The sequence below is a fragment of the Pseudorca crassidens genome, chromosome 12 (genome assembly GCF_039906515.1).
Source record: "Pseudorca crassidens isolate mPseCra1 chromosome 12, mPseCra1.hap1, whole genome shotgun sequence".
Taxonomy (NCBI): domain Eukaryota; kingdom Metazoa; phylum Chordata; class Mammalia; order Artiodactyla; family Delphinidae; genus Pseudorca; species Pseudorca crassidens.
In genome coordinates this window covers 91,721,631-91,861,911 of record NC_090307.1, presented here as the reverse complement: position 1 = coordinate 91,861,911, position 140,281 = coordinate 91,721,631, and the positions used below count along the sequence as shown (strand labels likewise).

The following is a 140,281-nucleotide window of genomic DNA, read 5'->3' as shown; positions in this document are numbered from 1 at the left end:
TCGAACCTGTGTCCCCTGCATTGGCAGGTGGATTCTTAACCACTGCGCCACCAGGGAAGCCCACTAAAACATTTTTAACCATCACTCTAGGTCTAAAAAGATATTATTTTCTTAAGTTAATTACCTAACTATTCCTTTAAATCACGTACTTCATTAAGTTCTAAATTTATTAACAGTTCCTAGATTACATATAATTGAGCAAAATATTCCTTCACAAATATTTTAATTTGTTCTTTTTGGCTAATTTTCTTTTTTCATTACCAATTGTTTTTGCTGTTTCTTCTCACTTTTTGATAAAAATCTCTAGTATGATTTTATATTTCATTTTAAAAATTGGATTTATCAAGTTTAGTTTTTTCTATTTTAATTCCTTTTATATTCTGCTTTTATATTAATTTACTTCTCTTCCCGTAATTACATTTTATTTCTCCCCAAATCCCTCATTTCATTTATTTTCATTCTTTTTGTTAGTACTGTTGGACTGGATAAAACGTACCTATACTACTACTTTGATTTTATAAATTACTTTTCTCTATGATCAAAACTGGAGCACATTGAGGGGTTGGGGGGAGCGCAGGCTACATCCCACCGTCTGAACCGGGAGCCCCAGGCAGCCGCAGAGGTTGGCACCAGGAAACCTCACCCCGGTTCATCAGGGAGGCGTGCCGCGGAGCCCTCTGGGAAATGTAGTTCTAAAGCGAACGGGGCTCCGGGAAATGTAGTTCTGCGCGGACACTCCCGCGGCCCGGCCGTGTCCGCCTCGGCGCCGTGGGCCAAAGGGGTAAGGGTGTGGGGGGCGGGGACGGGACGGGGGGGCTGTGGGCTGGCGGTGGCCTCAGCGTCCGACTGGGGCCGCGGTGACCCCGGCGCGGACCGGCTCGGGGCTAAGCCGGCGTGCGCACGAACCGGCTCCCGGAGCCGGGTGCGGGGAAGGCGCGAGAGGACGGCCCTGCCGCGCAGGCGCCGATTCCGGTCCAGGTCGGGGGGCGCTGTGGGGGAGGGGCGTGGGGCGGCAGAGGGGAGGGGCCGCGGGGGCCGCGGGGCGGCCGGGCAGCGGGGAGGCGGGAGGGAGGGCGACGGTGGGGAAACGCCTGGGGGACAAGGGTCTGGAGGGGCGGGTGTGGGCGGCAGTGATGTGGGAAGCAGGAGGGAGATTTGGGGGGCAGGGCAGGGCCTCCCGTGGTGGTGGGAGAGGAGGGGCTGTGCGGGGAGACGGTGGGGCTGATGAAGCTGGGGACACTTGGCGGGCGAGGTAGTGGAATGTCTGTGAAAATCAGTAATTCGGGGCCAGGGAGGGGTGAGTGGTTGTGAAGCCGGCGGAGGGAATTAAGTGGATGGTGGGGGCCTCTGGGAGGGGCCTTTGGGGGGACCTTAGCCTCGGGGGCTGGAGGCAGCAGGCCCTGGGGGTGAGGGAGCCCGGAGGCTCCCCTCGGGAGTGAGTGGTGGGCTGTGCGGGGCCGGCGTGTGCCCTGGGGATGTGGGTTCGGGTCTGTGTGCAGCAATAGTTAAGGCTCTAGCCATCCATGATTTGCGTGCTTTTGGCTTGGCGACGGGGCGCGAAGGGATGAACGACGGGGCTCTGTGGGCGCGTGGGGGGCATGTAGAGGCCCCGGAGTGGTTGCACTGAGGAATTCGTCGGCAGGAGGGGCCGCTGGTTGCTGCAGTGTTGGACTGTACCTGAGCCGTGTGCTCCTGGGAAGATCCCCCCCTCCTCGGGTTCCGGGAAACAGCTGGCTGCAAAGAACCCCCTTCCCACATGATGCCCTTGTTTACCTGTGACAAGGCCGTAGGTAAATATGCCGCAGCCCCTCTCATCTTTTGCCTCATCAATGATTAGCTGAACTGTTTGTTCTCACTGATCAGAACGCTTAGAAACCAAATTTGGTTCAGCTTCTCTCCTTCCTGCAGTTCCCTGAACTCTGGGCAGTAGGCTTGAGCAGCTTGTAGCCCGCCACTGCGCCCAGAACTGGCCGACCTCCGGTGAGATGTCCTCTCGTCTGCTGTCTGGTCCCCCGCCCTTTGATCCAGCTTCCCCACACTCTGCAGAGATGCTGTGCCTCTTAGGGCCGCAGCGTCCTTCCTCTTCCAGCATCCCTCCCCGCCACCCAAGAATAAATCCTCGGAGTAAAACATTTCTTTGCTACGTCTGTGTTTGGTTTGACTTGACAGTTTGATGGTAGCTTTTTCGGTGGAGGGCAGTGACCGGGGCGGCCCGTGTTTGGGGACCTTGTGGCTGAGGTATCTGGTCGGAGGCCGCGTGTCAGTGGCTGGGGTCTGCACACAGGTTGACGAGTGGCCTGTTGGGGGCTGTGAGGGGGAAGTGGGGGTGGTAATTGGCGCCGTTGGAGGGGCCGGGGGTGTTTGTGAGGAGCTGGGGACCCTCGCAGGGTGATGAGCTCTGGGGGCGTCTGAGTGGTGGGTGAGCATGGCGTGGACTGGAGAGTGGGTATCTGGAGGTGAGTGGCTGGCAGCCCCGTGTGATGAGGGCCTGGTTTAGGGGGCGGGTGGTGGCGGGCTCTGTGAAGGTGAGTGGGTGGGCACTGCGAGAGGGAGGGGTTGGAGTTCTCTGGGGGTCCTTTGGGACTCAACATTTGGGGTTCCACTGACTCAGTGTCTAGTCAGTGGATAGACCGTGGAGGTTACCGAGTGGGGTTTGGAGGAGCCAGTGGTGGGGTTTCTTGGCCTTGGCATTGAGAAGCCTGTGGAGGTCAGACGGCTCTGGGGTCATAATCAACCAGGTGGTCCGTAAGGCGGCCTGTGGCTGGTGCGCAGGGCTGAGTGACGGAGAGCCCGCCGTGACCGGGAGTCAGGGGTTCTGTGGGTGTCTGATCGTGGGTTGGCTGTGGAGAGACTTTGGGGTTCTTTGATTCACACACTTCTGTGGATTGGTTTTGTCACTGGTGGTTGGTGATGGGGGGGGCCTTGCTAGAGGAGCCGATGGGGACTCACAGTGTGTGTAATTGACGGCCCAGACCCCCTGGGGGGGCATTGGGCACATGGGCTTTATGGAGTCGATGCTTGTGTGTCCTGGAGACTCGTGTGTCCAGTGATCTGGGGGCTGCGGGTTCTCGGGGGGTCAGTCAGTGTGATTGAGGCGGTCTTTGGAACCGCATTTGAGGGGCTTTGGGTGTTGGTGATTGCGGGGCCTTTAAGGGTGGTGTTTTGGGGTTTGGGTGAGTCCTTCGTTGGCCCAGGCAAGACAACGTGGTGACTTCCGTTCAGTAACCGTGTTGTCCTTTGCTCTTTGGCCCCTCTCACCCGGCGTGTGCACGGCTGTGTTGGTCAGTGATGGCTCCTTTTACTTGAACATTGCCTTGTTGAAAAGTACTCAGAGACCCCACCAGCTAGGAGTCCCCCCCACCCGCTTGCTCCAGCCCTTTGTGTCGATGCTCGTTGCCGGGCGTGGCTGGCCTGTAGCCTTCCGGGGCCGGCCCCGCCTCCTCAGAGCTCGGCTCAAAGTCATCTGCAAGGAGTGCCCTCCACCCACCCACTCCTCTGGCGCATCTGAAGTTTCTTCTGCGCGCTCTCACAGTCTGAAATTATTTTACTTACTTGTGTGTCTGTTTCCCATCCTAAAGAGCAGGGACTGTCTGTCCTGTTTAGTGGTCTCTCCCACGTGCCCGGAACAGGGCCTGGTAGTAAGAGGCCTTCAGCAAATTGCTGCTTTCCTGGCCCGTAAATGAGACTGTGAGTGTGTGTCTAGGTCTGCATTAGTGTGTGAGTGGGATCTGACGTGGATGTGAGAGCACAGTGCAGGAGTATGTTGGGGTCCTGGGGGAGGAACCAGGGTGACCGTTCGGGGTGTTAGTACAGTTGGCACGTCCCCTTTTCCAGAGGAGAAGCTACAGAAGGTCTCCTGTGCATCAACCCAAAAGGGGTCCAGACAAGATAGAAGCTTCCAGGGCAGGTGGGCCTGTGTCTCAGGGGGCCTCAGGTTTGGAAAGCAGTGACTCTGGGCTCTCTTTTCACTGGGCCTCCTAGACCATCGGGACCTGCCCGTGCCCAGGAGCTCCCTGTGCATCTCGGGAAGAGGTGCTTCTCCTTTGGGTGTCGCTCTCTGCTCTCCCAGGACGTTTTTCGTGAGAGACCTGTTCTCGTGCACCACACTGTTCACTCTGGTCTCAGGAGAGTCCGGTTTCACTCAGGGAATCTGACCTTTGTGTCTGCTGCCCCCCACGCGTGGGCAGAACACATGCCATCCTTCTCCATTCCCACTTGTAGAGGTCTTCCTGCCCTGGACGCCCTCGCTCTGCCCTCTGCTGCTGTTTCACGTCAAATTTCAGAATCCAGCCTGTCTGTCCAGATGGGCTGGTTCTTGACTCTCTGAAGGATCTTCAGCACCTGGGGAGCACTGGGACCTGCCCTCCCTCCCTGGCCTGTGTCCTCCCTCGGTTCGTTAAAGGACGAAGAGGGAGATGTTTAAGGCCCTCGAGAGACGGTGCCAGGAGCTGGTCCGTGGTCCGCCTGGCGTTGAGTAGCATTCCTGGGTTTCCTTTCCTCTTTCCCTTGCTGACCGAGGGTGTGGGGCTCCCGAGCGGGTGGTCTGATTCCAGCCCTCAGCCCAGCTCTAGGGGTGGGCAGGAAGGGCCTCAAAGGGGCCAGTGTTCTCTCCACTCTTGTTAGCTGCCCGGGAGCAAAACCTGGCAGTCTGCTAACACCAGGGCGTAACGTGCTTCCCTCATTTGTGGAGGACGAGTCCAGCCATCTCTCTTTGTTCCACTGGGACCCTGAGGATACCTCCCTCCTCTCCCCCCATTCTTTGTTAGAACAAGGGGCTCCTGCTCTAGATCTCCTGTAGCTATTACGTTCTCTCCTTGCTCAGCTTACTTCGCGGAAAGGTGCCCACTGGCCATCCACCATGTCGGCCTTCCTCTCAGCCTGTCCGCCTGTGGGGACCAAGCCGGGAGAACAAATTGCCACAGGTCTGGACCGCAGCGCTAGGCATCTCGGGTGGGAGGTGGAGTTTGTCCCTCGGGCCCCCAGGCTTACCGGTAACTGTATTTTTGGATATTTCCTTTCAGGTGTACCCTCATGAAGGAAGTCACGTCCCTGTGTGACCCTGCTGTGAGCCCGTGGAGTCCTTGGCCCTGATCCGGTATCCGGCTGGTGTCAGTGCCTGGTTCACTCCACAGCGGTGGAGACATTGAAAGTGTAAGTATTTGTGTGCATGAAGGCGTCGTGTTTTTTGTGACTGTGCTGATCTTAACTATTGGTTCATCTGTTCTGATAATTCTGCCTCAGGTGATCTCTGTAATACAGTTTGTGATCTTTTAAAAAGTTTTTAAAATAGTGGTTGTACTCATTTATTTGGTTATTTGGCTCGTTGGGGAAATCATTTCAACCAGTCTCTGCCAATCCAGAAGACTTTTCCACAAAAGTAGAAGAGAAAGAATAGGTGGTGGTTGTTTCTTAATTTTTTTTTTAATTAAAAAAAAATTTTTTTAGCTGCACGCGTGGCATGCAGTTTCTTAGTTCCCTGACCAGGGATCGAACCCGTGCCCCCTGCAGTGAAAGCATGGAGTCTTAACCACTGGACCACCAGGGAAGTCCCTTAGAATAGTTTTATTATTGAATAAAAATTGAACCAGAATTTGATGCCCACCTCAGGCAGTCTGCTAAAGACATTGCGAGAGACAGGAAGAGATCGTGCCCTTTTCTGTAGCTGGGCAGGTACAAGCCATTATACACACGATCTCAAGATAAGTGATCATTTGTCACATGTGGTCCATCCTAACCTTGCCTGGTAGTGGGGGTGGCTACTGTGTTGGCTACTTGCCTTCATCCAAAGGAAAAATACACTTGTCATACCTTTATGATGGGGGGTAATTTTACAATTTGGAGCCAGGTGCCAAAGTCAGGCTGGTTAGGCTCCTGTCCTCCCAGAGACCCAGAGAGAGGGCTGTACCTTCCTGGATGATTTTGGAGGCGGCTCCCAGGTCCTTAAGAAAGGCATTCTTGAGTTGTTAAACTTAGTTTTAGGAAAGATTAACCTACATCCCAAAAGGGCAGAGAAAGACTTTGTAATTTTCTAGAGTAAATACTCTTTGAATAAGGTTCTGGGGAGTCTTTTTCTTTTTAATTTGTATTTGCCCTCACAGGCTCTGAGCTGTATCCCCCTAGAGGTGTTATCTGCTTTCCTATCTGATATCTGCTTATCAGATAACCCCCTAGAGGTGTTATCTGATAATTGCATTAGGGAAGGGCTGAGGCCAGGCCTTCAAAGTAAAGGGAAGGGAAGGGGCTCCAGGGCCAGCAGTGTGGACCTTAGAGCCACTGGATAGCCCCGTACCCACCACTTGTCTGAGCAGTTCCTCCGATCAGGGGTCAGAGACCCTTAGGAAGAAGCAGGTGTGGAGCAGTTTCCTTGGGGTCCATGGGGTGGTGGGAGACAAGTGCCTGAAGGCAGCTGGGCCCTTGCCGTTTCTGTGATTCCTAAACTCAGCAGGGATTTTGAGCGGCCTTCTACTGTGGCCTAGGCTGTTCTGCTGATTTCCGAGGGAAGGGAAGGCAGTATTTGCGCCAATGTGAGCTGAGAAAGAAAGAACTGAAAAGATTTCCTTAGGCCTCTCTTCTCGCTGCGTCTGCTCTGGGCTGTAGCGCGGCCGGCTCAGCCAGAAACCCACACCCGAGCGTCAGCTTCACCACGGCCTCCATCTCCCCCGGGGTCTCTCCTCTTCTTTTGGCCATTTCTTTTAGTTCCTCTGATCTATGCTTTCCTTTTGCTCCAGGGCTGATTTTGGAGTAGAGAGCCAGCACCCCAGGCCATTGCCTGTTCCCTGTCCTGCCTAGAAGTGAGTGGCGTTTTATTCTGTAGTACCTGTGCCAGTGGTTTCATCTAAGTGCCCCCGGGAAAAGGTGCTGCAGGGTGAGTGAGCCAAGACTGCATTTCCAGACTTTGTTGCCGTCTCTGCAGAGTGCTTTGAGGTGGTGGGGCTCCCCTGGGGTCTTTGGTTGAACCAGTGAGGCAGGTGGCTCCCGTCGGGCATTCCCAGGTGGGAGCCAGGCTGCAGAGCCCAGTGTGTGGTGCAGGCCTGGCCTGGCTGCGGTCGGCTCGGCTGACACACGCCAGTAGCTCACTTTCTATCCTGTTTCTTAGTGCTAGCACATAGCCTGTCTGAGTTCCCAGCTATAGAGAACCAAGATTGAGGTCCCCAAATGAATTACATCATCTAAAATAAAATTCCCACTGCACCTCCAGGCCATGGCCCTCAGGAGCACGAAAACTCATGTGAAATAAGAAAGAAGAGGCCTCAGGACTCGGGGTGCATTCCCAGTCCACAGACCTTTGACCAGAGGCCTTTTTCCAGAGCATCAGGACAGAGCAGAGCAGATTTCCCAGGACCGGGGGAGAATGGTCAAGTCACAGGTGAGTTATTTGTCCTCTAGCGGTTTTATCTGTGGGTGTGATGAGGCTCACAGGCATCTCTACAACTAACAGGAAAGGGCTAAATACATTTAAATTGTAACCGGAGAAAATACAACCTTGGGAAGGAAGATGTCAAAAGAAGTACAAGGTGGATCACAGAATCATACAAAAGTCTTAAAGTTGGGGCACAGATATAAGAGAATTAAGGCCCTGCACTGTTGGAGTTGAGCCGCAAGCTTCCTCACATGTTCCTAGAAGCCGCCACAGAAAGAGAAACAGGAAGAGTTGCGTGGTTTCCTCCGTCAAAAAGCAGACCATTTGCTCGGTGGGAGCAAACATCTCCTGATGGTTTCCTGTAAAGAAAGCGTTTTACTAGCTGTTGATGTAGATGACGTGGCAGATGACATCCTGTAACGGATGAACACATTTCTGAGGCTGCTCCTCGCAGGTCCTCGGTGGGCACGGGTGTAAAGAGCACAGCAATGGGCAGCAGGCCTGGATCCATGTCCCACCTGAGCTCTGGGTTTAGGGAAGAAACCTGAATCATCTGGCACAACTGATTGTTACAAAACCTTCAAATGGCCCCATATATATTCCCTCAGTTGGAATTTCGATACATTTTAGGTAGAACTGTTTTTGCTTCTGCTGCACAGGAGGGTGTCTGCCCAGTTCCTTTTCCTGACCTTTTTTTTGAGGTATAGTTGGTTTACAATGTTGTGTTAGTTTCTGCTGTACAGCAAAGTGGTTCAGTTATATATATAAATATATATACACTGTTTTTCATATTCTTTTCCATTACGGTTTATCCCAGGAGATTAGATATAGTTCCCTGTGCTCTACAGTAGGGCCTTGTTGTTTATCCATTCGAGATATAATAGTTTGCATCTGCTAGTCCCAACCTCCTAATTCATCCCTCCCCCCACCACCCCGACTTTATTGACTCAAGAAACGACTGCGGTGTCCCTTCACTTTTCTTCTTCTTCTTTTTTTTTAATTAATTAATTTTTTGGCTGCATTGGGTCTTCGTTGCTGCGTGCGGGCTTTCTCTAGTTGCAGTGAGCGGGGTCTACTCTTCGTTGTGGTGCACGGGCTTCTCATTGCGGTGGCTTCTCTTGTTGCAGAGCATGGGCTCTAGGCACGCGGGCTTCAGTAGTTGTGGCACACGGGCTCAGTAGTTGCGGCTCACGGGCTCTAGAGCACAGGCTCAGTAGTTGTGGTGCAAGGGCTTAGCTGCTCTGCGGCATGTGGGATCTTCCCAGACCAGGGCTCAAACCCGTGTCCCCTGCATTGGCAGGCAGATTCTTAGCCACTGCGCCACCAGGGTAATCCCTCCCTTCACCTTTCAAAACAATTCCCACCCACCTAGCTGACCTCCTCCCTCTTTTCCTTCCTCTGTTCCTTTCTTTCTTTTAAAAATCCCGTTGTTTACAGCAGCGCACAGCACTGTAGCTTTTCCCCTTCGCTGCTGTGTTCTGTGCCAGGAGCTCAGCAGAGCTGAGAGGGCTGAGCTGCCAGGTGTCAGAGTAGCTGGTGACGGCGCAGCCAGGGTGGCAGTAGCCGAGAGTGCTGGCACGAGTGAGAGCCGGATGCCGCAGAAGGCGCCGACTCCCCATTACCTTTTCCTGAGGAGTGAACAGTGCCCTGGCCACGTGTCAGGTGTGTCAACACAGGTGTTCGCTGCCCAGGGAGCCCCGAACAAAAGGCTCCGGCAGATTTGTGGACTTGGGGGCCAGGAGGAGGGGAAGAGGACGAGGGAGTGGAAAGTACAGGGTACTGGGTCAGAGTGCGGACAGTGTCTTCAGGTCCCCCCTCTCACAAGGGGGTCTTAGAGAGGCACCTGAGAAAGGCTTCTGCCAAAGGCCTCAGGCAGAGACGCAGGCACATGAGATCCTCACCGGCCCCTTGGAGGCCATGGCACGCAGGCTGCACCCCAGGTCTGGGGGCAGGAGTGGGGACAGTGTCCCCCAGGAGCCCTGCGGGGTAACCCTTTGGGCTTGCCTGTGTTTGGACCTGAAGGTTCACATGTAGGTTTTTAACCAGGAGCCAGACTCCTCAGCCCATCCACTTGATTTTTCAGGACCTGAGTGAGAAACAGGCAACCCCATCATGGACCTGAACAGGTCAGACCTAGAGGGGCCGAGACAGGAACCAGGGGGTTCATCCGGGGCAGCCTCTCAGCCTGCATGTGGTCTCAGCCGTTTCCCAATCAGGAAGGCATGTGTCAGCCCATCAGGAGGCTTCTCAAGTGGCCGTGTGAACCTCTGTGACCTGGCACAAGGCAGTGGTTCGCATAGCACAGCTCTGGCAGCAGGCGGAGGCTGGCCTGAACGCCTGCCAGGGCTGAGGCACCGGGGTCACACGGCTGGGCGTGCGCACCAGAAGCACAGTCCCAGAGCCTCCAGGCAGCACGTGCTTTCATCAGGCAGTTAGGCTAACGGCCCCAGCGTGGCTTTCCGTTGCCCGGTCTGATTAATTTACTTCAGTCCTTGGTTTCCGAGGGGCTGCCTGGGGCGCTGAGTTCCAGGCCATTTGGTTTGTCCAGGCCCTGCCACCTCATGGGGTGCAGACGGCATCGGGCTGTTGTGTGGGAAGCACGGGGGCTGAGGCGCCCTGTGCTGCTGGCCGGCAGCCCCGTCGAGCAGGCAGGCTTCGGTCTACACCCAGAGCGGTCATGGGCGCGGAGAGAAGCACAGCGAGTCATTTTCTTTTGTTTCTTGTGTTTTTTCCAGGCGGAAGGAAAGTTTTCAGGAGTAGGTCTAAAACACAAAGGTCGTTAATGTCTTTCTGCCTCCCCTGGTGCTGGGCTTTATTTTCCTTTCTCTCTGGTCATCATCAGTGTGTCCCATTTAGTAATCAAAACTTTAAAAGAAATCATCTCCGTTTTTATCCAGACCCTTTGTCTGGAAAGACACGTTGTCCCTATACAGAGGAACAGATATTTTTACATAATTTAACCAGAGAGATAGAGCGCATGTAAGAATTGCTTAGCAGAAACTCCTGAGTTTTTAAAAGATTTGAAAGTGGATGTACAGGATCTGGCTGTCACTGAGTCTTCAGGACGGGGTCGTAGGGGTGGAGGCTTTCGTGGGGTCTTCCGCAGAACATGACGGGTCAGTGACTGTGAGAGGAGGGCTGTGACTGGGGACAGCCTGGCCGAGCCCCGGCACCGTGCAAAGGGCCGCTCCCTTCTGAGCTCTGTGCTCCAGGCTGGGGTCGCCATGAGCCTTCCTGTCAGCCCCTTAAGCCTGTCCTCAAATTGTCCATTAAAACGCTCACTCAGCCCCTCTGCAAATACGGGGCTATTATCAGATGCAGTGAATTCGAACAGGAAGTAAATGTGGTCAGGTAAGGCCTGGAGTGTGTGACCCGTGCCTGGGGAGCCCATGAGGATGGCCAGACCAGACCCCAGGAAAGTGTCAGGGTCCAGTGAAACCCTCTGGTTGGGACCAGAGGACCAGTGAGGTCCATGTGTTGAGAGCATTGTGGCCCGCTGGCAAGGGAGCCTGTCCCTGGGCAGTGTTTTGGGTCTCGTCCAGTGTCTGGAAGGCAGGACAGCTTTCTGCGCTGTTTTGGCACCTTCTGACGACACGGCAGCACACGTACATGGGCCCAGCCTGGGACAGTATCGGTCTCTGTGGTGTCTTGTCCTTTGCCCAGATACCAGTGGCACCTTCTTTGAGAAACACTGCTTATTTAAAGACAGACTATTCCAACTTCTTATTCTATAGATAGATGGGTGGATAGGTGAATGAATTCATAATGATGAATATTTTAATAACATTTTTGTTTTCCTCTCAAAGTATAATGCACGACTAGGACATTATATTACTTACCCATTGCTATGTAACAAATTATCCCAAATCTCAGTGGCTGAAAACACAAACATGTATCTCAGTTTCTGTGAGTTAGGGGTCTGACAGCTGCTCACCCATTTGGTTCTGGTGGAGGGTCTCATGCGACCCTGTCATCAGGATGTTGAGAAGGGCTGTGGTCATCTCACGGGGCGGTAGGGAGGTGACCCCCTCCAAGCTCACTCACGTGGGTGTTGGCAGGCCTCGGGTCTTTGCCACGTGGGCTTGTGCACAGGGCTGCCTCGCCATGTGGCCCAGGGAGAGCAGGAGAGGGTTCGCAATGTGGAAGTCACACGCTCTTACACCTGATCCAGCACTTCTACCCTGTTCCATTCAGTGGAAGTGAGTCAGTAAGTCCAGCCCATAGCCAGGATGGTGGGGATTAAACGAAAGCATGAACCCCAGGAGTTGGAGATCATGGGGCCAACTCGGAGGCCACCTGTCACTGTAGAGAAGAAAGCCTGTATTCAACAAAGAGAATGACTTCCGATTTAACAGGCATTATGCTTTTTTAGATATCATTTGAGGATGTGGCTGTGGACTTCACGTTGGAGGAGTGGCAGCTGCTTAATCCTACTCAGAAGACCTTGTACAGGGATGTGATGTTGGAGAACTATAGCAATCTAGTTTTCTTGGGTAAGAACATTCTTGTGTGACACAGGGCGCACTCAGCAACTGTGGGACCCCTAAGATATTACGGATTTCGGGTTAAAGTTTCAGATGTCAAAGGATTTTTTGATTGCTACACCCAGTTGAAAGGCTTTTATTTGCTTGTTTTGTTTTTTAGCCTCTGTAGTGAAATCTTCTTTATATTTAAGAGTCCCTCAGCCCAAGCAGTTGGGACTCTCTGTGTTTCCAATTGACAGGTTATCAAATGATCAAACCTGAGGCGATTTTCAAACTGGAGCAAGAAGAGCCGTGGATATTAGGTGAAGAAATCCTAAGTCAGAACTTTCCAGGTGAGAAATAATCAGGTATATGGCAGATAGTGAAAGTTAGGTCTCGGGTTTGGATGACAGGTTGGTACTTCTTAAATGTTATCTGTAAAACCGTGTTTAAAGTTCCTCCGTCCTTAGAGTTGACTCAGGACTAGTGACACAAGTCCTTCCTGACTTTTCATGTGCTCTCCATCCTGGTCTCCATGTCAGGATGCGTCCCCTTTGACGGAGCTGGTGATGAGGTGTGCCCCGTCTTCCGTACCCGGCAGCACAGTCATTTAGGACCTGCCTTCTTGGATACACCCCTTTTGCTAGCTTCCCCAGTCCCACCTGTACAGGTGGGCTTCCTTCCTCTTCTTTAAGAATTCATAGTTTTTTCCTGTTTGAGGTGACACTGATTGCCTTTGAGTTTCCTTTATTAATTTTCTTTTCTCTGCCTAATTGGTCAGATTTCTATTTCAAACCCACATAGAGTAGAAGGTGAGTCCATGGATACAGGAGAAAAGTCTAACGCCTTAAGCACTCTTCTGGCCTCCCTGCAGATAAGAACTTCAGGGTCAGTGTCCAGGGCTTCTTTCTGGTGCCTTTGGTATTCAGCTTATAAAGCTTCTCATTTATCCCTTCAAATAGTCTGCTGGGTTTAAGACCTGCTCTGTGATACTTTAACGCCATTTGTGTTGAAGACCCTCACGGTGTGGCAGCATCTTATCTCTGCAGATTTTCCTGTGCCCAGAGGTCCTGGTTGACGCCACTCAAAGTAGTTCTTTCCTCATGTCTTTCACGTTTGTTTCTCTGCATGTGGGCCTTTGGTTGTCCTACACTTTCCCATTTAGACACCCTCCCCTTCTTCACTTTAAGCTCTTTTTCCACCTCCAGGGAGTGTTCCCTGACTCCCAGCATTTTCTGAAATCTCTACCCACTGAGCAGTATTGTAGGAACTCGGGTGTGATCACACATTATCTGTAATTCCTTAACCAATTAGGTCTTAAGGTTTTTTCCTACATAGAAAGATGGTGAGTAACTTCCTCTTCTCTGTTCTGTATGGAATTTATGCTGTGTAATTACTAAATACTTCATTAATTGGTTGTTGTGAGGCCAGGTATGGCAGGAGCTTTCTTATTTGTCAAATATTTCTTTAGTACAAAGGTTTTCGTCTAAGTAAGTGTTTCAGCGTACCTTAGGAACTACTTCAAATTACAGATGTCTAGGCACCATTCATGCGGATTATTAGGACTGGCTATGTGTAGTTTAGAAAAGCTGTCAAGATAGACTTTATGTTCCCCCATTAATTTAGAACCACTGCTATTTTGTGGAATGAGAGGCGTTGAGATAAAATATGAGTCATGAAATGACCTTGCAGGACAAGAGAATTTTAATTTAGAAGAAAATATAAAACTAATTCAGTGTTTGAACATGAAGCATTTGTGTCAAAATGCGAAGTTAACTCTCAAGATTAACTATATAGAAAGGAATTGCTTTAGAAGTTTAATGACAAGTGAAGAGTATTTATCCTATATGTATTGAGGGCTGATTATGCGCTATGTAGTGGGGGTACCTCAGTGAAAAATACAAACCTGTTCCCTGCCCTCAGGGTTTACATTCTAGTGCGAGAGACAGAAGCAAGGTGATTACCTATTTGATACATGCTATGAAGGGAATAAACAGGGTGTTTGTTAGTGTGCCCTTAAAATAATGTGAGCCAGGAATGCTGGAAGCAGGGCAGGGAGAGCACATGCAAAGGGCCTACAGCAGGAAAAGGCCTTTGGGGTTTGGGATTGGGAGGAGCCCAGTGTTGTGAGAGGGAGTGGGGGCTGGAAGGAGCCGGCACACAGGGGTGCGGAAGCCGTGATAAACGTCTGGGTTTATCAAAGGTTTCTAAGCAAAGGGTTAAAAGGCCTGAGTACATTTTCTAAATATTACGTGTTGCTGTGTGGAGACTAGAGTTGGGAGGAAGCAAGCCTAGAAGTGGGAATATCAATTGAAAATCGGGTGAAATTAAGGCAGAAAGGACAGGAGTGTAATGGAAACAGAGACGGGGAAACACATGTGTACCCGCACCTGAGGTGGCACCAGTGAAACCCGGTCCACGTGTTTGCCAAAGTGACAAGACTTTTTAAAAATTTCTTAAAGATTTTTTGGTACAGTTTAACTTCAATATTGTTTTATATCATTTAACTTATTAATTTGGATATATATCTTAATCTTATTTCCTGATTTGATTTGAATTAAAATTTGTAATTTTTCTTTAACATTTCCTGAAACAATTTTCTGTAAACCATTCAGGTGGATCTCACACTTCTGTGTCTACAGACGACTTTGTTTTTAACCCCCTAACTTCTCTCTCTAGTCTTTAAAATACCCACGAATAGCATTATCATCCACACTCACTGAAGCTCGGATCGTTGAATCCTTTGTTCTCCTCCATATCGGGCTCTAGTTGGTTCTTCCTCTGAAATTCTGGTATGTCTGAGAGTTAGATGTGGATTTTTTTCCCCAAAAAAATATTATCCTGCAGAAAAGGAGTGATAGCCTTACATCTGAGATCTTGCCATATCTTTCATCTTGGGAGTATTACCTCACAATTCCTAGTAAAGAATATCGTGAACTAAACATAAATAAATGGTCATATTGTGGAGATCACAAATAATTGTACTTACAGAGTAAAAAAAAAAAAATCTGTCCTAATGTTATGCAAAGAATACTTGTGGTTTAGAATAATTTCCATCATATACAGATGCAATATATAGATGATCGATTCAACTAAAATGTCAAAAACCTAAATACAAGTGTTGATGTTGAGCTCTGGAGAACTCTTGGATAATTCCAAAAAGTAACTCTCATGATGGTAAAATTACTGATATCAGTGATTCGGGTGAGGATCTTGAATGAGAATGTTTTTTTAATGTACCAATAGTACAGCAAACTGACGTACCTCACCTTTCAGACATGAAGTTGATATCCTGCATTTGCTGTGCATCATATTCAGTGTTTCTTCCTGCCTGACGTTCAGCACTGTGTACTAATCTTGCTCTTCTGTGTACTGTGATTCTCAGCCTTCTCTGATGGGGGTACTTACCTGCCTTCCTCCCTGATTTCTGCTACTCACAGCGTCTGGGCACACAGTAGATGATCAGTAGGTCATTGTGGAATGAGTGCTTAACCACCCCCAGAAATTGCTTGTCTCTTTTACCTCATCGTGATCACTTGAGTATATTTCATTTTTCCTTATTTGAAACTTGTGTTTATAAACATTTGTAATTTCAAAATCTGTTTTCATTTCTATTAAAATTCTCAATGCCTAATAAGTAGACATTGTATTTGGGAGAATTTTTTTTTTTTTTTATGGACTGGGATCTTAGGCTCCATTTCAGAAGACTTATTCAATAAGCATAATCATTGGGGAAATTTACACAGTATGGTTCATTTTTTCCTTTTTAGAAGAAGTCTGGCTAGATAATAATCTCAAAATGTGGCACCAGGATAATCAAGACAAGCTTAAAAGTATGGAGAGAGGCCATGAATATGACGTCTTTGGGAAAATGTTTCATTCAGGCATTAACTTTGATCATTTAGGAATGAGATCCCATAAATGTGGCACAGGTGAAAAAAGTTTGAAACATCCTTTTGATTTTCTTATTCCAAAAAGTAACTGTGAAAGAAAAAAACTTGATGAGCTTAATAAGAAATTACTATTCTGTATCAAGCCTGACAAAACCTGTGGTGGAATAAAATACTCTGATTGCAGTAAATGTAGAAAAGTCAGCAGTAAAGAGCCAGGGCTCATTACAAACCAAATAGCACATACAGGAGTCTGTTTATGCATGGAATGTGGTAAGGTTTTTAACAAAAAGTCACAGCTCATTATACATCAGAGAACTCATACAGGAGAGAAGCCCTATGGATGCCATGACTGTGGGAAAGCCTTCTCCCAGAAGTCATTACTCACTATTCATCAAAGGACTCATTCAGGAGAAAAGCCATATGGGTGTGGTGAATGTCAAAAAGCTTTCAGCAGGAAGTCACTGCTTGTTTTACATCAGAGAACTCATACGGGAGAGAAGCCCTATGGCTGCAGGGACTGTGGGAAGTCCTTTAGTAGGAAGTCACAGCTTCAAAGGCATCAGAGAACCCACACAGTAGAGAAGCCCTATGGCTGCAATGACTGTGGGAAGGCCTTCTCCCAGAAAATAAGGCTTATTACACATCAGAGGACACACACAGGGGAGAAGCCCTACAAATGTAGTGATTGCGGAAAAGCCTTCTTTTGGAAGTCACAGCTTATTACTCATCAGAGGGTTCATACAGGGAAGAAACCGTATGCATGTAGTGAGTGTAAAAAAGCCTTCAGCAGGAACTCACTCCTCATTAGGCATCAGAGGATCCACACAGGAGAGAAGCCCTATGAATGCAGTGAATGTGGTGAAGCCTTCATCAGAAAACCGCAACTTGTCAAACATCAAATGACTCACACAGGAGAGAAGAACTATCAGTGCAGGAACTGTGAAGAAGCCTTCTTTAAGAAGTCAGAACTAATTAGACATCAGAAAGCTCATTTAGGAGAAAAACCCTATGGATGTGTTGAATGTGGAAAAACCTTCTTTGGGAAGTCACAGCTCCTGACACATCAGAGAACTCACACCGGAGAGAAACCTTATGAATGTGGTGCCTGTGGGAAAGCCTTCACCCAAAAGTCCAGCCTGGTATCTCATCAGAGGACACACACAGGGGAGAAACCCTATGAGTGCAGCGAGTGTGGGAAAGCCTTCAGTGAGAAGTCAAGCCTCATTCACCATCAGAGAACCCACACTGGAGAGAAACCCTTCGAATGCAGTGAGTGTAGGAAAGCTTTTGCCTGGAAGCCACAGCTTCTTAGGCATCAGAGAATTCATACAGGGGAGAAACCCTATGAATGCAGTGAGTGTGGGAAGGCATTTGTTCAGAAAGTACAGCTCATTAAGCATCAGAGAAATCATACAGGAGAGAAGACCTATGGATGCAGTGATTGTACAAAAGCTTTCTTTGAGAAGGCGCAGCTCATTATACATCAGAGGATTCATACAGGAGAGAGACCCTATAAATGTGGGGAATGTGGGAAATCTTTCACTAGAAAGTCGCACCTTATGAGGCATCAGAGGATCCATACAGGAGATAAATGCTATAGATGCAGTGAATGTGGGACAGCCTTCCACAGGAAGGCACAGCTCCTGATACATCAGAGAAGTCATATGCTGTAGACATGGGGCGGGTGCGGTGAGTATGGGGAGTCTGCCATCAGGTGTCAGGCCCCTCACACTCCAAGGACACGTACAGGAGAGAAACCCTGTCACTGCAGTGACTGTCTCACCATACAGAATTCAGAAAGAGAACTTTTTTTAAGTAGGCAATATAGGAAAGCCTTCTCCCAGAAAACAAAACTTATTACATATTGATGGCTCCTCAGTGTGGAAATCTTATCAGTATTGTGATAAGTACAGACCTTTCAGTCAAAAGTGACAGCCTGTTAAATACTTAGAAGACCTAAACAGGAGAAAAACTCAATTGTTATAACAAGTAAGTGAAAGATTTCACCGGGAAAGGGTAACTCAGAGTACACTAGAGAATACATACACAAAGGAAATACTGAGTATTATATATTAGAGATCTCATGCAGAGGAGTAGTTCTAATAATTTGATAAGCATGATCCTATTAAAATAATTCTAAAAGGAAGATGTGTGCATTGTATATAAATTATTATAAGAAAATAGGCATTTTAAAGTGGTAGCTGTGTTTTACGTGTGAAAACTTCTGCTTTCTGCTATGGTGCTATAGGAAGAACCAGATAAACTCTACTGCCTTAAGCAGCTAGAAACCGTACCATTTATGAAATAGTGGTTTTTTAGACATATGTCAAACACAGGTTTGTGATCCCTGGCAGGAGGTGGACAAGGTGAGGAGAGCCCCACGACTGCCCAGCCTAGACCCTGGGGGCAGCATCCAGGCTGCAGGTCAGGGAGGGGAATGAACGTGGTCCTGCTGGACTGAAGAGAGTTGCCGAGTTGGCGTCTGGGGAGCCCTGGTGGCTAGAATTTGCAGGGAAAAGTGCTGGATAGGAAGGAGCTTCCCAGAGAGGGCCTGCAGAAATCCTCAATGAGTCCCCCCTTGAGTCTGTGGGCTTTAGTGCTGATTCACACGTGTGTGGAAGGAAGCTGAGACCATGAGAGTGGCACTGGGGAGCAGTGAGCTGGGCGAGCCCTGGAGCTCAGCGCAGGCGGGGACAGTTCACGTTCCCACCAGCCATACAAAAGCACGTGGGCATCAAGAGAGTTCCCAGAACAATATTGTCTTGGTGGGGAGGGTAACTAACACTAGATTAAAAGCTACTCTACCCACAGTGACTGACGTCCAAACACTTACCTGGCATGCCAAGGGGCAGGAACATATGTCTTGTAACCAGGAGGAAAATCAGGCAGTAGAAAGAGAAAAGACTGAAGTGATTGGAATTAGTAGACAAGGATGTTCAAATAGCTATTGTAAGTATAAAGTAGAGGAAAACATGAATTTGACGACACATGAGTGGAAGATATATTTTTAAAAGCTCAAATGGAACTTCTCAGGATGAAAACAACATCTGTAAATTAAAAAAAAACTGGATGGAATTAAGAACATATTAGACATAGAAGAAGGAAAACAATGAATTTGAACAGTAAGTATAAAAATTATCCAGGTGAATGATACACACACAGAGAAAAAGACTGGGGGGAAAGGAGAACAGGGAATTAGTTACTGTGGCATAACACACATGGAATGGGAGGTCCAGAAAGAGAGGAGGGAGAAAAAGGATTTGGATAAATGATGGCTGAAAAATATCCACATATGATGAAAAGTATAACTCGACATATTCAATAAGCTCAAAGGACCCAACACCTAAGAAACATAAAGATGCCAATGGACATCATCGTCAAATTGATGAAAACCGGTGTTAAAGAGAACGATTGTAAAATGTCTGGAGAAAAAGACACAACACGTTCACAGAACAAAGAATAACAACATACTTCTGGTCAGAAACTATGCAAACTAAAAGACAGCAGAGTGACATCATTAAATTATGAAAGATATAAAAGAAAGCCCTGCAACCTGGAGTTTGGTTGCCTGTCGAAAACATCTTCCAAAAGTGAAAGCAAAAAAGACTTCAAAGAAACAAAATCAGAGAGAGTTCCTGCCATAAGGAAACACTGAAGAAAGTTTGGGGTCAGCAAGAAAAGAACACTCTGGAAATGGTGAATGTGTGGATGAATATGAAAGATTTTTTTTCTCATTTAAAAATCTTTCAAAAAGTTAATGGACTGCTTAAAACCAAAGTAATGACAACATACTTGGGGTTATGATCTATTTAGAAGTAAAGTGTATGACTACGATAGCACTTAAGTGTGAATCTGTAAAAATAGTTGAACAGACTGTGTCGTCTGAGACGGACTCGGGATGACTTGTGTTTGTAGCAACTGCACGATGGAAGCTGTCTGTGTTACGGATCTGTGCACGTCGCCACACCCATTCTCCTTTTTCTGCTCTGCATGCCCAGAGGAAGTGCACAACTGCTTCCTAGGGTTTCTTCTCAGGTTCACACGGGGAGGTATGTGTCAGCCCTCCCTCCCTCCTGCTGGTCTACAGACACCCACATGGCTGCAGCTCCCTGCTCGTCAGATGTAAGGGTGTTAACTGCTTCTGGGGGCTTCACCATCCCTCCTGGTTGGTTTTCTTAATTGTGAACACAAATCTGTAAATAGTCCCTTTATTAAATGTTCCTGAGTTAATAATTTGAGTGTAACATTTGTTTTCTGTGATGTGTTAAATGATGAACGTTTGACCAAATTTTGAGTATCAGTTACTGGTCCACGGGGCATAGACTGACATCTGTCAAGATTTCTCACACTCTGGGCTTCCCTGGTGGCACAGTGGTTTAGAGTCCACCTGCCGATGCAGGGGACACGGGTTCGTGCCCCGGTCCGGGAAGATCCCACATGCCGCGGAGTGGCTGGGCCCTTGAGCCATGGCCGCTGAGCCTTCGCGTCCGGAGCCATTGCTCCACAATGGGAGAGGCCACGATAGTGAGAGGCCCGCGTACCGCAAAAAAAAAAAAAAAAGATTTTTCACACTCAACATCAGTGTTTTCTCTTTGTGTTTTAATAATTCAGTAGAAATTATAACAGAGTTCTTTGTGGTTTTTGTTTTGTTTTGCTGCAAACGTAAATGGCTCTGGAGATCATTACCATCTGCTCCATATGCCAGTGGTCTTGCGGTTATTACTAGACTTTCTTCACGGATAGAAACCGAAATGTTTATGAGGTCTTTATGCTGCCTCTGGGTTAGCTGAACGCCTTACAAGAAAGCGTTGTTATTTATGTTAAATGTGTACAGACAAGAAAAAGGTATCCCATTACTGAGTGAAGAAAGAAAGGAATGATGTACTGTACTTCCGTGTACTCTCAGTTTAAAAACTTGTGCTGCACAATTAAAATACTCTTATTCAATATTCTGCTGTTTTTATTATAATTCACGTAATCTGTCACCCGTAGACAAGATTTCCCATCTCAGGAGTCAGAATCACCCCAGAGAAGCTCTTCAAAGTCTCCACACCAGTTCCCATCACAAACACCATGCCAAATTGAATATCAGCTTTTCTAAGATTAAAACAGAGGTGCTTCAGGTATAACCTCATGAAGCCTAATAAATTAGGTGGAAGTAGACTGTTAGAGAGGCCCGGTGTGGAGCACACTCCCCTGTCATTTATCAGACCCCCCCCCTCCCCGTCTTTCTCTCCTGCTGACATGCAAACCTCACTTGAAGGGAAATAATTGCCGTCAGGCTACACAGCGGCATTTTCTCTAACGGTTGGATTTGCATGTCAATCTGCATTTTGAAGAAGCTCTTCCTGCAGGTTTTCCATTTCATATAACTCCAGGAGGTACTGTTCACAATGCAGATTGTGTTAATAAACTTGCATATCACTCTGGTCCTGTCTTTATGGAAATAGCTAGTGAATGAAATAAATCTTTTGAGGTTTGGGCATAATTGGAAAAGAGCATTGTGAGTTACCTGTAATAGTTTCTCTGTGTTCTGTTTATGATGTAAAGTGGCTTCCACCATCGGAATTCTCCCCTGGGCCCTTATTTGCCACATGGTGAAGGGAAAAGCCATCCTCACTCTGATAATCTTAGAAAATTTCATTTGTCTCCTGATGTCTGTCTGCAACTTAGAAGCAGGCAATGTAACATGTCATGATCAGCTCAAAAGAATGAAATTTAACTAAGTTAAAGTAAGCTTTTCTTCCACACAGCACAGATCCTTCCCAACACCACACACCCCATCGCCACATCAACTCACCTGAGTAGTGGATTTGTTCTGGGGCCAACTCTGCAGATTTAGTGATACCATGTATTCTGTATTTTCTTTGCGGGCTCTTTACAGCTCGTTTCACAGTTGTTACACAATTCATCTGGGTAGTCTTGACACCTTGTCATTGAGACTCTTATTTTCAGAATGCTAAGATGAAATAAACCAGGAACACCAAATTTATTTAATACCTAAATGCCTAAATCATTTTATTTAGGTATTTAACAATACCTAAATCGTTAAAGGTGCCCAGCAAAGAGAATGTAGCTATGAAGCAGTCACTGGTGAAATGAGAGAAACACAGGTGACATTTGTAATTTGAAGTTCTCAAAGCACTAGAGTCGTTAAAATCATTCATTAAAAAACACATCAAGCTCAGACTCACAAAAAGCTGGGGGAAGGGGATTAACCCCTAATCCTCTGAGGTTTAAAAGAGTAGGATACTCATAGCTGTACCAAGAGCATAACTTTCAAGAAAAATAGAGATGAGACACAGAGTCTAAGACGGTTTACCCACACCTGCCCTGCACCTTCTGAAGAGGAGGGTCTGGGCAGGGCCGTAGACAGTTCATGTTGGAAACTCCATCAGACACCAAATCCACGTCCCCACGAAACACAGGGGCAGTGCTGCGAGAGCGGACACAGCCAGGCCTCGATCCCACACCCCACGTCCGGGCTGTCACTGTGAGAGACAACAGTCCTCGGCTCCTGTCCTGCCTCGATGGCCCACTAGCGTCAATCAGGTCCCGTCTTTGACTCATGCCTGAGTGTGGGTGTTAAGTCTCACGAGTTTGCCTTGTTGAGAGGCTTCCCGATGGAAGGAATGAGAAGTCCCCGGGTGTGGTCAGTGCAGTGCTGGTGGCAGGTGAGCTCTGTGCCTGGCGCTTCCCGTGTTTCTCTTACTGTTTGCTTGCTTAGTGTTTAGCTCCACGCTCACTCTAAGCTACTTTGGTACCAGGGTCCCACCAGGTGGCAGGGCTGGGTTTGGCCCCTCTATCTCCCTAGAAGTGAAGTGCTCTTTGTTACACTGCTGTTAATTATGCTGTTTTCATCACTGTATAAATCAGCTAATTTCTTTAGATATCTCAAAATCCTTACCGGCATTTGTCACAAACTAAAGCTGGAAAGACTGGGGGTCTGAAAGAATTAGGATCACAAAAGGCATACCTCATTTGCATTATTAGCCATTTTACTATTGCATAGGTTTTGACAAATTAAACTTTTTTGAGCTCCAGTTTCCAATCTGTACAACTAAAATGGGGTTATGTGGTCTTGCAGTGTCTGGCCAGTCCATTCATCCTGTGCTGGGGGCCGGAATCCTGCCCCCCCCCCGCCTCCTCACTGCAAATGCACTGCTCTGGCCTGCCTGACTGCAGCCATATTCTGTCCTGTCGGCCAGTGACGGCCCAGGTTTTGGGCATGTGAGTCAAGAAGTTGTATTTACCAAGACCCTATAAACGGGTGCCAAGTGGTGGCCTCCCTTGGAGGGTGGAGCTGCTCTGTGCATCCTCCCTACCTGGAGAACCTGATCTTCAGCCGGGGTGGAGGGTTCTAGACTTAAAATGAAGCAGAGACATGACTAGGAAGGTCCCAGTGATGTCATCTGAGGTCTGGACCCACTCGTCCCTGAGGTAGCTACACTCTCAAATTCTCTGTCTCCTAATCTTCTGCTTTAGTTGCATTCTGTCTCTTGCAATCAAAAGAGTTTTGACTAAAGTAGGTATTACACCTGCCTTAGCTATTTGCAAGATTCTTCATAAGATCAAAGTAAGAAATAAATAATGCATAGGCCTCTTTTTATTCATTTTTAAACACTGTGCTAACATGCATATAACATAAAATATACCACCCTATCTTAAGTGTGCACTCCAGTGTGTTAAATATATTCATAATATTGTGAATATATTACCATCATCCATCTCAATAGCTCTTTTCATCTTGCAGCACTAAAATTCTGTACCCATTAAACTCCCTGAAGCCCCTCCACCAGCCTCTGGTTACCAGCTTTCTACTTTCTGTCTGTACCTCATACAAGTGGGATCCTACAGTATCTGTCCTTATGTGACTGGCTTATTTCACTGAGCGTAATGTCCTCAAGGTTTATCCATGTTGTAGCAGGTGTCAGAATTTCCTTCCTTTTAAGGCTGAATAACATTCCATTGTATATATACATCACATTTTGCTTATCCTTTCATCCATTGATGGACACTTGGGCTGTTTTCCACATTTTAGCTGTTGTGAATGATGTCACTGTGAACATGGGTGTACAAACGTCTCTTTGAGACCCTGCTTTTAATTATTTAGCTATTCCCAGAAGTGGAATTATGGGATCTTGTGGTAATTCTGTTTTAAATTTTTGAATACATAGGCCTCTCATAATTCTGAAATACACGTTCTCTGCCTTTCCCAAGCTGCAAATCCTTCTGTCACTGGTAACAACATTCCTCCAGTCTCCCATTCTAGAAATCTCAGCCTTTTCCTTATTCTTGTTCCCTGATGTATAGTCTGGAACCAAGTCCTGTTCTTGTTTCAGTACATCGTGTTTAATTTCATGTGCATTCCCTCTCCCACTCCCTCTAATAATTCACTCGTGTACAGTTGCTGTCACCTAAGGAACAGGGCTAACAGAGGGTGGTGGTTCAGATGGCTGGTCTGCCTGGGCTCAGGTCCTGGCCACGTCACTCAACATATAACCTCAGACATGCCTTCTCAGCTCCTCGGTTTCCTAACACATGAGGATGATCATAATAGTACATGCTACGTATGATTGTTAGGAGGGCTGAATGCAATAGGAAGTGGAAAGCCTTGTATATAGTGAGGGCCCAATAAATACCGTTATTAATGAGCCTTATTGCTACTGCCCGTTTCCCCTAGTCCTGAATGTGAGTCAGAAGGGCCTCTTAGGGCCATCCAGTTTAATCTTGCTGTTATGTAGGTAGGAAACAGAGGTGGTAACAGATGTCACTGGGGAGCCAGGACGTGAACCTTGCGTCCCAGTGCCCGCCTGTGCTCTGCCGTGTCCCCCACATGGACCTTTCAGTTGCGCCTCTAGAATCATACCTGGTCTTCATTCCCAACTTTTAGTACCTTATTGTAACTTGCTTTCTACTATGATCTGAATATTTGTGTTTCCCCCAAATTCATATGTTGAAATCCTAACCCCCAAAGTGAAGGCATTAGGAGCTGGGGCTTTGGAGGTGTTTAGGTCATGAGGGCGGAGCCCTCCTGATTGGAACCAGTGTCCTCATAAAAGACCCAAGAAAGCTAGCTCATCTCTTCCCCCAGGTGAGGGTACACGAGAAGTCAGCGACCTGCGGGGGGGGGGGGCTCTCAGCAGAACCCGACCACGCTGGCACTCTGGTCTTCGACTTCCAGCCTCCAGAACTGTCAGCAATAGCTCCTGCTGTTTATAAGCCACGCAGTCTTGGTGTTACAGCAGCCTGAATGGAGTAAGACCATCCAGACTGCCGCTCTGCTGTCTACTCAGCCACAGCTGGCATAGACTTTTCCCAGCCAGGTTGCTGTTGGTATTAATCTCCTGCTCAGTCAGTCCCCAGCGCCCCTACTTGCAAATCTACTCTCTTCTAATTTAAACCTTTCCCAGCTTTCAAGTCCCACCTTAGGGCCATTCCCTGGGAATCTCTCCCTCCCTTCTCAGCCCTTAGTGATCTCTGACTGAGGCTCCACATCAGACTCTCACATCTGGGGCAGGTTTTTCTCTCCTAGTTTCCCATCTGGTGTGTTTACCTGCAGTGGGGATGTAAGCCTGGTCCTGGCCACAGCCTTTCCTTTGGGGTCCTCCACGCCTGTTAACTGTTTCCTCCTTTTTAACCCTCCTGCTTTAGGACAATAAACAGCAGTCATTTGGTTCATCCCCATAGGCCGTTATGTGGGTGCATTTTTCAAAGCTTTGGTAAATGTAATTAGAAGTTTCAAATAATATTAAAAGCTAGTGAGTTTTATTATGGTGGTAGGTATGTAATTACGCATTTGTCAAAACGTACACACGTTGATATAAAAAGAGTGACTTTTCGTTTATATAAATTATATCTCAATAAATCTTTACTTAGAAAATACATAGTGGTATTCCTATCATTTGGAGTGTGGTTAGCCAACAGTACCAGTGCAGTGGATGTAATATGATTTCAACTGCTTGTCCTAGAGGAGTGTGATTAAAGGCAATTACTTTCTTTTTTGTATGTGTCTATTTTCTACATGATGAACTATGATCACATCTTGTTATAATTTGAAAAACAATCATTTTGTTAACAATTAAATAATTCTCCTTGTTCTTAATCACTGGAAAACAAAAGTGCTCAATGAAAAGGTGCAATTAGAACAACTGAATTCATTCACACTTACCCTAAAAGGAGCAGCCAGGGCCAAGGAGAGGGTTGAACAGAAGCTGGAGTCCTGGGGCTAGTAGGTGAGGCCACACGGGGACAGTAAGGTGCTGATTCAGGCTCCGGAAGAAACGGAGAGACAGGAACTAGTGGTGGAAGGGAAGGCTGAAGCTACTAGTAGTGGGTGTTGAAGATTTTGCCCACAGGCTTTGAAATATTTTTAAACAGCACATTAATTAAATTAGCTAAATGAGAAGAACAGAGAGAAAAATCACTGATATAGAAAAATAAACATGTAATAGAGATTATCAACAAAATTATTAACATTCTTTGAAAATGCCAATTAAATGATGAATCTCTCAAAAAGGTTGAGAAAAATAAAAAGTAAACAGCATCTAATGAAAAAAGAGTTTTGAAAAATTATTAGAGGAAACTACAAAATATGAAAATTTAGATCAAACACTTTTTTCAGAAAATATAGAGAAGAGATCAAACTCACTTTGAACATCAATAAAGAAATCCAAAATAACTTTAGCAAACTGAGTCTAGCAATATATTAAAAACAACAGTGACAAGTAAGTTCACACTAGGATTGAAACAGTTAATTTTGGAAAAATCTATTACTACTAATTAACACATTCAGATGAATAGATTTAAAGATAAGAAATAGAAGAAGTATGTGATAAAATTCAATTCCAATTCTTTCTTTAGGAAAAAAAAATGCTTGGGATAGAAAGGAGCTCCCTAAATCTGCTCCCAATCTGGCGTTCGGTGCTCATCAGATGTCAAACTCAGTGAAGAAACCTAACCTATTTAAAATCTCTTTAGTTAAAAAATTTAAAGAAGACAAGAACTATCACCGTGGCTTTAAGTTTTTATGTTCATCAAACATACGCATGCTGTTATGCACTGAATGTCTATGCCCCCCACCACCCAAATTCATGTGTTGAAGCCCTAAGCCCCAAAGCGATGGTATTTGAGGCAGGGCCTTTGGAGGTAAGGTGGTATGAAATCAAGAAGGCGGGGCCCTCATGATGGGATTTGTGCCCTTCTAAGAAGAGGCACTGGAGGGCTTGAGCTCTGTCTCTTCCCCGTGAGGACACAGTGAGAAGGCAGCCATCTGCCGACCAGGACCCAACCACCCTGGCTGGAACCCTGATCTGAGACTCCGAGCCTCCAGAACAGTGAGAAGATCAGTTTTCTTGTCTAAGCCACTCATTCTATGGCATTTTGTTACAGCAGCCCAAGCTGACAAAGACACATCATGCACTTGGTTTATGGAGGAGATCACCATGTCAGTTATGGGACAACGTGCTTTACCTCCGCTGTCCATCCTGCTTCTGTGATGAGGCACCAGCCATAGGTTTGTTATCGGGGTGAGGGGTTGGCTTCCACAAGTGCACACTCTTCCCACGTCCTCGTGCTTCCAAAGTAGTACCTTGTCACTGTGGTCAGGGCACAATTCAGCATTGATACACTGTGATTCTGTAAGCACATTTTCTTATGAGTTTGAATGCATTGCTCCATGATCTTGCTTCCAGCAGGAAGCTTTTCTGATCCCTAATCGTTTGTATGTGACCTTTTTCTTCCTGCAAGCCCATTAGATTTTGATTTTGTGCCCAGTGTTCTGGTTTTTCTCAATGATATGCATTTGTTTTGACCAATTTTTTTCTTTTTGGGGGGAAAAAAACCCATTTTGTTTGGAAATAATTTCAAACTTACAGAAAAGTTGTAGGAGTGAGAACAGTACATAGAACATCTGAATATGCTTTACCCAGATTCACCTATTGTAAACAATTCACCCCCACTTTTGCATTATTGTGTTATGTATTCTCTGTCTTTCTCCCATATGTGTATGCATGTGTGATGTTATTTGAGAATTGCATAAATGTACCTTTACCCTTAAATACTTCAATGTGTATTTCCTAAGAAAAGGATATTTTCTTACATAACCCCCTTACAGTTATCAACTTTTAATAGTGATACAATTCTGTTAATCTATTGTCCATGTTCAAATTTCGTCAAATGACCCAATAACAAACAAAAATATGTACACAGAGATAAATCTAGATATATCTTATTGGTTCTGTTTCTCTGTTTCTCTAATACTCAACCCAGTTTAAAAATGGGCAAGAGACCTGAACAGACACATCACCAAAGATGATATAGAGATGGCAAATAAGCATATGAAAAGCTGCTCAGTATCATACGTCACTAAGGAAGTGCAAATGAAAACAACAATGAGATACCACCAGGTACATATAGAATGGCTAAAATCCAAAACACTGAGAACACCAAATGCTGGCGAGGATGAGGAGCAACAGGAACTCTCATCAGTGCTGGTGGGGATGCAAAATGGTGCAGCCACTTTGGAAGACAGTTTGGCCTGTCTTTTAACAAAATTAAACATGCTCTTACCATGTAATCTAGAAGTCGTGCCCCTTGGTATTTATCCAAATAAATATGTCCAAATGAAATTTCATGAATATTTCATATCCACATGAAAACCTACACATGAATATTTATAGCAGCTTTTTTCATGAGTACTGAAACTCGGAAGCAATCGAGATGTCCTTCAACTGGTAAATATATAAACAAACTGTGTGCACCTATATAATGGAATATTATTCAGAAATTTTAAAATGAGCTGTAAAACGACATGGAGGAATCTTGAAAGCACATTGCTAAGTGAACGGAGCCAATGTGAAAAGGCTACCATATGATTTCAACTATATGATTTCAACTATATGACACTCTAGAAAAGGTGAAACTGTGGAGACAGTAAAAAGATCAGTGGTTGCTGAGATTTGGGGGGGGCGGTTCTAGTTATGGAGAGAGGGCAAATAGGTAGAGCATGGGAGATTTTTAGGGCAGTAAAACTAATCATGAGACTGTAATGGTGGATACAACTTTGTCAAAACTCGGGGAATGTAGAACACAAAAAGTGAATCCTGGGGTAAACTATGGACTTTAATAATAATCATAATGTATCGATATTAGTGCATCAATTGTAACGAATATACCCCAGTAATATAAGATGTAAATATAGGGAAAGCTGTCTGCAGATGGGGGAATGGAGTATAAGAGAACTCTCTGTACTTTACAATCCATTTTTATGTAAAACTGACACTGCTCTAAAAAAAATGGTCTATTAATTTAAAAAAAAAAACAAAACTGAACATGGGCCATAAAAAAAAGAATTTTACAAGTTGGTCTTACTCATGGATATAGATTTTTAAACCCTCAATTAAATGTGAACAGAAGTGGGGCTTCCCTGGTGGCGCAGTGCTTGATGCAGGGGACACGGGTTCGTGCCCCGGTCCGGGAAGATCCCACATGCGGTGGAGCGGCTGGGCCCGTGAGCCATGGCCGCTGAGCCTGCGCATCCGGAGCCTGTACTCTCCGCAACGGGAGAGGCCACAGCAGTGAGAGGCCCGCGTACCGCAAAAAAAAAAAAAAAAAAAGAACAAAAGTGAATCAGGCAATATACATGTATCTATAAATATGTGTTTTTATATGTACACAATAGACATATTTTTATGGACTTACATTTGATCATTTGGGCTTATCCCAGTACTACATAGGCAACTGGACATTAGGAAATCTTTTAACATAATTCACCAAATCAACAAATTATAAAATAGACAAGAACTGTATGACCCTCTTAATAGATGCAGAAAATAACATCCTAAAACTTTTGATATTCAATGTTAAAAAATGAAAAGGAAAGAAAATTATTTTTCAAAGTAGGAGTAGAAAGGAACTTCCTTAACCTGAAAAGGTATTTGCACTAAAAGCTTGCAATACATACCATTCTAACATACAGCCTTTCCAGTCAGGAAAAAATCAAATCTGCCTGGTAGCACTGCTTCTATTCAACACTCTTGAGAAGAATTTCCCGTGCAAGTCAGAAAAAGTATTGTTCACAATAAAAAGTGATTAACAAATGTAAATATATTAAAATTCAAATTTGCTGTACAACAAAAAAATCACCATAAGCTAAATAGAAAGACTAGCATCACGTCAGAAGGAGCTTAACAATTACAGGGAATACATTAAATAAAGAATACATTAAATAAAGACCTCCTGTAAATCTATAAGCAAAAGTCAGAAAACTAAATAGGCAAAAGCTCTTCACAGAACATGTGAACAGGGGAGTAATGGGAGCCCTCATCCATTACTGGTAGATACGCGTCCACAGGAGGACAAGGAAATATGTGTAGGATTGTTCCTTGAAGTAATGCTGAATCAGTTGCAAAAGTAAAAATTACTTTGGATCAAGAAAGTAAACACTGGGCTTCCCTGGTGGCGCAGTGGTTGGGAGTCCACCTGCCGATGCAGGGGACACTGGTTCGTGCCCCGGTCCGGGAAGATCCCACATGCCGCGGAGCGGCTGGGCCCGTGAGCCATGGCCGCTGAGCCTGCGTGGCTGGAGCCTGTGCTCCGCAACGGGAGAGGCCACAGCAGTGAGAGGTCCGCGTACCGCCAAAAAAAAAAAAAAGGAAGTAAACACTGCCCCTCATTAGGCTGGAAGGACAGACATAAATTAAGGCACCTGCAAAGTTAACAGGAAACAATGTTTCTCCCTAGGACAAGCTGTAAATTTTCATCAAGAAGCCCTCTTAGAGTGGTTGCTGCTTTCTTCCTCACCGAGAAAACTTTATCTCTAAAATGATAAATCATCGTAAACTGTGCCCTTTGAAAATATATCAGTAAAAATGAAATATCTCACTCTTGCCTGGGGGATCTAAATGACTTTGACTCAGAGAAGCAAACTCTTTTCCAACCCAGGGGCAGAGCTTCAGGTAAGGGGTGTCCGAACACAGCCTTCCACAGTCATCTTATCTTTGTAGTTTCTTAGGAAACCAGACCCTGGACACACTTAGCATTCTGGACCTGATATTGTTCCCTTTACACACAGCCTTGTTGTGCTATCAAAACACTGCTTCATGAAAAGTTCACCCAAATTTACCTTTCACCTAAATACTTTAATTATTGATCTCTTCCTTTGGACTGATGTTCCCTATGCTTTCTCAGGCGTTTACCTTCCCTCATTGCAATGAGTCAATAAATTGAACGTTGTTGAACTACAGATGTGCATCTGGTGAGGGATAAAGTCTCTAGGCTGAGTAGGCTAGGAATAGTAAAACCAAACAAAACTCAAAACAAAAAAAAAGCACCAAATATCTAACAATCAGCATAAATTATGGTGTATTCATAAACTGACCAGTATACCATAGTTTAAATGAATGAGCCGTATCTATGTTCATCCATATAGGTAAAACCTAACGTTGAGTTTTTAAAAAAATGAATTAAAACAGTGTTACATCTTACCTATCATTCATATGAATTAAAAATAAAACAAAAAATAAATAAAACAAAGTATCTGCTGTAAACTGACTGATGTGTCCCCTTGAAATTCATAAGTTGAAACCTACTCCTCAGTGTGATGGTGTTTGGACGTGGGGGCCTTTGGAAGGCCATCAGGTCATGAGGGGGAGCCCTCGTGAATGCGATTGGTGCCCTTACAAAGAGGCCCCAGGGATCTCCCTTGCCCTTTCTGCCATGTGAGGGCACAGAGAAAAGATGGCCGTCTGTGAGCCAGCACTGGGGCCCCAAGGAGACACTGAATCTGCTGGTGCCTTGATCTTGGACTTCCCAACCTCCAGAACTGTGAGGAGTATACTTCTGTTGTTTACAAGCCACCCAGCCCACGGCATTTTGTCATAGCAGCCCAAATGGATTAAGACAACATCACTACATGCAGTCTGTGTAGTAAAGCTATAGATGCTCTGAGTAGAAAGACGCAGGATGAATTAGAGCCGCCTCTGCTTGCGCTGGGCGGGATGGCTAAAGGGAGTGGGACTGATGTACTGGGGCTAATGAATAGCTGATAACAATGTTTTCTTTCTTTTTTTTTTTTTTTTTTTTTTTTTTTTTTTTTTTTTTTTTTTTTTTTGCGGTACGCTGGCCTCTCACTGTTGTGGCCTCTCCCGTTGCGGAGTACAGGCTCCGGATGCACAGGCTCAGCGGCCATGGCTCACGGGCCCAGCCACTCCGCGTCATGTGGGATCTTCCCGGACCGGGGCACGAACCCGTGTCCCCTGCATCGGCAGGCGGACTCTCAACCACTGCGCCACCAGGGAAGCCCATGGGGTGCTTTTGACAATGCAGATTTCAGGCTTCCCACTATTTCAGACTCTCCAGGGGGTGGGCTCAGGGGAATTTTAACAAGCCCTTCAACTCCTAATTTATCCCCCCCCATCTTTCCTCTTTGGTAACCATAAGTTTGTTTTCTATGTCTGTGAGTCTGTTTCTGTTTTGTAAATAAGTTTATTTGTATCATTTTTTAGATTCCACATATGAGTGATATATGATGTTTGTCTTTCTCTGTCTGACTACTTCACTTAGAATGATAATCTCTAGGTCCATCCATGTTGCTGCTAAATTTTCAAAGAACTAGATTTATGTGATACATAAGGACTGATTTATGTGCTGCATCGTCGACTGAAAAAAATGCACAACCTAAAAGTTGAGAGTTATGTTTTATTTGGTGGACATTCTGAGGACTTCAAGCCCAAGACACAGCATGTCAGATAACTGTGAGAGACTGCTCTGAAGAGGCGAGGTGGGGGGTGCCAGGATACATAGGAGTTTTTGCAACAAAGACCAGGTAGATGGAACATCAAAAGATTACTGTTGATTAAAGAAAACCAGATACTTCAAGTTAAGGGATTTAGTGCTTTTCTACGTATGGGAAGATGCAAGAGTCTGAGGTCACTGAAGTCATTCCTTTGATGTGCACCTCAGCTCTCTGGGGCCAGCGTCCTGTGTTTTCCCATCCTGAGTCCCCTCAGGGTGCACTGTCAGGGGTGGGGGGTGGCTGCAGCAGGTGACTGCTAGATGGGGGGCATCCTGTTTCTAGCCTGAGTTCCCTCAGGGCTCACCATGGGGGCAGCTGCAATGTGATGGCTTGATGGCAGCAACATCCTTTGTTTACTGTTACGGCAGGCAATATCTTTCTTTCACACATTTATTTCTTCTGCTTCCCAGACGTCTATTTTGTTTCTTCCCAATGTCTTTACTGCCTAATTCATTTATTTCCACGTTTTCCTGTTAAAGTAGTGGGATACTCCACTTTGCACTATGTGATCTAAAATTCTTGCAACAATACACTTAGGAGGGTGTTTCCTCTTAGTTTCCCCCCACCACCGTCACTCTCTGTGCTTCAGGTCAGCTCCATCTCAAGACCCCCGGCGTCTGACGCCAGGGGGGTCAGACGGGCTGACGCCAGGTCCAGACATCCATCATCGCAGCCCGCCCACCCGCGCAGAGGAGGCGGTGGGAGCTCCCGGCCAGATGCGCCGCGGAGCCCTCTGTGAAATGTAGTTCTAGAGCGAGCAGCGCTATGGGAAATGTAGTTCTGAGCGGACACTTGCGCGGCCCTGCGGCGTCAGCGTCGCGCCCCGGGGGAGAGGTCAGGTGTGGGGGGCGGCGTCCGCGTTTGCGGGGGTCCCGCTGCGGGCCCGCAGCATAGCCGTGCGGCCGAGTGAGGCGGCCAGTGAGGGTCGGATCCGTGGGTTCTTGGGGTGAGTGGCTGAGGACTGCGGAGACTGGGTGATTCGGGCCCGCACGTCGCGGGCCTGGAACGTGACAGCTGCGTCGGGGGCCGTGCGGGCTTGGGGAGGCGAGTACCGGGGCTGCGGGGGTGGGTGATTGGGACGAGCTGGCGTGGGGAAGGGGTTTTAAGTGATTGCGGACGTGCGAGGGCCGGTGTGTGGGGATCCGTGGGTCCGCAGACAGTGACTGGACGGCTGTAGTGATAAATGATGTGGGGTGCGCAGTACTGGTGCTTGAAGGTTACCTGAGTCGGTCCGAAGGCGTCAGTGATGCGGCACCTGGACCTGGGGTGCCTTCTGGAGGTCGGTGACGGCGGCCTGTGTGGAGAGCAGAAACCGGGTGCCTGCTGGGGTCGGCAGAGGGCGACGAACTTGCCGTTTGGAGGAACCATGACCTTTAATGTTTGTGGGGTGAATGATTGGGGTTCTGTATGGTTTGGGGATGGCTGGGGTTTGTGAGAGCTCTGTGAATGGGGAGACCGGATCTCATTGTTGGGGGGAGAATTTTTCTCAGTAGCTTATTACTGTGCCATAGGGACGAGTGGGTTGGGGGCCCTATGGGGGTCAGTACTGGGGCGGGGAGTGCGGTGTGTGTAAATTATAGGCTCGTGGAGGAAGCTTATCTTATCCCTGGTCGAGGAACTAAGATCCCACATGCCGCGGGGCAACTAAGCCCACACGCCACAACTAGAGAGAGAAAACTGGCACGCGCCACACCTGGAGAGAAGCCCGAGCGCCACAATGAAAGATCCCGCGTGCCTCAAAGAAGATCCCGCGTGCTGCAACTAAGACCTGAAGCAGCCAAGTAATAATAATAATAATAATAATAAATAGGACTTCCCAGGTGGCGCAGTGGTTGAGGGTCTCTGCCTGCTAGTGCAGGGGACACGGGTTCGAGCCCTGGTCTGGGAGGATCCCACATTCCGTGGAGCAACAGGGCCCGTGAGCCACAACTACTGAGCCTGCGCGTCTGGAGCCTGTGCTCCGCAACAAGAGAGGCCGCAATAATGAGAGGCCCACGCACTGCGATTAAGAGTGGCCCCCGCTTGCCGCAACTAGAGAAAGCCCTCGCACAGAAAAGAAGACCCAACACAGCCAAAAATAAATAAATAAAATTTAAAAAAATACTAATAACAAACAAATAAATAAATAATTTTTACAAAAACATGAAGAAGCCTGTGGGGGTGGATGATTTTGAGAGTCGGTGATGGGAGCTGTTGGTGTACGAGGTAGGGCTGTGGGAGGGCCGGGATGGGCCACGTGGGTCTGAGTGGGAGTCGCAGGGCTGGTTGGGGGCGGCCTTGGTGGAGTAAGTGATGAGGGCCTTACGAGTGTTTGCCCAGGGTGTGGGATTGAGCGAGGGGTCTTTGAGGGTAATGATTGGGTGGCCTCGAATCAGTGATTGGAGACATGGGACACCTGGATATCGCATGTTGGTTGGTCTGGGGGCTAGTGAATGGACTATGGAGAGAAAGGGGTGGGGGGAGCCTGTGGGCGTGAATCATTGAAGGGCCTCGGCAGCTCATGTTTAGGGAGACCTTCTGGGAGCTGACGGCCGGGGGACCTGGGGAGGTAATGCATGGCAGGGGCTCAGGGTGAGGGGTTAGGTATCATTTGGGGGTTAGTGACTGAGACGGATTGGGTGGCCTCTGATAGGCCAAAACAACAGGTCTCTGAGTATATTTATTGGACTGAAAAAAAATATGTATATAAAAATATGTTTTCACTATATAGCATTAAAGCCAGTTCACAAAGTTAGAAAGACTATAAGATCACGTTTTTGTTTCTACCACCCTTTGAGAAACTACTTACCTTGAAGTAGCGGGATTATGGGTAATTGTTTCTTTATTTAGCTTACATGTATTTTCTGATTTCTCTATAATCGTATTATGCAATAATAAGAGCACTAACTAGCATTTATAAAATGTTTGTGTGCCAGTCTCAGTTCTAAGCTTTTTACACGTATTAACTAATTTAGAACACCCAAGAACATTATGAGGTTAAAATGAACTCTGTTGTATTTTGAGGAGAAACTGATGCAAATTATTCACTTAATGAATTGTTGGATTCAATTTCCTCTTTTATTCATGCCTTTAAAAGTGAAATTGATGTTCTCCTTTCCCATTTGCTATATGTTACACACACACACACATTCTTTGTCTCTCTTCCTCACTTACTTACTTTCAGAGAGAATGATGGAAAATGCCCAATTTTCCAGGCCACCCACCCTTGTGAAGAAAATCACATTCTTCCAACCTTCCAGAGTGCTGTGCTGTGGAAGCTTGTGTGAGACAAGCGTTCTGGAATTCAGAGGCAGCCTTTCAGAGACCATGCACACTTGTGCTCACCCCTCCCTCCACCCACGTGCAGTCCTGTGTTTGGACCGTGCTTCTTCTCTTGCTCCCACGTAAGGACAGGCCAGGCCAGAGGGCCCGAATCCTCTCCAGCACAGAAAGAAGGGAATGTGGGCCCCTTCGAGCTGAAGAGTTGATGGGGACTCCAAGGCAAAGACAAGATTCTGATGTACACATTCAAGCTCCAGAAACCCTTCTCATAATCATTCTGTTTTCCACTTCTTATCTTAAGGGTCCTTAGTGGGCACTTTCGTGTCCATATCACCTTTAATTCTTGTAAGCATCCCACGTGGTCTGTGTTTCCATCACCATTTAAAACAAAACAAAACACACCAGGCTTAGTGAAGTGAAGTGCCTTGCTTAAAGTCACATGGCCAGCAAGAGACAAAGCTCAGACTGAACCTTATTTGTTTTATTCCATATCTCATGTTCTTTGCCTGAAACACATTCACTCCCAAGCACCTAATTAAATGTTTTGTACCAAGGGGTCTTGAGGTATTTGTAGAGGACCTGTTAAGTCTCACAGATGATCATGGAATTCACAGGGCTTTTTGGAGTTTTTGCAGAGCTTTTGGGTTAAACACTGCTACTGGGACTTCCCTGGTGGTGCAGTGGTTAAGAATCCGCCTGCCAGTGCAGGGGACATGGGTTCGAGCCCTGGTCCAGAAAGATCCCACAGGCCGTGGAGCAACTAAGCCCGTGCACCACAACTACTGAGCCCACATGCCACAACTACTGAAGCCGATGCGCCTAGAGCCCATGCTCTGCAACAAGATAAGCCACCGCAATGAGAAGCCCGCGCACCACAACGAAGAGTAGCCCCCGCTCGACGCAACTAGAGAAAGCCTGCTCTCAGCAACGAAGACCCAACACAGCCAAAAATTAAAAAAAAAAAGGCACTGCTATTAATGCTGTGGGGTACCCTCTGCATACTCCAGTCCTTGTTAGCTCTGTTTAGAGTCTATAGAAAACCCAGTCTGGGCTTTAAATGAAGGTCAGTTTCCAGCAAGATAGGGAGATTTAGATGCCAAAGAGTATGCCTGAACTAAAGAGAATTTAATTTGCTACTGATTCAACAGATTCCAGTTTCCATGAACTATCGGCTTATGTGAGATGGAGGACGCCCAGGACCAGGGATTCATCCTTGGTGAAGAGTCCTGGCCAGAGCCCTCTAACTTGAGCATCATGACAGAGTCCAGAAGATTCACATGATAGGGCAGAGCCTAGATTTGCTGGCCGTTTCCCAAGAGTAGCAAAAAATGACCAAGTCCCAGGTGAGTAATTTATTTATTCCTCAATTGTGGTTTCATACAATTCACCCATTTAAAGTGAACAATTTAATACTTTTTAGTAAGTTTAGAGGGTTCTGCAATCATCTACTTGTGCAGCCACAGTCTAATTTTTTTTTTGAAATGGCACAGTGGAAACTAATGTGCCATTTTTAAATTAATTAATTAATTAATTAATTTTGGCTGCCTTGGGTCTTCATTGCTGTGTGCGGACTTTCTCTAGTTGCGGCAAGCAGGGGCTACTCTTCGTTGCAGTGTGCGGGTTTCTGATTGCAGTGGCTTCTCTTGTTGTGGAGCACGGGCTCTAGGCGCGCGGGCTTCAGGAGTTGTGGCTCACGGGCTCTAGAGCACGGGCTCAGTGGTTATGGCACAGGGGCTTAGTTGCTCCGCAGCTTGTGGGATCTTCCCTGGCCAGGGCTCAAGCCCGTGCCCCCTGCATTGGCAGGTGGATTCTTAACCACCGTGCCACCAGGGAAGCCCCTAATGTGCCATTTTTTGTTTTGTTCATTTTCCAGAGCATACAAACTTTTTCCTTTAGAAATTAGAGTGGAGGTTTATCATTCAGGTTTTTTCTAGAGTTGAGCTGAATTACAGTGAGTTCACAATTTAAATTAGCTTAGGTTCACCTATGATTAGCCCACCCGTAGCTGCTTCCACTTACACTGCCTTTTGATCTTTTCAGTATTTGAACTGAGAGGGAGTTGGACTGCAGTTTCAGTTAACTTTGGTTCACCTGTGTATTCAACTCTGGAAGACTCTTGGAATCCAAACATTGCAAAAATATGTAGGACTGTGCGAATTTTCTCTTTCCACCTGTTGAAAAACACAAAAAGATTAACATAGTAGGCCTGAGACTGCTGTCTTTGAAAGGGTGTTTGCAAGGCAGGCCTCTGGCAAGTCAGCTTGTGGAGAGTTCGCTGCACTGCCGTGACAGGCTCCCTGACTGATAAAAGGGTGCCAGTGGGCCCACAGAGGCCTTCTCCGAGGTTCCAGACCACCTCACTAAGGCAAGCATTGCAGTGAAGCGAGACCAAAACACGAATTTTTTGATTTCCAGTGCGTATGAAAGTTATGTTTACTCTCTACTGTAGTCTATTAAGTGTGCAGTGGCATTATGTCTCAAAAAACAATGTACATACTTTAATTTAAAAATTCTTTATTGCCAAAAAATGCCAGCAATCATCTGAGCCTTCAGCAAATCGTAATTTTTTGCAATAATCACATCAAAGATCACCATAACAAATATAATAATAATGAAAAAGTTTGAAACATTGCGAGAATTACCAAAACGTGACACAGACCCAATGTGAGCAAATGCTGTTGGAGAAATGGCACCAGTAGACTTGCACGATACAGCGTTGCCACAAAGCTTCAATTTGTGAAAAACACAGTATCTGTGAGGGGCTGTAAAGCAAAGCACGATAAAACGAGGTCTGCCTGTACTGTATAAACAGCATGGTGTATGGTGGACACCTGCTTTCCTTTTGGAAGCTGCTGTGTGACCAGCCTCCATGACACATCTTGCATGCTGAGTCTCTACTGGTCTTTCCTGGGCAGAAACATCAAACAGAAGTTGCTGCATTCTCTTTGCTGGGGTGGCGTGTGCTCTGTGTGGCCCCTCATAGGAGGGAGAGAGCACAGGTACCGTGCACACAGGCTCCTCCAGCACCTGCCTCTTTCTCTTTCCTCACTGATCTGCTGTGTGTCCCTGCTGTGTTGCTATAATCCATCTTAGCCATGAGTACAACTGTGCCAAGTCTTGCGAGTCCCCCTAGTGAATTACCGAGTGTGCGGGTGGCCTTGGGGACCCCTGAAACACCACTCTTTTACCGCTGCACTTTCTTGGCAAAATTCCAGAAGAATGCCATGAAAACCTGTTGGGTAAACCATTTATTCCTGTTAGGGACTCTTCCAGATTCCAGCTTTTCCTATCAGTCCTCACCCATGTCTAAACTTGGTTAATTTCTCCTCATTCTTGTTAAGTCCCTCTGGCTTATGGCACCTTCTCTGACTGACCATATCCAGAACAGACACCTGTCCCAAGTATAGAATCTGCCACAGTTCTCTGATAACCTATAGAGAGCTTGCTACCCTCTGAAACTGAATTCCTCAAAACTTCCTTGTATCCATATGTCTCCGCTGGCCCTATAGAAAAGTATAATGAGTGTCCAGGTTCATGGGAGCAAGGGCCTTTTGTGTCTTTCTACGTGTTAAAGATACGTGTTGGAGATACGTGTCTCCAATCTTAGATGACTCTTTGGATAGGTATAAAATTCTTGGTTGACAGTCATTTTCTCTCAGTGCTTTAAAGAAACTGTTTTACCGTCTTATGGCTTCTAATATTGCTGTTAAGAAATCTGTCGGTTTAATTGTCATTACTTTATGGGTAATATATCTTTCTCTTTAACTTCCTGTGGGATATCATGCCTTTATCCTTTTGTTGAAATGTTATGATTCCTGAAATTCACATCTTTCATCACTTCTCAGTTGTTTTACCTTGGAATATTTCCTCTTTCCCAGTTTCTGTTTTTTCTTTGGCAATTCCTTTTGAGGTGACTATTGCACTGTCTCATTTTGTCTCTGTGCCCAATATCTGCTAGTTCACATTCCCAACCTCTATGCTGCATTCTCTGTACATTCTTTGGGTCTGTTTTTGTTTGTTTGTTTGTTTGTTTGTTTGTTTGCGGTACGCGGGCCTCTCACTGCTGTGGCCTCTCCTGTTGTGGAGCACAGGCTCTGGACACGCAGGCTCAGCGGCCATGGCTCACGGGCCCAGCCGCTCCGCGGCATGTGGGATCTTCCCAGACTGGGGCACGAACCCATGTCCCCTGCATCGGCAGGCAGGCTCTCAACCACTGCGCCACCAGGGAAGCCCTGCCTGGTCATTTTTATAGTCTCTTTTTGCTTATTTACTTTTGTGATTCCCTAATTTATTTATTTTAACCTTTCATCTAATCCTTTTATAGTCTGTATCTGATCATTGTAATATCTGGTGTATTTGGGCCTAAATCTGTCGCTTATCATTTGGGTGATCTTTTCCCTCATAATGGCTTCGTTTTCATGTGGGTTTGGTGATCTTTGTTTGTGAACTGTCAATAACATGTGTTTAATTTTAAGCTGGAGGACTCCTGACTGAATGAATTGGGGAACATTTTCTTCCAGAGACAACTTGTATTTGATTCTGCTAAAGTCCAGGGGGAGCTACCTACTACCTGGGACCCTTCCTACCCCCTTTTGGAATCCTGGTTTATTGTGTGAATCTAAGGTTCAGCAATTTTAGTACTGGCTCAAGGCCCAGTGTTCTGGTTTTAAAACTGATATCATCATTTATATTGAGGGAAAATGCTTTTTCCAATTGCTTAAAGTTTACCCGACTCCAAGATCTGAGAAGAGCACTCCACCAAACTTACAAGACTCCCTTTCCTGTGAGCCACTTCATTAACATTATTTTTACTTGAGAAATAAAATATTGCCTGCCATATCAGTAAATAAATGATGTCATAGTCAATAGCAATTGCAGCCCTCCAAAGGTGAGCAGTGAGCCCTGAGGGCACTCGGGAAGGAAGCGAAGAACACCTGCCGTCTAGCAGCATCAGACTCTACAGCCACTCCCCACGGTGAGCCCACATGCCAAAATAAAGAAAACAAATAATAAATAAATATACTTTTTAAATTTTTTAAAAAAGAACATCTTTAGTTTAAAACCAAGAAAAACCGGTTTGGGAAGCCTTATTTGTGGTCTTTGCTTCCCCTCAGTGGGTCTTACAAATGCTAATAAAAACATTAGAATAATTAATGTTACCAGGAAAAAAACCCTGTAAGAAAAGTCTAGATACTTTTTCCAGCAAGATAGAAATTTTAAAAAGGACTTCTCTCAAATGAATAAAGAAATCTTTAGATGGTTATTTAAAATGGGATAAATAAAACAGACATTTATGTGATTAAAAAACAAAGTTTTGATATTACACTACCTAAGGTTAAATGGGCCAAAAGGCATCCCTACTGGTCCTCAACATTAAAAGCCAAACAAGTCCACTCTATTTACCCCAGTTTAAATATATATATAAATATATATATTTAAAGGGCTGAAGAAAAAAACATTTACACTGAGCCCGTGCTCCTAGAGCCCATGCTCTGCAACAAAGAGAGGCCACCACAATGAGAGCCCACTCACTGCAACGAAGAGAAGCCCCCGCTCGCCGCAATTAGAAAAAGCCCGCGTGCAGCAACAAAGACCCAACACAGCCAAAAATAAATTAAAAAAAAAAAAAGTTAAGTGATGGAAGTTTATTGAATAGCTAGGTTATTCACACAAAAAATAAGATACTAAGACATCAGTTACTAAACAGAGAAACTAAAGGTATTTAGGACTATTAATGAATATGTTTGGTGCCACACTGAGATGTTGTCTATAAGAAAACAAATGTTTTTCGAAATTATCACTGACATTTATGTTCACCAATCTACAGAATCCTAATGTAAAAGTTCATAATTGCTTATTTCTTAGTTTTCACTAGAATTTCAGGTCTTTAAGAGCTGAGGATTCTAATTTAAATATGTAATTAAAACTAATAGAGGCTGCTTCTGGTTTCCAGACAGTCTGCTCCCCTTCTCTCTCTCCGGAGTGTACTTTCACTTTGCTTAATAAAACACTTGCTGCTTAAAACTTCTATATGTCTCTTGATTGAATGCTTTCCTTTGGGAGGACAAGCCCTGAGGAATTGCTGTTCTGCCTATAACGTTTTGGTGCCGTGACTCAGATTGCTGCCAAGATATAGAGAAGCCCTTCTGCTCAAGCTACTTACGGTTTACAATATGGTAATTTACACCTGTGGGTAAAATTAAAACACTTTCTTTTCTCTCTGCCTGGTCCCTCCAGAAACTGGAGACCCTTGAGTTCTGAACAGCCTCATCAGATGGGCAACTGACCATCCATCCTCAAGATTCACCCTTAGGATGTATCCTAAAGAATTGGGCTAAGTTTGATCCCCAAACCTTGGGGAAGAAGCAATTAATTTTCTTTTGCAACATGGCATGTCCACAGTACAAGCTAGGAGGGGAAGAAATTTGGCCTGAATATGGGAGTTTAAACTCCAATACCATTCTCCAGCGTGACCTTTTTTGTCGAAAGTGGAGCGAGGTCCCTTATGTCCAAGTCGTCTTTGCCTTGAGGGAAAACCCCGAACTTTACAGGACTTGCTGGGTAGACTCTGCTGACTTGGCAATGCTTAATTTGCTTACCAAACCTCCCTCCCCCTCTCCTGGTGATACTAAGCGTTAGCCGACAATAAGCCTTGTCCATTGGCGCCCTCTTCTGGGGAAAAGAAGGAGCCTCTTACACAAACGGCCTCTTCCCCACTGTACCCAACGCTGGACGCCCCCCCGCCCCGACCCCGCGCCGAAGCTTTGGCCCCTTACCCGGGGCCCCATAACTCAAAACTTTGCCCACTTCAGGAGGTAATAGGGCCCTCCGAACTTCCCATAAGGATCAAAGTTCCTGTTTCTATGCAGGGTCTCGTCAGATAAAACAAGATCTAGGAAAGTTTTCAGATGACCCTGAAAAAAATCTAGATAAGTTTAGGCATCTAACTATGACCTTTGAGTTAACTTGGAGGGATGTTTATATCATCCTTGCCCGGACACTCTCTCAGTCAGAAAGAACAACCATATACGAAGCCACCGCTCAGCTGGGAGACGGCTACCACGTGACAAGCCCCCAACAATTTCCCAGGGGAACTGTGGCTGGCCGTTCCCCAGACGGAACCCAATTGGGACTATAATACTTCAGTAGGGCTGGCAGCCAGGGACCACTCCCCCTTCTGCCTGGTTGAGGGAAAGAAACAATGTAAACTAAAACCTGTTCATTATGGGCAAGGATGACAGGAAAATCCCACTGCCTTCTGTGAGTGGCTGAGGGAAGTCTTTATAAAACACTTAGACCCAGACTCAGAGGCAGGGAAACTGGTTTTAAATGACCGTTGCAGCACTCAAGCTGCCCCAGACATAAGGAGGAAAATACAAACGGTGGCCCTAGGACCTAGCACTCCTGTCTCAGAACTCCTTAGGGCTGCCTCCTCTGTCTTCTACAACCAGGAGAGAGAGGAGGAGAGGGAAAAGAGAAAGAAAAACGCAAGGCTAAGAGGCAGGCCCAACTAGTGGCAGCATTACAGGTCCAGCAGCCAACTCCTGGTTGCCCCCAGGAGGCTTCCCCCTCACCACCACCCGAACTCCCCCGGCAACTGGCATCGCTGCGGGAAACCAGGACACTGGAAGACAAACTGCCCGGAGACAAAAAACCCCCTATCAAGGTACCTGGCATTGCTAGCTGGATCCATCACACAGGGTCAAGCCACGGGTTGCAACTGCTGAGGAGAAGCCCTCCAAGGATCCTCCAGACAACTACACTTGTAAGCCCCTAGCGAACGTGAGGCTCCTCTTTAAAAAACAAACAGGTAAGTAGTTCCTCTTAAAACCCTCTTAACACAACATAGCTGGGCTCCAGTACTGGGCTGCTGCCTGACAATAGGACTTCTCATATTTGTAATTTGACTTCTCTGTCTTCCTCAAGAATAGACCCCAAATTGTCATTTTTAACTTTTGCCTTGCTTCTCAGTTCCTGCCAGTCCCGAGTTCGCTGACACAAACCCCTACCAGGGGGTTCTCAAGCAGGCACAGCACTTCCTTGTGGCAACCAGTTCTACATATTCCAGTTACTGTTGGCTATGCCTTGACAAATCTGTTGGGGGACGTGGATCCGCATATCTGACAACACCTTGGGGACAGGCTTTAACCTCAGCCAACTTAGACTATGTTGTACACAAGTGCCCTTCTGTCCAGATCCCCGAGGCTGTTTACCAATACTAGTTCCAATCACAAAACCAGCCTCAAGGATAGAGCCTCCCAAGAGTTTCACTAAAAAAAAAACAAAACAAACAAATGAAAAAAACATGGTCTTGGCTGTCCTGGCTCCTTCCTTTTCTGGGGCCCCATGCTTCCATCTTCCTTTTGCTCCTGTTCTGGCCTTGCCTACTAAACTTCCTAACTAAATTTCCCTCCTCTTGCCTTCAGGCAATGAAATTTCAGATGGTCCTCAGCCAAGGATATCAGCTCACCAACACTCAAGAATGACTTCATTCTACATGGGACCTTTGGATCAACCCCCCAGGACAAGTGGACAGAGACCTGACATGACAGCCAGCAAGAGGAGGGACCCTAAACCCCTCCACATCCCTCTTCAGCAGGAAGCATTTTAGAATACAGTAGGAAAGTAGAATGCATGTTTTCAGTAAAGAAGGTGTGAGGAATGGAATTACACTTTATTGGGGGAAAAGAAAGTATGTCTTAGAGCTGGTTGGTTTTGGATGGGAAAATAAGGGATGAACTAATATGGAAACAGAAAGTGATGAAAGATTGTGGAAAGGAACCCTGAAGGGGGAAAAAAAGGTTTTATGCATGATCAGGATTAATTAAATTTAGAATGAAGTTAAGTAAATGGATTTGGTTGTTAAGTAAGCTAGTACAAGACTGGAATTTGAACGAAGTTTCTTAGAGTGCTCCTTTTTGATAACAGATTGTGTGAGTTTCTGTCCCCTTAAGTGACCTGTATTTGTTTTTTAAATCTTTTTGTGATTTTGGTTAAATGAATAAGTATTGCTTCATAGAGACCTATGATCCTGTTGTGTTTTAAAACCTTTTTGATATTTTTAACAAATTTCCCAAATATCAAAATCTAACTTTTAGCCTCCAACTGACTCTGGGATGCTTTGAAGGAACCCTGAAACATCTCAGAGAGAAATGTTAAACTCATTAAATTTATTTGTTACGTTAAAATACTTGAGAAGCATTGTCAAGAGACTGGAGATGAACCTTAGGTTACAGTATATGGATAAATGCCATTAATATAGATATCCCAAATTTTATATGGAATTCCTAACATCTGATATGCCCTGATATAATGTTATCAGTCATAAGTCTAGTTATTATCCTACAATGTTATATGTCACAGAAATATCCAAGTTTCTTGCCAATTGCATTGTACTCAAATCTTTAACCATGCTATTTTAAGTTTTGTCCTTTAAAGACAATCATTATTTTACACTGATGCTTTTACAAAATGAAGATCTTCAAGAAGACTCATAAAACAGATTTTTTTTAAACAAATATAAGTTTCTGATAGCCTCTAGATCATACCACTGAACTGGGTAGCAGTTCAAATAAACTGCTTTAATGACAAAACTCTAATGGAAAACCTGATGACAAAACTCTAGTGGAAAACCTGATGACTTCATCCAGATCAACAGAAATTAATACATGGGACAAAATGAACTGATAAATATGGTTTATAGCTTTATGACTACTTGGAAAATACACTAGCTTTAATCTTTGTTTTCCAAAAAAACCTTTCCTGTCATGCCATGACCTACAAGTTGTATTCTAGTGTCAGTGCAATGTACGATGTTAATTTGAGAGATTGCTCTTCTGAAGAAGGTTTACAATTACGTTGCCTGGATAGAAATAAGCTTAATTAAATATCGTAAAAACACATGAGAAATTCTTCAGTTAAAATGTTAGTATAGGGGCTTCCCTGGTGGCGCAGTGGTTGAGAATCCGCCTGCTAATGCAGGGGACACGGGTTCGAGCCCTGGTCCGGGAAGATCCCATATGCCACGGAGCAACTAAGCCCGTGCGCCACAACTACTGAGCCTGCGCATCTGGAGCCTGTGCTCCGCAACAAGAGAGGCCACGATAGTGAGAGAGAGGCCCGCGCACCGCGATGAAGAGTGGCCCCCGCTCGCCGCAAATGGAGAAAGCCCTCGCACAGAAACGAAGACCCAACACAGCCAAAAATAAATATAAAATAAATAAATAAATTTTAAAAAATTATTGTAAAAAAAAAAAAAGTTAGTATAAAATGTGGGTGATGGCTAAAGATTTGATTCTATTTTGAGAGCTATTTTTTGTTTCACAGTTTTCCTTGTTTTAATTCATCTAGGGAATTCCCTGGTGGTCCAGTGGTTAGGACTCCACACTTTCACTGCCAGGGCCCAGGTTTGACCCCTGGTCAGGGAACTAGGATCCCACAAGCCATGTGGTGTGGCCAAAAAAACAAACAAAAAAACATAATTCACCTAAATATTTCACTCAGCGTGTTTGTGTCTGATATATATACATATACGTTATGTTCTTTAAGATATATACGTACACATATATAAATAAACAAATTATATATGTTATACATAAATAAAATAAAGATCAGTAGTGTACTATTACACTTAAAGAATTAAAATATTTCATCATGAATATTACTCATAATTAAAATTATATGGGAATAATAAATTTTTTACATTCTGTTGGATGCCCAAATTATAAAAAAATGATTCATAGGTTGTTTCATTGTAATTCACAGCCACATTAGTATTTTCATGTATACAGTAGGAACATTCAAAGTTGTTTGGCATATGATACTTCTGCATTTGTTAGAAATCATAATGTAGCACTGGACTCCTGAACGCCACCAGTAAGACAGCTTTAAAACTCAGTCCTCACAATACGAATGGAAAGAGCCTCACATTTACAGATTTCTAGAGAGTAAAATCATTCACCAGTTTTTGGTAATTGTTTTAATCTGTGTCCTTTGGGAAGAGAGACTAGGAAGGCATCTTTTAATAACCCACAGGTAGTTATCATGTTTATAATTAAGTGCATGAAAATATTTCAGAGCTATTCACTGAATTTCACAACATTTTGTTTGGTCATTATATACATTTTTAAATTTATATATTTATTTTATTTTTGGCTGCGTTGGGTCTTCATTGCTGCACATGGGCTTTCTCTAGTTGTGGTGAGCAAGGGCTGCTGTTTGTTGCAGTGCGCGGGCTTCTCATTGCAGTGGCTTCTCTTGTTGCGGAGCACAGGCTCTAGGAGCACGGGCTTCAGTAGTTGTGGCACGTGGGCTCAGTAGTGGCTCACGGGCTCTAGAGCGCAGGCTCAGTAGTTGTGGCACCTGGGCTTAGTTGCTCCACAGCATATGGGACCTTCCCGGCCCAGGGCTCGAACCCATGTCCCCTGCATTGGCGGGCAGATTCTTAACCACTGCACCACCAGGGAAGTCCCTTGGTCATTATATTTTATATGCACTAGACTGCATGTGAATAGTTGATATTAGCAGCTAAAGTAAAAATTTATATATAAAAAATGACACACTCAAATTGCATGTAAGTATAGAGAATTTAGAACAAAAATGGGGCATCAAGACATTCACAGCCTTCTGAAATCAGCCGTTCTGCCTGGGTTTGCTCTGCTGGACACAGTGGGCATATCTAGAAATCACAGACAATTTTATGCTATGTTAGGCCATATTAGTCTACAATATTCAATTTTTTCTGATGAAGTAAATGAGTGAACATTTGAAAAAGGATGGATGCATTCAAGGTATGTTTTAATATCCTTTCATTTCCACAAAATAAAAATACATTTTATGTACCCTATATTTATGAAGAATTTTTCAATATTTAAGTCTTCATTTTCAAATTTCAAGTAATTCACATAATTAATTGCATACCAAAACTATATTTGTCCCTGGTTAAAAAATACTTGATTATTTTAGCTACTAAATACTAAAGTTTGGTTAGTATCTACCAAACGTTTTAAATCTAAAACGTGGCTTGCATCTTAGAAAATGTTGACAAGTGTTAATACTATTGATTTTCAAGTTTTAAATGGTGTGTTACATTTCAGTGTACACTTTTCCTTTCACAGAACTGTGCAGTGTTAATTATTTTGGAAAAATGTCTCTGCACATGTGCTTATCCGGTTAGACCCTTTATGACCGTTCCCTTAATTCTTATCACAAAAATTGGACAAAGAAATTCTGCTATGCAGTTGATAAGCTGGTGATCGTATAACAGTTTTATAAAGTTGGATGATGAATTGGTCAGGAGCAGTACGACTGTGCAGGTGTGTCAAGGTCATTGATTTGACCTCGCTCTTGGTTGGGTTCGGTCTCTTCGGAGCAACAGCAGATGCCCACCTCCCACCCCCATCTCCCACCCCTGTGCAGTGATGTATCACCTGACTTTCTTGGCCACAAATATCCAGTCACAAATTAGCCTCTTTACCTTACTTGCCAAAGAGGAGATATTGTTCTATAGTATGTGAAGAGCTGCAGGACAACAGCATCTGAATTAGAATTTAAAATATGTTTTCTTCCTCTATATGGCAAGGCATGTGAATACACCCATTTTCCCTTGAAACGGCCATGTAAGTCAACAGAAAGCAAGAAATACATTTATACTTTTGTTCCATTTGCGTGGTTCTCTACAGTTTGAGCTGTAATAGAATTATTCTAAGATCAGCTTTTGATATAATATTGTTTTAAATTTTAGTAATTCATAGTTAACAGCACTAATAATAGAACCGGTTAGAACCATGTACCAGTTTACTGCTAGAGGGATCATCCCCAGGGTTTAGTGATCACTAATCCCTCTTTCATGTTATCCTCCTTGTTAAGTAACATCAAAGAGATAGAGAAGAAATTCTGGGAAACAAAGAATGTGGGACCTCGGGAGGGTGAGAAAAACCCTCAGTTCCAAAAAAGTTCCGGAAGATGAGAGGTGGCTTTCTGAAGATGAAGTGTAAACCCAGAGGGAATTTTTTCCCCAGAGCGCAAGCCCAGGGCGCTCAGGTGAGAACCTGGGGCGCAGGTGGGCACAGGTGGGCGAGGTGTCACACGTGCTTTGCTCACTCATTGTCAGAGTCAGAGCCAAAGTCACTTTGTTCTGAGTTAAACTGCTTTTTCTGTGCTGTGAACATTTCGTATAAAACGCTTTTCATGTTTGAAATTTCCATTTTGTATCCGTCTCCCATCCTCCTGGATGTTCTCCAATGTGACGTGAGCAAGCTCTCGGGCGCCGACGCCAGTCTTTCCTGCCCTTGGCCTCTCCAAGTTGGCATCTGGCCATGAGGGAGGCTCGGCACTTCCCAGACCCGAGCCCCGTGGGACTGACATTTAAGCAGTGACATCTGTTCCTATGGAGGGGAGGGTCAGGGTCAGAAAGCAGGAGACAACGGGGAGGGGCCTGAAGCCAGGGCTCCCTGGCTGCCTGGACACTGACCCTACCTCAGCTGAAGATCCCACATACCACCAACCCAGGGTCTCCTCATCCCCCAGTCGAGCTCCCTGTGGCTCCAGGATTTTCTTTCTTTCTTTTTTTTTTTTAAATTTATTTCTTTTTGGCTGCATTGGGTCTTTGTTGCTGCACGCGGACTTTCTCTAGTTGCAGGGAGCGGGGGCTACTCTTCGTTGTGGTGCACGGGCTTCTCATTGTGGTGGCTTCTCTTGTTGTGGAGCACGGGTTCTAGGGCGCGCAGGCTTCAGTAGTTGTGGCACACGGACTCAGCAGTTGTGGCTTGCAGGCTCAGTAGTTGTGGCTCACGGGCTCTAGAGCGCAGGCTCAGTAGTTGTGGCACACGGGCTCAGTAGTTGTGGCTCACGGGCTTAGTTGCTCCGTGGCATGTGGGATCCTCCTGGACCAGGGCTTGAACCCGTGTCCCCCACATTGGCAGGCGGATTCTTAACCACTGCGCCACCAGGGAAGTCCCTCCAGGATTTTCTGACAGGTGTTTCCTCCCCTCCTGCTTCTCCCCAGTACCAGATTTAAGAGCGGACAGCACGACAATGGCAGCGGATGGGCTGCAGGTCCCCACCTCACTTCCTGCCCCTACTTTTCATTGAAGCGTGGGAGAAGGAGAAAAGCTGCCACTGAAATGCAGGAGCTGGTACCCTGAGCCTGACTTTCCTGGGGGCCTCTAGCATGTCTACGTAAAACAGTACGTCTATATGCATCTAATCATATCCACAACAGTTTACCGTCCAAACCTTGCTCTGTGTGCTCACGTTTTAAACGTTCTTAAGAAACGAGTCTGTGTTGAAGCCCCAGTGAGGGCTGACACTGAACGGGCAGGAGGAACCCCGGCTGCAGGGCCGACAGCTACCCAAGCCCGAGGCTGTAGGGCTACACGACAGCCAGCACCAGGGCGGGGGTCGGGGTGGCTGCTGGTCCCTTGAGAGGGTCAGAACCGCCTCCTCATCCACGGGACTGCGGTGGGCTATCAGGGGACCTCTGGCTGGGCAGGGGGCCCTGCTGCTGAGGCCTCCTTGGCCCCCCGGGGCAAGTGTCCTCCTGCCAAGGATGCTCTCGGGCTTGCCACTCAGCCTCCAGCTGTGCTGAGGCAGAGGCTGAAGGCCACGGGCAAGCCATAGGAGGCAGTGACTGTGGCACTGCCCGCCCTGCTTCTCCCTCGGGGAAGCAGCTCAGCACAGGGGTCACGAGATGGCTGCCCCTGCTGGCGCCCGCCACCAGCCCCAGCTGTACTCCGGGGAATGAGGAAGGGAGTGGAGTCCCTGCAGTCTGCTCGCACAGGCTTGGGGGGCTGGGAGGCAGGGGTCTCCGGTCCCTTTGCCTCTGCTGTCGCGGAGCAGGGCCTCCAGTGCGTGGTCTGGGCGTTCACAGCGACTCAGCTCGGGCTCAGGGTGGGCGTGGCCCCCAACCTGCAGTGGGTTAGAAGTCGGAAGACGAGCCCTCACAGTGAGACCTGCAGGCTGTGGTCGCCACACGTGAAGAACTGGAGGCCAGCACTAGCCCACGAAGCTGCCACCGCCAGTCCCTCTAGCACACACGCCGGGGGCCCGCGTGCAACGTCTTGCGGGCCCCACTGGAGCAGTGAGAGGCTGCGGACCCCACCCCGTGCCGTCTCTCCCACCCGGCCGGTCTGCGAGCCGGGCGCCGAGTCTGGAGAAGCTTCCCCTTCTTGCCCAGCCCCAGCGCAGTGCTGAGACCCTCAGGCTGCAGCTCCCGTGAAACGAGAGCAGAAGGGGCATTTAGACGTCTCAGAGCGAGGGTGGGGACTCAGCTTTGTGGCTTCACAGCTTGTTTACACCCCACTTCCACTGTTCAGACTGGTGCTGGAGAAAGACCACAGGGTCACAGGTAGGTATGGGAGCAAAGGGGGCAAAAGAGACCCCAGGCTGCCAGGATACAATCCTTTGTTCTCTTAGGGAGGAAGCAGGGCCCGGAGAGGGAGTGACTGGTTGAGGACCGCAGAGCAAAGACCACAGAAAAACATCTCTGAGGGGTGTGGCCACCGTGTCGGGCAGCTGTGCCGCGCTGACCCTGCCCTCATGTCAGTCTTGTGTGTTCCCTGCTTCAGCCAACCCCTCTCCAAGGGAGGCTGGTTCCTATCAGGGGCGAATGGGATTCATCAATCTCAATATGGAGGCTGGTGTGCTCGTTGCTACTGAGGTATCATTAGAGCTAGGCTCTTTTAATGGACAGAGCTAGGAAACAGACACACATAACCTCGTATATGTGACCATTATAAATCCCTGCTATAACTAATTCTAATCTAACCTCTTGCAACTGCTCTCCCCTTCCCTCCTCAGTGTCTGTATCTCCTTTCTCGAGTGGGGAAAACTGTGGGTCCCAATAATACTAATCACTGCTCAGTTATTTAATCATGTATTCAGTTACATAATACAAAAATAATTCTAGAATTCTACACCATACTACTACAAAAAACAACCTACTAGTAGCTTTCAGAATTCTTTGCAGTTATTTCTGTCTTTGGCCTAAGCACATATAACAAAAGTATCGTATTGATATTTCAATCTACTTGGCCTGGTTCTTTTTATTTCTCCTGTGTGACTGTAGTGTTCATTTGAAACACAGCGAAGTCCATGCCCTTATCTTTGTATTCAATTTTAAATGTTTTAAGCCCAACCTTGTTTATTTTGTTTTATTATTGAATATATAAAAAGTTCCCAAATCACAGCTGTCCAAAATGTATACTCAGATGAGTTACTCTTCCTTTTATCTTTCCACTATTTCAAACCAGACCCATCACTGGCTGATAGAGCTCACCTCTCTGACACCCCTGTCCCCATCTTGTGAGCCCAAGGAATCTCATCACAGCCAGCCAGGTTTCTGTCACTGAGCTTACCGACCACCCACTTAAATTCCAGCCCGTGGGAATGCAGCACTTCTTTCCCAAGAACATAATTAAAAGTAAAATTAAAGCAGAAATAAATAAAAGCACTGATTTCAGTGTTCCTGGGAGGTCGCTGCTCCTGCCTTCTCTGTGCAGTGATCCCTTGGCATCCCGGTCCTCGGGGCTCTTCGGGGATAAACCCGGGTCTGGATGGGGGTGGCCTGGGGCAGAGCGGCTGCCAGATCAACAGCAGTACATGAGCGAGGCTGAACAACACTGAAAGCCTAGTGGGTTTAGGAAGGCAAGCAAAACTTTTAAATCTGGCTCACAGAGAATATTTTCTTTCCCTTTATCAACGCTCAGCTAGTGCCTTCTGGGTTCCATCCTCCGCAGGCGCGCTACGTAGAGACCGGTTTCAGCTTAGTAACTGACCGCTCACGTTTTCCATTGGCCAGGGCGCCCACGGCCCACTGGCGCAAGACGCCATTGGCTAAAATCCTTGTCCGTCTGTTGGCCAATTCCGCGCCTCTGTGTTGCCGGGAGACAGCATCCTGCCCAGCAACGGGAGGCGGACAATTGCCGTTGGCCTAGGTGCTGAGGTTGGCTGGGGCGGTTCCCGCTGCGGAGGCGGCTCCCCTGCCGCGCTTTGCCTCAGTCCCCGTCCCGGGTCCCAAGGGGTGGAGAGCTGGCGGGGCGGAGGATCTGCAGGGTCCGCCGTGTGGGCGCCCCGGGGGCGGCTTCGGGCTGGCACCTGGGCCCCGCAGCGGGGGTCCGCCGTTGTCCCGGGCTCGGGGCGGCAGCCCTTCCCCGCGCTGACGCCGCACCGCGAGGGTCTGTGCAGCAGGGCTCGGGCTGGGGCGGGTGTCGGCCTGCATGGCCCCTCCCCCCGGCCCCAGCAGGGTCTGTTGCCCACTTCCTTAAAGATAGGAATCCTTCCGCCACTTCCCTGGCCCCTCGGAGTTTCCAGGGTCTTTTGTACTTCTAGCCACCTATGATGGAAATTCCTGTGTCAGGCCAAGTCCGTTCCTGGGTAGCTTCCTTCCTCTGCCTGATCTAACAGATGGGTCATTTGTCTTCTTGGCTTTGTTTTCCCTGTTATTTTGTGATTTTTGCCCCCTTTTCTTCCTCAGCTTGCAATTGACATGTAGGAACATATGCCACCAAATTAAAAATTTTCACTGATGTATACTGAAATTTTATTTATTATTATTCTCACCTACAAATTTTTGTAATATATTGTCTCTCAATTCATGGTATAGCAAATTGGCAGATTTTCATTTCTAGAGGGCATTTGACATAATTTGTACATTTTTTCTTACAGGAATTGATTTACTTACTTCTAAATTTTTCTCACCTATATTTCATCACCTATTGTCACTTAAAGAAAAGCTTTTGTGCTTCTTGTAGGATGGCTGGGCTTTTCTCAGAGACTGGGTAGGGCTGGGGTAGAGGAGGTTCGAGGTGGGAAGTGGCATGTGTACATTCCCAAAACGGCTTTTATAAAAAGAATAGTTAAGAATCACTAGTAGAAGTGGAATATACATCAGTAATTATTGAACTCAGTGAAATACCATTTACCTGTGGCTTCCCTTTAAGATTAAGGAGTCTGTGTTGCCATGGTATCTGGAATTTATCTGAATCCTGTTTGCCTGATTTTGTAGTCTCTGGATTCTCCCTCAATGTCTCTGGTCACTCAGAGTTTCTTGTTTTCCTTAACTCTTGGACATTCACAGGAATTTCTCTGGAATGGGGACACTTTCCTCTCTGTTACAGCAGTATTTTCCCAGGAGTTTCCTGATTCTATTTTCACAGGTAGGTCAATGTTTTCCTGATTTGGGTTACTTTTGTGATTTTATCTCATTTTCCACCTGAATTTATAATTAGATTTGGGATACAAATGACAAAGTATACACTTGTAAGTAAATATTATATTCATTAGAATACTAAACCACCCTGACAGTAAACAGGTAACAATCTTTTTAATGGTTCCATTAAAATTAAACAGAATCTCTTCAACTAAAACTTCCTAGCTATCCTCAAATAATGTTAAAAACCATCCCATCCAAATATGAATTGCCTTAAAATGTATGCTTTTTTTAAAAAAATATTTATTTACTTGGCTGCACTGAGTCTTCGTTGTGGCATGTGAGATCTTCGTTGCGGCATGTGGGATCTTTAGTTGCGGCATGCAGGATCTAGTTCCCTGACCAGGGATCCAACCCAGGCCCCCTGCATTGGGAAGCGTGTAATCTTAACCACTGGACCACCAGGGAAGTCCCAAAATGTATGTATGCATTATTATTTTATTTTATTTTATTTGCGGTACACGGGCCTCTCACTGTTGTGGCCTCTCCCGTTGTGGATCACAGGCTCCGGATGCGCAGGCTCAGCGGCCATGGCTCACGGGCCCAGCCGCTCCACGGCATGTGGGATCTTCCCAGACCGGGGCACGAACCCGTGTCCCCTGCATCGGCAGGTGGACTCTCAACCACTGCACCACCAGGGAAGCCCTGTATGTATTTTTTTTTTTTTTTTTTGGCAGTATGTGGGCCTCTCCCGTCGCGGAGCACAGGCTCTGGACGCGCAGGCTCAGCGGCCATGGCTCACGGGCCCAGCCGCTCCGCAGCATGTGGGATCTTCCCAGACTGGGGCATGAACCCGTGTCCCCTGCATCGGCAGGCGGACTCTCAGCCACTGGGCCACCAGGGACGCCCTGTATGTATTATTAATAGTAAGATTTTGGTAAGTCAGTGGTGTTGGTGAATGTTAAAGCTTGGTGTATTTGGGAAATTGGCTTCTGAAAAATGTGTTTTCATTGAACTGATCAGAGATAACATTGTGTTCACTAGTTATGATGGGAGTGGCCTTCTAGAGCAGACGACTGCACTAATACAATAAGCATCTCTGCAGAATAAGGAGGCGATTTTTAGATAATCTTTAAAACTGGAACTCTTCCTTGGAGCGAGGGTGCATTACTCATAGAGTGGGAGCTCTCCTGCCTCAGCTCTGAGCACTAGAGTAGGCATTTCCTACCTTGCTTACGGCCATGTCTGACCTCAAGTGCAGTTGACCATTCTTGAGGCCAACTCTTACCCTCCCCACTCTGGGGTCACACAGCCTCAGGACCATCCAGGAGTCTCTGCTGTCTTGGGTGCCCCCGAGGCCTCTGTTCCCACTGCCTGAGTTGCGGTTGCTGTGTGCACATGGCTTGGCCTCTCCCGTAAAGTCACAGGCTCTGTGGGGAACAACAGCATCTTGTCCACTGTCCTGCCTTCCTGGTAGCACAGCTTCCTGACGACCACTCATGCAGAGTGTCTTCTGTAAAAGCAGAGTATTTGGCTTGTTTTCTCAAATGAATAATTCCTTGGTGGGGATGATGCATAGAGGTAAACTCGACCATTGATTTTACCAGGTGGTGGGACCTACATACAACATCTGGTGTTGATGGCCTATGATTCTTTGTGAGATTATAGCCACGCTGAAACCACCCTATGGGTAAACATGGAGTTGGCTATGAACCCTGGTCTCAGTGACAAAGAGTAGACAAAGATAAATGTCTCCTTCCTCGAGGTGTCTCTGATTTCTTTCCGTCTTCCAGATTCTCTCTCATTAAACTTTTCCTCAGAAGGAAAAGTATTTTTTCTCAGTCAAGCCTCTCACTTTGTAAGTCTTATACATGAGTGAATTTTAATTTCACCCTGTATAGCCTTCAAAATAACTCTTAGTTTTCATTCTGCAGTTTTTTTTTTAATTTCTTAGACTGTCAGATATTAATCACCTGAGGCATGGTTTCCTCGGCCCAGTCTAATCTAATCTAGGTATCGGCATCCAGTTGTCCGATGTAGAAATGACCAGTTAGTGACAGGATGGCTCTGCCTTTGTGTGTGTTTGGCCCACATCTGCAAGAGCCACTGCTTCCTTTCAGACAGTGTGCGTTTCCCATCCATGCTGAATGCATTTAGATATTTTCCAATGGCCTTAAGCCAAGCAGTCTGCGAATTTACTAATGAAACACCAGATTCATTAGTATGTAAATTATGGGTTCATTTTTACGCCCAATTGTAAGTTGGCTTATAAATTCATAAGCTTAATTCTGTTTTAGAAAGCTATTTTTTTTTTGTCAAGAAAGTTAAAAGCTCTTACAGTTTGAGTCAGGTTTTTTTTCTACTGCTGTGTTGAACTTTAAGTGATACACAGATACTGAACTTAGGTTAACCCTACAATTTGTTGAATTTTACATATGTATATACCCATGAAAATATTAAAAAAAAAATTTTATTGGGGTATAGTTGCTTTACAATGTTGTGTTAGCTTCTGCTGTACAACGAAGTGAATCAGCTATATTTACACATATATCCCCTCCCTCTTGGGCCTGCCTCCCACCCCCCCACGCCACCCAGCTAGGTCACCAACTGAGCTCCCTGTGCTATACAGCAGGTTCCCACTAGCTATCTATTTACACATGGTAGTGTATGTATGTCATTCCTCATCTCCCAATTTGTCCAACCCTCCCCTTCCCCCGTGTCCACACGTCCACTGTCTATGTCTACGTCCCTATTTCTTCCCTGGAAATAAGTTAATCTGTATCATTTTTCTAGATTCTACATATATGTGTTAATATACGATATTTGTTTTTCTCTTTCTGACTTACTTCACTCTGTATGACAGACTCTAGGTCCATCCACCATTGGGTCTCTACAAATGACCCAATTTTGTTCCTTTTCATGGCTGAGTAATACTCCATTGTATATATGTACCACATCTTCTTTATCCATTCATCTGTCGATGGACACTTAGGTTGCTTCCATGTCCTGGCTATTGTAAATAGAGCTGCAGTGAACATTGTGGTACATGACCCTTTTTGAATTATGGTTTTCTCTGGGTATATGCCCAGTAGTGGGATTGCTGGGTCATATGGTAATTCTATTTTTAGTTTTTTAAGGAACCTCCATACTGTTCTCCATAGTGGCTGTATGAATTTACATTCCCACCAACAGTGCAAGAGGGTTCCCTTTTCTCCACACCCTCTCCAGCATTTATTGTTTGCTCTTCATTTTCTAGTTGCCTAAGGTGGTATCTTAATGATTTTGGATCTTTTTTCTTTTCTAATATATTCATTCAATACTATAAATTTCCTTCTAAGCACTGCTTTCACTGCATCTCATAAATTTGTTGTTGTTGTTAATTTTTATATCAGGTTCAGCAGCTGAGAAATAGCATACTTTTATATATATATATATATAATATATATATTTAATTGGGGTATAGTTGCTTTACAATGTTGTGTTAGTTTCTGCTGTACAGCAAAGCGAATCAGCTATATATATATATATATATATATATATATATATATCTCCTCTTTTAAGTTGTACTTTCACTTTCATTTAGTTTGAAATATTTAAAAATTTCTCTTGAGAGAGTTCTTCTTTGACCCATTTGTTATTTAGAAATTGTTTTGCTTGTTATTTAGAATTGTGTTGTTTAATCTCCAAGTGTTTGGAGATTTTCCAACTATCTGTTGGAAAATTTCTAGTTTAATTCCATTGTGGTCTGAGAACATATTTTGTATGATTTACTTTCTTTTAAATGTGTTCGACTGTTTTATTGCCCAGAATGTGGCATATCTTGGTGAATGTTCCAGATAAACTTGAGAAGAATGTGATTTCTGCCCTGATTGGATGATGTAGTCTGTAAATGTCTATTAAGTCCAGTTGATTGATGGTGCTGTTCAGTTCAACTATGCCCTTCCTGGATCTGCCCATTACTGATATGCAGTGTTGAAATCTCCAGATATAATACTGGATTAATCTATTTGTCCTTGCAGTTCTATCAGTTTTTCCCTCACAGATGTTGATGCTGTGTTGTTAGTGTATATACGTTAAGGATTGCTATATCTTCTTGGAGGTTTGAATCCTTTAGCACCATGTAACGCCTCTCGTTATCTCTGATAATTTGCCTTGCTCTGAAGTCTGCTTTGTCTGGAATTTATGTAACTACTCTCACTTCCTTTTGATTAGTGTTAGCATAGTATAACTTTCTCCATTCATTTACCATTAATATATCTGTGTCTTTATATTGAAAGGTTTCTTGTAGTTGACACAGAGTTAGGTCTTGGGTTTTTCTGGTTTTCTGTACTGCTTCATGGTTTTTTGTTTGTTTTGTTTTTAATTCACAAGGACAGTCTCTGTCTTTTAATTGATGTAGTTAGACCATTAACAAAGTGATTATTGATATAGTTAGGTAAATATCTACCATATTTGTAGAATGTTTGTTACTGTTACTGTTACATATTTGTTACTGTTTTCTATGCATCGCCCTTATTTTTTCCTTACTTATCATATTCTTTTCTGCCTTTTTTATTTTAATAGAGCATTTTATAAGATTCCATTTTTCTCCTCTCTTAGCATATCAATTATACTTAAAAAAAATTTTTTTGTAATGGTTGCCCTAGAGTTGGCAACAAACATTTACAACTAATCCAAGTTCATTTTCAAATAACACTGTACTGCTTCATGGTAACACAAGAATCTTATAACAGAATATTCCCAATTCCTTCTTCCTAGCTCTTATTACATCTATAATTACTGACTACATTGTTGCTCTTACTTTGAACTGTTACCTCTTTGAAGAATAGAAAAATAAAGGTTTTTGTTTTACCTTCACTTATTCCTTCTCTAACTCTTCATGTAGATCAGAGTTTCTAAACTTTATCCTTTTCTTTCTCTCTAAAGAACTTGTTTTAACATTTCTTGCAAGGCAGGATGACTGGCAACAAATTCTCTCAATTTTTGTTTTTCTGAAAAAGCCTTTATTTCTCCTTCACTTTTGAAGAATAACCTTGCAGGGTATGGAATTCTAGTTCAGTGTTTGGTTTTTTTTTTTTTCTTTCAATACTTTCAATATTTCACTCCACTCTCTTCTTCCTTGTGTGGTTTTTGAAGAGAAACCTGATGTAATTCTTATGCTGATTCTCAATAGGTGAGGTGTTTTTGGCTTTTGTTTCTTTTCCTCTTACTCACCTCAGGATTTTCTTTTATTGTTCTGTTTTCTGCATATATGACATGTCTAGTTGTAATTTTTTTGGTACTTATCCTGCTTGGTGTTCTTTGAGATTCCTGTGGTTTGGTGTCATTATTTTGGAAAATTCTCGGCCATTATTATTTCAAATATTTTTTTGTTTTTTTCTCTTTTTCCTCCTGTTGATATTCCCTTCCCTTTACATGTTAGTCCATCAAAGTTCTTTGATATTCTCTTTCATTTAAAACTTTTTTTCTCTTTGCATTTCTGCATTGGAAGTTTCTGTTGGCATATTTTTTCAGGCTCATTGATTCTCTCCTTGGATGTGTACAGTCTGTTGATGAGCCCATCAAAGGCATTCTTGATTTCTGTTAATGTTTATCTCCAGCACTTCATTTTGATTCTTCCTTAGAATTTCCATTTTTCTGTTTATATTACCCATTTGTTATTGCATGTTGTCCACTTTTTCCATGAGGGCCCTTATAATTCCAAAATCTCTGCCGTGTCTGAGTCCGATTCTGACACTTACTCTCTTCAAACTGTGTTTTTGTCTTTTAGTCTTCCTTGTAGACTTCTGGTTGAAAGTGGAACATGATGCACTGGGTAAAAGGAATTGAGGTAAATAGGCTTTTAGTGTGAGGTTTCATGTTTATCTGGCTAGGAGGCAGGTTGCTTATTGTTTCCTATTGGTGTAGGTGATGATAGAGGCTAAAATTTCCTCTTTGGTGTATTTGTTTTTGTCTCCCCTGTTGTCCTTGGGTTTCCCTAGAGACTACTTCTTTTTTTTCTTTTTTTCTTTTTTTTTTTGCAGTACGCGGGCCTCTCACTGTTGTGGCCTCTCCCGTTGCGGAGCACAGGCTCCAGACGCACAGGCCCAGCGGCCACGGCTCACGGGCCCAGCTGCTCCATGGCATGTGGGATCTTCCCAGACCGGGGCACAAACTTGCATCCCCTGCATTGGCAGGCGGACTCTCAACCACTGCACCACCAGGGAAGCCCAAGAGACTACTTCTTAAGTAAGGTCTGAGCTCTGCAGTTCTTGCAGCTGTACCCCCTCTTATTATACAACGTCCCTATTGGTGTATTGTTAATGTGTGGGGCCGGGGAAGCAGTCTATCCGCTTATGATTAGGTCTCAGTATTTATTTAATCTGTACTCCTGGGCTGTGACCTTTACAGTGCTTCTCAGATTGTTCTATTCCAAGCTCCCCCACCTCAGGTGAGACAGGAAGGCTAGAGAAGACTGGAGTTGGGTATTGCCCTTCCCATGTGTGGCAGGCAGGCTGGAGGAGGCTGAGTTGGGTTCTCTCCTTCCCCTCTGTCAAGCAGGCTCCAATAAAACCCCAGTAGGTTAGGTTCTGGTGGAATAGTTTCCCTTGAGGGCAGACTTTTGTGAAGGAGAACAGAATACTCTGGGTATATACAAAATTTTTACTTTTCTCCTGCCCCTACCAGGAGCACAAGGGGGTGTTTGGTTGCTGGGAGTAAAATTAACAAAAGTGTGAAGACCCCTCTAAGACTGGCACCCCTGGAGTTTTTAACTTTCAAGCTTGTCCACACTGAGCCTCTGGCCATTTTCCAATTAACGTGTAAGTTTTAATATCCTGGTACTAGCTCCAGTAGTGGCTTCTGCTCCGGTAAGTTTTGATTCCCTGTATTTTTCTGTCTCTACAATTTTGGGGTCAATTATCTGTTAGATCTGAGAAGAGCTGTTGATTTCCAGCTTCTTCAGCTTTTTTCTTGTTGTGAGGCTGGGAGAGATAACTTGAAGCTCCTTACACCTTGGACTGGAATCTGGGAGTCAGTTTTTTGTTTTGATAGGATATGGGTGGGCATGACAAGTTTGCCTGCAGGTCAGATTGCCAGCTACAGCTGTTGAATCAGTGCTGGATGAGGGGGCAAAAAGAGCACTGGCTGCCCCATGAACTCCCTGTACCTCCCAGGGTCTAAGGGTCACCCTGCTCCAAATCACCAATGTTGTTGCTCTCTCTCACTGCTACACAATCAGTGTATTCAGAAGTTACAACTTTATCTTTTCAACAATTAACCCAAATCCATGCCCAGACTTTTCACATGAAGGTGTGGATCGGGACAAAGGCATTTTTCCAAAAATTTCAGAGACTCACTGTATCTCCCACTTTGCCCTATGTGGGCCAGTGAAAGGGAAATCAGAAAGCAGTGTACCCAGCCAAGTGATTATTATTCTCATGATTCAAGACTGTGTCACTGCAACAAGAAAATTCAGTTGAACGAACCAGAATTAAATTTTATTTTCATCCCTTATGATTCCTTCTGGATAGCCACCTGCAAGGGATAACACTCAGGCTTGCCCGTTGTTGCTCGAGGGTGAAACAAGGAAGCACCATGCCCAGGAATGGTCAAGGTGGATACCTAAATTTTTAAAATAGTCTGTATAACGTCACATATCTCCCTACCACTTTTTCTTGAACATTATCCAGGAATCAGGCAAATGGAGATGATCCCTATTTAGAAACAGCAGAGTTCGGTAACTGGGGTAGACAGAATAGTGGCCTCCAACTATGTCCACTTCCTATTCTCTGGAACGTACATGGCAAAAGTGACTCTTCATACGTGACTAAATTATGAACCTTTAAATAAGGAGATTACTCTGGATTATCCAGGTGGGTACAATTTAATCACAAGGATCCTTATAAGCGAAAGATGGAGGTACTAGACAGTAACAGAGATACAGCCTGGTAAGAAAGACTCAGCGGGGCACTGCTGGCTTTGAAGATGGACGAAGAGGCCATAAACCAAGGAATGCTGGAAAAGACTAGGAAACGGATTCTCCCCGAGAGCCTTCAGAAGGAATCCATTCTGCCAATACCTTGATTTTAGCCCAATGAGACCCATTTTGGACTTCTAGCCTCCAGAACTGTTAAATTTGTGTTGTTTTAAGCCACTAATTTGCAGTAATTAGTTACAGCAGTAATGGGAAATTAATACAGTAACCAAACAACCCAACTCAGGTGAGTAGAACAGGAAATGATGGAGTTTGGCAGGTCCCTTGATTACCTTGACTGTAAGTCATTGTTGTATAGACTTTGTTACAAAAGATGGACCACTGTTAGGTGGCAAATGGGCCAGACAATCAAAAACATGATGAGAGCTTAGTTTCGTTTCATTTCAAGGGCCAAGTCAATGTGTCCAGAATTAGCTGGTAACACGTTCTGAAAACGTGTCAGCAGTGGTGAGACATCACTGGTAGCCCTGAGAAGGGGTCAAAGGACAGATATAGTTTTCCAGGAGTAAGGAGATCAATGCCCCAAATAATGTGTCCTCTTTTAACACAAAACCAAGGGGCCAACTTTTGGCAGGAGGTCCAAGGCTCCCTCAGTGGACTAGGCATAAGGTTTGCCACCTCCAAGTTACCTGCTGGCTTCTACATCAGGAGCGTAAAATCCTCCACTTCTGCCAGTCCATGATGGGGGATACATTGGAATTTCCATTGTGATGACTACTGCAGGTGGTAGTCAGTGATCAGGGAGAGGCAGGCTTCATAGCTTAATTCTGTTTGTTTCCATCAAAGATGGGCGTCTATGCAACTGACCTAGACAGTCTGATAGGCAGCCACAATTTGTTTTTACAGTCTGCAGCCCCAAAGAATAACGTCTTTAATCTGTCAGTCAGCACTCTTCAAAGTGACAGACCAGACAGCTAGACCACTGGCGGCAATTCAAGGGCCAAAAGATCAAAGTGAGTGTTGGCCAGAGCTATGAGAACGGCCTCAGTTCTGTCCACTGAGGAGACTACGTCTGCTCTCGTATCTACATACCTGGAGAGCCACTGTGGCCTGCTGGACACCGAAGCCAAACCATTAGTGAGTTAAGCCCAGCCTTTAAGGGAACATCTGTGAAGCAAGGACCCTACTGACCCAGTGAATGTGCCTGAGGTGACGGAGAGGGGCAGAGAGGATAAGGTTTCAACCAGAGAGTAGCTGCCAGTTCTTGTAAAGCTGAGCTGCTGCTGGGGCTACACCAGCTGTGATCCCAAGAACAGGGCTTCCATTTGAACAGAAAGGCCTGATTAGCGAGGCACCTACTGCCCCCAACACCCAAAGAGTCTGCTAGGGTGCTGTGATTCGCTTCTTTTCCCCCTAAACCAAATTTCTTCAGAGGAATTTTAAATTCTGGCCTTTCCTGTGTCCTGAATCTGAGACGGACAGGAGAGATGCGCTTTTTTAAGACTAAGTTGACATGGGCCTCTGGCCTGAGTTAGCTCACTGTCCCCGAGGTCTGGAAGCCTGTCACCCAAGAAGCCTGGGCTGTTCCTTCGGCTCAATGTCATCCTGGTTCCGCAGCAGGTCGGCCTTGTGTAGACTAACACAGGCCCTCCAAACACTCCTGATGCCAGGCTAGGCCCTGGTTCAGACAGCAAGTGCAATAACCTCAGTCCCCCACGAAACAATACTGAAAAACAGCCTCAGAGAAAGAATGGTTACATTTTTTTATCTGAAGAAAAAAAGGTAAAAATTACAAATGATGTTTAAGTTACACAAAGGAGTACAGAGCGAAAGATGTCTCCCTCACTCCCTTGACTTCTGCTCTCTCACGAGGCAGCCACTGCTATTTTCTGTCCTTTCACATTATTTTTATGAGCGCACGAACACATCTGTCCTTTCTACTTCCATCTCGAGGTCCCCGTCGGTCAGGCATGGCCTTGTTGCTCTGAACCGCGCAGCCCGGGGCCGCACGGCGCCACCCCGCGACTCGGCATCTGGCCGACCCGCACCTCCACTCCCACGCGCCCGGCACGGACGACCCCAGGGCATCCTCCCCGGGCACACACACCGCAACGCCGCTAGACCCCAGGAAGCGGAATCGCTGAGCCACCGAAACGCGCGTTTAAAACCGAAAGACAGCACCACCCCCTCCAAAAGGTGCAGACCCGCAACCGAGATGCTCGCGCTCTCCAGAGCTCTCCCAGAGCACTACCGACTTTCCGATCGCGGGGAAACTGGCACCCGAAAGTTTCGACTTGCGTTTACCTCGTCATCTGTAAGGCGGGTCGTCCCTTTGCATATCTAAACGCCCTCTGCACTTCCAACACCGCTTTGGGAATTTGCTTCGGGGCCCAACGCCCAAATCACTCCGTCCCTTTTGCCCCGACTTAACATGGCGCTGACCGCAGCTACTTCCGAGATCCTGGAACACCAAATCGTCCCGGCCAGCATCAAAGAGGGCGTCCAGGCCCGCAGCCTCCAGTCTGCGCACGCTCTGCTCGCCTCCACGCGTCCACTCTCGAAGGCAGTCCGCCAGGTTCCGCTCTAGCCGCCGCGCTCGGTGGTTGCCACCACCAGCCAATCGCAGGGCCCGGACGCCGCTGGCCCCGCCTCACGGATCAGCTGAGGAATCCGAGATGTCCGTTGACAGCGGCGGCGGCGGCCGCGCGGCCGGTTCCGGGTTCGGCGCGGGGCGGGGGGTAAGAGGGCGGCGGGCGCGGGCGGCCGTCGGGACCCGGGTGGGGGGCTGGCGGCGCGGGCCGCGGCGGCGTGGCGCGGGCGCCGAGGAGGAGCGGCGGGCCGCAGCCTCTGCCTTCGCGGGCCGGGTCTCACCCGAAGTTTCCGGGTCTCGTCAGATGTGAAGCCGATGGAGCGGCCGGGGGAAGGCGAGCAGCCGCCGCAGCAGCAGCCGTGGGGGAGACTTCTCCGCCTGGGCGCCGAGGAGGGCGAGCCGCACGTCCTCCTGAGGAAACGGGAGTGGACCATCGGGCGGAGAAGAGGTGCGGGGCGGGGAGCGGGCATGGGGGACGTGGGACGGACTGGGGGCGAGCCGGGGACGGGTCCGGGCACGGGGGTGGGGACCGGGGACCCGGGATGGGGGCGGGCGACGGGGTCCGAGTGCTGGGGGACTGGAGCCGGGACCTGAGGGCGGGGGCTGGGCGAGACCGGGCCCACTGGGCTGTGGGAGGCTCCTGGGCGCGGCGCGTTCTGCTGCCCGGTTTTTCCGGGGGAATGGGCCGTCGTGTAACAGCTGCCGTTTATTCACGTATTGGTCGGCCCAGTTACTTCTGCGTGTTTCATGCAGGTTATTTAATTTTCACTGCAACGTTATGAAGTAGGTGCAATAATTTATCTCCTGGAATGCGGTTTTCTCAAGGGTATTACTACCCAAAGCATCTTCTCTGACCTTAATGGAGTGAAATTAGAAATAAGTTAGCAGAAGGAACACCGGAAAATCCACAGATATGTGGAAATTAAATAACACTCTTAACCCACCAGTGGGTCTAAGAGGAAATCAAAGGGGAAATTAGAAAATACTTTGAGATAAATAAAAATTTAATGTACCAAAACTTAGAGGATGCAGGTAAGCAGTGCTCAGAGGGAAATTTATAGCCGCAGGCAGCTACATTTAAAAAAAAAGATCTCAAGTCCCAGCTCCTAGAATAGAGCTGCTCAAATATTTGTTGATGTAATGAACGTGGGAAGCTACGGCCTTGAAGAAAGTCCTGTAACTAGTGAGAGGAAGAGACCCCCCCACCCCCGCTTGCTGCGTCTAAACTCCTAGCGGCCATCTGGTGATTTAACCTCCCTTGTAGCTTTCCTACTGGGAGTGAAGTGCACTGATCAGGCCAACAAAAATATTTCGTTTTTCTGCAAATTAATAAGTTGTCACACTGACTTTATACTTTAAGCAAGAGATAATGAGAAAGATTAGTGTTTAAAAGCAAATGTTCTTTGATTTCATTTTACCCATCATCATGCACCTGTACCTGTTTTTGGTTGGGGTTTTTTGGGGAGACAGTCTTAAATCCCAATATCAAGTTAATTTTTTTGTTGTTGTTTTTACAACTTTAAAAGTATTTACATATCATTAGAAACTTTTCAAGATGTATTGTCTTTACTTGGTGTGAATGGAAGTTTGGTGAAGAACAGAAGCCTGGAGACCACCACCCTCATGCCCCCTAGGCCACCAGCATCACCACCACCGCATAACCTGCTTTGGGCCAATTTACCTTCTGGTGCCTTTGTAGCTACTTCATGGGGTCACTGTGAAGATTAAAGGAGATCGTGAGTGAAGTGCTTAGAAGGAGCCTGCCTAAGAGTTAGCACTTAATGTTAGCCATTGTTGTTATAACACAACACTGTAGTATCATTTGACATGCTAATACAAGGAGCAAAAATGTGTTGTTGAGTTGACTCTTAATGGAAGTCCTTTCCTTGAATATATTAACCTTCCCAGCAAAACGTAGTTTGCCTGGGCTGCCATAACAAAATACCACAGATCACGAAGCTTAAACAGCAGAAGTATATTTCTCACAGTTCTGGAGTCTAGGAAGTCCAAGATCACGGTGACAGTCAGTTTGTTTCCTGGTGAGAACCCTCTTCCTGGATTGCAGGCAGCTGCCTTCTCGCTGTGTCCTGGCCTGCTGGACCAAGAGATCTTTGGCGTCTCCCTCTTATAAATGCCTCAGCCCTATCAGATTAAGGCCCCACCCTAATGATGTCATTTAATTTTTATCATTTACAGGCCTTCTTTCTAAATACAGTCACTTTGGGGGATAGGGTCTCAGGTTGTAGAACTAGATTTATTTCAAAACTATTGCACGCCTGCTATATACAAGGCCTTATTTTGAGGAAAAGGGAGAGCTGAGTTGACGTGTGTGGAAGGATGCAGGGGTTCTCGCCTTCCCAAAGAGCTTCCCATTCTCGGGGAGTGGCAGAGATGTGTACCAACCATGGAGAGAGTAACCAACTGAACGACAAGCAGGGCAAATACCAATAGTAGAACTTTAGCAAAGGTATTTCAGTTCTCAGTTGGAATGCAGATGTTCAGGTGTGGAGAAGCCTAGTAAAACCCCACTCCGGTGACAAAGCCTGGTGACCAGCCTGGGTCTGGGACTGCAAGGAGACCATCTAAGAATGCCGTCTAAGGGGAATCACACTGTATTGCAGCACAGTCTTTGGGTCTGACTGCCTTCCCTTGGTTGGTGCTTTTGAGGTTCATCCTTGGCAGTTACATATATCAGTAGTTTGTTCCTTTTTGTTGCTGGGTGATGTTCTGCAGTGTGTTTATTAATTCACCACCAGTTGACGGGTACCAGTACTGCTTCCCACGTTTGGTTATTAAAAAATAAAGATTTATTTTTATTTTATTTATTTCCCTAGGTAGGGAATTACCTGGCGGTCCAGTGGTTAGGACTTTGCACTTTCACTGCCGAGGGCGTGGGTTCAATCCCTGGTCAGGTAACTAAGATCCTGCAAGCTGCGGGGCACGGCCCAAAATAAAATAAAGGTACTATAAACCTTAGTAGCTATGGTGCAAACCTGTTATAAGGAGATTAGTGACTCAGTATTAAAACACTCCTGAAAGCTTTTATTCTTTTTTTTTTTTTTTTTTTGGCCGTACGCGGGCCTCTCACTGTTGTGGCCTCTCCCGTTGCGGAGCACAGGCTCCGGATGCGCAGGCTCAGCGGCCATGGCTCACAGGCCCAGCCGCTCCGCGGCATGTGGGACCTTCCCGGACCAGGGCATGAACCCGTGTCTCCTGCAACGGCAGGCGGACTCTCAACCACTGCGCCACCAGGGAAGCCCGCTTTTATTCTTTTGATTTAAGGAGAGAACAAAGCATTTGAGGGTTTTCCTCTTGGATTTGATGAGGGTATAACAATTGTATTGAGCTATAGATGCATCCCCCTTCTGTTTTAAATTTTCTTAAACGCTTACATGTGCCTATGATAATTTGCTCATTCATATTTTCTGTGACTCTGTCATTGCTTTAATTTTGTGATGATTTATGAAACCTTAGGTTACACAGAAGAAATTAAGGACTAAGATACTGAAGATATTTAATAAGCCCCATAGTTTTTTTAAAGTTCTGTAATACTTATCAGGCTATCTGCATATGCGTGCATATTGTAAAAATGTCACCAAGAAGCAGCTGATGTGTAGCTGGAGGTGTTGATGGCGCATATCCTCTAGGTAAGGAGGAGTCAGAAAGGTTCAAGACATAGTCCCTGTCCCTTACTTTGGATTAACACTTAAATGCTTTTTTAAAAGTTTCTTTGTATTTGATTAAGTGCTGTCTCCGTAAGTGGGTACAACATGGGTCTTGACTTCCAGCCGCATGCTTTGTTTAAGCAAAGGGCGGTATTATGCCCGGTACCCACGGTCGTATCCAGCACGCCCCCCTCACTGTTTTAGGTTGTGACCTTTCATTCCCCGGCAATAAACTGGTCTCTGGAGATCACTGTAAAATTATAGTGGATGAAAAATCTGGTCAGGTGTCGCTGGAAGATACCAGGTAAGCTCTTTCTGAACTTCTTTCCTCTTGTAGCTTCAGGAAGCCGACTTGAAGCCAGTGAGTGCAGAGAAGAGACAAGGGCCTGCTTTCTATAGCTCAGTAGTCCGATAGGGTCTCCGGGTATTGGAAGATGTATTTTCTGGTTTCCAGGATGGGCTACTTAGTGACACTTTGGTGTCTGTGACCGTTCTTAAATGTATTCAGGTTAAAGCAAAAATAGCTCAGAAATAAGACTTAAAAGGCAGTGATACATTTTGGGTTCTTGCAAACCTATTCAAGTTAGACTTCCCCAAATCAAGAAGTCTTTCTTTTTTTTTTATTATTATTATACCACATAAGTAGTACATGAAAGTGAAAAGCTTTCCAAAATTCCACTCACCCACACAATACATACATATTTATTTTGTATTAATGAGATTATACTGTTATACTGTGTATCTATTTTACTTGGAATGTTTGCAGAGTGCTCATCACGTCCGTATGTCTAGGTCCATCTCGTCTTTTTCATTATTATATAATAACTTGTCAGCTCCCTTACTGATGGAAAGTTATTATTTTGACTTTTTCTTATTATAAATGACCCTGCAGTGACTCTCCTCCAAAACTCTTTCCATTCATGTCTGATGATTTTCCTGGGGTAAGTTTATGGGAAGGAATGCTGGGTGGAAGGTGTGAGTGGCGGACGGCCATCCAGCAGTGTGTTGAGAACACGCCTTTCCCACAAGGTGATTTTTTTTATTGTTGTGAAGGTCAAGTGCTATGAGATTCTTTGGTAAGTAGCAGTTTGAGGGATAGAAGACCAGGAATTTGGTTTTATTAGGAAGAACGGATGCTGCTTTTCCTCCTCTGATAGGTAGCAGGTCAAGTCCTGTATTGCTCAGCACAATGTACAGTAACAGTGCTGGTTCCAGAGTCTTCTTTCTGCCTCAGGCCCTGGCTCTCCCACCCTGGCCACAGGATAGTATGTGCTTCCCAAGGCTGCTGTAACGATTACCACAGGCTCAGTGGCTAAAACAGCACAAATCTGTGATCTTATAGGCCTGGGTGGTCAAAGTCCATCTCAGGTCTCATTGGCGTCAGCTCCTTATGGGGGCTCTAGGGGAGAAGCCATCCTCTGTCCTTTCCAGCTTCTAGAGGCTGCTGCCTTCCTTGGCCAAGGTGGCTGGAGGGGCAGGGGTGTTCCAGGTGGGAGGAGCCGCAGGTGCAGAGGCCCTGAGGTGCAATCAGGAAGACCCCGACGTCCACGCTGGAGAGACTGGACGTTAGCCTGAGAGCAGTGAAGAGACACCGAGGGGTTTAAACGGAAAAGTGAAATCAGACTTCTGGGTTAGAAAGAGCTTGAGGATAGGTCGTGGGGAGAGCCTGGCAGCAGAGGCCGCGGCAGTGCTGCAGCAGCTCTGCTGGTCTCTGTAAGTGGGGCTTTACTGGGAAGGCAGCCCAGCCCTCCAGGGACCTGCCACCTGTTGGTTGCAGGAGTTGGGACGGAGATGACCGCGCAGCCTGAACTATTTCCTGCCTGGCCCTTTACAGAAGTCTAAAGTAGTGGCAGTCTGCTCAGAGGGAAAGGTGACGACGCCTCTTCAGCACTGGGGGCCTTAGGAGTGGGGCCGTGGAGTTGGGGCCCATGTGGACTGAGTGCCTGAAATTGGAAAGGGGCGGGGAGGGCTTGCTCAGTTGCCGAGTTTGGCTTTTGTCCGGTGCGCTCTTCCCCTTGCCTGCGGGAGCCGCTCCTCAGGGAGGTGCCTCCTGTCCCGCCTGACCGAGGTCCCGGTGTCTCCTGGCCGTGCCTTCCCATCAGGCACTGTGGTCCCTGATTAACTGGAGTGACTTCCCAGCAGCAGGGACCGCGCTATCTTCTGCTCGGTAGCCCTGCGTCGATTTGCTTTTGCCCAGAGCCCATGTCGTAGGAGGGTCAGTGCTCATGTGAGGAGTGAACTGAGCTGGGCCGCGGCTGCCGGAGCAGGGTTAGGCCTGTCGACAGAGCGTGGTGCAGAAGCAAGAGAGAAGCTGGGAATCAGAGCACGTGCTGCTGGTGGGCGTCCAGGGCTCCACCAGGAGGAGAACGTGGGGCTGGCACAGCGGAGGCGTTAAAACACTTGACACACCATTGGGCTGTGAGTGAGGGGGCAACAGGCAAGGTTCTTCTCAAGAGAATTGTAAGGTGGCACGAGTATTTACATCATTCCTATGAGTGTTCTGTCATTTGCAAAGTGGTAGTATTGAACTGCTTTCCTACTGGCTGTAGAAAAGGAAAATTTTAACTCCAAGTTGTTTTAAGTAGGATAAATTGGATTTTTGTTGTCCCTACAGCACCAACGGAACAGTAATTAACAAGCTGAAGGTTGTTAAGAAGCAGACTTGCCCTTTACAGACTGGGGACGTCATCTACTTGGTGTACAGGAAGAATGAGCCAGAACACAGTAAGGGAGGGGCGGTTCCTGGGCTGGACTCATGGGTGGTGCAGCAGGGACCTGCCACAGCGGGGAAGCATTGTGGGAAGAGGCTGTTGAAGCAGGCATTTCCTGAAGGAATGTTAGTGCTAGCTGCGTCCCCTTTTTCGTTCATGTACATTCTTGGTGTGGGTAGCGTCTGTTGAAGAATGGGAGTGTTGACCTCGTGGACTGAGCCCCAGCCATTCTTAAGAAATGCCACTGTGGCCATGAGCCACGGTCTCGATATGGTAGCCAGGGAGACGGGGTGCGGGGGGGCGGTGAGGAGGGCACCTGAGTGAGGAGAATAAGGCCTAGAATGGGGGCTGGAGGCCACGGACAGCTCTGCTTTGGGAGGCTTTACGGGAAACAGCAAAGGTTAGATGGGATATTCCGTGAGGGCTTTTCCAGCTCTGAGCATCTGCGCCTGTGTTGGTGGGAGAAGAATGATGCAGGACAGGGAGAGTTAGGGGAGTTCTTCGAAGGTTACCCCGGAAATAGGAAGAAGAGGGCGGGTATCCCCTAGACTGTCCTCAGCAGTCAAAGCCAGCCCCTGGCCACAGGGAAGGATCTTGTGTCCGGTCCTGGTGGTTTGAAATGACAAGACACAGGCTCACTCCTCCTCATCGCTTTGCTTGCCTTAGTCTGCCTCCTGACGCCGGTTGGTTTTCTGAGGCTTATTTATTTTAAGTTTGGTTCAGATGTTTTGGATCACTTGCTTTAAAAATCCCTTAAACCGGGGGATGTGGTTACTAGCTGATAAGTCGAACTAGTCAACAAGGGCAAAGTGACCGTGAGGTGATGGGAGGGAGCAGAAGAGAAAGATGGGCTCTCTTGATGTGTGGCAAACGCCACTCCGGTTCGATTAATTTCCTTCAGATGTGGCATACCTCTACGAATCCTTCCATGAAAAGCAAGGCGTAACGCAAGACTCCTTCGGTAAGTGAGATTTTCGCAAAGGAGCGGGTGCATGCGTTGACTCTTCATCCGCTGGAATGTATTCCTGACGCAGCGGCTCCCCCTGCGCCCCGACTGTGTTATGCTCCTGCTTCTTTGTGCTTACAGAAGCTAATAAAGAAAACGTGTTCCACGTGACCAAAGATACCTCAGGTGCAGGGCGAGGCGACGACCCCCAGGATCCCCAGGTCCTGCCATCGCCACCCGCCACTCAGGTGTGCTTTGAGGAACCACAGCCATCAACGTCCACATCGGACCTCTTCCCCATGGCCTCTACCTCTTCCATGGAGCCCACCTCTGCAGGACGAGGGCCTCCCTCCAGCTCCGGTGAGATGGGGATCTCAGGGTGGTAGCTGCGTTGCCCTTTGTTCGCTAATCCTGCCTTGCATTGTTACGGAGACAGACAAGCCACGGAGGAGTTCAGAGGTGGTGTCAGGCATCAGGCTGTCAGTAGTAAGATTTCTGTAGGAGTAAATGTCTTGTTCCATCCCCAAGAGACAGGCTGAAGGCCAGGGACTACAATACTGTGGTATTCTTCACAGGTTATAATTCATATACTGTAAAAATCACACAAAGTGAACTCTTCCGTTTGTTTGTTTTTTAACGACATCTTGGATTACCTGCGCCTGGTTTGAATCAGTGACGCTTTGAACTGCTGTCTCTTCTTCTGAGGCAGGTGAATCAGGATGTCTCTTGTTTGTCCCTCTCACAGGCTCGAGAGGTGCAGACGTCTCCCCAAAAGGGTGTGGTCCATCTGTGGCAAGTGATGAAGTCGTCATCTTCCCTTTGGCTCTCCCAGCAAGAGAGGGGGCGTCCTTTTCTCTGTCGGAACCCAAGGACCAGGAGGACTTGGAGCCCGTTAAGAAGAGAGTAAAAGCAGGTCAGAGTCCAGTGGTTGCGTGTAGCCTTGGCGCCCCGGCAGCACCGTCCCATCTGAGCCTGTTGGGGCCCCACCATCTGCAGAAGTCGGAGGACCCTGTCTTCAGCTGACACCTGTGGTACCTCAGCATCTTCCAGATGGCAATCTGGGCCTTTTCTTTCCTGTCTGCACCGTCGGGATTGAACTGTGTTTACTGTCAGGATATGCTCTTGGTCTGGAGACCACAGTCTGGGGTTGCAGCTCTGTTCTGATACAGCAGCCAGTTTTTAAGAGTATATTATCTTTAAGTGATAGTTTGAACCTTCACGTTAAAGGTGATTTTGAGAAAAATCTATACTTTAAAAGTCAAAGTTAAAAAGATTGTAAAAACTTTTGGGAATGTTGTTGGGAGGACAGTAGCTGTGAGGCAGGCCTGAGAGCTTCCCCTGGATTGGGGCAGTGTGACAGGAGGGAGGGCCTCGGAAAGAAACTGCATTATCTGATGTATTGAGTGGAAAATTGAGTTGATTGGCCTGGGGAGGTGTGGGGTGAGTCAGCAACAGGTACAAAAACATAAGTATGAAAATGGAGCCACTTTTAACTCTATGAGAAATGAAAAATTGTATAAGGAAGAAAATTATACTGTGTGAGCAGTGAATATTTAAGCATAATAATATAAATACAATATACTGAACAAATAATTGTGTTAGAATAATATTGGGAAGGAGACCCAGAGGGGCAGAGTCCTTCTCTGCTTTAATGGATGTCAGGAGATGATGTCTAAAATCCATCAGCCTAAACGTAGCATGACAATTCAGAAACACAGAGGTCCGGACCAGAAGAAACAGAAGACATGAAAGTTGTTTCCCCAAAGGAGGGAGGGTGAAGCTGAGGACAGGCTGGAGCAGAGGGCTGCTGCTTTGGTTTTCTTTTAAATATTTGACTTTTTAAATTGTAAGTATTTTTTTAATTAAAAATAAATTTAATCTCTGATTATAAAAAAAGTAAAACACACTGGCAGAAAAAAAAAATTTAAGCTCCTGGTAACATTTGAGGGTCTGTATTTTCCAGCACTTTCCTGTGTGCATATGGGTCACATTTTTTGTTTGTTTAAACAAAAATGACTTTACACACAAATGCTATTTGACACCTGGCCTTTATCTCTCACCCGTGTATCCTGAGTGTCTTTTTTATGCTGTTAACTATTATAAAGCAAAACTTAAACATACTGGATTATGAGACTTACTTTGAACCTTTGTAAAAATGCCCTTTAAAATACAGTGAGGGAATGGCCATCATCAAAAAATGTACAAACAATAAATGCTGGAGAGGGTGTGGAGAAAAGGAGCCCTCCTACACTGCTGGTGGGAATGTGAATTGATACAGACACTATGGAGAACAGTATGGAGGTTCCTTAAAAAACTACAAATAGAACTACCATACGACCTAGCAATCCCTCTACTGGGCATATACCCTGAGAAAACCGTAATTCAAAAAGAGTCATGTACCAAAATGTTCATTGCAGCTCTGTTTACAATAGCCAGGACATGGGAGCATCCTAAGTGTCCATCGACAGATGAATAAAGAAGATGTGGCACATATATACAATGGAATATTTCTCAGCCATAAAAAGAAACGAAATTGAGTTATTTGTAGTGAGGTGGATGGACCTAGAGTCTGTCATACAGAGTGAAGTAAGTCAGAAAGGGAAAAATGAATACCATATGCTAACACATATATATGGAATCTTAAAAAAAAAAAAAAGTTCTGAAGAACCTAGGGGTGGGACAGGAATAAAGATGCAGACTTAGAGAATGGACTTGAGGACACGGGGAGGGAGAAGGGTAAGCTGGAACGAAGTGAGAGAGTGGCATGGACGTATATACACTACCAAATGTAAAATAGCTAGTGGGAAGCAGCCGCATAGCACAGGGAGATCAGCTCAGTGCTTTGTGACCACCTAGAGGGATGGAATAGGGAGGGTTGGAGGGAGAAGCAGGAGGGAGGAGATACGGGGTTATATGTATACATGTAGCTGATTCACTTTGTTATAAAGCAGAAACTAACACACCATTGTAAAGCAATTATGCTCCAATAAAGATGTTAAAAAAACAAATACAGTGAGGGGACTTCCCTGGTGGTCCAGTGGTTACAACTCCGAGCTTCCATTGCAGGGGGCGTGGGTTCGAACCCTGGCGTGGGTTCGATCCCTGAACTAAGATCTCACATGCCCCGCAGCGTGGCTAGTAAATAAATAAGTAAAATTTAAAGATTAAAAAAAAAATACAGGGAGGACTGGGTCTCCTGTCCACAGGTTAAGACATCTGTAAAACCAAGAGATGGAGTGCACTTCCTCCATGGTCATGATGTTGAGAACGTGTCCCTTTCCCTTGCAGATGGGGAGCCCGCCCTGAACCTGCCCCTGGTCACGGACCCGGCCGGAGACCCCCACAGTACCCTCGACGTCAGAGCTGCGACCGTGAAGCCAGACAAGATGGAGGAGACTCTCACGTGCATCATCTGCCAGGACCTGCTGCACGACTGTGTGAGGTGCGCGCGCAGGGCCCGCGGGGCCGCAGACGGGGCTGGCCTCTGCGTCAGGCCCAGGACCTGCTGCACGACTGTGAGGTGCGCCCGCAGGGCCCACGGGGCTGCAGACGGGGCTGGCCTCTGCGTCAGGCCCGCCGAGGTTACCGTAGCCATTCTCCTTGTGCGGCTGACGAGCTGAAAGCCGGGCCCGGTGACTGACGCTGCACAGGAGCCCGCGAGACGCGTGCAGTGGCTCTGACCTCAGTGACGCCAGGTCCACCTCAGCTAGAGCAGGGGAGCTGTACCGAGTGGCCAGCATCTCGTGGTTAAGGAAACACGGTAGTTAAGGTGGAGCGAAGGTGCCAGAACAAAGATCTCTCTTTGCTTCTCTGTGGGAACTTAAGAATTTGTCCGCAGTTCGGCATAAACGCGGGTCTTTGCCACCCACACCCAGTGTCTCCGCTCTTCCCGTTCCTGGTGGCCCTGGCCCCCAGTGGTCCCTGGCCCTCCTGGAGCACAGATCACCGCGTGGCCCCGGTCTCTTGTAGCTGGCAAGCGCACAGATGAAGCAGTTGTAGCCGAACGCCGTGTTTTTGCGCAGGGACTGCTTCTCAGGAGGGTCGTGGAAGGCAGGCGGCGTGCCCCTGCGTGAGCCGAGGTGCAGCCCCGCCAGCCACAGGCCCCACCACGGCGTGGGTGGGGCGCCCCAGAGCACAGGCCTGAGGCCCTGCGGAGTCGAAAGATCGGGCGGCGGGAGGCGGCGGGCAGTTGGCCCATTCTTCTGTTTTTACCCGAACCTCAGTCTGAGCAGGGCCACGTCCTCCTTCGGGGAAAGAGGCAGCATGACTCTGGGTCCCTGCTTCTCACACCCAGTGCCCGTCCTGTGCCCTCAGCCTGCAGCCCTGTATGCACACCTTCTGCGCTGCCTGCTACTCGGGCTGGATGGAGCGCTCTGCCCTGTGCCCCACTTGCCGCTGTCCAGTGGAGCGGATCTGTAAAAACCACATCCTCAACAACCTGGTGGAGGCATATCTGCTGCAGCACCCGGACAAGAGGCGCAGCGAGGAGGACGTGCGCAGCATGGCCGCCAGGAACAGGATCACGCAGGACATGCTGCAGCCCAAGGTCAGGAGGGCCTTCTCTGACGAGGAGGGGAGCTCCGAGGACCTGCTGGAGCTGTCGGATGTGGACAGCGAGTCCTCGGATGTCAGGTGAGCCTCGTGGGGGCGGGGCGGGCGGGGCGGATCTGACTGCTCCCCAGGACCTGCTGGTCTGGGCCGCTGCTGAGGTGCGATGCTGTGGCCGAGGTGACTGTGGTGAGGCTTGCTCACGGCCCTGCCTCCTGCGACAGCCCCTTTTTTTTGGTATATATGGAATATTTATTCTATTATTTTGTTGCTTATCTGTGTATTTTTTCTAGTTTATTACGATATAACTAACATACCGCACTATGTAAGTTCAGGGTGGACAGCATAGTGCTTTGGCTTAATTACTGTGAGAGGATCACCACAGTAAGTGACACCCTTTTGTTTGCTGAGTCATCATCAAGTGCCTTGATTCACAGGCTGAGACAGACTCTGCAGAAGCACACTCACTCTCTGTAGCTTGTCTAGTGATCATATGTCCTGCACCGTAAGTTGCAGTATTTATCATCTGTTAGGATGTTATTGTAGAAAAGCCACAGTCACCTGGCAGAAGGTGCAATCCTAGGAGACATTTTTTTTTTTTTTTTTTTTGCGGTACGCGGGCCTCTCACTGTTGTGGCCTCTCCCGTTGCGGAGCACAGGCTCCGGACGCACAGGCTCAGCAGCATGGCTCACGGGTCCAGCCGCCCCGCGGCATGTGGGATCTTCCCGGACCGGGGCACGAACCCGTGTCCCCTGCATCAGCAGGAGGACTCTCAACCACTGCAGCACCAGGGAAGCCCTAGGAGACCTTATTTTATCTGCTGTAGAATGTTGGGGTTTTTTTCATAAATTTATTTATTTTATTTATTTTTTGGCTGCGTTGGGTCTTCGTTGCTGCACACAGGCATTCTCTAGTTGTGGCGAGCTGGGGCTACTCTTCATTGCAGTGTGCGGGCATCTCATTGAGGTGGCTTCTCTTGTTGCGGAGCACAGGCTCTAGGCCCACGGGTTCAGTAGTTGTGGCGCACAGGCTCTAGAGCACAGGCTCAGTAGTTGTGGCGCACGGGCTCAGTAGTTGTGGCTTGAGGGCTGTAGAGCGCAGGCTCAGTAGTTGTGGCGCATGGCCTCAGTAGTTGTGGCTCGCGGGCTCTAGAGTGCAGGCTTCGGTAGTTGTGGCACGCAGTCTCAGTATTTGTGGCTTGCGGGCTCTAGAGCGCACGCTCAGTAGTTGTGGCGCACGGGCTTAGTTGCTTCACGGCATGTGGGATCTTCCCGGACCAGGGCTCGAACCCACGTCCCCTGCATTGGCAGGCGGATTCTTAACCACTGCACCACCAGGGAAGCCCTCTGCTGTAGAATGTTGATGTTTCCAGACTTGGAAGTCCAGGGTATGAATTTTTGTGTTGAGGCCATAAAATTTAAAAAGACAAAACAGCTACCCCGCTCCTCAGTTTATTATCTTTGTTTCTTTCCCCCAAATTTAGCACATAATGGTCAAGCAAAAAGAAAACCAAAAATCACTTTTGGTTTGTGTGAACATTTTATTACGTATTCATCTGGCCATACATACGTGTAGTCGTACATACTTATATTTTTGCCGTTTAAAACATTTCTTTGTAATATTTTGAATTCCGAACAAAGCTGCAGTGCATGGCGTGCATTTACAGTTCAGTGCACGTGTCCAGTCATTTCTTGGAGATAAGTACGTGGAAGTAGGATGCTCAGGTCAGTAGTCTCACTGAGGGGACGCCTTGCTGGACTTCTGGCACCTGTCATGAAACGCCTGTCAGAGAGTCCTGGTGTTGGTGCCCCACAGGGTATGCAGAGGGACAGCAGTGATGCCTGTGGCGCTCAGAGTAATGGGACAAACAGGTATCTTATTCCCATTTATATGGTTTTCTTACATATGAGGCTGAATGTCTTCAGTGTTTCTGCATTTTCTAGTCAGGTCTCGCCTGTCCTTCCCATTGGTGGCAGGCTTGGGCAGGCGTCCTCTGACTGAGATGAGGGGAGAGTCCGTGCGTCCCGTTCCTGCAGATTCTGTTTTACCATCTGCAGATTTGAAAGCTCAGCTGAAGTGCGTACAGCTGGGTGAAAGCCCCTGCTGACAGCGGCATCCAGCCCTGGCGTGTTCTGCTCAGATTTTAACAAAAGGAAGGGTGTGCACTGGGCGGGCATCAAACCTGTGAGAGCGCGTCCTGCCCAGTGTGGAGACAGGGTGGCTTTGCCCCCAGGGATGGCTCAGTGGGGCGAGGGGCAGGGAGAAGACATCTCAGTACCCCAGGAGTGGCCGAGGGCTCTGGGAACGTGCGGGAAAGGGGGGCTGGGAGGTGGCGGGGAGGAGAGCCTGCCGACTGCTGCTGTGCAGGATGTGCGCCGAGCCATCCTTCCCTTCTGCACACACTGGGTGCAGCACCTGGTGCAGAGCTGAGGCATGCAGGCAGGACAAGGCCGGTGAGCGAGTATCTGGGTCTTGTCCCGTCACCAGGGCTGGGCCGTCGTTGCCACCACCCTTACACACGGCCAGAGCAGGTGTCTCCTCTTTCCTCCAAGCTCCGGGTTTTCTTCCCTTGCAGTCAGCCGTACATCGTGTGCAGACAGTGCCCCGAGTACCGCAGGCAGGCGGGGCGGCCCCTTCCCTGCCCAGGGCCCGGCAGTGAGCCAGGGGCACCGCAGGCCCCTGGGGATGCACCATCGACGTCCGCCAGCATCACGACAGGTGAGACAGCCACACCTTCCATGCTGTCCCGACCATTCGGGAAGCGGGTGGCACTTCTGCGGGCTCCTCTCTGCTCGAATGGCTCGTTGCTTCTCATAACCTGTTTGGAGCTAAGAAACCCGATAATTAACTTCATTTGTGGGCCTCGGCTCCTGGACACACCCAGGGATTCAGTCTTGATTCTAACACTTACTCCCCACCCCGCCCAGCCCACTACCTCAGGGCAGTCGGCATCCCCCGTGGTGCTCACACCAAAGCCAAAAGGACCATCACACACAGGCCCCTCCAGTGAGGGACTGGCCTCTTTCCAGCAACAGGACATGATGTTACCAGAGCCGCCCTGAGCTATCTGTTCGATGCCCGTTTCAGTGGGCAGGTCCCCAGGTGCCCTCGAGAAAGGGAAGGTGGACACGTGGACTGTGGTTTGTGGTCCTGCGTTGTAGGGCCTGGCCTCTCTGCCACCGTCAGCCTGAGCCTGTCAAGAGGCCACTGACCTAAGGATTGCGACCCAGAGCCGCGTTCTTAACCATCTTCCACGATGCTGTGCCATGGCTCTTGGGGGCTTCCTTGTAGGCCCCTCAGGTAGGGATGGCTGGGGCAGCGTGTGGAAGGCCCCACTGGGACCGTAATGCAGTGTGCACAGGCAGAGCCTCGTGCGGTGCGTGAGTGACGGGGGGCCGGGCCACGTGGACACAGCTCCTGGTCCAGGGTCAGCCAGCAGGGACTAGAGAAATCGCTTTACTGTTCTCTGGGCTGTCCTTCCTTTATGGGAAATGGTAAAAAACCTTCATGTGATCTTTGAAATCTTGCTACAACTACTGAACCAGGAGATAACTTCGGTCATTTTTCAATCTATTTAAACTTCTTAGTTTGAGTGGTAGACCGTCACTTGGCTGTAGGAAAATAGGCCTGAGTTCTGTCCGGGTTTTCTTGTAGGTCTGTGTCCTCGTGCATACCTTACAGCTGCCCCTCTAGGTGTGGTCTGAGCCGCTCTTGCTGCCCGTGTGCTGGCGGCACCAGCCTGAGCGTCCTATCTGTTCCACAGCCCAGGACTACGTGTGTGCCCTGCAAGGAAGCCACGCCATATGCACCTGCTGCTTCCAGCCCATGCCCGACCGGAGGGCGGAGCGCGAGCGGGACCCCCGCATCGCCCCCCAGCAGTGTGAGTGAGGGTGTGGGTGTGCGCCGTCTCCCCGGCGCCCCTCTCCACCTCGGAGCCGCTCCTGTGTGTCCTTCCAGCTCAGGTTTCAAGAGTGTCGTGGACTTCTCTGTGTGGTGTGAAGTAAGGGCGCAGCTCTGTTTCCACCTGCGTCGTCAGGTGTCTCTGCGGGACCACATTGAATAATCTCTCTTTTCCCACCGGTTGATAACCCCGCCCCCGTCATACACTAAGTTTACACACACGGGGGGCTCTCTTTCTGGATCTTGTATCTGACGTGTGTCCCCACAGTAGTTCTCCAATGTGTCATTTTATTCTATTCTATTCCATTTTATTCTGTTCACTGTGTGGCTTTCTGGACCGCAGATCCCTGACTAGGGATTGAACCCGGGTCCAAGGTGTCACTTTAAAGTCTAACGGATTAACTACATGGTGCTTTAATTTACAGTCTTTGGATCACTATGAAAATCGAGCTTGTCATTTATTTACCAGTCCCTTGAGCCTTCTCCTCGCTGGATGGCGTGACCGGTGCTTGTGCTCTGTGTCCGCAGGTGCCATCTGCCTGCAGCCCTTCTGCCACCTGTACTGGGGCTGCGCCCGGACCGGCTGCCTCGGCTGCCTGGCCCCGTTCTGCGGTAATGCTGGCCCTGCCGTCGATCGCCGCCACCTTCCCCTGTTCTCTCGTGCACTTGAGGCCAGTGCTGGGCTGGCCGTGTGCCCGAGGTGGGAGAGGCCACGTTGGTCACCATGAGTTGGCCCCTTTCCCTGGTGGTCTGCGTAGGTTTGCGAGCGTCAGTGAGGGGGACGCTGAGTCATGCACGAGGACCACCCCCACTAAAAAATCGTGTCCGGACTTCACTACCCCAGACCAGGGGCTGCACAGACTGGCTGTTTCTGGGGGGAGTGGAATGGAAGTCCTTTTACTTTTTCTCTGTTTGAAGTTGTATTTTGTCATGGAACTTTTTATTCTTTGTAGACTCCATAATGAAGGAAATTTGGTTATCTTAACTGTTGGGTGAATGGTGCTTTCGTAAAGTGTGTATGAAACAGATAACACTGCTTCCCTCCGTCCTGACAGAACTCAACCTGGGCGACCGGTGTCTGGACGGGGTGCTGAGCAACAACAACTACGAGTCGGATGTCCTGAAGGTACAGGCGCGGCGAGGCCAGCGGGAGGCCTTCAAGGACCCGCCAGTGACCTCATGACCCTGCACTTCTGACTAGTGCTGCCACTGTATCTGCTTATCCCTATATTCCCCCCAAATAGGTATTCCTTCACACCCGCCACACAGGAAGCCACAGGAATTGTGTCCCACAGTTCCAGCTCCTGCTTGGTCTGCGCGGAGTGGGGCAGGGCGCGGCCGGCCCTCGGGTGGAACCAGGACTGCCCCTCGCTCTCTTCCCGCGTTGCAGGGGGCAGCCGGCTTTTAGAACTTCAGTGCTTAACGTGCACATCAGTCTCTTGCCAGGAGCCTTGCCTTCACCTGGATCATGTGCGGCATCGGCCGCAGGGTGAATGGCAGGCACCTCAGCACGGCGGTACTCAGGCTAGATGTCCACAGGGCCTTTCTTGTAGGTTTGCACAGAAGGAGCCAAGCAGCTCCACGTGTCTTGAGGGCAGAGCACAGATCCAGACCCTGGCTTCCTTGTCATGTGGTCATGGGCCTGTTCTGCACTGTGGCCACTCCGGCCAAGGTTAGGTGTCTCGCTGCTCCTGTGCTAGGAATGTCTTTGCAGAATTTCAGAGAGAGTGTGTTACCTCTTACGCTCGAGGTTGTAAAGCTAGCCTGCCTTTTGAGACTCAGAAGAAGCACCTTGGACAAAAATCTTGTGCAGTAGTGTGTGGATGTGATACCATGTCTGTCCCAGGCCTCCTGGTCCGCGAGGCTACCTGGGCCGTCCAGGCTGTGGTCCTGGAAGCAGGCCCCCTAACTGCACGCAGTGCTCGCCCTCTGCAAGTGCCCACCACGTTTAGGTGCTTGGCTTTACCCACCTTCCAGGGCCTTTTATGAAATGTCAATCCTTTTTGCCATTTTAGTGTTTCTTTCTCCAAGCTTGTGTTTCTTCTCTTGCCCGTTTCCCTGTTACAGAATTATCTGGCCACCAGGGGTTTGACGTGGAAAAACATGTTGACCGAGAGCCTCGGGGCTCTACAGAGGGGAGCGTTCCTGCTGTCTGGTAAGCCGCGTTGTGCCTGCTCTCCCGCACCGACAGCGGTGCTTTCCAGGGCAGCTCTGCCTCTGGTGAACCAGCCACACCCGCCAGGCCGCACGCCGGCAGTACTGCTTGTCGGCTTCCCACGCTCACACCTGAGACCTCCGCCCACCCTGGCAGACACACACAAAGGTCCTACTACTCTTGGGTTTCTTTCTTTATGTTGGGTTTGAGTCGACATGACACATTCTGGAATCTTTTCTCGCACAGGGGAGGGAAGGGGCACAGCTGGAGAGGTGTTGGCCCTACCGCTTGTCAGCGTTGACGTCCTGGGGCTTGTTGTTCCCAAACCCTCGCGGTCCTTGGTGCCTGTCCCTCAGTGCGTGGGTGACTCAGTGAAGGCTCGCCCCCTCTCCCAGGGACACCCAGTGCATTGTGAAATGTGAATTTTTGTCACTAAGGGAGGGTGCAGAAAAATCAGCAAGTGATTTTTTTTTTCCTAAGACATGAATTATTATGAAAGACTTGAGAGGTTTGCTGGGAACCCTTCTAAGCTGTTTTTGGACACATTCTAGTGAATGTCTTGGGTTTTCTCTGCTGTGACGGCTCTGTGTGGTTGGGTCTTAAGTCCTTGTGCTTTTTAATGGCTATTTTTGTAAGAATGACGTGGTTCACAAAGAAAATGTAAGTGGTACAAGGAAGTCTGAAGGATAAAGTGAAAATCACTAGAAATCCCATCGCCTAAAAATATACCCAGTGATAATACTTTCACGATCACCCTTCCAAGTACCTGTACCCATGTGTGTGTATAATTTGTATGAATGAAATCCTATCAGATATGCTTTTAATAAGCTATTCACTCACCAATATATCTTGGATCCTTCCTATGTCACTAAAGATCTATACCGTGATTGTTAGTTAGCATCCTGATACCGTCGTTCATGTAGCCAGTTCGTTAGCAAAGGATATTTCAGTTGTTTCCAGCTTTTCACTGTGTGAAACAACACTGAAGCTGCCAAGCATGCAGTCCTGTAGGTTTAACAGTTGTACCCTTAGGATAATAAACAGGGCTGCTGGAGGCACGGTTGAGGTGTGCCTGGGGCCTGAGGGCCAGCATCCCCTGAGCCCATCAGCTGCGTGTTTGCCTTCGAGGCCTTGTAAATATGAAAGAGGCAAATGGTGAGGTATCATTGTTTTATCTGCCATATTTGATTATTAATGAAATTGAAGATCTTTTTGTTTTACGGGCCATTTGCTTGTCTGTGTCCTTGGTCCATATTTATGTTAGGCTATTTGAACTTGGGAGGTATGGATTTGTGTGATATCTTTGTTAATTAAGGGTACAACACATTGTCATTTGTGCTGAAAATACGTTCTCTGCTATTTCATTAGTATTTCGTTTTTGTTGTACGTGTTTCCATTGTGATGTTTAAACTGTAGGCAGTCACATTTACAAATCCTTTCCTCTGTGCCGTTCGGTTTTCATGTTGTAGTTGGAAATAGCTCAAGAGAAGAACATTCATTCCTCTTAGTACTTTTCTAGATGTTTTTGAATATTTGAATTTTTAATCCAGGTGGAATTATTTTGCCATAAGGAAGTAAGTTGGTATCTAGGTTGGTTTTGTTCTCGTGTTCCAAACGTCCAGCCCTTTGTCTCCGGCCAGTCTGTGGATCATGCACTGGTCCCCCAGCAGTTTGCAAGGCCGCGTCTATTTTGCCGCCATGCTTGTAAGAGGCTGTGTTCCTTCTAGATTACAGAATCACCGGGAACACCGTGCTGTGCTACTGCTGTGGCCTGCGGAGCTTCCGCGAGCTGACCTACCAGTATCGGCAGAACATCCCTGCTTCTGAGCTGCCGGGTAAGGAGACCCCTGCCCCTACCCCCACCTGGCCCACAGCTCAGTTCACTTTGCATTGGCTCCTACTCTTCTTTGCAATAGCTAGATAGCCTGTGTGGGCCTTTGCTCTGTGTTCTTAGCGGACGTCTGCGTCGGCCAGGGACACGGGCGGGTCTCAGGGCCGTCCCTGCCTGGTGCCTGCTCAGGCTCTGGGTCTCTGAAGCAGGTTGCTAAAACAAGATGCCCAAAAAACGTCCTATGGGCAACCGGAGTCATCTCATTTCTAACCTGGGTTTTCAGCTGAACCTTTTTTTCCATTCCTGGAGAACAGTGCAAGGAAACGAGCTGTGAAGTGTGACGAAGCGCTGTGCGTTTGAGCTGCAGTGTCTCTTTGGCCTTGGCTTAAATTCACTAGACTGAGTCTGTGAGTGTGGTATGTGTGTCACACGTGTTCACTTTTTTCTCTCCCTAGTGGCCGTAACATCCCGTCCTGATTGCTACTGGGGCCGCAACTGCCGCACTCAGGTGAAGGCCCACCACGCAATGTGAGTGCGGCACGGGGGCGGGGGCCGGGCCGGGGCTGAAGGAGTCCCCTGCAGAGGGGCAAACCCACACTTTCCCTACAGGAAGGTGCTCTTCTTTAAGCGTTTTGGCCAAGTTGATATCGCAGCTTTTAGGGATGTGCGTGAACTAGTCAGCTCTCTACTTATAAACTAATTTAGTTGTCATGCTTTTATAAAGTCACATAGTATATATCAATAAAAAATCATCACTTAGACACTCTGCTTTTCTGTTATCTCATTTCATGAAACGTTGGCATACAAACGTTCACCTCCTGCTCCACCCCTATGTGCCCAGCGCACAGGCGGCCATCTCCAGCCCACACGTTCAAGGTTTAGCACTTTCCGAATCCATGGCTGAGGTCACTGAGAACTCCCATCCCGAGCCACGCCGCCGTGCACCTGGGTCTACCTTTGGTGCCGTGATGGCTCGCAGGCTCTCGCTGGGAGTGTCCCATGGGGTCTTTAGAGGCTGTTCACGTTGACGTGCACGCTGCCACGCGCGGTGGCCCATGGGAGCAGGCTCGCCTACGCTTTCAAACCGTAAGGGAAGCAATCACATAAATGAGTCCTGAGGATGGATGCTGTGTGGGGCAACTGTAACCCCAGACAGCCACTTGAGGCTCAAGTGGAAGTACTTGAGAGAGCGCCCCTGGCTTAGGAGTCATCATGAGGGCTCCGGAAAGGCGGCTGCCTCTGAGGGAGTGATTTGGCGGAATAAAAGGCTTGCTTTGTATGCGAGCATTAACTGTGTGGAAGAGACCATTTTATTCTAAGAAAAGAGATTTCAGCAGTAACAGGCTAACCTTTCTCAGTAAACACTTGGGTCAGGGCAGCAAAGATACAGTCGTCTTCTTGGAGAGGAGGTGGCGTCAGCCCCGCCAGGTCACCTGCAGTGCCTTGGGGATGCTTTGAGTCTCTGGGAATTACCTAAATGTTCCACTTACATTTTAAAATTTAAAAAAGGAGAAAAGAGGCTGCGTTTGGGGCTAGTTTCTTTGATGGTATGAGAGACAAGCCCTTGCAAACCCCCAAGCACAGGGTTGCTTCTCCTGTAGCTCCCCCAGGCGCAATTCAGAATTCCTTTGTTGAACGTGTCTCTGATGCCCTCTTGTGTATTTCACCGTTGTCTCCCTGCAGGAAATTCAATCACATCTGTGAACAGACGAGGTTCAAGAACTAAACATCCAGGGAGGCAGCACAATGGCTTGGGAGTATTGCCGGTCAACGACAGTGTCTCAGAAAATACTGAATACAGACGCTTTAAGAGCATTTCACAGTGCCCCTCAGGGGACGCCGGGGGTCTCTGCTTCGGGCACTCTGGTGCGACCTTTCTCTTGTGGAGTGAGACCCTCTCGGCGAGAGCCCCTACCAGTGGTGCCCAGAGCCCTGGGCCAGAGCAGGAGCTGTCAGCCGTCCCCTCCTGTTGAAGACGACCACAAGGTTTGCTCTCTGTACCTTTCGCACAGCCATGGTCAAAGCAGACGTCTCTCTTCAAGAAAAGTGCCCTGGGAGAAGAAGGGGAATTTGTCAGAAATGCTGTGCTGTTTGAGGGAAGGGAACAAAGTTTCCAGCTGGGGCGCACACAGCGGCTGACCTGTGCACTTTCATGGGTTTGGTGCTCATCTCCTAATACGACTTAAATATCGCAAACTGTAGCACAAATGATATAACTTATAATTTACAAGTTGACTAAAATGGGAGATAGTATGATATTTGAAAGAATAAGCATATGTTTCTGTTTATAAAAGAAAAATCATCAGACGTCCAGGGACCCCAGCTCCAAGGGCATGATTGGGTCACTGCCACGCCGGGCTCCTCAGCACAACTGCAGCCCTGCCAACCTGTCCCGCCTTCTTCACTCCTCCCCTGCGGCCGGGGCCGGGGTGGCCCAGGGACCTGGGGTGCAGGTCGTCCCTGGTGGTGCCCCGGCCTGCCAGTAGCAGCTTCTTCCCACCGAGAGCTTCCACAAGTCCTTGCCCTTTCCGCCTGCTATGGGTTTGCCGTGTCATCTGGAATAATACTTGAAATTTTATTGTTTAAAAAAAAAAAGTTTTTTATCAGTTGTTGAAATCACCCGTTAACGTTTGTTTGCAAAATTGTACCTTTTTTGCTTCTTCTCAGGAATACGATTTTCAACTTTGTGTTGCTCTTGATACAGACTCTGAGAAGCAGCGCTCCGTGGAAGAAGGCCTCCTTCCTGCGTTCTAATAAACAAGCCGTGTCTGTTTCTCTCCCCGGCACGTTCGTTCATGTGCTGGTTGTGATGTGCTCCCTCCTGTCACGGTGGGACCGGCTGCAGGCGTCACTGGTTACCTGCTGACTAACAAAGAGCCCACCCCGGGGGGCTCTACTTGGATTAGCCTCGCAGGCCCTGCAGGCGCGTGTGACCTGGGGTCAGGGCCCGGGTCTGAGCATTTGGGAAAAGGCACGGGTTCCCTTGGATCCGCCAACCCCGACTTGGTCCCAGGTTGAAGGCACGGCTTTGTGTCTAAGCCCCGGCCTGGCTCGTGCGGGCACGAAGCTGCCCTCCATGCTTAGGACCTTGACTCATCACCCCCTTCACTTCTGACCCTGACCCCTCCCTCAGACTAAGAACAGAGACGCAGGCCCCGTAGCAGATGTAGCAGCGCTCTTGGCCAAGGCTTAAACACGCAGCCTTCCGTGGGCTACGCTGGATCCGTCAGCGAAGGGCAGGGCATGCACCACGTCAGACTGCTGGTCCCCGGTGCTGGCCCGACTGCAGTGGAACTTGGAGTCCCCACTTCTGACAAGCACACCGGGGTCAGAACGGAGCTTGTCAGCTCTGACCTGAGGCAGGAGCCCGGGCCGGGGTGGTGGTTCTCCAGGCTTGCTGACAAGCTGTTTTACAGGGCGCACCGTGCGGTGTTTCTGCGACTTTTCTCTACTTCCTGTTCCGTGACACACACACCCCCGCCCCCTGCCGCATCCAGCCCACAGTGGGTTGGAGCCTGCTGTGTGCTCGTGTCCTGGTGGCTCAGCTCGTGCCCGATGACTCCCGTGTGCTTGTGGCCAGCTCCTTGGGCCCAGCCCGCGTCCTCGTACAGCCTTGCTCAGCCCATCCCCAGACCCGTGTCCCTCTTGGGCTCCTGGTGCCCCCGTCAGACGGGCTGGCCCTGCCTGCGCTTCCCATCTGCTGGGCATCCTCCAGGGGCTGCACACTTGCCCTTCCTGGCCTGTGGGTTCAAGCTCCCAGGCAACCACCTGGAGTCCTCTTCGGGCCAGCCTCTGTCAGCGCTCCTGGTGTGACCAAGGACCCAGCAGGTCATCTTAAATACCTCATAGCTAACAGGATTGGAATCACAGGCCCAGATCTGAGAGCCCCAGCATGACATCGGTGGATCTTGCCCCAGGGAAGTGCCCAAACAGAGAGAGTGGATTCTGAGCCAGGCCTCTATCAGTGGGGGCACTGCAGCCAGACCAGTCTTCATGCAGCCAGCAGAGAAGACACCCAGGAAAGCTCAGGTTCTGAATCAGGATTGCTGCTGCAGAGGGCACCAGCAGCCCAGCACCAAGCAGCTGACCTGTGCTCTGGAGGAAGGAAGAGAAAATGGGGGATGGATTGGGTTTGAAAGTCCAGAGTGAGCCTGACTTCCAGCGCGGCTGGATGCGAGACCCTTCTCTTCCTGTGTGTGGTGGCCGCTTCCCAGACCTCAGCCTTCCTCCAAGCTGACACAGGTGAACTGGTGGCCTCCCCACCAGTTCGAACAGAAGCCTGTCCCTGACCCCCAAGCTGATGAGCAGCGGGACCCAAGCCTCTCACCGCCTTCTAGCCGCCAGCACCCCGTAAGCAGGTGGGGCTGGGGGAAGGCAGGCTCCAGTGTCACCAGCGAAAAAGCAGACTGACTGCTGGGCCAGGCAGCCCGCTAGAGCTCAGCCCGTCCCAGGCCTGACGGTGACGGGAACCGTGCTGCTGGGCCTCGGTTACTCCCCCGGAAGTGCCGGCCTGCAGTGGCATTCGTAGCTCCCTGCAGAATTAAGTCCGAGGCCCTCAGCACACAGGGCTGCCACCCAATTCGGCCTCTGTGGCTCTGTCTCCTCATTCCCACCCCTTCCCGGCCCCTCTGAGATGGAAGCCATGAAGTACACACCGTGAGGGGTGTTGAGGACCCCCCAGTCGAGCCGTCCAGCACTCCCTTGGGCGTGCCACGTGCCGGTTCATTTCTCTGTTGCAAATGGACGTCCTTTCCATCCTGTTCCTCGGGACGCTGGCATAGCAAATGCAGCAGAGATGAGCTGTGCGCGTTCCTTCCCACTCTTAGCCTCTGCCCTGGGTCCCAGTGGAGCTGGGAAGCTGGAGGGAGGCCCAGCCCCGCGGATCTGCCAGCTGAAAGTCCTGACCTGCAGAAGGACCTCGTGGCCAGCTCCCAGGGGACAACTGTCACCATCTCAGGAATGACTCCCACTGGTAACTGAAACACAGCCCTTCAGAAAATTGTATAAACTTGGAATTCTCAAGTTATGATTAAACAAAGGTAATAAGCACTCAGGACTCAGCCCTTCTTGATAAACGTGCGCATCTGGCTGTTCCCTCGGCTCCCGAGGGCGTCTACGACTATACCTGTAGGTTCTCTGCGGTGCTGCCTTTGATCCGGTCTGTGGACCTCACTGTTGGTAGCTTGAAACTGGCCCCACTAGGAGTATTTACACCATGGAAATGGGTAATTGCTGCAAATCAGGGTCATTTTGTTGTTTTCTGGAGAGAAGGTTGTTAAACACCAGCATGCCACTGCCCCCAACCAGTATAATCGTGAGAAATAATAGTTGTTTGAAGCCACTGCAGTTTGGGTTGGCTTGTTACATAGGAATGAATGGTGCTACCACGGCCCACAAAGGCCCAGCACTGGGTGGCCCCCTCCCCTCCCTCAGCAAACCTCCCCAGGGTCTTCCGTAGCTAGACCCAAACCTGGGCCCTCGCCCGGGCTGCCTGGCGATGTCTCCTCCCCACTCAGGGCTTGGCCCAGACCCGCTCCCTGGAGGGGCCTCCCAACCAGCCATTCTAGCATCAGCCTGTCTGGCTTTCTTCCTGGTGCCGACCATTGGAAAGGAAACGTTTCCTTACTATTTATCTCCCCTTCACAATTCAGAGCAGGACGCTTCCTGGCTGCTCCGCTGGTGTAAACTTGGCTGAAGCGTCTGCTGACCGCTGGCAGTCGGGTGCTCACAAAGACCTTGCTTTGCACCCCTCTCCTGAGGCTCTTCTCCTCTCTGTTGAGCCTAGTGTGTTCTCTCATTTTGTTTTCTGTGTGTTTCCTTCTGGAGATGGTGATCCTGACCTGTATCCTCATCTCTGGTTCTCCCCCACCCACACGGAGCAGCCTGGCAGGACGAGTGTGGGAAGCCATGTTGAGTGCTGACCCAACCGTACGTGCTGCTGTGGGCGGCGCTGCTCTCAGTAGCAGCTCTGTGTGCTGGTCCCTGGGGCCTGCATAACATGCACCACAGATGGGGAGGCCTAAACAACAGACATTTCCGGTCTCACAGTTCTGGAGATAGGTGTTGCAGGGCTGGTTCCCCCTGAGGCCTCTCTCCTGGGCGTGTAGACGGCTGTCTTCTCCCCCTGTCCCCATGTGGTAGTCCCTGTGTGTGTGTGCCCTGATCTCCTCCTCTTATAAGGACACCAGTCACATTGGGTTGGGGCCCACACATATGGCCTCATTTTACCTCAGTCACCCACTTAGAGTCCCTATTTCCGCACACAGTCACATTCTGAGGTCCTCAGGGTTAGGGCTTCAACATGTGAATTTAGGGTGGCAGAGGCAGACACAGTTCAGCCCATAACACTTTGTCATCAGACATCAAACACCACAGGGTTTTATAAAGTCAGGTGGGTTTCCTTTAGGCAAACCCCACACCCTGTATACTATTAACACCCCGTGGCAGGCTGAATAATGCCCTCTGCCCCTGTCTCCAAAGACATCCGTGTCCTGACCCCTGGCCCCTGTGAGTGTTACCTTATCTAGCAGAAGGGACTTTGCAAGTTAAGGACCTTAAGGTGAGACACCTCTGGATTGTTCTGTGGGTCCTCAGTGCAATTGCAAGGGAGGCAAGAAGGGCAGGCAAAAAGAGATGTGACAGAACCAGAGGCTGGAGTGACGGTTTGAAGGCAGAGGGAGAGCCGCAAGCCAAGATAGGCTGTGGGAGCTGGAAGAGGCAAAGGAAACAGCTCCTCCCAGAGTGTGGGGAAGGAGCAACCCCACGATTCTGGACGTCTGACCTCCAGAAGTGCGAGAGGGTGAGTCCGTGTTGTTTGGTGTGGCTTGTTATAGCGGCCACAGGAAGCTAAGACACACCCTCACCGTCTTCTCCTTTGGTTTTCAGTCTTTAGGAAGGGTCCAGTGTTTGCCGAGGCTTTGCAGGAGGGGCTGGAGAATTCTCTCTCACCTGAGCCCCCAGCGACACCTCAGCTAGTTGATCCGTTGCAGGACGGGGCTGAGCCTCTGCCCCGGCCAGCAGGGCCACAGTCTCAAGGTGCCCGCAACCCACGTCCACACTGCCTGAGCCACCTCTTCAAACACCAGGCAGATGTCACCCCTGCTTGAAAGGTGCCAGTGGCTTCCCCACTCTGATGGACCCTGTGTGGCTTGCTGCCACCCCGCCTCATCTCGGACCCCTCCTGCTCTGGACGTGCGATTCCTTCCCTTATAAAGCTCCGGCACGCGCCGGCCTCCTCGTCACGCAAAGTCAGCTCAAATACAACTTCCTCAAAGAAAACACTGAAGTTTGGGATTAACATATACACACCAGTATATACAAAATAGGTAAACAACAAGGACCTACTGTACAGCACAGGGAACTGTACTCAATATCTTGTAATAACCTATAAGGGAAAAGAATCTGAAAAAGAGTGTGTATATATATATATATATATATATAACTGAATCACTTTGCAGTACACCAGAAACTAACACAACATTGCAAATTAACTACACTTCACTTTTTTAAAAAATAAAGTTAAAAAACAGGGCTTCCCTGGTGGCACAGTGGTTGAGAGTCCGCCTGCCGATGCAGGGGACACGGGTTCGTGCCCCGGTCTGGGAAGATCCCACATGCTCTTCCCACATGCCGCGGAGCGTCTGGGCCTGTGACCCATGGCGGCTGAGCCTGCGCGTCCGGAGCCTGTGCTCCTCAACGGGAGAGGCCACAACAGAGCGAGGCCCGCGTACCGCAAAAAAAAAAAAAAAAAAAAAAAAAAAACCCAAACCCGTGGCTCTCCTTGCTGTCCCACAATTACCTGCATGACGCCTTTTCTTACTTTCTTCATGAGTGGAAACTTATGTCCACACAGGCTTTTGTGTGGACATAAGTTTCATTTCTCTGAGATAAATACCCAAGAGTGCAGTTGCTGGGTCATATAATTATGTTTCATTTTTAGAGAAATTGCCAAGCTCTATTCCAGAGTGGCTGTACCACTGTACATTCCCATCAGCAACATAGATAAGAGATCTAGTTTCTCCACATCATTGCCAGCATTTGGTATTGCCGCTATTTTATTTTGGCTGCTCTGATAGGTGTGAAGTAATATATCAAGGTGATCTTAATTTGCATTTCTGTAATGGCTAGTGATGTTGAACATCTTTCACAAGCAAGCTTATTTGCCATCCATATATCCTTTTTGGTGAAACATGTCTTCATATATTTGCTTATATTCTAATCATTTTTTTTAATTTTATGTTTTGAGAGTTCTTAAAATATTTTAGGTACCAGTCCTTCATGTAGTTTGTAAATATCTTCTTGCAGTCTGTGGCTTGTCTTTTCATCCTCTTAATAGAGTCTTTCTCAAAACGAAAATGTTTAACTTTGATTAAGGCCAATTTATTGATTTCTTTCTTTTGTGGATTGTGCTTTTGGTGTCATGTGTAAGAACTCTTCACCAAGCCCTCAGTCCTGAAAATTTTCTATTTTTTTTTCTGTAAAAGTTTTATAGTTTCACACATTTTTACACTTAAGTCCATGATCATTTTGAGTTAAAATTTGCATTTGCAGATGACATGATAAGCTATGTAGAAAATTCCAAGGAATTTACAACCAAAAATCTCCTAGAACTAATAAATGAGTTCAGCAAGGTCTCAGGATACAAGATCAACACACAGAAGTCCATCACATTTCCATATACTGACAGTGAACATGTGGAAACCAAAATTTAAAACACAGTATCATTTACAGTCACTCCAAAGAAAATGAAATACTTAGGTGTAAACTTTAACAGAACATGTACAGGATCTGTATGCTGAAAATTACAAAATGCTGAGAAAGAAATCAAAGATCTTAATAAATGGAGAGACATACCATGTTCACGGATTGAAAGACTCAACATAGTAAAGATGCCAATTTTCCCCAAATTGATTTATAGTTTTAATGCAATTCCTATCAAAATCCAACAAAGGATATTTGTGGACACAGACAAGTTTATTCTAAACTTTATCTGGAAGGACATGGACCCCAGAATAGTTAGAACAGTCATGAAAAAGAGTAAAGTGGGAGGAATCATCTAACCTGGTATTATGGCTTGCTGTAAAGCTACCGCGGTGAAGACTGTGCTGTTGGCAGAGGGATAGGCATGGTGATCAACGGAACGGTGCAGAGATCCCAGAAACAGCCAACAAGCAGCCAACTGATTTGACAAATGTACAAAAACAAGTTAATGGAGGAAGAATAGACTTTTCAATAAACAGTGCTGGAACAATTTGATACCAGTAGACGAAAAAGAAAGAAAAATATCTTCATCTAAACCTCATGCCCTATGCCAACAATTTTCTTTCTAAAGATTGAAAAAAAATACATATATATATATATATATATATACACACACACATATATAAATAAACATTGCTACGGCTCCAAGGCAGGAGTCACTTTTGCATTTGTACCTGAAAGACAAGGACTAGCGCGGTAGAAGGTTAGGTGCTCAGGGGCCAAGGCCAGGGGCCAGCGCCACCTGCGAGCCACACGGACCCAGCCCCCGCCCCGGGTGCTTACTAGCTACGCCCCCAACACGGTAGGGGCGGGGCCAGGACGCCCATACACTGACAGCTGGGGCGGGGCGGGGGCGGGGACCAGAGCTTAGGCACGCCACTTCCGCCGGAAGCTCAATTGCCCGGCTTCCTGTTGGAGTTGGTCCGGCAGGTCAGGGAGCTGCGTTTCTGACAAGGGAAAGAGCCCCAAACTCACTCTTTCAAATCGGCCTCGGGCCAATTGTGAGTGGGCTGGATCTCGACACTGCAGCTGGAACAGTCCCGTCCCGAGGGCGGCTGCTGGCTAGCAGAAGAGGACCTTATCTCTTCCGGAACGGAGGCTGCGCGCACTGGCTGTTTCCGGGGGGCCGGACTCCGTCGCCGCGCCGCGCTCCGCCTCGCGCGGGGCCACGTCTCCGCCTGAGCGGCCGGGCGGGGCATTTGCAGCGGCTTCCTCAGCGCCGGGGTGAGGGTCGCGGGGTGGCTCCTGGGCAGGGCCTCCGGCCGGGGAGGGCGCGGGGAGCTAGGGAACCGCGGCGCGGTCGGAGTGGGGGCCGGGCGAAGGGCGGCGGTACCGGGGCGGACGCGGAGGGCCGGCTGCGGCTCCGCCTAGAGCGACAACGCCCCGCGCTAGTCCGGCTTCTCACCGTTGGTAGCCTCCGGGCCTGGAAGCCGGCCTGTGTAGCTGTTAGGGAACTGGCTTCATAAATATACATACATTCGAGCCCTTCCGGAGCGCTGTCTACCCGTGCCGGGGAGTGATCTGTTCAGAGGTGCCCACAACTGCTGTTGGTCTTGTTCTTTTGCAGAACTTCTGTCAAGATGACATGTGTGACATGGTGTCGGGTGGTTAGTGTGAAGCCTGGTTTAAAGAGCCCATGTGCTCTCAGCCTCTCAGTCCACCTCGATTCCATCTCGATTCTGGGTGCTTAGAGGCGTTTCACTGGTGCAGTGATACCTTCCAGAGGCAGTGGGGTCAGGCGTAGTCACTAGTCTGCAGGTGATGCAGGTGAACAGCTCGGCCTTCAGTCAGCAACTGTTTGTTGAGTGTCGGTCGTGTGAGCGGCACTGTTCATTGTAGGTGCTGGGATCCAGAGCCGAAGTCGTGTCAGGGTCCCTGCCCTCACTGAGCTCACGCTGTCGTGGAGGGATGCGGAGGATAAATGAGGTCATTGCTGAGAGAGTATTGGGCGGTGCTTGGGGTGGGTCTGTAGGAGACCCCGTCGGCGGAGGTGACTTGAGCCAAGGCCTCTGTGACAAGAAACTAGCCATGCAAAACTGTGGGATAAGAGTGTTTCGGGCAGAATGAAGAGCAAGTGTGATGACCCTGAGGGAGGAGTACGTTTGGTGTTTTGAGGTAGAGAAGTATGGCAAGTATGTAATGAAAAAGGAAGAAAATGACAGGGAACAAGGATGCAATGTAGGGAGGGGTCAGATGGCATGCAGCATCCTAGTTCGTGGTGAGAGGCTTAGATTTGATTGTCAGTGTGATTGAAAACCACTGGGACGTTGTAAGCCATTTACAGGTGACTCGTGGATTTTTCTCTTTTTTTACATTTTAAATTGTCCCTTAAATATTGCAAATACAACTTTTTATTGGAGTGATAGCCTTCAGTTCCAGTGGACCTTGAATGGCAAGAAAAGGAAATAAAAGTCATCTGACATTACTCAGATTCAAAAGTAACCTTTTTTTTCTTTTTAGCCAGTTGCCTTAAGCAGCAGTATAATTTTTAAATTTAACTAAACTTACAATATTATGTTAGTTTCAGGAGTATAACATAGTAATTTGATGGGTTGTTTTTTGTTTTTTTGGCCATGCCGTGCAGCACGCGGGATCCTAATTCCCCAACCAGGGATCGAACCCATGCCCCCTGCAGTGGGAGCACAGAGTCTTAATTACTGGACTGCCAGGGAAGGCCCTGATGTTTTTATAAATTAGACTCCATACAAAGTTATTATAAAATATTGGTTATATTCTGTGTGCTGTACGTTCCATCCTTGTAACTTATTTATTTTATACCTAGTAGTTTGTACCTCTTAATCCCCTTCACCTACTTTGCCCCTCTCCCTTCCCTTCACCTCTCTGGTAACCACTAGTTTGTTCTCCGTATCTGTGAGTCTGTTTCTGTTTTGTTATATTTGTTCATTTGCTTTCTTTTTAGATTCCATAGTGATAACATACAGTATTTATCTTCCTCTGTCTGACTTATTTCACTAAGCATAATGCCTTCCAGGTCTATCCATGTTGTCGCAAGTGGCAAAATTTTGTTCTTTTTTTATGACTGAGTAATATTCTGGCGTGTGTGTGTGTGTACCATATCTTCTTTATCAAAGCAGCATACTTTCTTTTTTCTTTTCTTTTTTTTTTTTTTTTTTTTTTTTTGCAGTAAGCGGGCCTCTCACTGCTGTGGCCTCTCCCGTTGCGGAGCACAGGCTCCAGACGCGCAGGCTCAGTGGCCATGGCTCGCTGGCCCAGCCGCTCCGCGGCATGTGGGATCTTCCCGGACCGGGGCACGAACCCGTGTTTCCTGCATCGGCAGGTGGACTCTCAACCACTGCGCCACCAGGGAAGCCCAGTATACTTTCTTGAATGAGAATATATTCAGTTGGCTTTTACCTATTGACTTTGACAAGCAGCAATTGAAGGGAAAATAACACTAATAATAATAGCTGCTGTTTATTGAGCTCATGGGATGTGTGCAGTTAATCCTGGCACAGATTTTTTATTCTTTTTCTCATCATCTTACTGATGAGATCGCCAGCTAAGAGTGGTTAAGAAATCTGCCCATGATCTCACAGGTGAGGGTCGGGGGGTCAGGACCTGCAGCCAAGATGTCTGATACCTGAGTCTGTCCTTTACATTACACTGCTATATGGTGACATTAGGCTTTCCGGGTTTTCACTTTGGCCATGCTCTGTTGTTTTTCTTTTCTTTTTGGCTGCCCCACGTGGCTTGCAGGATCTTAGTTCCCCCACCAGGGGTCGAACCCATGCCATCGGCAGTGCATGTGCTGGTGGTCCAGAGTCCTAACCACTGGACCACCAGGGAATTCCCATGCTCTGTTGTTTCTGATTGCTGATAGGGACATCTTAAAGAAGATGGGGTAGATGGAGCTGTTAATGTGCATATACCAAATCCATGTAATCTTCTGTCTGGGGGAAGCTGGAAGTCACATAGGTGCCTGAGATGGTAGTTTCTTGATCTGAAGTCTCTTGATGTCAGACAGTGATGGACCTAGAGTTACACGCACTTCGCGAAGTTCTAAGTTACGGTTTGCCTCATCTCTTCCCTCTGGGAAACAGCAGAATGCACGTGGTCAAAAACAGTACTGTGATTAGGCTGATCTCTGCTTTTTAATCACAAAATGGAGTGTGCATGTTACTACTAACAGCTTCCTTGTGATGTGCTCCCAGCTGTCTGACCCTCCTTGCCCTGTGTTTGTCAGCCGTCTGAGATAATGAGGCCCTGGACAACTGAATCATGCTAAGTAAAATTCACAGGAGGCTGAGGATACACGGAGAATGCCAGGGTATTATGGACAGGGAGAAGTGTCCCTTCACCAGGGGCTGCTTCTGGTGGTCTGTGAATTCCATCTCTTGTCTGGCTTCAGGAAGAGCTGCATGTGAACAGGAGCCACCTTCATAAGTTACCAGAACAAGTCACAGTCACAGGGTCTCGAACTCTCGGCGGCTGCACCATCCATCTCTGGAGGGGGTAGGGCTCCTTGGGAATCAGAAGGCTTCTTGTTTAGTAAGAAATCCAAATAAAGGGAAGCCAGTGAGCGGAGTGTGCGTTGGCACTGGGCTCAGACGGCCTGATTCATTTGTCTTTGGCCTGCCTTCCTCAGTGGACGTGAACATCTAGGCCAGTGTTCCTCTTTCCCGCACAGTGTCAGGGTCAGGTGTGGTCACCGCTTGCCTCGGTGGCGCATTCTCTGTGGCTCCTTGGCCGCCCCTGTGCCCTCCTTCCTTTGGTTGGCATGTTCCGTCTTCCCGTAGGTAAGTCCAGTCCCACTGGCTGTCACGCTCTTCCTGGTCACTGTCACTGCTTATCTGCCTGTGACCATTCACGTACAGCTCTCCCAGTTTATACCTCCCAGGGTGTTCTTTGCCCTCACTAGAACTGCGGCTCCCACCTGCGTTTAGTAGAAACAGACTTATTCTGTATTTGACAAGGCATTGTGGATGACCAAGGATGCAAATACTGTCATCGTTTTGTTTTGGAACCACTAGCTTGGTTGTTAAGGGGTGGAACTTGGTGAGGCAGAGATTTAAGTCAGTAGCCTGTGCTGAGCACTGCTCTGTGCAGGGGATGTTCCAGGGGGTAGGGGCAGACTTGGAGTCGTGATTTCTGCATCCAGGATCTTACAGTGTGATGGAAGAGATAGGCACACACACACTGCGATGTGATATGCTTGCAGGGGGTATCGTGATGGCAGAAGCGAGTGGGCCACGTGCTTTACCTGAGGCCCAGGAGGGACTTGAGAGCAGTGCCTGATGGTAGACATGGAAGGGTCCATGGGTATTTGCCTGGAGTCAAGGAGAGAAGGGCATTGGCAACAGTTACCCATGTTTTCACACATTTCTATCCGTGGTCCTCTCAAGTACAAACCCTTAGAACTAGCTCTACACTTAATAGTAGACATAGGGAATCCCCTGCTTGTCCAGCGGTTAGGACTGCGCCTTCCCTGCCGAGGGCCCAGGAACTAAGATCCTGCAAGCCGAGAGGCGTGGCCACACAAAAAAAAAATTGGCCATAGCCTTTTTATATTCGTAACAGCACTGTTATTGATCCATGGTATCGCTGGCCTGTCGGGCGCCGGGTTGCAGAGGGGAACGTGTGGATGATGGGAGCTGTGGGCCAAACACCACTGGGTTCCCGTCGCTGGGCCTCACCACGGGGTAGACCAGGTTGTGCCAGCCCCAGGCTGTGTGTTCGTGGGTGACAGGGTGACAGAGGACTGTGGAGAAGCAGGCGCACCTGCCTGTCCAGTGAGAGTCGGCTCCTGCTTAGGCTCTTCAGAAATGTCTATGTGGGATTTGTAAGCTGGGGAGGAAAGTCATGTAAATTTTTGTCCTGAGACCTGCGATAGTATCCTCATTACACGTCAAATGTGATAACCAGTTGCCAGACTTCGGGCAAAGTTTTGCCACCTTAAACTCAGCCTGGCAGGATGGGCTGAAAGATAGCAGATCCTGCGAGAAATGAAGGATACGTTGGTTACCTGCTGTGACATGCTGTCTCTGCCCCCATCCCGGGACGGCTACTTCCCTCTGTCCTCACCTCCTGTGCTTTCCTCCAACAGTGTCCAGTTTACCATGTCCCACGCCATCGCGTCTTCCATGTTGCCCTCTGGATCTGAGCTGTGGCCTGGGCACTGACATGCCAGGTCTCCTGGGGCAGGGGCTTGCCCTTTGAGCCCTGGGAGCTCTTGGGCCTGTGTGTCCAGTACAGAAGCCACTGGCCACATGTTGCTATTTACACACAAATTAGTTAAATTTAAATAAATACAGACTCAGCTCGTCAGTCACCCAAGGCCCACCCCCAGCTCCGTGGCCACCTCTGCCGATTCTAGCGCCGACTGTGGAGCTTCTCACCCTGGCGGGACGGTCTTTAGCCGGCGCCAGTGCAGCCGCCCTGTAGGGATGGGCCCAGGTGGAGCTGGTTCAGCATTTTATCCTCAAAATCTAGGATGTTGTAGGTGCTCAAGGATTATTTGTTGAATGAATAAATCTATATTTGTTTATTATACAGATGCAAATTGGGAACCAAATGTTAGTCTTGGAATTGTTACTTCAAGTCTGGCAAACGAAGTTTCATAATACCTTTTTTCTCTTTTTTCTCCTGTCAGGTATCATGATATTACTTGGTTTGATTTCAGGCCATTTGTGAGACTTTAAATCTTCCGAAAATGGCAGCCCTGGTGCTTCCCATCCCAGGAGCTCTCGGCCGTTGCTGATGGCAGAAACCAAGCTCGCTCGCAGTTCACTTGCAGCCCCTGACTGTCAGCCCAGCCCGTGTCACCCTAGCCATGGACGGTGCAGCGGCCGTACAGGAAGGCATGCTGGAGGACAGACCCGGCAGTGGGATCTCAGCTTGCCCCGAGGCCCCCCCAGAGCCCACTGGATCCCTGACATCACTGGACCAGTGGGATGAAGCCCAGTGTAAGTCACCAGTTACTCTGTGTGCTGCTGACTTTCTGCCTTCAAACAGGAGAACGTGGGTCAGCGTGCATTTTGGAGGAAGCCTGTGGTGTCTTAAGACCGTAATGAACTTTTTAATTCATTCAGAGTGTGTTTTTAGTAATCAGATGAGGGTTTGGTTTTGTTTTTTAGTTGATGCCAACCTTGAATCAAGCACCACGCGTGTTAAATAGAACGGGAACTTTGTGGAACTTTCTGCTCCAGCAGGACAGAGCAGCATGGTTACCGTTAAGGCTTCTGTAGGTCTTCACTGACACATCATTGTGCCCTAACATTCTACCTTTCTGGTTGGTTGCCAGAATTTTACTAACTGGGATCCAGAAATGGTCCACTAGTGATCTGAGGATTACTGGATCACATTTGCATGTTAGCTGATGTGTTATTTGTGCATCGGAAGTACAGGGTGAATTACCCACTCCATTCCATGCCCCTTCCTGGTCGGTGTGTGCTTGAAAATCGTTACCATGTGTATTTACTGATTTACTAGCAGAAACTGCATTCCTGTTCTTGTAAAACAGTGCTCAAGCACCTGAAATGGCTTTGCTGGTTGCTGCTCCTTATACGCCGGGTGAGGCCAGTGTGGCTCGGCCCGAGACCAAGAGCTCTACAGTGGGACGACTCCTAGGTCTGCCACTAACAGCAAGGAGCCCTCAAGCAAGATCCTTGATTTATCTCAGTCTCACTCTCCTCTTGAGGAAACGGAAAGATGAATGGCACCTGCATCTCGGGATGGTGGTGAGGGCCCATGTGAAAGGCAAGCGCCTGGGAAGCGGTGCTGGCCGTGTGTGTGGCCATCGCTATTTGTTTATCCATAATTAGCCTTGTGTTTGGAAACAATCAAGTCTTATTATTTGTTGGGCCTTCTTTTGGGTTTCTTTTAAAGTGCAATATGATGCTCAAAAAATGACTTTGTTTTGTAAACAGGAAGGTTTAGAGACTCTCCTAGATCCGTAAGTAAGCCTGTCAGAGAGCAGAACTGACCCGATTAACTTGGATCTGAGATGCAGGATTCCTCCCCCGACGCCAACCCTGACCCCAGCAGGAAACTGAAGGGCTGTCTGTGTAAAACAACAGATGGTTGTTTCAGGGTGATGCTGGGTCTCCCCGCTCTGCTTTGTGTCTGGGGTGCCCCGTTTATATTCTGGTTTTCCTTTCAGAGAGGCATGACAGTAGCTATGTTAGTTGGGAGTCACATTTCAAGTGACAGAAACCCATTTTAAATTTGCTTGGGCACAGAGAGAACTTCCTGGATGCATACTGGGTACGTCATGAGAGCCAAGTGATGCTGACCCTGTGCGAGGCTGGGGCATTGCAGTGCTGGGGCCCTGGCACCTGCCTGGAAGCCCCTCCACACGTCTCCCTGGCTCTTTGGCTGCCAACTGGCCGGTCTGTCACGGGGAGAGTGCTTTCTTTCTAGTTTCCTTTTGGCACAGAAATAGGTTTCAGTTAGAGCATAAACAAGTCTACTCGTAACAGTGTTAGTGGAGGAGAGTGAGCTTGGTAGCCGTGTATAGTCACCACTGGTCAACTTGGCTTTGTATCCGTCAGGTGTTTGTCAGCCATGAGCACGGACTCTGGGTTCTGTGCTCAGCTTTGCCATAATCGTTCTCAGCAGCTATTCTGACTCTGCCTTTGATTTCTCATTTGGAATCAGCCCGTTGAAAACGTGAGGCTGTGACACGGGTTAGCACTGCTGTTAACAACGCCTGTTAGAAACATCGTCAACTGTGTTTTAAGCATGTGTAAGGTTTTTTTGCTATTTTTTAAAAAACAGACTTTCGTAAGATTTCTTTTTGGTCTTGTTTAAATGCAAAGGAAACATTACTACTTAAATTCCACAGCCGTAGCGCGGAGGGTGAGGAGGGCATCCTGCAGGTGAGTGTGTCAGGCTCTGCGAGGTCGAGTGACTTGTCCCACCTCACCGCCCACAGGAGGGGACGATCCTGCTGTCCTCTCAGAGTGAACAGATCCATGGCATGTGGAGATTGCTCACGTATCTAGATCCCCTCTTGTCCTGCTTGAGTTGTTAAAACCGTGATGGCCCAGCACACCCTCTTTTCCAGGTGCCGGTGTCGAGGTAGACAGAGCTTCAGATGAAGGAGGAAGCCAAGGGGACACCTGTCTGAATGGGCCGGCGCCACAGTTCCCAGACCCTCCGCTGTCAGTGGGTCCTGAAGCCTCTCCAGGTGTGGCTGATTTCCATGACAACCTAAGGAAGTCTCAGGGGACTAGTGCTGAGGGCAGTGTTAGAAAAGAAGCTTTGCAGTCCCTCAGACTCAGTCTTCCTATGCAAGAAACGCAACTGTGTAAGCATCTTCCCACTGGGCTCTTCCCCCCTCTCCCCCCACCCCAGGGCCCTTGTCACCCACCATCCTTCAGAGGCACAGGCCCTGCACCCCCCTTCCATTTGCTGTTTTATCACTGTGGTGGGTCGTACATTTAACAGTTAGCTCCATTTCAGAGACAAGATACACTTCATCATGGCTTGATGGTGACTTGGGCTTGAGGCCCAAGTTTAAAGGGCCTGTGCATGCGTGTCTTTTGTCACCCTGGGTGGTGAGCAAGCAGCCAGTGGGGTTTTGATCTTGACAGTTACACTTTTTTTTTTTTTTTTTTTGCGGTACGCGGGCCTCTCACTATCGTGGCCTCTCCCATTGCAGAGCACAGGCTCCGGACGCGCAGGCTCAGCGGCCATGGCTCACGGGCCCAGCCGCTCCACGACACGCGGGATCCTCCCGGACCGGGGCACGAACCCGTGTCCCCTGCATCAGCAGGCGGACTCTCAACCACTGCGCCGCCAGGGAAGCCCGACAGTTACACTTTGAAGGCTTTCTTTTATGAGTTACTTTAATCAGTGTACATTTTGTGCAATCCCTGGGGATTCATGGGTGAACAAGTTGCAAACTGGCAGCCTCTGAGCCCTAGAAACCTCCAGGCCTTTTTCTAACATGTAGGTTTTCATACACAGACTTGTGTGATTTTACTTAATGGGATCATTTCACCCGTGCTGTTTTTAAGCCTCATCCTCCCTTTAGTACCTCTTCCCCTCCCCTCCTGTCCAGGTCAGCCACATTCTCACATAGTCCTTTACAGGCGTCTGGAAACAGCCAGGTTTGGGGGTCACTGTTTTTTAAAATGGGGTTAATGTCCCTCACATTATTGTGTGCTTTCCTCACCTAGCTTTATCACATGGATATTGCCCCACATCAGCTGATCAGCTGATGCAACTCCGTATCTATTCTCTTAAGGCTGGTAGGAGCCCCGCGTGTGGCCGGTAAGAGCCACGTGACCAGTACTGCAGTGAGCATCTCCCCATGCATGTTTGCAGCATTGGTGCTTTCGTTTCTGTGGGCTCCACCCTAGAAGCAGAATTCATGGTCAGAAGCAACAGCTGTGTTTACCTCCATCATGTGTGGTCACATTGCCAGGGCGCTGACGCCCTGTGAGAGGACACAGAGGCTGTTTCCTCTGAGTCTACCAGTCTGATGGGTGTGCTGTGATGCTGCCTTGATAGTTTCACTTGCAGCTCCCACTTCCCTTGTTACTAGAGGGTTCTTCACAGGCATTATTTTGTTAGGGCCAGAGCGTACTTTAAACATCTCTGTAAACTAACTGTTAGCATGTCAGCCAAGATGTTGTGTGAAATCCTGGGTCCTGACCTGAGGGGTATGTTAGCTCTGGCCGGAGGTACCCACCCGGCTCGCCTGCCCCCAGCCCAGCCCCGAGGCCATGTCTCTGGTGCTGCGCTTGCTGATTTGGGTTCCCTGCCTGAGGCCACAGCTCCTAGGTCTCTGCTGTCTGGACCACTCAGCGTTGTGAAAAGTATGAGAGACCTCTTGAGTGATGAGTGCACAGTTAGTGACAACACTGCTGAATTCCTAGTGAAATTCAGCAGCAGCTACGTACCTCCTAGGATCCACAGTTGAAGATGCTTCCACCCATAAAGGGGCTCAGTTACGGCGTTTCTCTGCTCCCGTCAGCCTGCTGTCTGACCCCCCTGGGGAGACCTGGGGCTCTCCTCCCTTTCACTCGCTGTTCGGCCCTTTTCTTACCCAAAGTGAAAGGTTTGGATTTTAGATATTTAAAATTTTGTTATTAGCCAGAAAGTTGTCAGAGTAGTTCCCCTCCTGTCCTTGAGCAGAGACCCTGGACTGGAGTCGCCTCAGGCAGGAAACTGAGGTGAGGGGCCCAGACATAACTGCATGAAGAAGGCGAGTTCAGCAGCCGTTGTCCCGTCAGGATTGCTTCTCACGTTCCTCTGTACTGTCAGGGAGCGGACTTGGAGCTTGGTGAGAACCTCAGAACACTCACACTGGCACCAATTTCAAGTTCAGTTCTTTTGTTACTAAAAGGCACAGGTTGCCCGTGTCCTGTTTTATTTTTTTTAATTTCAGGCTAAATATATATTAATTAATTTTATTTATTTTTGCTGTGTTGGGTCTTCGTTTCTGTGCGAGGGCTTCCTCTAGCTGTGGCAAGTGGGGGCCACTCTTCATTGCGGTGCACGGGCCTCTCACTATCGCGGCCTCTCTTGTTGCGGAGCACAGGCTCGAGACGCGCAGGCTCAGTAGTTGTGGCTCACGGGCCTAGCTGCTCCGCGGCATGTGGGATCCTCCCAGACCAGGGCTCGAAGCCTTGTTCCCTGCATTAGCAGGCAGATTCTCAACCACTGCACCACCAGGAAAGCCCCGCGCGTGTCCTGTTTTACCAGCCGGGTGCCCATAGGGGGCGATGCACTCGTGGCACGAGCACGGCCCCTGTGCTTGGCCAGTGTGTCTGCCACCAGGTGGGTCCTCTCTGTGGTCAGTGTCCAAGGCTCGCAGTTTTCTCTCCATCTGCAAACACTTCTTTCAAACTAGACAGCCGTGTGTCGTTCAAAGCTAAATCGTATCGGTAATAAAACACAAAACAGCCAGGCTGCCGTTCTGATTGGTCCTCTGTACCCTGGTGCATTGTGAGTTTCTAAATGGCCATTTCCCCACCTCAGGCTCAACAGAGGCTCCAGTGCCCCTGGAGAAGGAACAGCAGGTCCGACTGCAGGCTCGGAAGCAGCTGGAAGAGCAGCTCAGACAGTACAGGGCGAAGCGCCAGCAGGAAAGAGTGAGTCTCCCTCTCTCGGACGAGCTAGTGGAAAACCTCACGTGTGAAAAACAGCAATTGGTCAGACATAATTCCAGGATCTGCTGTTTATTTCTCTCTCTGGGGGGGGTGGGCTTCTGTGCTTCTCTGCAAGGATCATTTTTGTCACGTAGTTCCCACCCTTTGGTTCCCACCCCGTCTGGTCCTTCTTCCCTCTAAGGCTGCCTTTAGAAAAGCAGGGGCAACAAATACTTGGGCAGAACTGCTGTCTGTGCTTGAGCGGCCAGTCCTGGGTTTGGCTTGTTTACTGCATAAGTGGCACAGTTTCTACTGAACTTTGCTGTACAGTGTTAGAATATGTGCCACGTCCCACACATATGATAAGTATGTCCATATGCTTTGCTAAAATCAGTTGTGTTCAGGTATGAAACTCTCGTTAGGATACCAATGAAAGCAGTCTTTTTAATCACATCGAGTGACTCTAAGAAAGGGGGGTATGAAGGTTCATTTCACTCTTCATCCAAGTTTTCTGTGGACTTGAAAAATGTCAAATTAAAGGAATTTAAAACTAAACAAACTTAAAAAACGCTTTTGGGGATTGATTTAGTAGTGACGGGTCCTCATCAAGGTTGGCCATTTGTTTTCCCAAGAGAGAACCTTGGCTTTTCGAGCGTCAGGGCTCTGAAGCCAATGTAAACGGACTGGAAGGGACAGCACCAGGCTCTGCACTGACAGAGGCTCCCACCCGGTCAGGGGCTTCTAGGGATCTGTCCAGATGGCCTGCCAGAAAACATGACAGTGATGGTCAATAGTCAGTAGTAATTACGTGTGCTAGGCACTGTGTTAAATTCCCCACGGACATTATAGTGAGGCTCGGACAGGTAAGGAACTTGTGGTAAAGTAGCAGAGCCAAGATACAGACCAGACAGTGTCTGTGCCGAGCTTGTCCACAGCTTGCCTCCCAGGGGTTTGCACCACAAGTCCAAGCTCTGCCTGGGTCATCCAACGTTAGGCAATGTGTCAGGAGTTCAGTGTGAAGTTTCACATCATTTCTCATCTTTAAAAATTATATGTATGCATATATGTGTATAAAACCTTAGCCTCAGTAAGATAACTTCTGTCCAGCTGCTGGGCTCATCACACACTGGTCTGAGCAACCTGACAGGCCCACTTGCTTGGTCACCCCGCCTTCCCCGCCCTGCGCCGCACTAAGGAAGGCAGGCAGCAAGATGCCGGCTACTTTGGCCCCCACCTGTCCCCAGCTCTGGAGACCCTCGGGGCAGGGCCGGCTGAGGAGAGTGCAGCCTGGCAGGTGCCGTCCTCATGTGGATCGGCATCTGGGTGGGTTCTCCCCATGACCCAGGGGAGCTCAGAGCTGAAGTGACCGCCAGTGCCCCCGGCTGAGCTGGGACTTGAACCTGCCTATCTGAGCACAGAGCTGTGCTCTCCACTGCTGTGCTTGTGACCCATCAGCATGGCCTGTCGGTTCATGGAGTAGCATAAACCGAGTGAGGTTTTCTTTAAGAGTACAGGTTAGTTCAAAATGGGAGAATCTGTTGATAGAACTCATCATAATGGTCGTTCCATGTGGCAAGACTTAATGACCATCTCAGTAGGTGCTGAAAAGGTATTTGATAAAACGCAGAATTCTCGATTCAAAAAATGCAAAACAGGCAAGCAAAAACAAACTAGGAGTAGAAAGATACTTATTTAGGAATGTAGTTCAAACCTCATGTTTAAATGGTAGACATGATGGATGAAAGTCCTCCCCTGTTTGAGAGCATCTCCACGCATGTGCCTTCACGTAGAGGTGGTGATAATTTTTATGCGGGGGAGCCCCCTCTCTGCACTGCTCTTCACACGACCTTTCTCACTCCCCTGTCCTTAGCTCCTTCTCCATCAACACAGTGGAGGCCCTTCTCATCCTTCGTGACCATGTGTATGTACCAGCATTGCATTAACCAACCCATAGTGATTGACTTTAGGTGGTTTCTAATTTTTTGAAATTGCAAACAATGTTGCAGGGAATGTTTTGTGTCTTGGTATACTTTTGTGGGTAAATCCTTAACTGTCAAATTATTGGGTAAAAGGCTTTATGTTAGTTGATATATATTGCCCTCCACGTAGGATGGACTGGTTTACATTCCGGTTAGCAGTCTGTAAGATCCTTGGTAGCATTAGAAATAATGAAAATTGAATGTTCGTCCTCTGATAGGTGAAAAAACCCAGTACTTCCTAACAGTCAGCGCCTCTTTGCGTGTTGGCTGTTTGGGTGTCTTTGTCGGTCTTTGTCTGTTTTTCTGTTGGTTGTCTTTTTGTTATGTTGGTACTGTATATGAGGAAGTTATCCCCTTCTAGTATTTTTGCAAACAATTTTTTCTTAGTTCGCCGTGACTTCTTTTCTGGCATACTTTTTGCTGCACATCAGTTTTTTTGTTTGTTTGTTTGTTTTTGGCTGTGTCGCGCAGCTTGCAGGATCTTAGTTCCCTGACCAGGGATCGAACCCGTGCCCACTGCAGTGGAAGCACAGTCTTTTTTTTTTTTAATTCAATTTAAAAAATATTTATTTATTTGGCTGTGCCAGGTCTTAGTTGCAGCACATGGGGTCTTCATTGCTGAGTGCAGGCTCTTCGTTGTGGCATGCGGGATCTTTAGTTGCCGAACGCGGGCTCTTTAGTTGTGGCATGTGGGCTCTGAGTTGCAGCATGCAGGACCTAGTTCCCTGACCAGGGATTGAACCCAGGCCCCCTCCATTGGGAGTGCGGAGTCTTAACCACTGGACCCCCAGGGATGTCCCGGAAGTGCAGTTTTAACCACTGGACTGCCAGGGAATTCCCTGCACATCAGATTTGAATGTTTACAGTCAGAACTTTCAGTTTTTGCTGTTACTTCTTTTGGGGTTCATGTCATATTTGAGAGGATCTCCCCGTTTGAAGGATATAAGTAAATTCACCTCTGTTTTCTTCTTATGCTATAAGTAAGAGATAGTATAAAAAGTATTAAAAAGTTGTGGTTTTTTCTGTGTAAATCTAATCCACTTGCAATGTTTTGGATGGAGGTGAGAGGTGGGAGTGAGCCTCTTTGTGGACAGCTGGCCAGTTATCTCAAATTGCTTATTTTGTAGTCTCTCTTTTCCCCACTGGTTGGAATGCTACCTTATTGTGGTGCTTCTTAAATATCTATAGACCCCACCTATGCTTGGACCAGTTCCTGGGCTGTGTTCTGTGTCATCAGCCCACCTACTCTTTTCTCATTCTCAGTGGATCTAATCATGGCAGCTTTATAGTGTGTGTTACCATCTGGGAGGCCTGGCATGTCCAACGCACCACGCCCCTAACTCTTCCTTGCTGCTCTGGCTCATTTATCCTTCCTCTTGTATCCCAGCATCGTTTTGAGATGCTCCTCGCCCACCTTGTTCCTTGCCACTTTGGGATTGCACTAACTTTGTAGAGTAACATAGAATATTAATCGTAAGAGAAAGTCATGTTGATTCAGCGCCAAGGAGTGGTGTCTCCCCTCATCTCCAGCCTCATTCAAGGCCACTTGGGAAGTTCTAGCTAACATGAAGATATGAGAAAAAGAAGTAAGAGATATAAATATTGAAAAAATAGGAGAAATGTTATTTGCAGGTGTTGGTAACACCTTGGAAAAATGCTGGAGAATCAACTGAAAAATTGCTATCATTATAAATTTATAAAAATATAAAATTATTAAAATAATTGGGGTTTAGAAATTGTCAGTTTCAAATACAAATATGAAAAATCAAGTTGTCCTAGTATCACCAGTTATGAAATTAGTGGGAAAAGATAATATTTATAATATCAACAAAATAACAAAATATCTAAGTATTAAATTTAAATGACAACAAAAATGGTTTAGACTCTAAAACACTACATAACTTCCTCTGTCGAGGGTCAGGCAACAGATATAAATAAATGGGGGGAAGTGGCTCATTATCCCCTCAGTAATTATAAATTTAAGGTAGTTCTAATTCAACAGGACTTTTTTCTTAACTTGAAGAAAAATTTCAAGGTTTATGTAAAAGAATTATCATGGGAGGATAGCCAGGAATATTGTGTGAAGCAGATGTGAGGAGGAAGGACGTGCTCTGGTGGGTGTTTGGAAACGCCGTCGGGTCAGTCAGGCGTGCGCTTGGCTCTCACCCGGGGCCCCGTGGAGGCAGCGAGTCACAGAGCACGGGACGCCCGTGCCGCGGCCGCGTGCAGGGAGCCCTCGTTGCGTAATCGGCGTGGCCTCTCTGGATGGCGATTTCTGAATGCTGCTTGTCAATTTTAAACATAATTTTTGTACTTTCTTTTCCTTCTCAGTCAAGTCAACCTGTAACTAAAACGAGACTTTTTAGCACACTTGATCCTGAACTCATGTTGAACCCAGAAACCTTACCGAGGGCCAGTGCCGTGGCTATGACCAAAGAATATTCCTTCCTGCGCACCAGCGTCCCTCGGGGGCCGAAGGTGGGCAGCTTAGGGCTCCTGGCACATCCTAAGGAGAAAAAAAGTTTCAAATCAAGCAAAATTCGGTCTCTGGCTGATTACAGAACTGAAGATTCAGACGCTCGGAATTCTGGTGGAAATGTTCCGGCTCCGGACTCTGCCAGGGCCTCCCTGGAGCAGAACCGAGGCAGTGGGACGTCAGTGGTGTCTGAGCTCAGCCTGTGTCCCGAGGCCGATGACCGCCTGGAGGATGCGTCCCTGACGGGGGACAATGTGTCCGAGGCTGACGGGACCGAGAGTGACAGCTCCTCCTATAGCAGCGTCTCTGCCCGAGGGACGGCCGGCCTTCCAGTGAACACGGGGGGCGTGCGCCAGGCCCCCTGTGGGGTCAGCAGCCAGGAGATCGCCGCCAGCGCCCTGGGCCAGCTGCCCTCCATCTCGGATGTCCTCCAGGCCGCAGCCGCCGAGCGCCAAGAGCAGAGGCAGAAGGTCAATGGGGAGACGCGGCGCCGGGCTGACAGCATCTGCAGCAGGTGGGTGACGCCGGGCCTGCGAGGCACTGCCTTCCTCTCCGAGTCCCCCCTTGGTCTTTAATGCTTCATTTATATGCACTCTGTCTCTTTGTAAGAAGTGGAATTGGGTCGAATGAGTAATCACCTGCAGTGTTAAGATATTCTGCCTTCCAGGATCTGTGTAGACCTGTCTCTAAAACTGCACAGATGTGATGGGGGCTCATGTCTCCATGAGGACATTCTGGCCATGTGGTGGCTGAAAAGGCCATGCTGTGGGCGGGGGTGTATCGGTAGCATTCCTAAGAGCTTTGGCTCGCTACCTAAATCTTTTTTTTTTTTTTTTTTTTGCGGTACGCGGGCCTCTCACTGCTGTGGCCTCTCCCGTTGCGGAGCACCGGCTCCGGACGCACAGGCTCAGCGGCCATGGCCCACGGGCCCAGCCGCTCCGCGGCATGTGGGATCTTCCCGGACCGGGGCACGAACCCGTGTCCCCTGCATCGACAGGCGGACTCTCAACCACTGCGCCACCAGGGAAGCTGCTAAATCTTTTTTACTTACTTATTTTTTTTTAATTGGGGGAGAGGAGCAGAGGGGTGTGGAATTTGGAGAGTATGGATGGTGTAAAGGAAAGACAATGATCGGTCATCTTCCCACTGCCTGATCCTTTGTGCCTTTATCCTCCAGCGTGTCCATGGAAAGCTCTGTTGCTGAAACTCATGATGAAATGTTGCAGGTTCTTAAAGAAAAAATGAGACTCGAAGGACAGCTGGAAGCTTTATCATTAGAGGCTAGTCAGGTAATGGAGATTTGATGGATGTATCAATGTGCCATGTCTTTGAGAAGAATGTGCAGCTCCTGTTCGTGCGTACAGCTTTACACGTGTTTTTAGGAATAAGCTTCAGCAGCAGCAGCAGCAGCAGCGCAGCAGCTTCATCTTCTGTAGCTGTACATTTTTGTCCACTTGATTTGTCAGCCACAGAAAGAGGTGTGCTGGTTTTCCGCTCTGTGTGGTTTCTCCTTGTATCTCCGTCAGGATCTGCCTGGGAGGCTTCCTAGCTCTGCTGTCAGAGACCTAACAGTCCATGGCAATGAAATCTTTGGGGTGGATTTCACCTTTTTCTGGCCTGGTGAAATTGTCATCTTTGCCCCTTTAGTACTTCTTTACTTTTTCTGATACGAATTTTGCTTTGTCTGGTTAGCATATGCCTAAAGAATCATTTTCCATCCCTTAATTTTCAGCTTTCCGATCAACAATTAGAGTAACTCAGTTCAGCTGCCTTTGATCCTCTGCACTTGGCACGGAGACGGGGGAGAGCACAAAGCACTGGGGGGTGTGAGATCGAGGCAGGGGGCTCTCCCTTCCCCTCAGGAGCCTGCGCTGTGCGGGCGGGGGAGCCGTGCACACGAGAGTGCTTGCTCTGCTGAATGTGCTTCTCACGTCTGATGACTTTTTTGTTCACACGGTCCTGGGACACAGACTCTGTACATAAAACTCTAAACTGAAGAGGTGATTACCGAGGTGTCGGGGTTAATTTTAGTTGCACACGATTTTCACTTTGTCCTCCTGTAGAACGTGACCTCAGCAAGTGCATGTCCACCTCCCCTGAGTTTGACGCCCTGAACAATCGAAGCACCTTAGCTGGCTTTTACTTTACCTCCTTATCCTCCTGGGATTTGATTTGCTCTTCAGTTGTGTCCAAGCCAGGATCTTTGTGGATTGTTACGGGTGCAAAACTTTTTGGTATTTCTGTGAATATGCTGATTATACTTATTACAAAATCTTACTGCGTTTGCTCAGTTAACTCACTTTTTTGGGTATTCTTCCGTTTGTTGAATTTATTGTCTTCACGACATTGATCTTCTGCTATTGCGTGTTGACGTGCAGCTGTCTGCTCTTCTTTGCATTTTGAAATTGCTGTACACGCCCTGATAGGCTGACTTCAGGGTGGGTGGGAGGTGCTGATGAGTGGGTAGGGGTCGTGCCCTTTGCTCAGTGTCTGTTCTCAGCTGCCCCTGGGGCCTAGGGCTTCTCGAGGCCCCACCTCTCCTCTCCCTGCTGGGTGCCGCGGACAGTGGTCCCCGCGGCCCTGCCGCGTAGCACAGACTGTGCCTCAGGCTGCTCCGCGCCCGGCAGCCCTGGCCGCAGCCCCTCCGAGCCTCTCCTATGTGATGGCACCCTTTCCCCACAGACGTGTTCTGTGGGTTTTGTTTTCCCCAGATCTGAATCTGGCTGCTCTTCATCTTTTAGAGACCTCTCAGCACTCCGGGCATTCTTACACTGTGTGTTTGTGCATGCTTGTGCGCTTTTTTGTTTTTTGGACAAATATGTTTTCCAGCGTCCTTGTGGGTGAGTGGGTGCTTGCAGAGCTTTTCCCACGTGCTGTCCTGCCCAGGTGCCACCGTGCGGAAAGCAGGCAGACTCTGTATTCACCCCTCCTACCTCTTGCGCCTGTTTGGAGAAACCCCTTCTTTTTGGATAACTGTAATGCTAGAGGTGACTGAATGTTTTGGAAAACATGGTGCTTTCCTGTAAAGTTCACCTGTTGGACACGTTCCTCTGTCTCATTGGCTGTGTTTTGGCAGCCCTCTTAATACGCAGGGTGGAAGCGACTTATTTTCCTGAATGTCAGCGTGGCTGTGTGTGGGTCTTTCCAGGCACTTAAAGAAAAGGCCGAGCTGCAAGCGCAGCTGGCTGCCCTGCACACGAAGCTGCGGGCACAGCTGGAGCACAGCCACAGCAGCCAGCAGAGGCAGGACTCGCTCAGTTCGGAGGTGGACACCTTAAAGCAGTCTTGCTGGGACCTCGAGCAGGCAATGAGCGCTCTGCAGAACATGCTGGAAGCCAAGAATGCTAGCCTGGCCTCCTCCAACAGCGACCTGCGGTTGGCAGAGGGGCAGTACCAGAGACTCATGGCCAAAGTGGAGGAGATGCAGAGGAGCATCCTCAGCAAGGACAACACAGGTGAGCATCCCGCGTCTGCATGTCTGTCCCTCAGTCGCGCGCAGGCTCCCAGGGGCTGTGCCCCTGGTAGGGGTTGTCTCGTCTGCTCTGAGGACTGACCTTTGTCACATCAGTGTGCTGGGGGTTACCCTCCCTTGTGATTTATACAGGAAGTGTCCACTTGCCTAAAGTAGTGTTGTTTTTGGCTCAGCTTGAGGAATCCTGCACGTTTCTGCATGCGCATCGGGGGCGGCTTAGGTCTTAGAAATGGACTGCGGACCCCTGACTGTCAGAAGTAATCGTTTCCACTCTTCTGCCTTCTCAGTCCATTGGTGTTTGGGGGCTAGATCTGCCTGCTTATTCCAGAATTGCAGGCGCCATTTAAAATATTTAAAAGCGTCACTTGAGTAGTAGATCTTTATTTTCCCTTCCATAAGTTCAGGTTTTGGGTCTAGCTGGATCCCCGTGGGAACCCCCTCTGGAACGATAGACAGATGGAACAGTGGAGTCAGGGAACGTTGCTGGTGGGCCAGGCACAGCGGACCTGTGTGTCCTTCCCTCGTGCTTTCTGCTCATCCTGGGGGCGCGTACTCCATTCCCAGAGCCCACGCTCCACACACGGCCGGCGCCAAGAAGTGTGGTCTGTGGGCTCACGACATCTCACTGTGCTGACGGGAGGAGGGGGAGAGGGGGTGGGAGAATGGCGCTCAGAGCCCAGGACGTGTCAGCCCAGACCCTGGTCCTCCAGTGCAGGCTGCAGAGATGACGTTCTTGTCCCCAAGGTCTGGGCGTCTGAGCGACGTGAGTGGGGTGCGGCGGGGCTTCTGTGAAGGACCACGGTGTCTGCCGACGTGGAGTCTTGGCCGTAAGACTTGTGAGACGAGGTTTCAGGTCTGATGAAATAAAGGAAAAGTGACAAACCTCTGTGGCAAAAACTTTATCCGGATCCTGGGCGGGGAAAGCACCAGCTGAGAAATAAAACAGCCAACTGACTTTAGTCTCTGAGCATTTTATGGTACCCAATCCCTTAAGAAAATTATAAAATCCAAGAAGTTCTGTATTGCTCTGGGTTGCAAGGCATGGCCAGACCAGAGCTCGGCAGGCATCAGACTGACCTGCACCCAGCGCAGTGCCAGCCTCCCCACGCCTTGCTGTCGGTGTGTCTGCTGGCTGGGGGATTTGGGGATGCGGGGGAGATGCTCCTGTTGCCATCCTAAAGCCCCACTGCTCTGAGGCACATCTATCCCCAAGGATTTCACATCAGGGGTCATGGATCCTATCGTGCTTTTTGTTCTATTTTAAAATTTTGGAAACTATCATGAGAATCATAAGTGTTTTCTTAAATACCTGGTGTAATTTATTTTTTAAATAATCGACTGGTTTTGTTTGTACTATGAGTTGGGTTTCTGCTATGATTTCCTGTCTGCTCCCCTTCCTGCCCTGCCCTCAACAGTGTTGACCTTATCAGCAGACCAGCAGGGTTTAGTGTGTATACCATTCCTGAGCTTGTTGATGACTCACAGACGTCATCATGCCGAAGTCTTGAGCCAGAAAGCTCCCATGGCAACGTTGTGGACACACAGTCGATCTCATTGTTTGTAGATTTGCTAATTGTGAATTCTCCGATTCACTAAATGTATTTGTACCCCCACCAGTACTCACAGCTTTTTCTGGTCATTTGCAGATAGGTGCAGAGCAGAGAAGGGTTGCGGTCACCTGATGTGCAAAAAGGCTCAGCCTTCCTGGTTCAGCTCTTGTACCACAAGTGTCCTTTAATGGTCGATTTAGTGCCACGTTTTTTACATTTTTGTGCTTTTTGGGGTGGCTTTGCTCTTTACGATTAACCCCAAACACTGTGTGGTGTTCCTAAGTGCAGGAAGGCCGTGATGTGCTTTGTGGAGAAAGCATGGGTGATAGACAAGCTTTGCACAGGCACGAGGCACAGCGCTGTCGACTGTCAGTTCAGCGTTAATGAATCAAAAGCAAGTGGAGCAAGGTGTCTTTCAGCAGAAGCACACGCAAAACAAGGCTGTGTGTTGATCAGTTGATGAGCAGTGACCAGACCCTAACCGGGATGCCCGGGACCTGTGGCTCGGCGCTTGAGGTTGCATGTAAGGCGTCGTGCCGAGGAGGAGGGGACCCAGCGTGCGCCGCTGTCTGCGGAGCCGGCTTGACGGGACCTTTGGCGCGGCCGGGCTCCCCTGAGCGTCTCTGCTTGCTTGTTTCAGTGCATGACCTGCGGCAGCAGATGACAGCCTTGCAGAGCCAACTGCAGCAGGTGCAGCTGGAGCGCACTACGCTGACCAGCAAGCTGAAGGCGTCCCAGACCGAGATTGCGTCCCTGCAGAGTGTCCGGCAGTGGTACCAGCAGCAGCTTGCTCTGGCCCAGGAGGCCCGGGTCCGGCTGCAGGGCGAGATGGCCCACATCCAGGTACAGCCCCTGCCGTGGCCAGCGGCTCATGCTGCACATCTGGTGTGAACACTTGCTTTTTCCCTAAATTGAAGCGACTTTTCTGAGTTTAGACTTCACCCATAGGTTGTTTGAAAATCTGCTGAGCACCCGTCTAGCCCACACCCCACCACGTGGGCAGGGAGGCCCTGCGGGGAGGGGTCACCGCCTTCTATGACCTTCTGACACAGGGAGTTTCACAGCTTCTGCTTGAGCATTTTAAATACTAAAATCCCCCTCTCTGGGACGTCCTGTGTTCCTCGCTCCGAGTCGTACATCCCGTCCCCTCTCTGGGGTCGCCTTTTGTCGTTGGAACCCAGCTGTCAAATCCACACCTGCGGGGGTCTCGGGCCGCTTGCTCCCCGGCTCTCCTGCGCCATCACCGCCTCCTGTGGTGCGTTTCTTACGTGCACAGAGCGCGGCACACGCCACCTCCTGGCAGAGCTCTCCAGCTGCCTGGTCACCAGATCCTCCCAGAGAACACTCATTTCCCATATCCTCGCTTTCTTCCTGTGTTGTTAGGGTACCAGAGTGTCAGCCTCTAATTCTGCGTGAGTGGGAACAGGTGTGAGTCCAGGTCTGCAGGGTGACCGGGGCCGAGGCATGCTCTCGGGAGCAGTAGGCAAGATGCTGAAATGCACTTTGCTCCAAATCTCAGTGTTTGGACTAATTGGACCGATTGTGAGGGTGCTGATGGTGCCTTGGTCAGCCTGTCTTCTTTTTGAATTTTGCTGTGGGTTTTATTTTATCTCCCCACTTTTTTTTTATCCAAGTAAAATATCGTACCTTTTTTGTTACAATATTCAAAACATTGAAACTTTACTTCTCAAGTAGAGGATGTAAAGTACTAACTCCACCAAATCCTCCTTTTTAAAAAAATCTAAAGTCTACAAATATACAAAATAGAATTTTAGGGCTTCCCTGGTGGCGCAGTGGTTGAGAGTCCACCTGCCGATGCAGGGGACACGGGTTCGTGCCCCGGTCCGGGAAGATCCCACATGCCGCGGAGCGGCTAGGCCCATAAGCCATGGCCGCTGAGCCAGCACGTCCGGAGCCTGTGCTCCGCAACGAGAGAGGCCACGACAGTGAGAGGCCCGCATAACGCAAAAAAAAAAAAAAAAAAAAATAGAATTTAAAAAAATTTGTTGTATCTATTTTTAAAATAAATTTATTTATTTTTGGCTACGTTGGGTCTTCGTTGCTGCATGCAGGCTTTCTCTAGTTGCGGTGATCTGGGGCTACTCTTTGTTGCGGTGCATGGGCTTCTCATTGCGGTGGCTTCTCTTGTTGCGGAGCACGAGCTCTAGGCACGCAGGCTTCAGTAGTTGTGGCTCATGGGCTCCCGAGCGCAGGCTCAGTAGTTGTGGCGCACGGACTTAGTTGCCCCACGGCGTGTGGGATCTTCCCGGACCAGGGCTCTAACCCATGTCCCCTGCATTGGCAGGCGGATTCTTAAGCACTGCGCCACCAGGGAAGTCCTTATGTTGTGTATTTTTTAAGCTAGAGGACCTGGCTTAAATACGTCCTTAGCATAAATAAGCGTTTGTTCTACTTACCATGTGCTTGGAAATAATTGCAAGTCAATGCAATTTTGAAGCTGTCGTGCATTTATTTGAGGCATGAAATATTTAAAGAATCCAGATTTATATCCTGAGCTAAGTCAGAAATGGCATTTGGAAGACAGAAGTGGAGAAAGAGTCCAAGGGAATGGCAGTTTGAGAACCATAACTGCTTTTTTCAAATTCCTTTGACACCCAGGTCAGCGTTCCTTAATCCAGGTCAGCGTTCCTTAATTACCGTGTGTGGTACATTTTCACCCTCTTTCTCCAGTAACATGGAAGCGTCCCAGGAATGTTCAGGTTGGAGAAGAACGCAGGGTAGTCTTTATTCTTTTGTTGCCTTGAGATGAAGTCCCGGCGAATGACGCCTTTCCTTGCTCTGGGCAGCTTCCATCTTAGACCCTGAAGCTCACAGCTTCTGGTCGCATTGGGCACCTGTAGGTCTAGGAGCGTTCGCGTCGGCTCTGGAAGGGACGTGCTCGCAGGTCTGCATGGCCTGGGTCAGACCGGGGCGGATGCCAGTGCCACTTCCTGGGAGTGGCCAGGGTCAGCCTGGTGCGTGACCAGGACAGTCGGGGACTGAGAGGGCAGGGCCTAAGGTGTGTCTGGCCGTGGGTCAGTTTATCTGATGGGCAGATTCCTGGCTGTCCCTGCCGCCCAGTTGAGGCCCCTAACCTCCGGACTCAGGGATGCCCCTTCAGTGGGAACTGTCACGTAGGTCTTACAACAGACCGCACCATCGTGGGGGTGATGAGCGCTGACTTCTGGGCTGCTGGCTGGCTCCTCTTAAGTACACAGAACACAGATGGCCTGAGTGTCATGGTGGCTGCCAGGGGGGTGGGCAGGGAGGCCCTGCGGGGGCGGTGGTCCTGGGGAGCGGCCCTCCCAGGGGCCAGCGCTGTACAGAGACCCTCACCCTGGTGGCCTCAGGGACTGGCTGGGCTGTGCTTGTGCTTGGAGTCTAGCAACCTTCGACTTGTGGTGTTTTTCTTTGAAGATTGGACAGATGAGCCAGGCGGGCCTCCTGGAGCACCTGAAGCTTGAGAATGTGTCCCTGTCCCACCAGCTGACGGAGACCCAGCAGAGGTCGATCAAGGAGAAGGAGCGCATTGCCGCCCAGCTCCAGGGCATCGAGGTGGGGCCGTGCTTCTGGGGCTGCGGGGTGTCAGTGTTGTCTTGGGGTTTGGGGGTTTGGGGTTTTTTTTTTATACGTAAACATCAGTAGTACGTACGTGCGTACGTATGCATATCTTTAAAAATACTCCTTTGAGCCATGTGCAGTGATTTAAGGTTTCGGGATTCTGTTCCTCGTGTTCCCTGTATGCTCATCCCCCCTCCCTCATCTCTGCACGCTCAGAGGTAACCTGGGCCTTCCTCTGAACTGCCTAGTTCCGGCCTCAGCCTGCGTTGCCATTTCACGCTCCAACAGCCACGTGGACTGGTTAGGACCGTGTCCAGCCTCCTCTGTGGATTATGCCAGGGTAGGGAGATGCAGTGGCTTTGACCTGTGGTCTTTGTCAGCTGTGAGACCCTGGACTTAATATCTTAACTCTCTGGGCTTTGTTCCCTTTTCATTAAATATGGATAATAATACCTACTTAATAGGCTTGTTGGGAAAAGTAAAGAAGAAAAGGGGTACACGGCATCCTGGCATTGTGTACCGAGAACCTCACGGTCACACAGAAGGTTGGTGTTCTGTGACTGTGGTCTCCCATATCCCCACTTATCTGCACGTGCTCCTTTGTCCTCACGGATGACGTGGATGATGAAAGACAGTTGTGTTGTGTCAAACACATGCTTCAAGGGCTCAGTGTCAAAGAACTAAAAAAATTCTAAGTTATAAGCTAATGTTTTTTCCCTAAGAAAACTCCTAGATGTTGCGTCTTATCTACATAGTCAGGACGTAAGGAATGCCATATTTACCCCACGGCCCCTGGTCTCTAGTCTTGCCAAGTGGCATCCGGAAGTAATCTTGTGGGACTTCCCTGGTGGTCCAGTGGTAAAGAATCCGCCTTCCAGTGCAGAGGACCCGGGTTCTATCCCTGGTGACGGAACTAAGATTCCACATGCCGTGGGGCAACTAAGCCTGCGCACCACAGCTACTGAGCTCGCACGCCTCAACTAGAGAGCCTGCGTGTCGCAACGAAAGATCCTGCATGCCACGACTAAGACCCGATGCAGCCAAAAATAAATAAATAATCTTTAAAAAAAAAAAAAAAGGAAGTAATCTTGTGAAAGAGAATGTGCCGTGCATCACCCCGAACAGCCTGTCTTCACGCAGGTGGCGGCGGTGGCGGCTGTGGAGTTTCATTCACCACTTTATCCCAGTTCTTAAAACTGGGCTGTCTGCTTGCTTCTCTCTTCAGCCAGGCCCGAGGGTCAGCAGGGGAGCCATGGGTGGAGGAATCGGCTGGTGGCCTGTCTTGGCAGTGGGAGGGCACCAGCTTTCTGCCCCCGTCCCCTCGGGCCCTCTCTCTGTGGGTCATGGACAGGATGGTGACGGGGACGATGGCCTCTCTCCAGGGTGGTGGGCTTGCCCGCCGAGGCTGTAGCTACAGGTTATCCTGCTTTTTAAAAAATGCTCTGTCTTCTGGGCCCAGGCTGACATGTTGGACCAGGAAGCTGCCTTTGTGCAGATTCAGGAGGCGAAGACGATGGTGGAGGAGGACCTGCAGAGGAGGCTGGAGGAGTTCGAAGAGGAGAAACAGCAGCTGCAGACGACGGCGGCCTCGGCGGCGGCCCTGGAGCAGCAGCTGGAGCAGGCAAGCCCCTCGGGCGCTCTTGTCGCTGCCCTGGGGCCGCGGCCAGCCTCACGGGGCTCGTTGGCGCTGGTCTGTCCGTCACGTCGTCAGACCCGGCGGGGGTTCACTTCAGCTCGTGGTCTTCTGTGCCGCAGCTTTACGCAGAAGGCTGCCTCCAGAGCATCGTCCAGACTGTTTAAAACCCAAGCACGGAAGAAGTACAAACTCTTGGGACACGCGGTGTTTTCGTTCAAGCGCGGTTACATTGACTACAGTTCCTTTTATCCTAGGTGAAGCTGACTTTGCATCAGCGAGACCAGCAGCTTGAGGCTTTGCAGCAGGAGCACCTGGACCTGTTGAAGCAGTTCACCTCGACGCAGGAGACTTTGCAGAGCAGGGAGCAGGCCCTCGGGGACCTGCAGCTACACCACGACGAGCTGCAGGCCAGGCTGGATGAGCTGCGGGGGGAGGCCGCCGCAAGGGACGACGCCATCCGTTTCCTGCAGAACGAGAAGATTGTCTTGGAGGTGGCTGTGCAGGCAGCCCAGAGCGGCAGGGAGGAGTTTGATAGAGAGGCAGAATGCCTGGAAGAGGGTGCCCAGGACACGTCAGCAACCTTAGAGCAGTTGACACAGGAATTAGCCATCAAGTCCAGCCAGGTAATGCAGTTTGCTGTCACTCTTTTACGCGTGGAAATCACATATACAAGAAGTAACGCTGATTGTTTGGTCCTTTGTTTTGTTCTTTTTTTGAAACATGGAAGAACGCTTCCGGGGGGGGGCCCAGGGCTCAGCTGGGGAAGGGGCCCACAGCAGCTGATGGGGTACTTCCGGTCCTAGGTTAGTGGCTGGGTGTGTAGATACCTGGCTGGGAACTGGGAACCGAGTTGTTTGGGGCTTTGAAAGTAATCTGCCAAGAAACACCAGCTTCAGTGCACCTGTGAGGAGGAGCTCAGACCTGGGAGAAGCAGCGTGGGGCTTTGGTTCTTTCCTTCCTGACTGCCTGACCCAGTGCAACGCCCTGGACGTGTCGGCATGACGGTGGGTGAGGGTGGGAGACGGCCGAGGGTCCGGGTGTGTGCGCACGTGACCTAGCACGCCACACCCGGGAGCTGCCATGCTATGATGTGGGTGGACAGTAAACAAATACAGACGGAACGAGAAAGCTGCAGGGTGTGGAGGAAGTAGAGTTAGTGTCGGGAGTGGTTTTGTCTTCGAATCCAGCTCCATGAGCGTCGAGGACAAGAGGAAGTCGGCACGTTTTCCCTCCAGGAAGTAGGTGCGATTTCTCTGCAGGTGCTGACCCGTCTGTACCCTTCTAGGACAGGAGGCACAGAGGCAGGTCTGTGCACCCGTGTCCCCCTGAGGCACAGGGCCCTCCCGGAGCCATCCGTGTAATGTCTGCACACGTGTCCCTCACAGGTGGAGCACCTGCAACAAGAAGCTGCCTCCCTGAAAAAGCAGGCACAGAAGACAAAGGAGCAGTTTCTTCAACAGAAGGTGAGAACGTGGGGTTAGCTTGCTTTCTGTGAAACAAGTGCATGAAGAAAATCCTGTACGTTTAATCTCTTCACTGGAAGGAAACAATTCAAGAGGAAGGTAACAGCTAGACTCCAGCTTTTTTAAGAGACCTCACTGATTCTGAGATACACTCCTCACCCCTCCCGTTTTTATGCTTCTGAAGTCAGGTGCATTTTCAGGGTGGGGTTGGCATCCGGATCATGCGGACATGCCCTGCTGGGACATCAGAGTGAGTGCGTGCTGCTTCCACAGCGGCCAGGACTCCTGCGTAACGTTGCTTTGAAAAATGTCGCACCACGACCCAGCACTGAAATAAGGCTCTTCACATTAGTGAAGCTGGTTCTGCTGTCTGAGGAATGAGTGCAGAGCACCACCAAGGGTCTGAGGAAGGGGCAGCCGAGGACGTTGTAAGCGGTGGTGGGTTTTATCACTTGAGATGCGAGCGGAGTGCCTGTCAGAAGCCAGGCAGGGCAAGTGGAGTGGGAAGGAGTGGCCGCATTCCCCCGAGGAAGTGAAGCAGTCAGGCCCCCAGCGGCTGGCATGGCTCCCCTGTCCATGACCCAGTCCTGTTTAGGTGTGTGTCTCAGTGAGTGGTAGCACGGATTTGGTGAAATATGTATCTTCAGCCCCAGAAAGTTATATAGATAAGTGGTGAGCATTTTTGTTTAAACGGCTTGACCCCTTGGAAGACCCGCCCCGCGGGCTGCAGCTTCCGGCCTGTTGGGCAGGTGATGGTGGAGGCCTACCGCCGGGACGCCACCTCCAAAGACCAGCTCATCGGCGAGCTGAAGGCCGCAAAGAGGAGGCTGGACTCGGAGGTGAAGGAGCAGCGGCAGGAGGCCGTCAGACTTCAGGGGGAGAAGAGGGCCGCGGAGGTGCAGCGCTTGCACCTGCAGAGGGAGGCGTCGCAGGCCCGTCAGCAGGTGGTGGATCTTGAAGGGCATCTCCAGTCCACGCAGAGGGAGCGCGACAAGATGGAGACACACTTACAGGTCTGGGGACGCCTTTGACTTGTGAAGGTTCAGCCGAACGGGCCTGGGGCTGTACCGTGGGTGGGGCGGGGCCTGTGGAGCTCAGATCCAGGCGGAGGAGAGCTGTGGGGGCGGTTCCTGAGATGGTCTGAGCGGGCGTTTGAGTGGGCGCTGGAGAGAGGCAGCAGGGGGCACGGGGACGTGGGCTGGGCCGCCTGCAGCAGCTGCTTTGGGCTCCGGGCTTTAAGGGCGGTGGGGCCAGATTTGCTGTGCACGCACCAGGGCCCCCATGGCCGGTGGAGTCTGTGAGAGACAGTGGTGGCTGTGCCGCTGAGGGTGTCTGGCACGGGGCCAGGGAGAGGGAGCCCTCAGGCCGGATGCCTGCAGCTGAGGAGTGTTTCTGAGGCAGGCGGCAGACCTGGGGAGAGCTATGGCAGGGTGTCAGACTGAGGGCTGCATCTTAACGTGTGACATGTCAGAAGTCCCACGGAGGGCCGGGCAGGGTCCAGGGAGGCAGGTAGGCTGGAGGCTGCAGCTGAGAGCCATGAGAGTGCAGGCAGGACAAGAGGGCCCGGAGGCTGTGGGGAGCCAGGGGCTGGTGGGACCCCTGCAGCTGTGGGACGCAGGGCTCGCGGCTGCGAGGGCCGAGCCGGTCCTGGGGGGACGGTGCTCGTTGCACAGGGGGAGACGGGGCAGCGGGCAAGTCCAGGAGGGGGGCGTGAGGCTACCCCGAGGTGCTGGGAGAAGCTGGGGAGGGGACCGGGCGGGAGCCGTCGCCTGAGGCGTTCTCGTTGGCAGCTCTTCCCGCCTATCCCACCAGCGGCCTTGACACGGGTGGTGCAGGACCCTCGGCCTCCGTGCAATGACCGCTTATCGCAGGGTCCTTGGCCAGGGTCTTCCTCAAAGCCCGTGCCCTGCAAGACGGCCTTGAGAGGAAGCCAGTCCCACATTTGGGCTTCAGGTGGAAGGCTTGGCACTCCTCATTTTCTCTCGTCCTCCCTTTATTTGAAGTCTTTGCAGTTCGATAAAGAGCAGATGGCTGCTCTTACGGAGGCCAACGAGGTGCTCAAGAAACAAATAGAAGAGCTGCAGCAAGAAGCCGCAAGGTACGCGGGCGCGGGGTGCGTGCTGGCGGGACGCCGGGCGGTGGCTGTGAGCCGTGCGGGCCCCCCAGCACTGTCTGTCCAGCCCTTGCCGGTCTACAACAGGTGGCCTAGGAAGTCAGAGTCCACGTTTAAAGCTGGAAAAGTGATTCCGTCGTGATCTGACGGTTACACGTGGATGTGCTAACACATCCTTTCACAAACACTCCCCATTTGTTTTTGTTTTCATTTGCCTTTTCGTGTCAAGCGCCTGTGGCAGCGCCCTTCGCACCCCCAGTGCACTGCCCAGGGTGGACACCTGTGCCCGTCCCCGCCCGGCCCGCGCCAGGCCTTTCACTCCCATTGCGTGTCCCACGCCACTCTGCTCTGTCCGCCGCTGATGTACTGTGAGCCTGAGTGTTGGGTTCCTTGCTGCTGGTCAGGAAGAGCGCTGGAAGCTTCCATTTGGTAGGAGAGGAGTCTTCTCTGTCTCCACAAGGTGGTTTAAGCAGCTCCGAGAGGGGAGCAGGACAGACGAAAGCACGGTGATGGGCTCTGTAGGGGATACCCACCGACCGCATCCTGGGGAGCTGGGTTCTGGGCAGCGCAGTGCTGGAGAGGGTGGCGCTGGGGGCAGATGAGGGTGGAGCTTGGATGGAAACGCACTTGGCTTTTGCTTGGTGTGGCAAGTGGGTCGGAGGTGAGCTGAGACTTCCTTCTGTCTCTGCCACGCCCCAGGGCCATCACCGAACAGAAGCAGAAGATGAAGCAGCTGGGCTCAGACCTGAGCAGCGCACAGAAGGAGATGAAGACCAAGCACAAGGCCTACGAGAACGCCGTGGGCATCCTCAGCCGCCGCCTGCAGGAGGCCCTCGCGGCCAAGGAGGCGGCCGAGGCCGAGCTGAGCCAGCTGAGAGCCCGGGTGGCCGGTGGCGGCAGTGACCACACCCTGCACGTGGGTAACCTGCTTACTCCACTGGTTGCGGAGAATCGGTGCAGGGGGCTGCAGGGGCATGACGTGTACAGGCACCTCCCCTCCGAAACCCTTCTAGGAGGGTCTAGAAAGGAGGTGTGTGGGCAGCGTTTCTTCAGAATACCTCGCGGTAGCAATGTGACCGGGGGCTCTGACGCTGCGTTTGACCCCTGCGAACGCGTGCGGGGCGCTCGCCCTGCTGGCCCCGGCCCTCCTCATGTCTGAGGAGGAGGTTCTGTGAGCGCCATGCGTGGGGTGTGAGAGGGCTTGGGGTGAGGGTCGAGGGGTCCAGGACAGCCTTTTGGACAGGTGGCGTCTGAAATGGTCTTGCGCGACGGCGGGCATCTCAGCAGAGCGCTGCTCCTGTGTGCTGGGTCTGGGGGCACGGGGCCAAGTAGGGGTCTGGCTGGAGGGGCTGGGAGCCAGGGTCGGGGGGTTTGGAGTGGAGCTTCCATGTGACAGAGAGCGAGCCGAGACCTGGCCACCATCCTGTCGGGACGACCTAAGGCCAGGAGAGGCTGCGACGGTAGCTGAGGTGATGGGAGCCAAGTGCAGGAGGCGGTGGGAGGCGTCTCGGAGGCCAGCACCAAGGCGGGGCGGGTTGCTGATGGCTCTGCGACAGACGGCCCTTGAGGTGGACAGCATGTGCGACGTAGTGGAGGGAAGTGCCTGTGAAACGCTCGGGTCCAGGAGGAAGAGGGACCTGCACGCGGTGAGGGCTGAGAGCTGCGGGAACTGCTCTTCCCCCCATGGCGTCCTGAGGCGAGAGAGAGCCTTTTGCTTTGGGTTATTGTTTAGGGTGGGGGACCGGCAGCAGGGTGGGCACGCGCGCGTGTGTGTGTGTGTGTGTGTGTGTGTGTGTGTAGGGGGTGTATGCACGTGGTGGAGGCTCTCAGGTCTCCTCTGGGCGTCACACTGTCACTCTGTCAGTCACGAGTGTCCTGATCCCCAGATCCCTGCAGTCTGGATCTGACCACCTCCTTTTACTTTGGCTAGTGGGTATAAAATTCTGTGTTTTGTTTATCACCCACCGATTTGAGTCATTTCCCTTATGCTTAGTAATCGTATTTTTTTCTCATCTTTGTTCCTCTCTCCTCTCAGTTTAAGAATTCGTAAGTTGGAGGACACTGTAGCATAGCGTGGTCTCTTGTAAAATACATAAATTCAGTATTCCCTGTCACATGCTTACTTTTTACATTGGGAGCGGGAGAACTTACTCAATTGCAATTTCCTTTTTACTTTAAAATCTCTCACTGTTTAATTCTTTGACTTACATGGTACCAGCAGTGGGTGTCACTGCCATGCAGTCTGTCACCCCCTTGCTGCACAGCCGGTGGCAGCTGGGCAGAAGCACAGCCTGGGAGCCAAAATCCTGGTTCAGCCTGTGCTTCGGCCCTGGTGCGGTGGGGTCTCAGGCAGCTCACTCACCTTGCTGATCCTCAGTAAAACGGAGGCCGAGGAGAACCAACAAGGGCCTACTGTGCAGCACAGGGAACTCTGCTCAATATTCTGTAACAACCTAAATGGGAAAAGAATTTGAAAACGGATAGATACAGGTATATGTAACTGAATCACTTTGCTGTACACCCGAAACTAACACAACATCGTTGATCAACTCTACTCCAGTATAAACTAAAAGGCAAAAAAAAAAAAAAAAAAAAATGAGGCCGATGGGGCTTCCTTGGTGGCGCAGTGGTTGAGAATCCACCTGCCAGTGCAGGGGACACGGGTTCGAGCCCTGGTCCGGGAAGATCCCACATGCCGCAGAGCAACTAACCCCGTGCGCCACAACTACTGAGCCTGCGCTCTAGAGTCCATGAGCCACAACTGCTGAGCCCACATGCCACAACTACTGAAGCCCGCGTGCCTAGAGCCCGTGCTCCTCAACAAGGAAAGCCAACGCAATGAGAAGCCCGCTCGCCGCAACTAGAGAAAGCCCGTGCGCAGCAACGAAGACCCAACTCGGCCAAAAATAAATAAATTTATTAAAAAAAAAAAATGAGGCCGAAATGAGGTAAATGGTAGAGCCTCCCTCATTAGGACGGCTCTGTGGAGAGACACCTGTGAGGTGCTTAGATCAGCGCCTGCCCCACAGCAGCAGCAGGAAGAGTGTGTGTGCGTGTGCATTTGTGTGTGTGTGTGTGTGTGAGCGCGTGTGTGTGCACACGCGTGTGGCATTGGTTACATCGTGCCTGGTGCAGCTTAGTTGCCACAGACGGTAATTGGTAGTTCTTATCTTTCTGTGTTTTCAAAGCATTAAGTGAAAAAGTGAGTTTGTGAGTCGTTACTGTGTGGCTACCCGGTAGCTGACTGCGTCCTGTAAGGGAGAGGGAAGACTGCAGAGAGCCGATCACCTTGGTTGCAGCCTTGCGCGGTCAGTCCGAGCCGGGCTACGTGCTGGGACCCGTGACCAAACCCACCTTCCGTCCCGGCCCTCAGGAGCGGGTCCAGGCCCTGGAGGCGGAGCTGCAGGCTGTGGGCCACAGCAAGAGGATGCTGGAGGGGGAGCTGCAGGAGGTCATCGCGCTGACCAGCCAGCAGCTGGAGGAGCAGCGGGAGAGGGTGCTGGAGCTGGAGGACGAGGTAGGCGGGCGCCGCGCGGCCCCATGTGCAGGGCGGTACTGCTGGCCGGGGCGCTCGGCCTCCGCCCTGCGTTTCCGGGGCCGTCGGCCGCTTGCCCGGGTCTCTGAGCACCCGCCCTGCTGGAGCCGCGCATGCACGCGCTGCAGCGGGGCCCGCTGTGCCCGCTGCCTCTCTGGTGTGGCAGACGAGACACCCGGCTCAAAGGGGCTCGACCCTTTAGAGGAACTCCACGTAACTCTCAGTCCCAGACGGTCATGGCTTTGGGTGGTGCCACACGAGCAGCGTGGTGGTGTCACCTAGGGCTCTGCACAGGGTCCCAAGGTGGCTGTCGGGAGCTGTGGGGCTGCGTGCACCGTTGACAGTTGTCTCTCACTCTCAGTCCGGGCCCGCCTGGGCTCCGACCCTGGGTGTGCTTCTCTGCAAACCCACGGTCCCCGGGGGAGGGCTGGGCTGTCGGCTGTGGGTCCACGAGAGAAGGGACGTGGCCGCGGCAACCTTCCCAGCTGTGAGACGAGGGCCCTCGTGTCCGGGGCAGTGCTCGCCTGTGCGTTCTTGCTGGTGGTGTTAGCTGTTCAGTTCCTGATGTGCGAGCGCTCCATGAGCCAGAATGGGCAACTCCCTGATGTCACGGTGACTTTGGTTTGTTTCAGCTGCAAGAGTCCAGAGGCTTCAGGAGGAAGATAAAGTGCCTTGAGGAGTCGAATAAGAAGTTGGCTCTGGACTTAGAGCATGAGAGAGGGAAGCTTATGGGCCTTGGACAGTCCAGCGCGGCCCTGAGGGAACACAACGGCATCTTAGAGACAGCTTTAGCCAAGAGGGAAGCAGACCTGGTCCAGCTGAACCTGCAGGTATGGAAACTCCTTTGCAGCAGGAGACTTGCTGCAGGCGGGGCAGCCCTCCGAGGGCTTCGGCTGTGTGGTCTGCACTTGGTCATCACAGCCACCTGCAGGGTAAAGGCCAGAGAATCTGCTGGAGTCGCAGCCCCTCTGCCAGCCCTGAGGCGGGGGTGGATCCGGGGAGCCTGTGTCTCCCCGCAGCTGAGCTGTGGAGGGACTAGGCTCAGCCCATGAGGTTCCTTGTGGGTGGGTGACTCCCGGAGGGTAGAGGGGACCTTTCCCAGCTCAAGGCAGTCATGCTGTGCGTAAGGGACTCTGACCCGAGGGCCTCCTGTGATTCAGCACCGGGGTTCAAATCCCAGCGGGGCTCTCCCTGCAGACCCCGTTGTTAGCTCCTCCTCTCTGCAGCCCCTCTGGGCGTTTCAGGGAAGTCTTCAAATGGTGTTCAACAGCCCATCCCAGCCCATGCCTTGAATTCACCAGATTTTAGAGCGCTTCCTTAGTTCCCACCACTCCTGCCCCTGGCAGCCTTGCTACGGAGGCGATTGCGTTGATAACCCTGGGTTTATATGCATCTTTTGGGTTCCTAACGAGATGCTTGAATATGATCATATGATTGATGACACTCCTGTGATCTGAGATTCCGGTTTTGCACACGGCGTTCTCCAGAGATGGGATTCTCACTCCTTTCCTGGCTTGTACCCTTGTTGGCAACATGTCATGATGTCTTGAGCCCCCGTGACACTAGACTCCCCGGGCGCCACCACCCCCTCCATCTCCATTGGCACTGATGAGAGTGGCCCCTGCTTGTTCCCAGGGCTCTTCAGGCTTTGGAAATCTGACGTCCTTCCTTCCTTACCACTCTTGGAACGTGCTGTAGGTGCAGGCAGTTTTGCAGCGCAAAGAGGAGGAGGACCGCCAGATGAAGCAGCTCGTCCAGGCCTTGCAGGCCGCGCTACAGAAGGAAAGGGTGACGGTGCACAGCCTCAAGGAGCAGGTGTGTGTCTTCCAACCGGCTCCAGATTGCAGCCTCATAGAGCCTCTGGAATGTAATTTTTAAATGTCCGAAAACTGAGTATTAGTACCCTTGACATGAGTTCCCTTCCAGGAACTTAGCGTGTGAATACCTTTACTGACGTGTCCAAGGACAGGGTATCGTCATGGGGTTGACGACAGCGAGGCTGGAGAGGGCCCCCTCCCTGTGCTCATCAGTGAAAGAGTGTGTGCCGTCGTGCAGCTCTAAGATATGTGCACAGAGCTCCGTAGCTACGTATTTTGCTGGGGAAAGATGCCCTGCACGTAGTGTGGAGTTAAAAAGCAAACTGCAGAGTAGTATATGTTTATTTGTGTTAAAAATGCAACCCAGATAGGTGGTTCTGGAGACCCGTGGCCATGTTCTGCATTTGGAGCAGTCTTCCTGGCTCATGTGTTCACCAGTGCATCAGGTGGCTCATCCCGCAGAGGGCCCTGCCCTGGCCACCCTGCGAGCTGGAGTGGGCCTCAGGCCGTGCACTTTAAAATTTTTACTGTCATGATGCCTCGTCTGTGGTTTCTGTAAAGCTCTTTCCTTGTTAGACTGTCAGCTTCCTGGGACGAGGTCTGCGGCTTGCTTACCCTCATGTCCCCAGTGCCTGCACAGAGCAGATGCTCAGAACACGTTTGTCATTGGCGCATTCATGCGTGTGTAGGTGCATGTGACCTGGGCTTTGCCACAGTCTTTAAAAATTTCTCCACGAAAGTACACTAGAGATAGAAGGAGATAGTTCTTAATTTCCTGGGTGAGACAGTAAGACATTCTTTTAAAGTAGGACTAGTTTTAAGGTACGTTAAGAATATTTTAACGTGAACAATTATTGGCTTGTTCTTGACCCACGGTTGCCTCGCCTGCAGCTGACATTTTATCCTTGCATGGAGTTGCTGCACGTCTTGTGGTTCCGAACTGAGTCAGCAACACTCCCTACTTTTCTATCCCCACCTTCCTATCTTTTGCTCTGTACTCAGGTATCACTTAATAGTTTTATTCTCACCTTAAAGACGTAACTAGGAGATTTTTAACTAAAGGTGCTGGAGGGATAATGTATATTTCACTTTGATTTCTTTTTTTAAGGGCAGTAATTGTAAATGATGCTTATTTATTCCTCTGAGTGCGTTTGGTCTGATTGTCTTGATTGTAAAAATAGTACACGTAGTAAAAATTTTTAGTGTGCACGGAGATTAAAGTACAGATCATCTTGAATCTCTACCTAGTGACAACCACGGCTAATGTCTTCTATTGGAGTTTTTTTTTCCATTCATGTATGAGTTCTTTCTATATTCATCTGTAATATACTATAAATATTTTTACTAAACTTCTTTGAAATGAAGTGCTTGCTAGTGCAATTAGACAAGAAAACTAAACTGTTGGAAAGGAAAATGGAAAATTTCGTTACATTCTGAGAATTTGTTTGTTTTCTCAGAAACCTTGAGATAAACTGTCGTTAACTATGCAGAAAGCTAGTTGCGTCCTAATGGATGACGAGCAATAGCTTTCTTACAGTTATTAGATGGTATGTGATGGAGAGGCGGGTTCCTCCCAGATACGTGAATTGTGAATGCGTGTAATGAGAAACATGCAGATATACTTAAGGAAGACTGTAACCACTGCTCAGACCAAGAAAGTTGGGCACATTTGTTCGCTCAGCAGGTGCTGCTACCACGTTGCATGCTTGAGGGCCAAGCGTGTGTTCAGTACTTTCATCCTTGATGGGGACCTTGGAAGGCTTTGGAAGGAAGGCCTGCAAGAGCAGCTAGGATGCAAGGGGTTGGGCGGCGGCCTCCACGAACCCGGGCACGTCCTGTGAGGCTGCGCCTCTGTCCTCGATGACGCCGTGTTCTTCTTCCCAGGTTGCTGCCGCCCAGGGGGAAGCGGGGCACAACCGCCGCCATTTTAAGGCTGCCACCTTAGAGCTGAGCGAGGTGAAGAAGGAGCTGCAGGCCAAGGAGCGGGAGGTGCAGAGGCTGCAGGCGGAGGCAGATGGGCTCCAGTGAGTGCGAGAGGGCGGGGCCGGGCGCCACCACCCCCTCCATCTCCAGTTAGTGCCTTCAGCGCACCAGGGCCCCGGTGTCCTGGCAGATCGCTGAGTACTCTGCAGGCAGATCTGAGAAGGAGAGAGAGATCCGATTGCTATCTCAGGATGCCGCAGCTTCCGTCTGAAGCTTTGGCCTTGATGCCGTGTGCTCCCACTCTGTGCCCTGCTGGTTCTTCTCTGAGAAGAGATCTTGAGCCCTCTTCTCAGAGAAGACCCAGCGCAGACAAAAATAAATTTAAAAAAATAAACAATGAATAAATTTATTAAAAAAAGGCACACAGCTCTCCCACTCAGAGGCTAACGCCCCCGCCCCTTCCCTGAGGGTCCCCACCGTCACACGTGGTCTTCGAGGCGCCTCCCCAGCTCCCCTCGGGCTTCCCTTCGTTGTGGTGCGCGGCTCCCGTTGGAGTGGCCTTGGCTCGCACCCGTGCAGGCACATGTGTTGGGCACTGCACGTGCATCGGTCCCTGCCACCATAATCCGTGAACTGGGCTCACAAAGCGTCCCTCCCCGGGGGTTGTGAGGATTCGTTGAGCTAGTGCATTGCAGAGCTCCTAGAACAGTCCCTGCCCAGGGTGAGCAGTATGGGAGTTTTTGTCATGATGCGTGTCCACCCAGGACATGTAACGTTCAACTAACAACATTTTTGAGTGGGAAGGTAATTGGAAGAACGCTGTAATTTCACTCTTCCTTGTTTTTTATGCTAGGATTCAGGAGGGGAAACATTCCCAGGAAATAGCACAGTTCCAGGCAGAGCTGGCAGAGGCCCGGACCCAGCTCCAGCTCCTGCAGAAGCAGCTGGATGAGCAGCTGAGCAAAGAGCCTGTAGGAAACCAAGAGGTGACCCGCCGGGGCGGCTTTACATCTCCAGTTAACAGGACTGACAGAGCTAGACTCTGCTGGTTGACACTTTCACTTCATTCTCTGCCTTCTTGGAAAGGGATATTTATTTTTTCTAAGTATGATATTAAATGATACGCAGAGATACAGTTAGAGCAATGTTATAATGCAAGAAAGCCATTTTAAAATTCTTTTGGTTGTGTGACTTTTTCCCTTCTCTAGATGGAAAATCTCAAATGGGAGGTGGATCAGAAAGAGAGAGAAATCCAGTCCTTGAAGCAGCAGCTGGACGTGACTGAGCGGCAGAGTAAACAGGAGTTGGATGGGATACAGCAGTCAATGCAGGTACGCGGTGTGTACAGGGCGTGTACGGGGTGTGTATGGAGCGTGTACGAGCCCCTGGCAGCACTGCAGCAGCTCCTCCCTGGACTGTGCCAGGCAGCGTGCTAGGTGCGCAGCAGCAGTTCTCAATGGCTTGAATGCTCCCACCAAACCGTTCTGCAGACATTATCCCATTTCAGAGAGAAGCCCAGGTCAGGCAGCTGAGGGACGCTGAGCAGAGACCAGAGCCCCAGGGCCCCACCCTGGGCTGAGCTGTGCGGTGTGTCCCAGAAACGGGATCTCATTAAGTCCAAAAAATGAGACGGTTCCATTCGCCAATCTGTGATAAGCTTCTCTATGAAGAAATCTAGGCACAGTCTTGACTGCTCGAGGAAAGGGTCGGGAATGTGACTCTGACTGGGATTCCTGCTTGTAGGTGGACAGCTTGAGATAACCAGAACTGACTTGTATTCTGTCTTAGGAACAGTTAGGCTTATTCTAGTAGCTGATCTTGGAGTTTAAACAAGGGTTGGGTTCACTGTCAGATGTGGACATGGGAATGTTACCGGCCCCTCGGTAGAGGCTCTGAAGTGTGGATGGGAACGTTGAGGACAGGACTGTAACCAGATTCTCCGCAGTGTAGACCCTTGGAGAGGAGTGGCAGGGGGAGGGGAGCGACTCATGAAGGCTGAGAGTTCCAGCCCCTTGGAATTGTGATGTACGAACTAAGATTTGTGCAGTGTGTTTAAGACCTTTCAGGTTTTTTTTTAAACTAATGTGAGTTATACATTTACCACTTTTTTAAAAAAAATTATTTAGTTTATTTATTTTTGGCTGCATTGGGTCTTTGTTGCTGTGCGCGGGCTTTCTCTAGTTGTGGCGAGGTGGGGCTACTCTTCTTTTTTTTTTTTTCTTTTTTGCGGTACACGGGCCTCTCACTGTTGTGGCCTCTCCCGTTGCGGAGTACAGGCTCCGGACGCACAGGCTCAGCGGCCATGGCTCACGGGCGCCGCCGCTCCGCGGCATGTGGGATCTTCCCGGACCAGGGCACGAACCCGTGTCCCCTGCATTGGCAGGCGGACTCTCAACCACTGCGCCACCAGGGAAGCCCGGGGCTACTCTTCATTGCGGTGCGCGGGCTTCTCACTGTGGTGGGTTGCAGAACACAGGCTCTAGACTCGCGGGCTTCAGTAGTTGTGGCTCGCAGGCTCAGTAGTTGTGGTGCACGGGCTTAGTTGCTCTGCAGCATGTGGGATCTTCCCGGACCAGGGCTCGAACCACGTGTCCCCTGCATTGGCAGGCAGATTCTTAACCACTGCGCCACCAGGGAAGCCCAAGACCTTTCAGTTTTAAAAATCTATGACTTTTTTACTTTCTTTAGAATATTAAATCTGAGCTGGAGATGGTACGGGAAGATCTGTCCCTGACCCAGAAAGATAAATTCATGCTTCAAGCTAAAGTGTCGGAACTGAAGAGCAACATGAAGACACTGCTCCAGCAAAACCAGCAGCTCAAGCTGGACCTGCGGCGGGGAGCAGCCAAGACGGTACTGGGCCACCGGGCGGCTGGTGGGGCTCCAGGGATGCGCTGGCGGGAGGCTGGCAGGCTTTCCAGTCGGTCAGCCAGTCACAGAGTTACATTAACCAACACTGAGTGACGGTTGTGTGAAGATAGATGACGATGGGATGTTCTCCTTGGACCACAGGCCAAATCTTTTTAATTTAGAGCTTTTTCCAACAGAGTGTTTGCCTCTTTCTATGAATTTAGATGCCATTTTATTGTACTATGCTTTATAAAGCAAATGAGGGCATGGTTTGCTTGTGTTAACAAGAGCCCCTGGGCCTCTAGGCGAGACCAGCTGGGACACAACAGCTGCCAGAACAGGCTCAGGGGCCCGGGGAGCCCGAAGCAGCCGTCATGAGCTCTGTTCAGGTTATCTGTTTACCCACCGTCTGTTTTTCTACCAGTCTGTGTAAATATTTTGCAGGTGCAAAGAAGTCGCTTAGATTCAGAGGTTTATTTAGCACGGTTTGTTTATCTGTGGAAAAAGTTTGAAGTCCTAGGAAGGGGAGTCTTATGACTTGGAAAATTGACTTAATTTCTTAGGGAAACTCAGAGGCAAGGCCATGGTCCCTCTGGAAAGCTCCCACCGTGAGCTCTCATTTAGGGGGCTCTCGGCAGCTCCGGCCTCCTGAGGAGCCAGGATTGTAGTGTTGCTTCATGCCTTAGGAAGAAGGTTTTCTATTCAGCCAACATTTCTTGAACCCCCGTGGCTGCCAGCTCTGCCGATTTAGAACGAGTGGAAAGTGCTTCCCCAGAGGCCCAAGGGGAGCTGGGGAGGCACCTCGAAGACCACGTGTGATGGCGGAGACCCTCGGGGAAGGGGCAGGGGCGTCAGCCTCCGAGTGGGAGAGCTAACTGTGTGTCTTTTTTCTTTTTTAATAAATTTATTCATTTTTTATTTTATTTATTTATTTTGGCCATGTTGGGTCTTCGTGGCTGCGCGGGCTTTCTCTAGTTTCCGGTGAGCGGGGGCTACTCTTCGTTGCAGCGCGCGGGCTTCTTATTGCGGTGGTTTCTCTTGTTGCGGAGCATGGGCTCTAGGTGTGCTGGCTTCAGTAGTTGTGGCACGCGGGCTCAGTAGTTGTGGCTCGCAGACTCTAGAGTGCAGGCTCAATAGTTGTGGCGTGCAGGCTCAGTAGATGTGGCTCATGGGCTTCAGTAGTTGTGGTACATGGGCTCGGTAGTTGTGGCTTGTGGGCTCTAGAGCGCAGGCTCAGTAGTTGTGGTGCACAGGCTTAGTTGCTCCGTGGCATGTGGGATCTTCCCGGACCAGGGCTCGAACCCGTGTCCCCTGCATTGGCAGGCGGATTCTTAATCACTGTGCCACTGGGGAAGCACCTAACCGTGTGCTTTTAAAAACAGAGAAAGGAGCCGAAGGGAGAAGCCAGCTCTTCCAGCCCCGTGACGCCGGTGAAGATCCCTGACTGCCCCGTGCCAGCCTCGCTTTTGGAGGAGCTGCTGCGGCCCCCGCCTGCCGTGAGCAAGGAGCCCCTCAAGAACCTCAACAGCTGCCTGCAGCAACTCAAGTATGACTCTGCTCTGGGTTCCGTCTCGTAGTCTTTACAAATAAGCTGCAGGTCTCAGTTGGAAGAATCTTCCCTGTTGCCAGCACCGCACTGTGGTGCGCTCGCTTGGCGAGCGGCTCCGTAGTGTCTCTTGGCGGTGGGCTGGTCCCGTGCCTCTCCCTCCATCTCCAAGGTGGGAGCTGACCGGGGCTAAATGACCCTGCACACCGGGCAGTGGGAGGCCTGTGTCTGAGGCAAGGGCAGGTGTGGCTCTGGCCCTGTGAGCGGACGCCCTGCAGGACAGACCCTCGGCTCTGTGTTTCCCACGTTCTCCCCAATCGGCCTGTCGGCCTCTGTGTGGTGCACAGGAAAATGGCCAGAGTCTCTTCCGTGCTGTTCCAGGAGAGAGGCTCGACGGGCCCCCGAGGGTGTGTGTGAGCGACCTGCCGTCAGGGCCGGGTCCGAGGTGGCCAGCTGTCTCTGGGGGGGACAGCGCCCCCGGCTGTCGTCTGACCGCGCACCTCCCCTGTCTCCCCAGGCAGGAGATGGACAGCCTGCAGCGCCAGATGGAGGCTCATGCGGTCACTGTGCACCAGTCGTTGTCCTCGTGGACGCAGGGGGACCCCGCCAGCCCCTCCCGCCTGGGCGATCACGCCAACCCCAGAGGAGACACGGAGCAACACGGGCAGAGCGGGGCCACGAGAGAGCACTTTGGAGCGGTGACCGCCGAGCATCCCCACCCCGAGTGTTTGTAGCTGACTGCAGGAATGCTCTCTCCTCCGTGTTATTTATTTGACTGTGTGCTCTATTGTCTTTCTAAGAGATGGAAGTTAAGTTTTGCATTGGCCGTTACAAGGAGTAAAATAACAAAGCGAGAGTCGAGAATTGATGACAGTCATTTGCAGGTCGCAGCCAGCTTTTCCCACGAAGTGACCAAATCTTAAAAACCTAATCTAGGGCTCAGCGAGACATTTTGCATGTGTCTGAAGGGTTATCTGCGGAAGGAGGCATCTTAGGCCTGACCGTAGCCGCTGCTCTCGGACGGCCGCTGGCGGAGGCGTTGCGTGGCTGCGTCCGGCTTCTCACTTTCCTGTCTGATTCAGAAAGAGCTTTCCTCCCTGCAGGAGTGAGACCTCGTTTGCACCTTTGGTTTTTATTTTATTTTGTTTTGTTTTCAATAGCCATCTCTCCGTAGAACGTATATATAAATACCGGAAATCATCATCTAATCTTTAAAAAGTATATGCTCGTATTATTTAAGAATGACCCGAATTGTCTTTTTATTGATTGCCTTTTGAAAATCTGCAGTTAGGAAGTAACGTATGTGTAGGATTTAGGAATGTCAGAAAATTATGTTTTAAGAAATGTAATTATTTTATTTACCTTCTAAAGCCAAATATTCTTAGGCAGAAGTTCTTTGTTATTTTAGTTTCACTTAATTTTGAGGGTCTTTCCTTGCCATGAGTGCACAATGCCCACCTGTTTGACCCCTGGCCCTGCATGGCCTCGCTCACCTTGGCCAACCCCCGGGCAGGCCTGATGGCCACCAGGACGCCCACATAGACACCACGGTCAGCACACGCTGACCTGATGCATGAGGCATGGGGAGAGGCCTCAAGAGGTGGGGGGGGGGGAGCAAGGAGGAGGGGCAGGGCCAGGGCTTCCGTGGGCTCCAGACCAGGGAGCACTTTGCCCTGTGTGGCAACGTCCACCAGCGCCTGTGTGGTCGTCAAGAGATATGCTGGCCTCTGTGTGGTGACAGCCTTCAGAAGGGGGAGAAGGCCCTTGACCCTCTCATCTGGAAAGCAGCGAAAGGGGCAGGTCAGCATGAGAGGGTCTCCCGAGGTTTACCTGAAATCAGACACCCCAAGTGTGCGAGGTCCCGCCTAGAGTGACTGTGAGACTCGAGGTTTGTAAGCTTGCCCCTAGTTTGCTAAGATGATCTAAAATAATGTTTATTGTTCCAAGTTAGAGAAGAGAGAGAGAACGGGTCTGTGTGGCCCCCTGTGCAGGTCGGCTGGTCTGAAGATGAAGTGTGCGGTGTTACTGATCAGGCCAGACATGCTCGTATCACCGCATCACCTGGGTCTCTCTTGTGGAGAAGACAGCGTGGTGTTTTTAACCTGCTTGTGTTCTCTCACAATATGCTGTTAGAAGGTTAATTGATAATATTAAAGTAACATTAATCACAAAGATGTTTAGTGTTTAAAAAAATTCCCCAGCAAGTATTGGAACGTCTAAAATATGTATATCATTTGTACAGGGTTAATCTTGGAAATTATACTTGAAAACTTTATTCTGCTCTTCATTTTAAGTTGGAAATCGTTTTTGACAAAATTGTTTTTGTACCATTGGAAAAGAAAAATGGTAATTTATGTTCTTATTTATTTTGGCTGCGATATCTTTTGTTTTAATTTTAGAGCCGCTTTCTCTCTCCTTGCTGAGGTCTTCCAGAAAATCACAGTGTATCTTCCTTAGGAAAGGATAAAGGAATCCTGAGTATATCCATCAAGAGAAAGCAATCTCTGTTCCCCACCCCTTTTTCCTTTGTCGAGTCACCTCTGTGTGTGTACGTGCGTCTGCGCGTGTGTACGTGCGCGTGTACGTGCGCGTGTACGTGCGCGCGCGCGCGCCTTTAGCAGCAGTGCCTCGTCTGGGCTCCTGCTGTCATCCTGTGCCAGCTTCATCCTCTAGTTCTGTGCGCGCCCGGCCTGCCTCTGGCCTGAGCGCTCAGGCTGCCCCCCTCCCATGTCCTGTGTGTGCCCCTCGTGCTGTCACGTCTGGCCTGTAGTTCCCGACCAGGGGCCCTTGTGTCCGGGCTTCCTTAACAAATCACCCTGAAGGGGGACGTTGGACTGAATCGCCTGCTCTTCGTTTGCTGCGGGTTTTTTCTCTGAGGGGCTTTACTGGCGCTCCTGTCTCCCAGAGCTTGATTCTTTAGGGAGCAGCATTGGAAATATTCTTCCACTGTGGGCAGAAGTGGGAATTAGGAACTTCCTCATGGAAAACAGCAGTCCACTCTGGAGCACGTGTAGAAACACGTTTGCTGTTGCGCTGTATTTGTGTATGTTGTTCATCCTCGTGTCCTCACTGGAGAGCATGTCAGCTTGGACACTTCGTGATGTTATGACTTGATTTTCTTATGCTCCTAAAATAACTTACTGTGAGTGGTTGTTGTTGATTTTTCCACGGTACACGTCAGATAGATGCCACGGATCTTTTAGACTTACATGCCTTTGTTCTACTATTTGGAAGCTGTAACAGGCAGTGTCTTTGATGAGATGTGAAACTGGCTCACACTCTGGCCTGGGGTCCAGGTGCCAGGGTGGGCCTCGAGGAAGACAGCCTGTGGAATGCTGCATTAGGAAAATTCTCATTCAACTGCTCCTCAGTTTAAAGACTTTTCTTGGTATAGGGATACTGCAAAAGCCATGGGCCTGCAAGGGCACCGTGACATATATTCCTACTTTTCTGAGTATTTTTTTAACGAAAATTAAATGTCGCGTGTAAAGATTGCCAGTAGTGAAAGGGACCAGCGGATCTGAAAGAGAACTGTCCTGGAGCATCCCCAAGGGCCGTGATGTGCACAGGGCGGGGCTTGTGAGAGTCTTCTCAGAGCCTCACTCAAGTTCACTCACTCCCCGCAGGGCGCCTCTCAGTGTATGGTGGTCTCAGGTTACAATAGGATCCTTGACAGGAATGCTTCAGAGGATCTAGAAAACTCGGTGGTTTTAAGTTATTCATGTTTAATAAAAATTTCCTCGTTAAAAGGGAGTCCTCAGGTTGGGGCTATTCAGGGGAAAAGTGTCACCATGCACAATGAATTGTAACTTAAAAAGCATGTTGATTTTTTATAAATTTAAGTGTGCTTGGGAATTCCTTGAATTTTGTGCAATAAACTATTTTTTGTTAAAGATTTTTATATTTCCTTGGGGTGCTTTCATTTTCATATATATATATTTTCATAACTGGGAGTAACTTTTATCTCATGTTGTTACCAACTCTGTTCAGATAACTGAAGAAAATTTTATTGTTCTGCCAGAGTTTCAGATGGTCGTGAAGTCTAACTCCTTGTGGCTGCTTTTCACCACAGCAGGAGCGTAGCGGCTCGCCGTGTTGCTTCCTTCTTCACCCGCACTTCACTTGTTACCACACGCCAGTAAGTACGGAGGTGGGAAGCGTTCACAGGAGTAACGCTCCTTCACGGGGAACCGCTCCTGAGGGTGCAGACGCACTGCACGCGTGCTTCCGGTGTCGTCCAGCCCCCAGCCTCCACTGACTGTCCCTCGCCTGCAGCAGTGGGACCGTGACTCCGAGTTGCAATCTTGTGGCTCCCCAGTCTCACCCGCCTTCTTCATCCATACTTCATTTTTGATCAGCGAGAGTAGACCGGATGTAGATTCTTCAGTTAAATGTTATCACTTAACCAGCATGGTAAAAAACGTACAGAAAAGGAGCAGTAAACCAGTGGTCACAGAATTCGATTTTGTGGTGTGTTGGACACATGTTTTCTTGTTTCCCCACGTCGTGAGCTTCTATAACCAAGGGTCAGGTATTACGTGTACCACCCAGACCTAAATGAAGATGCTCTGACCGCCGCCTTTCGTGGCCTTAACTTCCTGAAGTACTGAGGATGCAAATTTCCTTTCCTACAGTAATCATGAAGAGGGTGATTATATGTATCGGAACTTTTTCCTTTTCCTGTAAAGCTGCTAAACACTTGCAGGCGCTAAACTAACGAGTTGATGGGTTTATTTTTAAGTTGTCTCTCCGTGGGATAGCTGTTCCGTGCTGCACCCTCTTAACGGTAGTGCAGTGGGTGCTACCGGAGTGGTCCAGGTGCAGACTCCCGGGCAGCTGCTCCCCGGCTCAGAGGGGGTGCGAGTATGGGCAGCAGTGCGCACTGAGTGTGGCCCGAGGACTTGGTCTCAGCCCTTCCGGTCACGCGGTCTCATCCGTCCTGCAGCCGGCTAGGTGGGGACAGAAGTAGGATTCTTTATGCCACCGACGTCCAGTGTGGTAGACAAGCGTGCTAGCTGTTGGGAGAGTCTCCGAGCCTTTCCCTAAATGAGGAGGAGTTCTTAGCAATCAGTAACTGCCCGCCCCAGAAGCAGCATTTATTGGAATCCTTCTGCTTGCCTTCATGCTAGCTTTCACGTCACGAAGAGTGTTGCGGGTTCTCGTAAGAAGCATTCTTTGGCAATGACTTTTTCCTGGAAACACGGGAGATGTGACACTGGGCTGCTGACCCCTTTGTCTGCCTGTTCGGTGGGGTGCGGAGGGCGGCGCTCCTGCGCGCCAGCCCATCTCCAGGCGGAGTGGGCACCCCCTCCCGAACAGCGTGCTTCTGGCTCGGGCCGGAAGCACCTCGAGGTTTGCG

At 49.0% G+C, this 140,281-nt stretch overlaps 3 protein-coding genes and 2 long non-coding RNA genes across 20 annotated transcripts; 3 read left to right on the top strand and 2 right to left on the bottom strand.

The window, feature by feature from the left end:
* Positions 1-704: 704 nt before the first annotated feature.
* On the top strand, positions 705-20,663 carry ZNF605 (zinc finger protein 605). Of its 11 annotated transcripts, none has more exons than XM_067701348.1 (9): positions 712-781; positions 1,643-1,790; positions 4,823-4,922; positions 5,022-5,151; positions 6,729-6,865; positions 7,199-7,366; positions 11,733-11,853; positions 12,084-12,176; positions 15,594-20,663. In XM_067701348.1, exons 6-9 carry the CDS (start codon positions 7,352-7,354, stop codon positions 17,387-17,389), a joined length of 2,025 nt encoding a protein of 674 aa, XP_067557449.1. In that variant the 5' UTR covers positions 712-781; positions 1,643-1,790; positions 4,823-4,922; positions 5,022-5,151; positions 6,729-6,865; positions 7,199-7,351; the 3' UTR covers positions 17,390-20,663. The 11 variants fall into 11 exon arrangements, with proteins under 11 accessions (XP_067557447.1, XP_067557449.1, XP_067557454.1 ...); XM_067701349.1 differs by lacking the exon at positions 712-781 and adding an exon at positions 829-978; XM_067701351.1 differs by lacking the exon at positions 712-781 and adding an exon at positions 1,130-1,252.
* Positions 20,664-35,542: 14,879 nt separating this feature from the next.
* Positions 35,543-64,413, bottom strand: LOC137204024 (uncharacterized). Of its 2 annotated transcripts, none has more exons than XR_010933411.1 (3): positions 64,140-64,413; positions 37,792-37,943; positions 35,543-36,135 (listed from the first exon to the last, which is right to left on the bottom strand). It is a non-coding gene; the product is annotated as an uncharacterized lncRNA (long non-coding RNA). The 2 variants fall into 2 exon arrangements; XR_010933410.1 differs by having other exon boundaries at positions 37,864-37,943; positions 64,140-64,406.
* Positions 64,414-64,478: 65 nt separating this feature from the next.
* CHFR (checkpoint with forkhead and ring finger domains) lies at positions 64,479-86,973 on the top strand. 4 transcript variants are annotated; one of them, XM_067701360.1, is made up of 17 exons: positions 64,479-64,573; positions 64,730-64,873; positions 68,295-68,394; positions 70,705-70,814; positions 71,703-71,762; positions 71,889-72,107; positions 72,493-72,660; positions 75,036-75,189; positions 76,062-76,379; positions 78,872-79,014; positions 80,060-80,176; positions 80,725-80,808; positions 81,252-81,322; positions 82,264-82,351; positions 84,079-84,186; positions 84,638-84,690; positions 85,866-86,973. In XM_067701360.1, exons 2-17 carry the CDS (start codon positions 64,741-64,743, stop codon positions 85,884-85,886), a joined length of 1,947 nt encoding a protein of 648 aa, XP_067557461.1. In that variant the 5' UTR covers positions 64,479-64,573; positions 64,730-64,740; the 3' UTR covers positions 85,887-86,973. The 4 variants fall into 4 exon arrangements, with proteins under 4 accessions (XP_067557461.1, XP_067557459.1, XP_067557462.1 ...); XM_067701358.1 differs by having other exon boundaries at positions 84,638-84,710; XM_067701359.1 differs by having other exon boundaries at positions 64,503-64,554; positions 84,638-84,710.
* A 5,869-nt stretch (positions 86,974-92,842) lies between these two features.
* LOC137204014 (uncharacterized) lies at positions 92,843-93,892 on the bottom strand. Its single transcript, XR_010933408.1, has 2 exons — positions 93,617-93,892; positions 92,843-93,360 (listed from the first exon to the last, which is right to left on the bottom strand). It is a non-coding gene; the product is annotated as an uncharacterized lncRNA (long non-coding RNA).
* On the top strand, positions 93,834-138,819 carry GOLGA3 (golgin A3). Of its 2 annotated transcripts, none has more exons than XM_067701318.1 (24): positions 93,834-94,166; positions 99,553-99,865; positions 101,968-102,090; positions 104,892-105,004; positions 109,312-109,970; positions 110,634-110,745; positions 112,605-112,911; positions 115,119-115,321; positions 117,896-118,033; positions 119,499-119,660; positions 119,930-120,298; positions 121,061-121,138; positions 121,888-122,151; positions 123,142-123,236; positions 123,951-124,167; positions 126,625-126,768; positions 127,419-127,616; positions 128,485-128,601; positions 130,488-130,627; positions 131,380-131,512; positions 131,735-131,857; positions 133,215-133,379; positions 134,759-134,922; positions 135,440-138,819. In XM_067701318.1, the coding sequence occupies exons 2-24, from the start codon at positions 99,733-99,735 to the stop codon at positions 135,654-135,656; spliced, it is 4,374 nt and encodes a 1,457-aa protein (XP_067557419.1). In that variant the 5' UTR covers positions 93,834-94,166; positions 99,553-99,732; the 3' UTR covers positions 135,657-138,819. The 2 variants fall into 2 exon arrangements, with proteins under 2 accessions (XP_067557419.1, XP_067557418.1); XM_067701317.1 differs by having other exon boundaries at positions 101,968-102,210.
* The last annotated feature ends 1,462 nt before the right edge of the window (positions 138,820-140,281 follow it).

What these genes read in the sequence shown, in the direction of transcription:
- CHFR (XM_067701358.1), top strand. Translation starts at nt 64,741, where the DNA reads ATGGAGCGGCCGGGGGAAGGCGAGCAGCCGCCGCAGCAGCAGCCGTGG. An exon ending in GAAGAATGAGCCAGAACACA is followed by an intron (nt 70,815 to 71,702) that starts GTAAGGGAGGGG and finishes AATTTCCTTCAG; the next exon opens with ATGTGGCATACCTCTACGAA. An exon ending in AGGGCCTCCCTCCAGCTCCG is followed by an intron (nt 72,108 to 72,492) that starts GTGAGATGGGGA and finishes TCCCTCTCACAG; the next exon opens with GCTCGAGAGGTGCAGACGTC.
- ZNF605 (XM_067701346.1), top strand. An exon ending in TAGCAATCTAGTTTTCTTGG is followed by an intron (nt 11,854 to 12,083) that starts GTAAGAACATTC and finishes TCCAATTGACAG; the next exon opens with GTTATCAAATGATCAAACCT. An exon ending in CCTAAGTCAGAACTTTCCAG is followed by an intron (nt 12,177 to 15,593) that starts GTGAGAAATAAT and finishes TTTCCTTTTTAG; the next exon opens with AAGAAGTCTGGCTAGATAAT.
- GOLGA3 (XM_067701317.1), top strand. Translation starts at nt 99,733, where the DNA reads ATGGACGGTGCAGCGGCCGTACAGGAAGGCATGCTGGAGGACAGACCC. An exon ending in TAGCCATCAAGTCCAGCCAG is followed by an intron (nt 120,299 to 121,060) that starts GTAATGCAGTTT and finishes TGTCCCTCACAG; the next exon opens with GTGGAGCACCTGCAACAAGA. An exon ending in CTGCAGCAAGAAGCCGCAAG is followed by an intron (nt 123,237 to 123,950) that starts GTACGCGGGCGC and finishes GCCACGCCCCAG; the next exon opens with GGCCATCACCGAACAGAAGC.